Source organism: Macaca nemestrina, chromosome 17 (assembly GCF_043159975.1).
Source record: "Macaca nemestrina isolate mMacNem1 chromosome 17, mMacNem.hap1, whole genome shotgun sequence".
NCBI lineage: Eukaryota > Metazoa > Chordata > Mammalia > Primates > Cercopithecidae > Macaca > Macaca nemestrina.
Window position 1 is genome coordinate 77,884,136 of NC_092141.1, and position 106,096 is coordinate 77,990,231.

The window sequence follows — 106,096 nt, forward strand, 5'->3', positions numbered from 1 at the left end:
GTGAGAACATGCGGTGTTTGGTTTTCTGTTCTTGTGATAGTTTGCTAAGAATGATGGTTTCCAGCTGCATCCATGTCCCTACAAAGGACACAAACTCATCCTTTTTGATGGCTGCATAGTATTCCATGGTGTATATGTGCCACATTTTCTTAATCCAATCTGTCACTGATGGACATTTGGGTTGATTCCAAGTCTTTGCTATTGTGAATAGTGCTGCAATAAACATACGTGTGCATGTGTCTTTATAGCAGCATAATTTATAATCCTTTGGGTATATACCCAGTAATGGGATGGCTGGGTCGTATGGTACATCTAGTTCTAGATCCTTGAGGAATCGCCATACTGTTTTCCATAATGGTTGAACTAGTTTACAATCCCACCAACAGTGTAAAAGTGTTCCTATTTCTCCACATCCTCTCCAGCACCTGTTGTTTCCTGACTTTTTAATGATCGCCATTCTAACTGGTGTGAGATAGTATCTCATTGTGGTTTTGATTTGCATTTCTCTGATGGCCAGTGATGATGAGCATTTTTTCATGTGTCTGTTGGCTGTATGAATGTCTTCTTTTGAGAAATGTCTGTTCATATCCTTTGCCCACTTTTTGATGGAGTTGTTTGTTTTTTTCTTGTAAATTTGTTTGAGTTCTTTGTAGGTTCTGGATATTAGCCCTTTGTCAGATGAGTAGATTGTAAAAATTTTCTCCCATTCTGTAGGTTGCCTGTTCACTCTGATGGTAGTTTCTTTTGCTGTGCAGAAGCTCTTTAGTTTAATTAGATCCCATTTGTCAATTTTGGCTTTTGCTGCCGTTGCTTTTGGTGTTTTAGACATGAAGTCTTTGCCCATGCCTATGTCCTGAATGGTACTACCTAGGTTTTCCTCTAGGATTTTTATGGTATTAGGTCTAACATTTAAGTCTCTAATCCATCTTGAATTAATTTTCGTATAAGGAGTAAGGAAAGGATCCAGTTTCAGCTTTCTACTTATGGCTAGCCAATTTTCCCAGCACCATTTATTAAATAGGGAATCCTTTCCCCATTTCTTGTTTCTCTCAGGTTTGTCAAAGATCAGATGGCTGTAGATGTGTGGTATTATTTCTGAGGACTCTGTTCTGTTCCATTGGTCTATATCTCTGTTTTGGTACCAGTACCATGCTGTTTTGGTTACTGTAGCCTTGTAGTATAGTTTGAAGTCAGGTAGCGTGATGCCTCCAGCTTTGTTCTTTTGACTTAGGATTGTCTTGGAGATGCGGGCTCTTTTTTGGTTCCATATGAACTTTAAAGCAGTTTTTTCCAACTCTGTGAAGAAACTCATTGGTAGCTTGATGGGGATGGCATTGAATCTATAAATTACCTTGGGCAGTATGGCCATTTTCACGATATTGATTCTTCCTATCCATGAGCATGGTATGTTTTTCCATTTGTTTGCGTCCTCTTTTATTTCACTGAGCAGTGGTTTGTAGTTCTCTTTGAAGAGGTCCTTTACATCCCTTGTAAGTTGGATTCCTAGGTATTTTATTCTCTTTGAAGCAATTGTGAATGGAAGTTCATTCCTGATTTGGCTCTCTGTTTGTCTGTTACTGATGTATAAGAATGCTTGTGATTTTTGCACATTAATTTTGTATCCTGAGACTTTGCTGAAGTTGCTTATCAGCTTAAGGAGATTTTGGGCTGAGACAATGGGGTTTTCTAAGTATACAATCATGTCATCTGCAAACAGGGACAGTTTGACTTCTTCTTTTCCTAACTGAATACCCTTGATTTCTTTCTCTTGCCTAATTGCCCTAGCCAGAACTTCCAACACTATGTTGAATAGGAGTGGTGAGAGAGGGCATCCCTGTCTTGTGCCAGTTTTCAAAGGGAATTCTTCCAGTTTTTGCCCATTCAGTGTGATATTGGCTGTGGGTTTGTCATAAATAGCTCTTATTATTTTGAGGTATGTTCCATCAATACCGAATTTATTGAGCGTTTTTAGCATGAAGGGCTGTTGAATTTTGTCAAAAGCCTTTTCTGCATCTATTGAGATAATCATGTGGTTCTTGTCTTTGGTTCTGTTTATATGCTGGATTATGTTTATTGATTTGCGAATGTTGACCCAGCCTTGCATCCCAGGGATGAAGCCCACTTGATCATGGTGGATAAGCTTTTTGATGTGTTGCTGAATCTGGTTTGCCAGTATTTTATTGAGGATTTTTGCATCGATGTTCATCAGGGATATTGGTCTAAAATTCTCTTTTTTGTTGTGTCTCTGCCAGGCTTTGGTATCAGGATGATGTTGGCCTCATAAAATGAGTTAGGGAGGATTCCCTCTTTTTCTATTGATTGGAATAGTTTCAGAAGGAATGGTACCAACTCCTCCTTGTACCTCTGGTAGAATTCAGCTGTGAATCCATCTGGTCCTGGACTTTTTTTGGTTGGTAGGCTATTAATTATTGCCTCAATTTCAGAGCCTACTATTGGTCTATTCAGGGATTCAACTTCTTCCTGGTTTAGTCTTGGAAGAGTGTAAGTGTCCAGGAAATTATCCATTTCTTCTAGATTTTCCAGTTTATTTGCGTAGAGGTGTTTATAGTATTCTCTGATGGTAGTTTGTATTTCTGTGGGGTTGGTGGTGATATCCCCTTTATCATTTTTAATTGCATCGATTTGATTCTTCTCTCTTTTCTTCTTTATTAGTCTTGCTAGTGGTCTGTCAATTTTGTTGATCTTTTCAAAAAACCAACTCCTGGATTCATTGATTTTTTGGAGAGTTTTTTGTGTCTCTATCTCCTTCAGTTCTGCTCTGATCTTAGTTATTTCTTGCTTTCTGCTAGCTTTCGAATGTGTTTGCTCTTGCTTCTCTAGTTCTTTTAATTGCGATGTTAGAGTGTCAATTTTAGATCTTTCCTGCTTTCTCTTGTGGGCATTTAGTGCTATAAATTTCCCTCTACACACTGCTCTAAATGTGTCCCAGAGATTCTGGTATGTTGTATCTTTGTTCTCATTGGTTTCAAAGAACATCTTTATTTCTGCCTTCATTTCATTATGTACCCAGTAGTCATTCAGGAGCAGGTTGTTCAGTTTCCATGTAGTTGAGCGGTTTTGATTGAGTTTCTTAGTCCTGAGTTCTAGTTTGATTGCACTGTGGTCTGAGAGACAGTTTGTTATAATTTCTGTTCTTTTACATTTGCTGAGGAGTGCTTTACTTCCAATTACGTGGTCGATTTTGGAGTAAGTACGATGTGGTCCTGAGAAGAATGTATATTCTGTTGATTTGGGGTGGAGAGTTCTATAGATGTCTATTAGGTCTGCTTGCTGCAGAGATGAGTTCAATTCCTGGATATCCTTGTTAACTTTCTGTCTCGTTGATCTGTCTAATGTTGACAGTGGAGTGTTGAAGTCTCCCATTATTATTGTATGGGAGTCTAAGTCTCTTTGTAAGTCTCTAAGGACTTGCTTTATGAATCTGGGTGCTCCTGTATTGGGTGCATATATATTTAGGATAGTTAGCTCTTCCTGTTGAATTGATCCCTTTACCATTATGTAATGGCCTTCTTTGTCTCTTTTGATCTTTGATGGTTTAAAGTCTGTTTTATCAGAGACTAGTATTGCAACCCCTGCTTTTTTTTGTTCTCCATTTGCTTGGTAAATCTTCCTCCATCCCTTTATTTTGAGCCTATGTATGTCTCTGCGTGTGAGATGGGTCTCCTGAATACAGCAGACTGATGGGTCTTGACTCTTGATCCAGTTTGCCAGTCTGTGTCTTTTAATTGGAGCATTTAGTCCATTTACATTTAAGGTTAAGATTGTTATGTGTGAACTTGATCCTGCCATTATGATATTAACTGGTTATTTTGCTCGTTAGTTGATGCAGTTTCTTCCTAGCCTCGATGGTCTTTACATTTTGGCATGTTTTTGCAATGGCTGGTACCGGTTGTTCCTTTCCATGTTTAGTGCTTCCTTCAGGGTCTCTTGTAAGGCAGGCCTAGTGGTGACAAAATCTCTAAGCATTTGCTTATCTGTAAAGGATTTTATTTCTCCTTCACTTATGAAACTTAGTTTGGCTGGATATGAAATTCTGGGTTTAAAATTCTTTTCTTTAAGAATGTTGAATATTGGCCCCCACTCTCTTCTGGCTTGGAGAGTTTCTGCCGAGAGATCTGCTGTTAGTCTGATGGGCTTCCCTTTGTGGGTAACCCGACCTTTCTCTCTGGCTGCCCTTAAGATTTTTTCCTTCATTTCAACTTTGGTGAATATGGCAATTATGTGTCTTGGAGTTGCTCTTCTCGAGGAGTATCTTTGTGGCGTTCTCTGTATTTCCTGGATTTGAATGTTGGCCTGCCCTACTAGGTTGGGGAAGTTCTCCTGGATGATATCCTGAAGAGTGTTTTCCAACTTGGTTCCATTTTCCCCCTCACTTTCAGGCACCCCAATCAGACATAGATTTGGTCTTTTTACATAATCCCATACTTCTTGCAGGCTTTGTTCATTTCTTTTTCTTCTTTGTTCTTTTGGTTTCTCTTCTCACTTCATTTCATTCATTTGATCCTCAATCGCAGATACTCTTTCTTCCAGTTGATCGAGTCGGTTACTGAAGCTTGTGCATTTGTCACGTATTTCTCGTGTCATGGTTTTCATCTCTTTCATTTCGTTTATGACCTTCTCTGCATTAATTACTCTAGCCATCAATTCTTCCACTTTTTTTTCAAGATTTTTAGTTTCTTTGCGCTGGGTACGTAATTCCTCCTTTAGCTCTGAGAAATTTGATGGACTGAAGCCTTCTTCTCTCATCTCGTCAAAGTCATTCTCTGTCCTGCTTTGATCCGTTGCTGGCGATGAGCTGCGCTCCTTTGCCGGGGGAGATGCGCTCTTATTTTTTGAATTTCCAGCTTTTCTGCCCTGCTTTTTCCCCATCTTTGTGGTTTTATCTGCCTCTGGTCTTGATGATGGTGATGTACTGATGGGGTTTTGGTGTAGGTGTCCTTCCTGTTTGATAGTTTTCCTTCTAACAGTCAGGACCCTCAGCTGTAGGTCTGTTGGAGATTGCTTGAGGTCCACTCCAGACCCTGTTTGCCTGGGTATCAGCAGCAGAGGCTGCAGAAGATAGAATATTTCTGAACAGCGAGTGTACCTGTCTGATTCTTGCTTTGGAAGCTTCCTCTCAGGGGTGTACTCCACCCTGTGAGGTGTGGGGTGTCAGACTGCCGCTAGTGGGGGATGTCTCCCAGTTAGGCTACTCAGGGGTCAGGGACCCACTTGAGCAGGGAGTCTGTCCCTTCTCAGATCTCAACCTCCGTGTTGGGAGATCCACTGCTCTCTTCAAAGCTGTCAGACAGAGTCGTTTGCGTCTGCAGAGGTTTCGGCTGTGTTTGTTATTGCCCTGTCCCCAGAGGTGGAGTCTACAGAGACAGGCAGGTTTCCTTGAGCTGCTGTGAGCTCCACCCAGTTCGAGCTTCCCGGCAGCTTTGTTTACCTACTTAAGCCTCAGCAATGGCGGGCGCCCCTCCCCCAGCCTCGCTGCTGCCTTGCCGGTAGATCACAGACTGCTGTGCTAGCAATGAGGGAGGCTCCGTGGCCGTGGGACCCTCCCGGCCAGGTGTGGGATATGATCTCCTGGTGTGCCTGTTTGCTTAAAGCGCAGTATTGGGGTGGGAGTTACCCGATTTTCCAGGTGTTGTGTGTCTCAGTTCCCCTGGCTAGGAAAAGGGATTCCCTTCCCCCTTGCGCTTCCCAGGTGAGGCGATGCCTCGCCCTGCTTCAGCTCTCGCTGGTTGGGCTGCAGCAGCTGACCAGCACCGATCGTCCGGCACTCCCCAGTGAGATGAACCCAGTACCTCAGTTGAAAATGCAGAAATCACCGGTCTTCTGTGTCGCTCGCGCTGGGAGTTGGAGACTGGAGCTGTTCCTATTCCTTCTCTCAGGTTTTAATTCTCCTATTTCCCATTTTCTGCTTTCTTGTTGGTTATTTGAAATTATTTTTTAGTATTGCATTTCAACTTATCTATTATGTTTCTTAACTATATCTATTTGTATAGTTATTTTAGTGATCACCCTCAGGATTGCAAAAGACATACTTACCTTGACATGGTCTACCCAGAATTAATGTTTCTTCATTTTAAGTAAAATATGTAAACCTTACTATTATATACAGACAAAATAGGAAGGAGGTCAACAAAGGTGCTGCTCAGTAACTACAACCAGAAGGGGAAGAAATAGAGGAGTAAGAGGCTCAATATGGTCTCCATCACCCCAATAAAAAGTCATGATCTCTTGCTCAGCTCCTAGTCCTAAGCTACTTTTCAGATATAGAACCTATTGATTGAAAAACTAGTCAGACCCCTAGAAGAAAAGATCTTACAACATCTTGACAAGTGTATACTGTGATGATTATACTTCCTAGTCCTCCCTCAAAGGGACCTACAGCCTTTTACTTGGGTGATTATACACTGAAGAAAGAAAAATCCCCAGACATGTCAAGAGTTGTTGGGCATAGAGTCAGAGTGGACATTGGTAACAGGAAACCCAAAATTTCACTAAGGCCTTACAGCTAGATTGAGAATATAGAGCCAAGGTCATAAATGGAGTCTTGGTTAACAAGCAGCTCTGCATGGTCTCACTGGACTTCTGGACATACACAGTGGTCATTTGTCTATCACCAAATGTGCTGTTAGAGTTGACATATCTGGCAGTTAGAATAACTTCCATGCTGAGTCCTTGGCCTGTAGGGTGAAAACTATCATAATGCAGAAGGGAAAGTGGACACCTTTGACAATTCTCCCAACTTTATCCCCAACCATGACACTTAATCAAGAACAGTATTCCACATGGGGAGAAGGAACGCAGAGACCAATGCCACCATTATTGACATAAAGATGAAGGGTAGTGGTGCCTAGTGCACCTTAATTTGCCAGCCTGATCCTTGCAGAAGCCAGAAAGATTCTAGAGAATGCCTAGACTATCTCAAGCTCAAACAACTAGTGGTCTTAGTTGGAGTTGCTTTGTCAGACATGGTATCTATTCCTAGAGCAGGTACATGATTTTTAGCTAGTGATTAGTTAGATGCATTCTTTTCTATACTGATTAGAAAAGAACACCAAAAACAGTGCACAATCAGATAAGTTGGGTAATATTATTTCTTTATGGTTTTCCCTCAGTGCTCTATTGACCCCCTAGCTTTTGTTATAATATAGTCTTAAGAAGTCTGGACCATGTAGACATCCACAGAACATCATATGGACACATTGATGGCATCATGCTGATTAGACAAGATGAGCAAGAGAAGACTAGTATGCTGGAGGTTTTGGTAGGACACATGTTTTAGAAAGTGAGAGTTAAACCCTGTGAAGATTCTGGAGGCTTTCACTTCAGCAAAGCTTTTATGGATCCAGTGGCTAGGGTTGCTTTGCCTATCTCCTTCAAAGTGAAAGACAAATTACTATATCTTGCAGCCCCGACCAATAGGAAGAAAGGTCAGCATCTGTGATGTCTCTTTAGATTCTAATGGCAACACATTCAATGGCTGGATATGTATATGTATATGTATAATATATATATCCATATATATATATACTGACTCATAAATATACATTGACATATATACGTGTGTGTGTGTGTGTGTGTATAAAGACTTTGGGGTACTGTTGGGAAGGAATGACTGGTTTTGAAATGTAAGGATATGGTATTTCGAAGGGGCCGGGGCAGAATTATATGGTTTGATTTTGTCCCCACCCAAATTTCATCTTGAATTGTAGCTCCCATAATTTCCATGTGTCATGGGAGGGACCCAGTGGGAGGCAACTGAATCATGAGGAGCGGGCCTTTCCCATGCTCTTCTCATGGTAGTGAATAAGTCTTACAAGATCTGATAGTTTTATAAAGGGGAGTTAGTTCCCCTGCACATGCTCTCTTGCTTGCCACCATGTAAGCTGTGACTTTGCTCCTCATTTGTCTTCTGCCATGATGGTGAGGCCTCCCCAGCCATGTGGAACTGTGAGTCAATTAAACCTCTTTCCTTTATTAATTACCCAGTCTCATGTATGTCTTTATTAGCAGTTTGAGAACAGACTAATACAGATACCATCTCACACCAGTCAAATGGCTATTATTAAAAAGTCAATAAATAATAGATGCTGGCTAGACTGCAGAGAAAAGGGAGTGCTTCTACACTGTTGGTGGGAATGTAAATTAGTGCAGCCACTGTGAAAAGCAGTTTGGAGATTTCTTAAATAACTTAAAAAAAGAATAACAGAATAACCATTCAACCCAGCAATGTCTTTACTAGGTATATACCCAAAGGAAAAGGAATCATTTTACAAAAATGACACATGCACTTGTATGCTCATGGCAGTGCCATTCACAATGGCAAAGACTTGGAGTCAACCTAGGTGTCCATCAACAGTGGTTTGGATGAAGAAAACTTGATATATATATATATACACCATGGAATACTACACGGTCATAAAAATGAATGAAATCATGTCCTTTGCAGCAACATGGATGCAGCTGGAGGCCATTATGCTAAGTGAATTAACACAAAAACAGAAAACTAAATACTGCATATTCACACTTATAACCGGCAGCTAATCATTGAGTACATATAGACATAAACGTATTTTGACACATTAGTATTCCCACTTAGATTTTCTATAATATTTAGCCATTTCATTACATCAATAAATAAAAGCCTTTAGAAATTGATGTATCTAGCACAATTAAGGGGTAGTTTGTTTATTATTACAGGAGTCATTTCATTTACACTAATTTGATGTGAGGAGACAATCAAATTCCTTTTTTCCTATAAGAAAAACTTAATTCCGGGAGGTTTAGGCCGAAGAATCTCTTGAACCCAGGAAGCAGAGGTTGCAGTGAGCTGAGATTGCACCATTGCACTCCAGCCTGGGCAACAAGAGTGAAACTCTGTCTCAAAAAAAAAAAAAAAAGAAAAGAAAAAGAAAAACTTAACCCTCCCATTTTTTTCTTTAAAAACATTACATTATTGAAATAGAACAGTATTTTCAACCTCAATGTTTCCGTGCTTTTTGACAATGTAAAGATTATATCAATAATAATATTGACTTCTTGTGCACATGTGTGAAACTATGTCTAGCTGATGTATCCAGAAAGAAATTGCAGCAATATTGAGTATAGAACTTCCAATTGCAACCTCCTTCTTATTGTGGAATAGAAATGTAGTTCCACCTTCTCTGTTCATAACACATAAGAGTAGATAACCAGATATGAGGTGATTAGATACATAAACTGATTTCACAGTTACCATGGAAAGACCATAGCATGTCTGCATGAGGTGAGGGAAAGAGTCTCCCTCTGAACTGAGATTTGAATAGGCTTTAGATAGACTAAAAACCCATGGCCTGTCTTCTTCAGCTTCCTGTCATTGATTATCTGGGAGAATCAAAATGGCCTGGATTATAAAGTGATTACAATTAGTAGGGCAGGCATACAAAATAAAAATGGGGTGAGTGTGCTTAGATGGGAAAAACTGGGGTGGAGAGAAATGATATTTCCTGTTTTGAAGTCTTAGTTCATAGCAAGGCTGAGGATGCAGGTAATATGGAACATGAGCCACACTAGGATATATATCCTCCTGCACAGTCTTCCCCATCAGTGCTGTTTATTGCCTTAGGCACCATCCTAAGATGGTAGAGATCTTAGGATGATAGAGATAGCAAATAGAGCTATAGATATGAAAGAGAGAGAATGAGACAGATTTACATTAAAGAATTGGCTCACATGATTGTAGGGGCTGCAAATCCTACATCTGTAGAATTTGCTGGCAGGCTGGAAATTCAGGTGAGAGTTGATAGTCCACAGGGCAGCAAGGTTTCTAGGTTGCAGTCTTAGGAAGAATTTCATATTCTTTAGGAAACCTCAGTCTGTGTTCTTAGGGTCTTCAACTGATTGAACAAAGCACCCACATTGCAGAAGGAAATCTGCTTTACTCAAAGTCTGCTGGATAAAATGTTAATCCCATCTAAAAAATGCCTTCACAGCAACATTTAGACTACTGTTCAGCTGAGTAGCTGGGCACCATAGCTCAGATAAGTTGACGTATAAAATTCACCATCACAAGGGAGGGATTTATATATACATTTTGTTGCAGCAAAAACTTTACAGTTTAACATTTTATACTATTCCCAGAAGGAAACGTTTCAGTGTGGAGTTGACTATTGGATCTTTTCATAGCTCAGACAAATCCCATACAGCTTTGATTTGCTGAGCCTCTCCTGAAAACTGTACAACTTAAGTGTTCATGAAAGGTTTTAATTGCTGAAGAAAATACACTGTTCATATGAATTACAAAGAAAAAGGATTTTAGAAGGAACATTGGTATTCTGGGAAGCAGGTTGGGGCAAGGCTTTCATAAATGAATCAGAAGTTTTGGGCATGAAGTCAGCATCTCTGTCATGGCCTATGTCAGTTGAGTCTTAAGTCCTGATATTTGAGGGAAGTGGCCTCCTCCTTTTACATCATGTTGGCCAAGAATGGTCTACACAGTCATCATGGAATATTGCATAGAGGTAAGGAGTGGACGTGCCCCTGCCTGAAGCGCTTATCCCATTCATGAGGCAGGATGACCCTCAAGGCAGTGCTAATTTCTAGAGTCAAAGCTCAGGTAAGGTATTTAGGGGGCAGTTGCAACAGGAAGCACATCAGTCAAAGCAGTCTCATAGAGTATTGCCAGAGGAAGAATCTACACCTGGCTGTTTAATGAGGTTGAGAGGCAAATCTAGGTCAAGCAGGCCAAGTAAAGAGGTCAGCCCAGCACTTTGGGAGGCGGAGGTGGGTGGATCACCTGAGGTCAGGAATTCGAGACCAGCCTGACCAACATGGTAAAACTTTGTCTCTACTAAAAATACAAAAATTAGCTGGGTGTGGTGGTGCACACCTATAATCCCAGCTATTCAGGAGGCTGAGGCAGGAGAATTGCTTGAACCCGAAAGGCGGAGGTTGCAGTGAGCCAAGATAACGCCACTGAACTCCAGCCTGGGTGACAGAGTGAGACTCCATCTCAAAATAAATAAATAAATACAAATACAAATAAAAAAGAGGTCAGAAAGCCCATGAACAACATTTGGAGGGAAGAAGTTAGCCCAAGAATAAAAGCATTAGGTCAGGGTGTCCAAGATCCCCAGGGATTGGTCCTGGGTGTGTAGACACTTAAAGAGATTGTGCAGGGCTGGACAGGAGGGTGAACTGGCCAAGAAGGTGATCTCCTAACTGTGGAATCAACCACTGCTCGATGTCCTGGATAACTGAGTCTGACTCCCAAGTGGTTAGGCTTACCATTGTAAATCAGCCCTGAAGTATAAACAAGTCCATTAAACTACCCCTCCTGTTTACATTTCCTTTTATTCCCTGATTCATGTAATCTCTGTAGCTCATATCTGAATAAAAAATAATAAAATGGACTTGTTATTATGCATGTCGTGTTTAATTCTAACTGTAAAGTTTCTGATTATTCTCCCGTCATGCTGATCTTCATGTCAGAAGAAAATGCTTTGCTGTTCACCATGAGTGCAGAAAACTGCTTACTAGAAATGATTCTAAAGAGCAAAGGATTTATATTTGAAATAATACGGTTGTAATGAAAAAGTACATATTTCTCAATTTCATTTAATACATTGCACCCATAGAGTAAAAGATACCGAAAAACTTCTATGTTTTAAAAATGTAAGGCTGAGAGCAAAAAACAGAGACAATAAAAACCCTTCTCTAAATATGATTGGTGGAAAAGTCTCAAAGCAATAGAAAGTATATATAAAATGCCTGTGAATTGCTGTGCAATAAAATCATATATATATATGTGTGTGTGTGTATATTTGTAACTCAGACTTGTAAATGCAGCCACATTCATAGCCACACATCAAATGCATCAAAAAGATTTACTAAGTTCTTCATAATAACCCATAAAATCTCCAACTTCTTCACATATTCACATTTTTTGTCTTAACATGATATAATAGTTAAAAAAATCAAAAATTAATTACTAACCAAGTTTTTTTTTTCTTGTAGACTATATCAGTCATTATTCAGAAACATTAATTCATTGTTTTAAAAATAATTTCTCTAGAGATGTTTGGCACTTAGTATATGGAATCATTTATAATTGCATAATAGAAACAAAACAGAAAAAAGAACTTACTTTTGGGACATCTGAAGAAAGTGACCTACAAACTCTGCTTTCCAGAGAGATTGTGATCCTTGGCCTGTTGAATATCAAATTTACATGATCGCTCTTCGGAAAAATTCCTTTTTTAGTGACTACAAGCCAGGTCCTGTGTCAGAGAAGCGTCAGCTGTACTTGGTTGACTGACTGTATTAGTTTGTTCTCATGCTGCTGATAAAGACATACCTGAGACTTGTCAATTTACAAAAGAAAGAGGTTTAATGGACTCACAGTGTTGAGTGGGTTGCCGGGGGGGCTCAAAATCATGGCGGAAGTTGAAAGGCATGTCTCACATGGTGGCAGACAAGAAAAGAGAGCTTGTGCAGGAAAATTTCCTCTTATAAAATCATCAGATCTCATGAGACTTACTCACTATCACAAGAATAGGATAGGAAGGATCCATCCCCATGATTCAATTACCTCCAACCAGGACCCTCCCACAACATGTGGGAATTGTGGGAACTACAATTCAAGATGAGATTTGGGTGAGGTCACAGCCAACCACATCACTGACTTTCATCATATTATAAAGAACTATCCTACAGAGAGAATCTGCTTTCTGTCTCGAATAATTTGTTTATTCTGGATATTTCATATAAATAGAGTTATAAAATATATGGCCTTTTGTTGTTGGCTTTTTCATTTAGTGCAATGTTTTCAAGGTTCATCTATGTTAGAGTATGTACCTCTGCTTCATTCCTTTACATTATTAAATAATATTTGATTGTATGGATGTACTACATTTTGTTTAATCTCTTATCAGTTGACAGGCTGTGGGATTTTTCTACTTTTTGGCTACTATGAATGATGATACTATACGAACATTCACACACAAGTTTGTGTGGGCATATGTTTTTATCTTTCTTGGGCATATACCTAGGTGGGGGATTGCTGTCATATGGTAACCTTATGTTGAACATCCTGAGGACCTGCCAAACTTTGCCAAAGTGGTGGTACCATTTTACATTCCTACCAGCAATACATGACTATTCTAATTTCTCCACATTCTCACCAACAATTGTTATTTTCTGTCTTTTTGATAACTATCTTAGTAACTGTGAAGTGGTCTCACATTGTGGTTTTGATTTGCATTTTCCTAATGTCCAGTGATATTGGGCATCTTTTTATATGCTTATTGACTGTTTGTACAACTTCTTTGGGGAAGTGTTATTTAGATGTTTTATTGAAGTGGATCCTTTTTATTTCATTTCCTTAACTAACCACCTAGCTAAAATATTGAGTGCAATGTTGAATAGAAGTGGATAGCAGACATCCCTTTATTGTTTTTGATCTAGAGGAAAACATTCATCTTTTGATCAGCATGTTTTTAGATACAGATTTTCCAAAGGTTTCCTTTATTAGGTTGGAAAAATTCCCTTCTGTTCCTACATTGCTGTTGTTCTTATCAAAGAATGTTGAATTTTGTCAAATGTTTTTCTGTTTCAATTGAAGTGACTGTAGTTTTCATACTTATTTTATTTTTAACTTTTTTTTTTATTTCCAAAGGTTTTTGGGGGAACAGGAGGTATTTAGTTAGATGAGTAAGTTCTTTAGTGGTGATTTGTGAGATTTTGATACACTCATCAGCTGAGCAGTATACAGTGAACCCAATTTGTAGTTTTCATTCTTCTCCCCCTTCCCACCTTTTCCCCCTGAGTCCCCAAAGTCCATTGTATCATTGTTATGCCTTTGTATCCTCATAGCTTAGCTCCTACTTAGGAATGAGAACATTCGAGGGTGGGTTTCCCATTCCTGAGTTACTTCACTTAGAATAATAGTCTCCAGTCCCATCCAGATTGCTGTGAATGCCATTAATTCATTCATTTCTATGGCTGATGAGTAGCCAATCATATGATGGAATATATGCCATAGTTTCTTTATCCACTTGATAAATAAATCCATCATTTATCCCAAATGATGAACATTTGGGCTGGTTCCACATTTTTGCAATTGTGAATTGTGCTGCTATAAACATGCGTGAACGGGTATCTTTTTCATGTAATGACTTCTTTTCCTCTGAGTAGATACCCAGTAGTGGGATTGGTGGATCAAATGCTAATTCTATTTTTAGTTCTTTAAGAAATATCCACACTATTTTCCATAGTGGTTGTACTAGTTTATATTCCTACCAGTAGCGTAGAAGTGTTCCCTTTTTACTACATCCACATCAACATCTATTTTTATTATTATTACTATTACGGTCATTCTTGCAGGAGTAAGGTGGTATCACATTGTGGTTTTGATTTTCATTTCCCTAATCATTAGTGATGTTGAGCTTTTTTTCATATGTTTGTTGGCCATTTGTATATTTTCTTCTGAGAATTGTCTATTCACCTCCTTGGCCCACTTTTTGATGGGATTGTTTGTTAACGCATCTGATTTTGTCTGATATTTATTTTATTAATGCGATGTATTATATTGATTGATTTTTTGGATATTAAACCACTGACATTTATGAGATGGATCCCACTTGGCCATTGTATATGATCTTTTTTGTATGTTGCTGAATTGTTTTTGCTAGTATTTTGTTGAGGATTTTTGCATCTATACTCATGAAAGATATTGATCTGTCGTTTTCTTTTTCTCGTGATATCTTTGTATGGTTTTGTTATCAGAGTAATACTAGCTTTATAGAATGAGTTGGGAAGTTGGGAAGTATTACTTTTCTTGTATTTTTTGGAAGAGTTTGAGAAGAATTGGTATTAATTCTTATTTAACTATATCTTTGGATTTACCAGTAAAGTCAGCTGGGCACGAACTTGTTTTCTTTAGGAAGTTTTAAAATTACTAATTTAATCTCTTTATGTTATAGGTCTGTTCAAGTTTTCTATTCGACTTGAGTCAGTTTTGCCAGTTTGTGAGTTTATATGAATTTATCTGTTTTACCTTAGTTATCTGATCTGTTGGCAAACATTTACTCATAGTATTCCCTTATAATCATTTCAATTTATATAAGATAGTGATATCCCCTCCCACCTCCTTTTAAATTTTTTGTTTGTTTGTTTAGACAGAGTCTCACTCGTTGCCCAGGCTGGAGTTCTGTGGCATGATCTTGGCTCACTGCAACCTTCACTTCCTGGGTTCAAGCAATTCTCCTGTCTCAGCCTCCTGAGTAGCTGGGACTACAGATGCCTGCCACCAAACCTGGCTGATTTTTGTATTTTTTGTAGAGATGGGGTTTCACTGTATTGGTCTCAAACTCCTGACCTCAGGTGATCCACCCTCCTCGACCTCTCAAAGTGCTGAGATTACAGATGGGACCCACCGCACCCAGCCCCACCTCCTTCTTTAGAAAACCACCACCCACCTGCCAGCCAGTACTGCCATATCCCCCTTTGCTGGTGCTCTTGCAGAGCTCTCCAAAAGGACTGTAATCCTAGGGGTAGCCCTGGGTCTAGTGGCCTCCATTCTCCGCCTGCCAAGTGGTATTGATAAGGGCTGGCCATCAATTTGTGACTTAACAACACCCAATCAGGTATGGGATCCATTTTCCCAAGGGGGAAATCTTTAAAAAGCATGAAAACTAATACCCTGTGGGCTAAACCTTATACAACAGGAAAATAGAAATAGGATATTGCTTGGAAGATAAATTTACTTTTCTTTTTTTCTTCCATGGACTACACCTGCAAGTACCCACTTCCAGAGAAATCCTATGAAGTGAGTGGACATACTGGCTTAGCAACCGGCTTGCTTTTTTCTCAGCTCATGATGGAGTAGTAGCCAGCCAAGCAGCACACATAAAATCTGTTTCATGTCTTTCCTTACCTTCTCCGCCTTTTTCTTACGCTCACTGCCCTAGGCTTACACCTTCCAAATGAAGTTGAATTATTAGCTAAGGCTCAGCTGTCTGTGGTTGTCAGATGGGTGGGATTGAACAAAGTGGAAGACAAAGATCTAAGGATGAGAAGACTACATGAAGATAAGATCTCTAGTGCTGATGGATAATCTGGGAGTCTTAGACTTTTAATGATGATTTCAGTAGACAGAAACTTGATGTGGTTAATTAGAAAGGGTTTGCTTTCTTTCATTTTTTCTTTTTTTGAGACAGAGTCTCACTCTGTCACCCAGGCTGGAGTGCAGTGGCACAATATTGGCTCACTGCAACCTCCACCTCCCAGGTTCAAGCAATTCTCCAACCTCAGCCTCACGAGTGATTGGGACTACAGGTGCCCGCCACCACGCCCAGCTAATTTTTCGTATTTTCAGTAGAGACAGGGTTTCACCGTGTTAGCCAGGATGGTTAACCTAAATGAAGTCCTAAATGAAGGACTGGGCAGTGTGGTTCTAGGAAAGCATGAAACTAGACAGGGAAGAGTAAAAATTCAAACTAAGCCAATCATAAAAGAGACTCTTCTCTTGGTCAAACTCATTATGATTTACTGTGCATCTATTAGTGAGGGAAGAACTGTAAGCCATTATCCAGCCTCTAGTTACAGTCTTATATTTTATTATATGTAAACAGAGATATTAAAACTGAGTTTATATTCTATACTGCATTTCCCAAAAATAAGTGTGCAAAAGTTTACTGCGACTTGAGATAAATGTCTCTCTATTCTGTAAGAGCAAGTAATAAAATCTGTCAGGTTCTACATTTGTGAAACAAGTAAATTACAGTAGGATCGCTGAGGTCCTTTATTTTTATTTTTTAAAAGACCGAGTCTCACCTATTGCCCAGGCTGGAGTGCAGTGGTGCAATCATAGCTCACTGCAGCCTCAAACTCCTGAACTCAAGCCATCCTCCCACCTCAGCCTGTCGAGTAGCTGGAACTACAGGTTCATGCCACTGTGCTCAGCTAATTAAAAAGGTGTGTGTGTGTGTGTGTGTTTTGGTAGGGATGGGGTCTTGCTATATTGTCCAGGCTAGTCTCAAATTCCTGGCCTTAAGCAATTCTCCCACCTCAGCCTCCCAAAGTGCTGGGATTACAGGCATGTACCCAGCCTTCGAGGTCCTTTTCTGCCAAGAATTCTAAGATAATTTTGTAGCGCTGGCTTCAGTGCACTCCCAGGGTTCATGTGAGGAGTCAGTGCTGAGTCAGGATCTTTTTTTCCCTGTAAGCTAACACATCTGCTTCAACATTAACCTTTCCTGTCAAGACAACTCAAGGAATGGCTTTTTACAGTGCCACCCCAGAAAGAGAGACCTCATTTTATTTTCAACAGTCTTTGCCACACTTGCTTTGTCAGAAGTTTTGCTGATTCAGTATATGCTACAGTTTGTTGAGGTCTTTATTTTTCCCTCACAGAAATAATCCACAGATTATTATGTGACCTTACTGAGGCCTGTGCCGTCTTGAAAATATTCAAAGGGACATGAACTTCAAACAAAATGTATTCCATTGTCTATAGGCATTTCTATTAATTACTGAACATTTGTATTGCTAATTTACTAGATTTGTTCTCAAAGGACAATTTTTGCAGGTTGGCTGATTGTGCTAAGCACAGAAACCAAAATTCCTAAATAAAGGAGATCAACTGTTCTGAATTCCTCATTTTTTTTACTCAAGATAAAATTATCAAGCAGTTGGTTTAAGTAACATATAAATATAGCGGATTAGGCGAGATTTTGGAAATTTCTGGAAATATTTTGGGTTGTAACACTTGGGGAGTGGTACTGCCATCTGGTGGATAAGAGACCAGGGATGCTGCAAAATATTTTACAATACACAGAACAGCCTCCCCAACCACCACTCCAACAAAGAAGTTTCCAATACAAAATGTCAATCGTGCCACTGTTGAGAAACTCACATCTCATATAAGAATAAACTAAGTATCATTAAAATTATTTCTTTATAATCCTTGTAATATTTTCATCTATTGAGGCCTCAAAATAAGTTATTCTTACCTTCTATTTCAAATACGCCAAACATTTGTGCAATATAACTTTTAATCGGGTGGGGATATTTCTTCCTAGTTTTTTAATATTAAGTTAAAGGATAAACTCATCCAAAGGCATTGTGTCTTGCGTTTGATTGTGTCCAAAGAGGGGTTTGGAGGAGATACTAAAATATTTCCACCAACTTATGATAAGAATTTCATTTCAAGACAGTGATTTTTTTTTTCTTTTTGATGGAGTCTCACTCTGTCACCAGGATGGAGTGCAGTGGTGGGATCTCAGCTCACTGCAACCTCTGCCTCCCGGGTTCAAGTGATTCTCCTGCCTCAGCCTCCCGAGTAGCTGGGACTACAGGTGTGTGTCACCACACCCAGCTAAATTTTGTATTTTTAGTAGAGACGGGTTTCACCATGTTGAACAGGATGGTCTCGATCTCTTGACCTCGTGATCTGCCCGCCTCGGCCTCCCAAAATGCTGGGATTACAGGTGTGAGCCACCACACCCGGTCAAGACAGTGATTTTAGCACAAGATTTCAACTCTTTTGCTTTGAAATTTCCATGAATATAACTCAGTAAATCAAAACGAGAAGATAATTTATTTTAGCACTAGTAATAGGCAAGTTACTATTGCTTGGCTAGACACTTTCAGGTTGATGCAATGTGAATACACTGAGAATGAAGGAAGTATCCACCAGCCAGAGAGTCAACACAGATAACCACGTGGGAAGACAGTAGGAAGGATCACACTTGCAGAGTTCTGCACCAGGTAAGGATTGGCAATAGGAAGCATGGAACAGTTCAATTGCAATTGCATCAGTGCCCTGCATGCTTGAGAAATTCTTACCCTAGGTTTTTGCTTTCATTGTTTTCTTGGCATGAACTACTCTACTAGTCAATGTAATGCTGACTATCTGTTGTAACCAACCCCTAAATCTCAACAATCTCTATATCTTAATACCTCACGGTGGTCTGTGGCAGTTCAGGTTTTTTTCTTTTTTTTCTTTTGTTTGTTTCTTTAAGTTACTACAGTAGAGGACACCCACTTTCCTTCCCCATGGCCCTCCCATCTTCAAAAACAGACACAGAGCAACAAGTCTTCATGTCTCAAATCATTATGACTTCCCCTTCTGCCACCATGCTAAGAAAGCTCTCTACATTTAAGGGATCAGATGATTACATCAGGCCCACACAGACAATCTTTCTTTCCTAACGTCAAAGGTGTCATGAAACATAACAGAGACAACGGAGCAATATTGTGTCATATTCTTAGGGTCCAGAGATTAGACAGGCAGATCTTTACTGGGCCATTTTGGAAATTCTGCCTCTCACAGCACCAAATATAAATAAGAATATTTGTTGGTAATGTTATTATGAATATTGCATAAAATAATCAATATATGTTCACAACCCAATTATAATGTGTATTCTTAGTAGTATAAATAATGATAATATTGCCATTATCATACTATGCTTCCAAAATTACTATAGCTCTAGAATTTTTATGTGGCTCAAGTTTACTGTTTCAGTTTCTTTTATAGAACTGTTGGATATAATCCTTTGCTTAACACACTTTCACTGAGATTATTATTAGCAATTTTTTAGCTTTGGGAACATACTCTTAGAATACTGAAATGATGTAAGCATTTCTTCATCAGCTCCCACCATATAGCACATTGACATGTTCTTGTTGAAAAATGCTTCACTGAAGCCCTGAGTCTGAGTGTCATTAGTGTGGATGAACTCAGTTTTATAAAATCAAGTCTTATTTAAGGCACAGGCCTTATATACAATGATAATGGCACAGTCTTTGGCAATTTGGCTTATTGCAAGAAACACTCTACTACTAATATATGTAAAGTGAAGTACAGTTTTCAATGTATTGAGTTGTATCAACTCATCTGTGACTTATAAAAATCAAGTGACTCAGTAGGATCAGTACTAATGTCTCTTTTTTAAAAAAATAAGAAGTCTGGGCCGGGCGCGGTGGCTCATGCCTGTGATCCCAGCACTTTGGGAGGCCGAGGTGAGCAGATCATGAGTTCAGGAGATCGAGACCATCCTGGCTAACACGGTGAAACCCCGTCTCTATTAAAAATACAAAAAATTAGCCGGGCATGGTGGTGGGTGCCTGTAGTCCCAGCTACTTGGGAGGTTGAGGCAGGAGAATGGCGTGAACCTGGGAGGCGGAGCTTGCAGTGAGCTGAAATCCTACCACTGCACTCCAGCCTGGGAGACAGCGAGACTCTGTTTCAAAAAAAAAAAAAGAAGTCTGGGGCCCTTGGCCCAAGGTCTCATACGAATATTCTCACGGGTTGATGGAAGCATTTTATTTTTAAAAACTAGCAGAATGTAAGAAACAACTAAAATCAAAGTCAAGGTCTTTCACACAACTGCTTTCAAGTGTTCAATTAGATAGCAATAATAATAGTATTAACAACAACAAAAACTCACCTAAATAAGAGTATACACATATATTGTGTTTATTTTAAGGTGTTTATAGGGTTACCGGTTGGATAGGTCATAATACATAGAGATATGGGAAATTAAGACCTATGAAGTTTTAATTCTTTGCATAAGAGTATACCCTTACATCATAAAAAAAAACATAGAAAAACAGAAATATGTTTCAAACTTGTATATAACACATATATATGTGTATATTATGTTCAACTTGATCATTTAGGTTCTTACTGAAATTATTTATTTATTTATTTATTTTTATTATACTTTAAGTTCTGGGGTACATGTGCAGAATGTGCAGGTTTGTTGCACAGGCATACATGTGCCATGGTGGTTTGCTGCACCCATCAACCCATCATTATAGTAGAAGGATACAGATTTCAAATTTCCTTTAAAGGCACAACAGACAAAACATGGACTCACAATCTAAACTCTGAAAAATGACAGAAAAGGAAAACCAGTGAATTAAGAACAAGTATTTAAAAAGTGAATTATAAAAAGCAAATACTGTGCTGCTGGGTAATCAATTGACTCCCCTTACCTGGAAGTCAATAGGATGTCTTAATTTATACTTTAATTAAAAAATAAGAAAATATTTAATATTTTGAAGTTCAGAGAAAGAAAATTAAGCATTCTCCATGAAATCCTCAGAAATGTAGACAATTCTATAATGAATGTATTTTTGAACTTAACACAGTAGGAAACATGGGATTTGGTTGCTGGCACAAAGGCTGCGTGGTGTGGCTTAGCCTTATGCCCTACCATCGCCCTCACTGACATCCCCTGTTGTCTCGCTGTAAGAAATACTATTGAGGATAATTATTGCATGAGTTTCAAAGGCATTTTGTACTACCTCTGAGATAAGGTATATTAAGGCTATAAAATATTGTCTTTTAAAGAGTCACAGGATTAAAGAAAGACATAGGGTATTTGGAGCTTTAAGGCTCTTCCTGAGGGATGAGCTTCCACTTCACCGAGGGATCAAAGTCATCTTCAAGATCACCCAGCTCCTGCTCCTTGGCGAGCTCCAGGAAAACCTAAAAGGAAGGAAAGCAGTAAAGAGAGGAGAACAATGCCATACTGCCTCCTGCAGCTCCAAGTGAATGCATTATACATGTCTATTCTATGGATGATATAGAATCACTAAAAATGACCCACCTGCTCCAGGGTAGACTGTGAAAGGCTGTACTCCTCCAGGTCGAAGTTCTGTTTAACTGCATAAGAATGAACATACATTAGGAATTCTATTTTTTTTCTCAGTGAGTTTTACCAAGTTATGAACCAAAATACATGCAAGTAGATCTTAAACATAAAAGATAATGTAATAAGTATTCTTAGACTAAATATGGGAAGGCAAATGCATGATATAGTCATATAACAGGAGGAAAACTCCATCCCATTGGTCTAGAGTATTGGCAGAGGGACCACAAAACTGGAAAGCAATATCAGAGGTTCCAGAGCACCTGTGCAGAACAAGCTAAGAGATGGTACCCTCTGTGCTAGATGATGACCACGTACCCCTCTATACCAGCCCTCATTCTTGTCTACTCCAAAGGCTGATGTAACAGATGTCTTCTGGTGGATGTCACCAATGGCAAGCCCATCAGGAAGGACAGGGGATACAGGAGGTCAAGGCATTTATTCTTTCACTTCCTCCCTGACACCAAGTGTGTGCCTTGTTTCTCTCAAGGTAGTAGGTTCTACATGACTCTACCCTCAAGTTCAGGTCACCGCTTCCTCTTTTAGTCCCTTTGGACATAAGAATGGTAACACTTCTACCATTTCTCGTCTCAGGTAATTGCACTGCTTCATGTACCTTTGCAAAGAGTCTCATTGCAGGAAGTCAGGGACCCCAAACGGAGGGACCGGCTGAAGCCACGAGAGAAGAACATAAATTGTGAAGATTTCATGGACATTTATTAGTTCCCCAAATTAATACTTTTATAATTTCTTACACCTGTCTTTACTGCAATCTCTAAATATAAATTGTGAAGATTTCGTGGACACTTATCACTTCTCCATCAATACTCTTGTGATTTCCTATGCCTGTCTTTAATCTCTTAATCCCATCATATTCATAAACTGAGGAGGATGTATGTAGCCTCAGGACTCTGTGATGATTGTGTTAACTACACAAATTGTTTGTAGAGCATGTTTGTTTGAGCAATATGAAATCTGGGCACCTTGAAAAAGAACAGGATAACAGCAATGTTCAGGGAACAAGAGGGATAACCTTGAACTCTGACTGCCAGTGAGCCGGATAGAACGGAGCCATATTTCTCTTCTTTCAAAAGCAAATAGGAGAAATATCACTGAATTCTTTCTCTCAGCAAGGAACATCCCTGAGAAAGAGAATGTGCCCCTGAGGGTAGGCCTATGAACGGCCCCGTGGGGATGGCCATCTTTTATGGTCAAAGCCGAAGGGATGAAATAAGCCCCAGTCTCCTGTAGTGCTCCCAGGCTTATTAGGATGAGGAAATTCCTGCCTAATAAATTTTGGTCAGACAGGTTGTCTGCTCTCAAACCCTGTCTCCTGATAAGATGTTATCAATGACAATGTGTGCCCAAAGCTTCATTAGCAATTTTAATTTCACCCCATCCTGTGGTCCTGTGATCTCGCCCTGCCTCCATTTGCTTTGTGATATTTTATTACCTTGTGAAGCATTATACCTTGTGATATTTTATTACCTTGTGATCTATGTGACCCACACCCTATTCATGCACTCCCTCCCCTTTTGAAAATAGCTAATAAAAACTTGCTGGTTTTACAACTTGGGGAGCATCATGGAACCTGCCGAAATGTGATGTCTTCCCCGGACCCCCAGTTTTTAAATTTCTCTCCTTTGTATTCTTTCCCTTTATTTCTCAGACCAGCTGACACTTAGGGAAATAGAAAAGAACCCACGTAAAATATCGGGGGTGGGGTTCCCCCAATAGAGTCTTCTGACAAACACAAGTTCCTTGAATTATCCTATTTTGAGTTTACCATCTGATACCAATTTGAACTATGACTGAGACTCCAACCATGTAGATACATAAGAAGAGGAAGATAATGAATAGAAAAATGAGACTGGAAGGCAAATATTTCTTTTGGACAGTGTCAGACTGCTGTGGCATTTTCTTTCTTCTTTCCATGGACATAGGACTAGTCCCTATCTTATATCTGGAAACATGTGAAGAAGAAATACAGTGGGTGGCTGACTTCCCTGCACTTGTAGAGTTTAGAGAAGCAAAGATGCTGTGTGTTTCTCATGGATTTCAAAAGGGAGGTATCTTGAGAAGATCACCTGGAAAGGTAAAGGGGTTTCAAGGAAGGGACTCAGGGGCTGCCAGGTGGTCACAGGAGCCAAAATCAGGATGCATCACCCACTCCAGGGAGCTGTAGTCAGAGGTAATAGATGAGAGGGGAAAGAAAGTCATCAAGGAACCCATAAAAGCACCCAGTGAAAGAAAGGGCCAGCAATTCTTCATTTCTATACTGGAGACCCCAATGTGATATCATAGCTCTAATGATCAGATCAAGCTCTGATGCCATATTATCTTTTCTTTTTTCCTCTTACACTACACCCTGGAGAGGTCCAAAACATTCGTTTATGAGTCATGGAGGAAATAGAGAAAGAAAAGACATAAAACTGATCATTTCACCTTCCTAGCTGTAGGTCTCCAAATTTGAGGCAAGCCTGACCTGGAAAGGGCATGTGAGGCTAGGGTTTTGCTGGAGTTTACATTACCCAGAAGAGATTGGTGGTAGGAAAGAGTGAATCTATGCAACAAGGCAAAGGGATTGCCATGGAGCAGGCATTTTGCTTGGACGACACTGTGCCTAGCCCATTCAATAAGTGTATCACACCTGAGAACGTAACGGTGTCCAAGAACATTTGGAGGAAAAAATGCTAGCTTACATCTCCACATTTTGTACTTTGTGTCATCTTCACATATTGGAGCAAGAAATTCTGATAAATAGTTGTTTTTTCCCCTGAATGAGAACTTCACTTTTAGCAAATTAAGTACTGCAGAGGGAATCTGAGGTGGGAGGGAACACTTTTGAAACAGAAACATCTACTCATGCAGGTTTTTAAAAAGCCTCTAGGGAGGCAGCCTTCCTGAAACATCAATCTCTGCTCCTAATCCATTATAAAATACTTCCTGTTGGTCTCACTGTGGAATCCTTCCAACTGGAAAGATGCCAACCAGCCATTGGGACATAATGGTCAGTGTGGTCAGTGTAAAAAATGGCCACATAGACCACAGGGTGAGATTGACCAACAGGATGAGAAAGTGAAACGAAAACCTATTTGGGTGATCCTAACCCTGTCTCAAGAATCTCATTAAAAGCTAGGATGACCATCCTGGCCACCATGGTAAAACTCTGTCTCTACCAAACATACAAAAATTAGTTGGGCATGCTGGCAGGTGCCTGTAGTCCCAGCTACTTGGGAGGCTGAGGCAGGAGAATTGCTTGAACCCAGGAGGCAGAGGTGCAGTGAGCCAAGATTGTGTCACTGCACTACTCCAGCATGCCAGCCTGGTGACAAAGCAAGACTCTGTCTAAAAAAAAAAAAAAAAAATCTAGGATGCTTGAGGCCTCTGATGAAGGTGGGTGACAAGCCAGAAAGTATATCTCAAGAAGAGGCATGAGGTTTCATACACTAACTCATCAGCTTTCATACACTAACATGACAGGGAAAAACCAAGCCCCTGATACATCGATGCAGTATGCAAAGACCAAAATCCAAGGGTCTAAAATGAGTCACAGATTAACACACCTAAACAGAGACAGGAACCTCCTTATCTGCATCTATTAATAGATGGCTATCAAACAATACATAGAGGCAAAAAACAAATTCATATGTTTCTGTTTGTATGAATTTGTGGATAATCTATGCCTGAGTGTCAATGGCAATGGTCTCTTTCTCCCAGAGCCTTGTTCAATTACAGTAGGGTTCCTTAGCCCCAGCACTAATGACATTTTGGTTGATCATTCTTTCCTGTGATGGATGACCAATGCGTTGTAGGGTGTTTAGCATCATCCCCGGCCTCCACCCACTAGAAACCAGTTGCATCCAACCTCTCTGTCCCCACTTGTAAGAACCCCAAATCTTCCCAGATATTGCCAAATCACCCCTTATTGAAACACACTGGATTAGCAGTCTTAGTAATGTATTAATGATGTGATAGCATAATTCTATGTTTATGTATTTTTTAAATACTGGTTTTATGTCAGATTTAGGTTTATCCATTTCCCAGAGTTTTGTCTCTAAACAGTCACTCTTACCTATCTCTAATTTGAAGAAAGCCTGTGATAAAGGTCGCACATCCTCAACAGGCAACTTATAGACCATCAGGGAGGAGAACCTGTGAAGGGAAGAGAGTGAGGCTGAACTCCAGGTGTCAAGGTTGCAACCCCTGATGGGTACAAGTCTAAAAAGGGCAACAAGGCTAGGCACGGTGACTCATGATTCCTGTAACCACTGCAATTTGAGAGGCCGAGAGGGGAAGATTGCTTGAGCCTATGAGTTTGAGACCAGTCTGGGAAACAGATTGAGATCCCATCTCCACAAAAAAAACTTAAAAATTAGCCAGGCATGGTGATGTATGCCTGTATTCCAAGCCACCATGGAGGCTAAGGCAGGAGGACCTCTTGAGCCCATGAGATTGAGGCTGCAGTAAGCGGTGATTGCACCACTGCACTCTAGACTGGGTGACAGAGTGAGATACTGTCTCAAAAAATAAAGATATTTTTATTTTAAAATAAAGAAATTAAAAGGAGCAATAATATCGTCAACAAGTTGTTTAAATATTCACATCTGTATGGTGTTAGAGAGACACTCATAATGTAAGTGCTCTTTGATCAACAAGAAGTCAATCTACTAAGAGGAGGAATGAAAGACAAAGGGAAGGAAATTGACAGCCCCTGTGCCTTATGAGGGGAAGAAGCAGAACTACTTACCCCTCTTCTTAGTGGAAGAGAGTAGCATTTCAGTAAAAAGAACTAGATTCTACTCCTGTCTAGGATTCTACACTGAGCCTCAGTTGATTTTACTGATAATAATATATAGAAATGTTAAGAGACACCATTCACTGAACCTTGACTGATGCGTGGCACTCTGGCATGGGCTTTATGAAGGTGACCTCCTTTAATGAGGGATGGTTTTACCCTCTGGAAGGAACCCCTGAGATGACCTAAGTGCATGCATGCATCAGGAAGTATCTGGCGCATGTTAGAGCCCCCATGCATGCTGATTCTCTTACAAGAGTCAGCTTTCAAATCGGCACTTTGTTCTCTTATTTCCCTCTTGTGGGAGCCCTTGGAATTGAATTTTCTCTAATAAAGTACTTGCAATTACCATAGAGTAAAGAATGAGAAGATAAAGCTCTTACTCTGTCATCATAGCGGAAATATAGAAACAGAAACCAAGGACTGTGATAATAAAACAAAACACCTGTGTCTACCTTTCCTGCCGAGCAGCCTGGGGGAAAAGCCTCAGGATCTCTGCATGGAGGGGCTCCACTTGTGCCAGGTTCTTCACCTTCATCTCCAGCAGGTAATCTTTGCCAAATTTGCTTTTCAGGTGTTGGATGGAACCAATACATCTGGAGGTAAGAGAAGGATAAAGTCAAGCAAGAAAAGAGAAAAATGTATGGCTTGTGATGTTCAGCCTCTGGAGGCCAGAGTAAGGCCACATAGAGTTGGGAGTAACCATGCTAGCTCCTCACAATGGGTAGGCTGGTTCAGGGAAACAAACTTCGTTCATAGCTCACAACCTGGGGGTTGAGCGACGGCTTTGACAGGCACTCACCTCAGCCTTCCCGACACCATGATGGCCACTCGGTCACACACCGCCTCGGCCTCTGCCATGTAGTGGGTGGTCAGGAGGGCGCCCCTCTCCGTGTTTCTAAAGGTGGCCCGAATCACCTGCCTAAAGTTAAGTCAAGGGAAAACACAAACTCATGGGTATACTCAAGGTATCTGGAATTTTTTAAAAGAAGTTTCATCAATGCACAGATGAAACATGCAGCGAATTCAGACTAGACAAAGAAGGGGTGTGTGTAGGGATGACAGGCGTGGAAATAACCAAACTATTGGTTAGAGTATATAATTCAGAGCATAGAAAATGGTATTGGGTAAGATACTGTTTATAAAAATACTAAGTTCAGGAATATTTATGAGAATGCAGTGGGAGCAACGAAAATTAGGAGAATTTACTAAAAAGCTAGATAATCATGACATACTCTCTATAGGTACAAAATGACAGAATTCAGAAATTTCCCAAAAATAATTAAAAAATATATCGAAGATTTGGAATTTTTTTTCCTCCGTAAGAACTGTACATCAGCTGATGTTACAGAAAGATTTAAAGCTTAATTATAGATTGATTTGACTGTATAAAAATGTTCCATGTAGGAACAGACACAAAAATTATTCGAGCAAACATTAGGGTGAGATAATATAGCTTTTTCTTCTGAATAAAAGCTGGTTGTGATTTGAAATCAGATAATTTTTTTTCCTAAAATACTGCTTTTCCTGATACTGTGTGTGTCTTTCCCTTTCTACGTAAACAATGATTTTGCAGGCCAGTTTTCACAGGATCAATACACTCATGCAAAGGTTGCTCATGATAGCACCTCACCACATTTGCTGCTGCCCCTCGGGGTCCATCCCGGTTGATGGCTCATCCAGAAGCACCACTGACGGGTTCCCCAGGATGCTCAGCATGAAGCACAGCTGCAACGGGAGGAACAGCCCCTCTGGTTCCCATCTATGGCACTTGCAGAGCAACACCAAGCCCTGCCCATACCTTTCGCTTTATTCCCTCTGACAAGGTCTTCACAGGAGCCTTCAGCTGGTCCTGCAGCTTGAGCGCATCCGCTAATCTGAAGAAAACAGAGTCAATCCACATGATCCCAACACTGGCGAATGTACGTGGGAGAATGAGCAAATCAGGAGAAACACGACAGTGGGGAAGGTGTTTATGAGTGGTCAGAGTGGTCATAAAATTTAAACCATCTAGGTACTTTATGAACCTTTCATAGTCATCAAACTCATATTTTCAATGATGTCTTTCCATATTAAGAATAATCAGGCTGGACTGGGCGCAGTGGCTCACGCCTGTAATCCCAGCACTTTGGGAGGCTGAGGAGGGCAGATCACAAGGTCAAGAGATCGAGACCATCCTGGTCAACATGGTGAAACCCTGTCTCTACCAAAATTACAAAAATTAGCTGGGCATGGTGGCATGCACCTGTAGTCCCAGCTACTCAAGAGGCTGAGGCAGGAGAATTGCTTGAACCTGGGAGGCGGACGTTGCATTGAGCCGAGATTGCGCCACTGTACTCCAGCCTGATGACAGAGCAAGACTCCATCTCAAAAAACAAAACAAACAAAAAAATAAAAACCAAGAATAATCAGTCTGGGCGCGGTGGCTCACACCTGTAATCCCAGCACTGTGGGAGGCCAAGGTGGGCAGATCACCTGAGGGTCAAGAGTTCAGGACCAGCCTGGCCAACATGCTGAAACCCCGTCTACAAAAATACAAAAATTAGCCTGGCATGATGGCGGGTGCCTGTAATCCCAGCTACCTGGGAGGCTGAGGCACAAGAATCGCTTGAACCCAAGAAGCGGAGGTTGCAGTGAGCTCTCCAGCCTGGCGGCAGAACCAGACTCCGTCTCAAAGAAAAAAAAAAGAAGGAAAAGAAAAGAAAAAGAATAATCAATAAACATTTTTCTCCCCAGGCTGAAAGTGAGAGAAAACAACACTGAACGGAGTTCTAAATGACCAAGTCTGTTCCCACAAGCATGGGGTCGTCAATTAGAACCTCCCTGTCTTCATTTTGTGTGTATGTCATTAATACAACATGCCCTCAGCAAAGAAGGGGAGTGCCCCCAGCCCCAGGTACCGTGTGATGGCGATCGTCGCATCCCCTTTCCTGAGCCCTTTCACGGCGGCGTACACCTCCAGGTGCTGCCTCACTGTCAGGTTGGGCCACAGCGCGTTCTCCTGAGGGCAGTACCCCAGGAAGCCCAGGGGGTCCTCTCCACCGCTCCCTTTCAAAATCACCTACACGAAATAAGTTCATTCTCAGATTCTATCCCAAATGTCACGTATATGTGTGTGCACATAAGTGCGTACTTGTGATGCCCTTCTCTTCACACACACAGGTGCTAAGTGCACAAATGCAAATCAGCAATCACTTAGTTCTGGAGAAAAGGTGGTAAAAGCCCACTTTAAAAGGCAGACATTCCATGGTTGTCCATTATAGTGTAGACTTTATTACCAATTCCATGACCATGATTGAACTCAAGGTTGCTGATTTGAGTAGCTTTTACTTGGCTTCATTCATTGATCCAAATATTCACAGGAATAGATACTTGTTGAGAAATCTGTTTCGCCAGTGATAGTTAAAATTATAGGATTTATCTTGCAATAAGGCAGTGGTTCTCAGCCAGGGGAATCCTCCTCCTAGGGGATATTTAACAATGTCTGAAGATACATTTGGTTGCCACAATTCATGTGTATATGCATTGGGAAAGCAATATTACTGGCATCTAGTAAGTAGAGGCAAAGGGTGCTGCCAAACATCCTAGTACGCACAGAACAGCTCCCCACAACAAAATGACATTATCAAGTCCATAATAATCAAGGTTGAGAAATCTTGAACTAAGATATGAACAAAAAACTTTGAGCACTGTGTTTAGCCCATAGGAACCAATATATACATGATAGCATTTATTATTTTTATGAGGCAGACTATGCTTTACAATAATAAGAACGTCTAATGTGTCCTCAGTACTTGCTATGTGCCATTATCTAAGCATATGATATATGTTTAATTACATTATCCTATCTTTACAGAACCCCTGTATGTTAGATGTTCATTTTATCATTGATGTTTTACATACAGAAAATTAACACAAGCATGGATTATGAAACTTGTACAAGGTCACAACAAGGTAAATCTGGGACTTGAAGCTGGGATCTACCTTTCTCCATATTGGTCAGGCTGGTCTTGAACTCCCAACCTCAGATGATCTGCTCACCTCGGTATCCCAAAGTGCTGGGATTACAGGTGGGAGCCACCGTGCCCAGCCCTCATTTGCATTTTTAAAGACTGTTCTTGCTGCCGTGTGAGGCAAGAGTGGAAATGGAAGGACAGGAAACCTCTGTAGCAATGAATACCACTGTGCGACTTTCCTTCGTAAACACTCCCTCTGACATTGACCTCATGTTAAAGGTCAATAGCATTTCCTCTTCGAAGTTGTGGTCCTTTGGCTTCTGTCCATCATTTTCCCCAAACTTGGCCTAGACATATCACCAAGTGGTACTCATATATTATTCGAGTTTTTGCTTTGCAATTCAAGTAATTATCCATTTTTTTCATTACATCTGATTTCTCTTGTCTTCATAAATCCTGGATCTTTTACCATTAGCCCAGAATCACTATTGTCCTTCAAGAATGTCAATGTATCTGCAGTAATACCCTCAACTGCTCTGTCACTATATTACATAATCAGGGCCAAGAAATGTTTCAGTAATTGTAAGAAAGTTTCTGTGGTATACACCTCCTTAAAGACCTATGAAGTTTTACTAGCTAATGGACTGTTATTGTTACACGAGTCACACATAATCTTTAATTATAGCATATAGGTAGAGGACAGTCATTAAATATGAAGACTCATGACTCTGCAACCACATAAGCAGGAGTTGTCATTATTCTGACAGTGGTTTCTAGTGTCATGCTGGGTGAGGCCATTAAATTCAGCAAAGTTCATGGGATACATAAATCAATAAAGCAAAGATATCTGACTTTGAGGAAGATATATTTCCTTTTAATATCTTTATTTCTCACTCAATAAAAGGCGTAGTATATATGATATGTAGCCCTTCTCAGAAACAAACTGTTTTTGGAATTAAAGACATAAATTTTTAATCAATCCTCTTTATTCAATGCATAAATCACACTAAGTGATTAAGGATCAACTACATAGTCTATTATTGCCATCAATGTTCGTTGTAAAATGTTTATCTGAGGTAGCACTAATGACCACATTCTTATGCGTTTTACTGACCTGTCCTGCAGTTGGTTTTGTGTCTCCAGTTATCATCTTAATAGTTGTACTTTTACCAGCTCCATTGTGTCCTAACAGCCCTATAACTTCGCCTGAAAGAAAGTGGTATGCTCAGAAATATACAAATAATTGCAACAAAAATAAAAGCAAATACCATTTGAGGGCTCACTGTGTGTCAAGTGCTATGTGAAATGTGTTGTATACATTATTTCACTTATTCCTCTCTCTCTCTCCCACACACACACACACACACACACACACACACACACACCCCTGAGCATTATAGCTAGCTTCATTTTACAGGTGAGGAAGCTAAGACTTAAAGAGGACAAATAACTTGCCCCACGTCATACAGACAGTAAGAGGCTGAGCTGTAAGTTGTAACATATTTTGATTCCAAAGCCTGTTGCACTGAACACCCCCCCACCACTTTCACAAAATGTGCTGTTTTGGGGGGATGAAGAAAGCACTGCTATGCCTCCGTTGGCTCCCTTCTGTGTAGTATTCGCCGCAATAAAATTACCTAAAAACTATACCATCCTTCTTAACAGAAAGACCACCGCTTTTCATTATTGTTGTTCTGTCTGTTGTGTTACAGAACAGACATAACTGTCTTCCTATGTAAAGAAAAAACGTCGTTATCTTTTCAACTGAGGCTTTCAAGCAGAAGGAGCAGCCTTAGCCTGCTGCGTTTGTCAACAGATGCCCCAGATTCGGACATTCTTATTCCCTGAATAATCCAGTCTTCAAATTCAAGATTGCTCTACTAACAGAATTACTGTTTCCAACCTTTTTTAACACAAAAAGAGACATTTCTTGTGGCAATTTTTTTCTTCCTTTTAGAAAAGCAATTTTTCTTTTTGCCTGCATATTCCTTCCGTAGACAGCTGGCAATGATGACGGGTGTCTGTAAAGACAAGTAAATAGCAACAGGACTTTATTCTCATCTTGAACTGAGAGAATGCTCCACACTCTTGTCACCAAACATTTCCTTATACAGAATCATGAATCAAACCACTTCTTCCCCTAGAAACTGCCATTTTCAAGTGAACTCTCACAGTCTATATTCCTATAAGGAAAGGGCATTTGCACCATATTCTGGGATTTGTTCTTTGGAGAGCAGGAATAGACAGTCACTGAACCAACAGATTTGATAAGACACACACTCCCATAAACAATCATGCACACAAACACACATACACCTCAGAGAAGCTCTCTGAATGACTTGCAGTAAGCTTTACTTTGGTTATAAAACACAAAATCTTACTTAAGTTTTGTAATGTTTAGCTGTACTTATCAAAACCACGACCCTGAAAAATAAATCGATATAAGTCAAAGTCTCCGTGTATGTGTGCACGTGCGTATGTTTCTTGAGACAGGGTCTTGCTCTGTCACCCAAGCTGGGATGTAATGGTGCAATTATAGCTCACTGTAGCCCTGAACTCTCAGGCTCAAGTGATCTTCCAGCCTCAGCCTTCTGAGTAGTTAGGACTACAGGCACATGCCACCATGCTCTTCTAATTTTTTTTTTTTTATATTTCATTTTGTAGAGATGGGATCTTACTTGTTGCCCAGCCTGGTCTCAAACACCTGGCCCTAAGTGATCTTCCCACGTCAGCCTCCCAAAGTGCATTGTGTGTGTTTTCTTTGCTCTCTTAGATTTGTGGGCCTTGCATACCCACTGAAGTCAAGTAATAAGCTGTATGTGTAAGAGTGAAAGAACCCAAGTGTTTCTCGAAAACTAAACTTAGAAGATTGCTCACTTTATCTGTCAGAAAAAAAAAATATTTGATGAAGAACATTTCTGAGTTCTACCTCATCAAAGTCTCTGACAGCCATAGCATTCGCTGTTCTCATTCTTTCCATCTGGATATCTTCCTCCTCTCCTTCAGGCTCCTCTGGGTTTGGAAAAACAGCGTTGCTTCTTGGAGAAATTCTGAAATCAAAACAGTGTGATAATAATAAACTTCAGGTTAAAAATCCTGTATCAAAATTAATGAATTTTCCCTATACTTCCAATTTTTGGTGTAGATTCATTCCTCTCTATTCTTCTACTTGCACCATCTGCCTTTCAAACAGCCTAGTTTCCTTCAATGAGTAGAGTAATTATATCTTACTATTATCTTTGCTTTTTACCGAAGCTTAATCCTCCTTGTTGACAGTGACAGTTTTCTTTCAAAGAAGAAAGTGGTATACACCCTCTGCCAAAGGATTTTGAAGCAGAGTTGCACGAGGAAAGGAATCTAGGAACTGTAGTTTTGACAACAGTTATTTTGGAATTCTGAGGTCTTTATGAGAACCATGTGTCCAAAGATTTGGAATCAAGGATGTGTCCCAGAGAATCCAGGATATCTAATCACCCTACCAATGTTTAATTAGTTACTGAGCACAGTCACTTCTTGGGAATGTGTGACAGAATCACTCTTTCCTCTCTGCTACAGACTCGTTCTTGCCTTCATCATCCCACCATTGATTCCTGCTCATTCTTTTACCTCTCCCTCGCACCACGCTCTGACATTCCGGCTGCCCGTTGGTTTCCTAAAACATGGCTGACATTTTGTCACTCTTCTCTGCTACCACAAAAATTAGACTTAAGCTTGGTTTATATTTTGTATGGAAGGCCAAGTGTTCGAGACACATTGGTGTCTTGGTTTCCCATTATGTAATTTGCAAAACCTTCCCTATGCTTTTCTGTTTCAAGATCCTCCAATATCCAGCCTCACTTTCGTTTTTCATTATCCCCCAGCACAAGCCTACAAAGGAGCTCCTGGTGCCTTCATCTCATCCTTGTTCTTATTGCACAAACTACTCTTCCTTCCTGGATTAGCTTAACTTTCCCAACGCTTATCTGTATTTACCCATTATTTTAGAGATTCTACCTCTTACGTAGAACTTTCCTTTACAGTAAAATTATAGTCTGCCTTAATTTTCCAGTGCCTCATGTGTGCTAATGTGGTCTCTCTCTCTAGATTGTAAGCTCAGTATATATTCCTATACTATCGGTTATAAGAATTTTATATATTACAGTCTTTAAAAATCATCCTCTGAAGTGCCTTTTACTTAATTAATTCAGCATATTAAAAAGTTCTTAAAAATGAATATCAAAATGAAACATGAAATTCTATTTGATTTTCTCAACCTGAACACAGGATCTTTTCTCATTAATTTCTTCCTGCAGTTCGTTTCCAGACATCGCAGAATGAAAAGAAAAATGAGAAAATGAAGGTAAGGCTAGGGAAAAAGGAAGACAATCAAAATTAGTATTACTATAAATACAATGATTTCAACATTAGAATGAATTTAAGGGGTTTGATTATATAAAAATTTGATTTGATAACATTCATTTTTACAAGGCTGAAAGACAACCTATTTAATATTCTTTGAAACTGTCAAAGTTAGCCTCACTGCTATTCAGAGAGAGCCCTAACAGAAACATAATAGTAGCAAGTGAAACCATTACTACCCATGACAGATGATTATTGTAAAGACAGGGGTCCAGCGCCGGGCGCATTGGCTCACGCCTGTAATCCTAGCACTTTGGGAGGCCGAGGCAGGTGGATCACATGAGGTTGGGCGTTTGAGACCATCTTGACCAACATAGGGAAACCCCATCTCTACTAAAAATACAAAATTAGCCACACATGATAGTGCATGCCTGTAATCCCAGCTACTCGAGAGGCTGAGGAAGGAGAATTGCTTGAACCCAGGAGGCAGAGGTTGAGGTGAACTGAGATCGTGCCATTGCACTCTAGCCTGGGCAACAAGATCGAAACTCCATCTTAATAATAATAATAATAATGATAATAATAATAATAGGGGTCCAGGTTAAAAGCCATCTGTGTGTGTGTGTGTGCACGCACATATGTGTGTGTGTTGCTTCAAATGCCTAAAATGTCCAAACCTTCTTAATTTGATGAAATTCAGAGAAACTCAAAACATACAAAGGTTGTGTTCATGCAAGAATGTTGAAAAAAATGTCTTCTTACTATTAGCAGTGCCAGGAATACAATTTCAGATTCTGAAGCTCCTAAGTAATCCATGGAGTCAGGAGAAATCTGTAAAATGAGCAGTAAGTGTATTCAGGTGAACTGTCTTTATTTATTCAAGGAATTTATCCCACTTAAGATAAATTGATGCCTATTCAATGGCCTTACAACCATTTTACCATGCTCCCTTGGGTATCATGTAAAAGTTAATTTCAGACTGTGCAGTATGTCTTCTTTGCTTCCAGTGTGTCTCTAGGCTGGGATGCCTTTTTATGTAACACTGTGAGTCAGCAGGATTTACTCTGTTAGGAGAATCCTGGGCTGGTGCTGGCAGGACTCTTTGAAGCAATGGCAAGACTGTCTTAAGACAAACCCTCTCCTCTAACCTTACCTGTATTTCTCTCTTCATTTGTGGTCTTCCCTCGATGATGCACCCAAGAACCCTGAAATCTTTATGTTGCTCTTGCCCTCTTACAGCCACTTTTGAGAATAATCATGGCAATCTTTTTCAAACTGAAGACAAAATTCTTCCCCTAAAGTTCCACATGTATACATATAAGGGCATTTTTCCAACATCCTCCACTCTTTTGCAAATAAAAGGCAAACGGACAATTTTCTTTCTTGAGCTATATTTACCGACACATTTCCTGAGCAATTTTAAGCCCTTTGCAGTAAATTTCTATCACAGCCAACCACCATCTAGGGAAGATGACTTTCCCACATTGGATGGCATCATTTCAAATGATTTTGTTTTCTTAAGTGCCCCAGTTGCCCACTTTCAATAATTGCACTTCATTCAAACTGAACCTCAGGCTCCCAGATCTCTACTCTCTCTGTTAATACTTTTTTTTTTTTTATTTTTTTGAGACAGAGTTTTGCTCTGTTGCCCAGGCTGGTGTGCAGTGGTATGATCTCGGCTCATTGTAGCCTCTGCCTGCCGGGTTCAAGCAATTCTCCTGCCTCAGCCTCCTGAATAGTTGGGATTACAGGCAACCACTACCACACCCAGCTAATTTTTGTATTTCTAGTAGAGATGGGGCTTCACCATGTTGGCCGGGTTGGTCTCGAACTCCCTGCCTCAGGTGATCCACCTGTCTCAGACTCCTAAAGTGCTGGGATTACAGGCTTGAGCCACTGCACCTGGCCTCTGCCAATACATTTTAGTTTTCCAGCATCCTTATGCTAATGTTCTTACTCTGTAATTTGGAGTTGGAGAACTTCTAACACACCAACTCCTTTTCCGCTGTCCATAATCACCCTCACGTCCTTAATTTCATTCTCTAGCTTAGAATCCATGATATCTTCAATTCCTTTTTATATAGAACTACTGCTCACTTACTCTTTTCTTTGTCAAATTTGACTGCCAAGCATCCAACCCTTATTGAATCCAACTCTCTGCCTTTCCTAAACTGCATTTGAGAAGCAGACTGTAATAAGAAAAACTCTACTTTGCTGACTTCACTGAAAAGTAGGGCAGAGGGTCTTTGGCACTGTCTGTCCATCCTACTGACCTATGCTCTGAAATAGTTTTTCACATCAAATTCTCAAAATCCCAAGCCCTCTTGGCCACTGTTAGTTAATGACTTCCCCTCTTACCTTCTTAAAAAATGTAGAATCAGTCAGAAGAGTATCATCTCATCTTTCTACCAGCAAAGCCACAAAACTATCTGCCTCCGGTGTCTGTATTATCTGATTATAATTTCATGTTAAGTATATGGAATGTCCCTGCTTTTATGGACAGCACCCCCTCCACTTGTGGACTTTATACTATTTTTTCTCAGCTATTCATGGACTTGACTCATAAGATAACCTCTATCTCTTTTTTCCAGTGTAAATTTCTCTAACATCAACATGTTATTTTTTTCTTAGCACAAACAGACAAAAATCTATTCTCCCTATTCATTTATTCTTGAATTTTTCTGCTACCATTTTTACCAAATCTCCTAGAAATACTTACCTTTACCCACAGTCACCACATTCTCCCTTCACATTTTCTACTAAGTTCACTCTTACTGTGCTTTTGTGTTGACACTTTCATGAAAATCAACCTTGTTAAGATCACCAATGACATTCGGATAGTCAAAGTCAATGGTTTAATCATTCCCTCCTTCTTGAAATGTTCTTTATTGCCATCTGGCACATACCCTTATGAGCACCTGAGAAGAGCTTCCAGCACACAGAAGCCTGCCATTTTTGTTCTCTATCTCCCTGGCTCCATCTCAAATGAATTTGCTGGCTCCTCCCCTTCACAACCTCTAAATTTTGGAGTTCAAGGTCATGTATTTGCTTTCCAATCTCTACATTTTGGAGTTTAAGGTCATGTCATTGGCCTTCTTTTTATTTCTATTTCTACTCACTGCGTAGGTCACATTATTGTCACATGGCTTTCATACCATCTGTAAATGGATCAATCTCAAATATCTAGATTTAACCCCAATCGCCACACACCCTGACACGTTGAATTCCCAACTCATGTATCTAACTGGCTACTTGACATTTCTCCAACCTAATGTATCCAAAACTTAACAAAAAAGGGGCATCTCGTCAGCCTCCCAGTAGGGCTCCCAACAGTGAGAGTTCTCATGAGAACTAAACTTCTACTCCCCTGGAGTTGCCTTTGACTTTCATAAGCCAAAGCATGGCTTCCTACTGAATCAGACTATGCCCCTTACCCAGGTGTGGCAAGAGAACTGACTTTCCAAAGACAGAGACCTTTAAACTGTGTACAGCTGAGGACTCTACCTATAATTTCTGCAATATTCATGGCTGTCTCAAATGGTCACACATTTCATGACCCCTGGACACAAGTGGAACTACTTACCCCAGAAAAAATGAAGAGAGAGCCAATCAATGCGAAGGGAGGTATTAAGATGGTGCCAAAAAATAGCCCTAGAAATCCATATTCATTTAGATCAGTAGCAACTATTGAGAAGATGACCATCTAAAACAAAAGCATAGTATAGCATCACTAAAGTGTAACAATCTGAATTTTAGGATGTTTTCTAAGAGGGTGGGAATTCATCTTATAAACATTGTTATTTTCAATTTCACTCCCCAAACCAGTATTTATGTCATTTCTTTCCTTTGCCATATGGGATTTTATTACAGTTTTGTAGTGGATTTATGATTAATTTTTTTAAAGACACAATAACGCTTCCCAATCTCAATGGGCGTATAAATCGGGTGAGACTCTTGCTAAAATTTAGGTTTGATAAAGCGATTACTTATTATATATTACTCTGCATTTTTCTTTTCTTCATTTTGCAATAGTTCATAGACATCCTTTTAGGCTTAGGCATACCAGCTATTTGTTTTCTTGGCAATTATTTGTTTGAATGGATGTGCAAAATTCAACAACTTTGCCTTCAGAAAACATGTTTTTAATTTTTCTGCTCCAACGAATGATGGTCTACATAAGTCTTTATGTATGGACACTTTTAGTCTTGAAGGAGAGATTCTGAAAAGTGCAACTGCAAGTTAAAATTTCTGTGCATTAAAAGTTTAACAGTTACTAACATTTTGTTTAAAGTTTGTGACATTTATTCTACAAACCATGAATTAGAGTACACATTACACCACACATCACTGACACAGGAGGTCATAGTTATTTATTGTAGGTATCACTGATTTTATTGCTGATATTAAGTAACTAACTTTATAATTTTACCATTTGATATGATATTTACCATTGGTTTGGGTAATTTGTCCTTCTTGTGTTACTATTTTCTTTATACTAGGCCTTTTTAAGGAACTATATGATCTTTACTTGACTCATACAGCTTTCTTCCTTTAGCTGCTAATACTGAACCATTATTGTGTTCTGAAATAAATCATACTTGACTATTTTTAAATGATTCTTTTCTTTCTTTTTTTTTTTTTCTTTTTCTTTTTTTTTTTTTTTTGAGACAGAGTCTCGCTCTGTCACCCAGGCTGGAGTGCAATGGTGCAATCTCAGCTCACTGCAACCTCCACCTCTTGGGTTCAGGTGATTCTCCTGCCTCAGCCTCCCAAGTAGCTGGGATTACAGGCACGTGCCATCACGCCCAGCTAATTTTTGTATTTTTAGTAGAGACGGGGTTTCACCAAGTTGGCCAGGCTGGTCTCAAACTCCTGACCTCAGGTGATCCACCCGCCTCGGCCTCCCAAAGTGCTGGAATTACAGGCATGAGCCGTTAAACCCGGCCAAATTATTCTTTTTCAAACTTACTTCTGTGTTTGCTTTCTTTCTATTTAGAGAGTTGTCTTTAATTTTTCCAGGTGAATTTATCAATGGGTTTTTAAAGCTTTTTAAAGTTTTATTATTAAAGTTATGCTTGCTTTACAAAAGGAACTCTTCAACTTTATGAATATTTTCTATTTAAATGTTTAAGTATTCTATAACCATGATTCCCAAAGTTATTTGAACTTCCTAAATGTTTGAGTGAATTAAGCAGTCCTTATCAGTGCTTTTGCAATTTTGCTTTTCTTGAATTCTTTATTTCTTGGTTGGATTAATTTTAACCCTAAGTGGTTCATCTTTCATGTGGCTGTAATTTGGTCCTGGGTATTTTTCTTTTCTTTTTTTTTTTTGTTAGAACGATTTATTATTTATTTATTCATTTTTTTTGGAGCAGTTTTAGCTTCACAGCAAAATTGAGTGGAAGGTTAAGAGATTTCTCATACACCCCCTGGCCTCACACAGGCACAGCATTCTCCAACAAAGCAGTACATTTGTTAGAACTGATGAGCCTTATTGACACATCTTTAACACCCAGAGTCCATAGTTTACATTAGAGCTTACTCTTGTTGTTGCACATTCTATAGGTTTGGACAAATATTGAATTATATGTATTCACCATTATAGTATCATACAGGCCTAAAAATCCTCAGTGATCCACCTGTTTATCCCTCACTCCCTATGACCCCTGGCAGTCATTGATCTTTTTACTGTCTCCATAGTTTTGCCTTTTCCAGAATGTCATTTAGTTGTAATCATACAGATTATTAAAAGTGTATAGACTTTTCAGATTGGCTTCTTTCACTTAGTAATACACATTTAAGTTTCCTCCATGTCTTTTCATGACTTAAGAGCACATTTCTGTTTACCCAAAATAATATTCCATTGTCTGGATGTAACACAGTTTGTCTATTCACCATCTTGGACATCTTGGTTGCTTCCAAGTTTTGACAATTATAATTAAAGTTGCTATAAACATCATTGTGCAGGTTTTTGTGTGGACTGACTAATTTTTTTCAGTAGGGCTTTTAAAATGTTTACTTCCTGATTTTATATTTGATTATGTCTCACCTTTCCTAGAACTGCAACTTGGTAGATATAATTTTGGAAGAGAAAAATTCCATTTCCTTTCCCTCAGATGTTTGAAAACTGACACACAGAATTGTAGGAGATAAATCTGGGGCAGCTGGAAGTTTTCTCTTTTATGATTGGTTTACATTTACTTCTTGGGTGCCTTTATTTGGAAGTTTCATATCATAATGAATATTGATCATTCCATAACAGTTCTTTCTAAATTTAAGAATTTCTTCTATTATATTTTTATACATAGAAGTATAATAGAATTATATTATTTTAAAAGAATTATACATATGTGTAACAATGGATTTGCTACATAAAAATATTAATTATTCTGTTGTTGGATTGGCTTTGTATTTACATCTTTTTTTATTGTTGTCTTGCTGATTCATGGGGATTATCTTAATCCTTTATTTTATATATGTAATTAGATTTTCAGCCTCTTCCAGAATTCATTATTAATTCTGAAATTATACTGATGGTTAGTGTGTTTATGTGGATCTAAAATTTCTTTTTTTTTACATTCAGGATGTTTTATTATTGTGACTCTGAGCTTTTGTCTTATTAAATGTGTATTCTTTTAAAAAATCTTTAGGAAAAGCTGTAACGGAAGTTTTATTTGTTCTGCATTGTTTTGGAATACTTTATTAATTTCTTTGCTATTGGGATGCCATGGAATACCTTTTTATCTTGGACATATCTAACATATGCAAGTCTACTGAGATCTTCTATTTGCTCTGATAAAGCGCTTATCATTTCTGAACACGCTTTCTTTCTTGGCTGATATTGGCTTATCTTTTTCTCTGAGTAAATATTTTGATGTAGGGCATTGCTTTCTATCAGTATCTTTGAAACCTGGAGGCCGAGATGTATGCAGTGTGCTTAGCTTAGGCTGTGTGTGGCCTTATTGCTTTCTCCTGTAGGTCATGTCCAGTGTTCTGCACCAGTTTTCACTCTACCTAGTAGGCAGTGAATCTCATTGTCAAGGAGTGCACACACTATTAGACCTCAGGCCACAGTCCAGTTCAGTTCAGAGCCCTGTAAAATAGCAAACCTCAGCATCCCACCTCTCCAGCTGAATCATTCTTCTCTCAAGGCTTTTTACTTACCTGTGCTAGGATGTCAACTCAGTCACTCTTGTATACCTTTTTGGAGCCAATTATCAGTATTTTATCAACTAACTTTTCCTCATCAAAATTGCTTGTTGAGGATGGAAGTGGACTTAGGAAAAGCTCCGCATTAGGGACTTCATTTTTGGCCACCACATTTCCACTTAGATTTTCTTTGTTTCGTTCTACCCTGCTCTATGAACAAAGAGGTTCTCTCTCTACATAACTAATCAAATACAACTTGTATGATGTGTAAGTTAAATTTCTACATGCTGGCTCATTTTTTTTCCAATGAATCTTCCAGTTCTGAAACAGGTGATTTAAGTTCCACTTGCATTAAATTCCACTTGGATCTTTAGAGATGATTGTGTATTTTGCTGTTGTGTATTATTTGCTAAACAAATTAGGAGACTTCCATTTTCTTCATGAATTTTGCATTTTGTCAACATATTTCTTTCCTTATTTAAGACTTTTGGTCTAGAATTTGGCTTCATCTGCTATTTGTGTAGACACTTCTAATTTCCTCATTTTAAAAAATGCCTGTCATTGCCCATGACTTACATGTGTTTATTGTAAATAACATATAGCTAATTTTTTAAATCCAGTCTGGAAGTCATTGTCTTTTCTTCTTATTTTCTAATTTATATTTACTTGTGGCATTTTATTTTAGTTTCTTCCAAATGTGAGGCATCCCCCATATTATCCTCTGGAATTCTCATACTCTGTGGGTGGTTCCACCTCTTTGAAAAACTGTTTGGCAAGGTCAACTAAAGTTGAACATAAAGTTAAATACACTATGACCTAGTAATTCCATTGCTAGGTTTATGTCTCAAGACACACACACACACGCACCAAAAGACATACAAGAAACAAGAAAGTCATGGCGGTGTTATTTATAACAGTGCAAAACAAGAAGCCACTTGAATATCCATCAACAACGAATAAATAAATTATAGCACATTCATCAGTAGACTACTACAGCAATGAAAAGAAATAAACTATTCTGGTTGCTATCAAATGCAACAGCATGGATGATTCTAAATAACCTGTTGTCAATTATGTACAGATATATAATTATGCCTTCTACATGATTCCATTTTTATTAGGTTCAGAAACTGGCTACACTAACCTATGTGAATATAATAGGAGTAATGATTTTTACAAGGAGGAGGGAAATTGGAAATGGGATGGAAGGGGGCTTCTAGGGTTCTAGTATCATTTTATTTATTGATGTACCTGGTAGTTTTGGGGAAGTGCTCAAAAAAACTACCAGACACATCAATAAATAGAACATTACTAGGTGTGCTTAAAATGTGCATACTTTTCTATAATGTAGGCTGTACTTTCCAACTAAAATTTATTTTACAAAGGTCTCATTGGATATTATGTAGAAAACAGTTAACAGGAGGCAAGAGTAGAAACAGAGAGACCAGTTACAGATATGTTGCACTACTCTAGGTGAGAGAGGATGGAAGGTTAGGCAATGGATATAGCGGTGAAGTCGGGACACATCAGGCCAACTGGGAAATGTCTAGAGTTTAAATGACATGCATGTGGATTGAATACTGGAAAAAATGGAGGGTGATCAAGGATGATTCCAAACTTTTGGAATGAGAAACTAGCTGGGTGGATTCTGCTGCAATAATGTAATCTATTCAGAAATGACAAAGGCCGGGCGTAGTGGCTCACGCCTGTAATTCCAGCACTTTGGGAGACCAAGGAGGGCAGATCACCTGAGGTCAGGAGTTTGAGACCAGTCTGGCCAACATGGTGAAACCCCGTACTTACTAAAAATACAAAAATTAGCTAGGCGTGATGGTGCACACCTATAATCCTATCTATTCAGGAGGCTGAGGCAGGAGAATTGCTTGAACACGGGAGGTGTAGGTTGCAGGAGCCGAGATCATGCCACTACACTCCAGCCTGGGTGACAAAGCAAGACTCTGTCTCAGAAAAAAAAAAAAAAAAAAAAGAAGACAGAAAGAAAGAAAAAAAGAAATGAAGAATAAGATTGAGGTGACAATTATATTTCAGGTATGTGATCACTAAGGTCTTCTTTAAATATTCAGGTGAAATTGCAAGTGAATTGCTGGAAGCAGAAGTCTCCACTCAGGGGAGAATTTAGACCTGGAGACATGTTTGAGGATCATAGTTTCTAGATAACATACACTCACTCATAGAGTAGACTTTAAATAGAAACGTGATTATCTTAGAGTAATTAAAATTTTCTAGAGAGCAGTATTACTTTGCCACTCTGCTTAGTACAAAGATTAAAATATGTTCTTGGATTTATGAAAAATAAAATAATAGTTACCATATGCATACTTACAATTAAGAAGAAAAATGACCAAATGCCACTATTTTTCCTCCCATTGCGAAAAATGAATGAAATCACATATGTCAAGAAAACAAGAGATGAGACATAGCCAATACTACACAGGATCTGAAAATAGAAACATTAAAGTCCAATAAGGTAAATACTATTTGGAAGAGTACTCATACTTACTCCTCAATTCTCCAAAACTATACAATAGCACAGGTAATCTGAAGTTCTTTGGTTTAAGATTAATAATATTACTGCATTTATGAAAAAAATAGTCTAATAAAACCATTTCATAATTGCTGCCACTTACTTGAATTAACAGGTTTTGAATTATAAATATAATCTCCTCTGGGCTAAAAATATAATCCATTATTTGCATTAGCAGGAGGATCAAGAAGTATAGGGAGACATCCACCAGTGCCTGGCCAAACCAGTATGCAGAAGGGTAAAGGCCTGAAATCCATAGCTGGGAATGAGCTTTTTTCTGATAAAGAAATAGAAGAATCATCAAAAGCTTCTGAAAAGCTGAAATTTGGGAAATTGCAAATATATAGTCATGAAAACATTCATTTTTGCTTCATCTTTTAGAAATATTATCCTGATTTAGTAAATGATACCACCACTCACCACACCCTTGTTCAGAGGCATTGATAATGCTGCAAGCCACGTCATGATTTCATCGTCTAAAGGGAAAATGCACCAACATAACTAGCTAATGTTATGTCACAGAATGATTGGGCATGGCCTCAATGAGAAGACATCTTTTCTTTTTGAGACTGTTCTTTCCTTTGACATGAAAACTTGCACATTGCACAAAGGTTCAACAGAAGTGGGATTACCATTTCTTGTAAGATACTTAAAATTTATACTGAATGTAAACGGTGCATTTATCATTGGCATTTTATTTTAGGTCTAAGAAATGGTCCTCTAGTTGGTTTCATTTAAAAACTCTTCAGGTTGAAATCAGCAAGACTGCCTTTAAAATGTTGCACTACTCTTATTGTCTTGCCGTAAGTCATATTTTCCATTATCGCACTGTGAAAACTAGTGAGTGGATTTTGCTATTGCGACCACTATAAGTCACATTATTACAGTGATTGTCATAACACGAGGGCTTGAAAATATGACCTGAACTATTTTAAACAGTAAAGCATAAAGGCATAAAACAGTAAAGCATAAAATTTCAAATCTAAAATTGAGTCTATATAAGGAGATTCATTAGCAAAACCTGGAATGCAAATAATTTTGGAAAGGAGAGTACATCTGGAAGGAAGTAGGAAAGAGGATGACAGTGAGGACTGTTAGAGAGTTGATATTTTCTATTCATTAACTTATTTAATATATATTTACAGAATGTATACCATAAGACTGACTTCATGTTGGTCATGGGGCACTTAAAAGTTTAAGTTGCAGGGGAAGAGGAAATAGAGGCAATAAGCAAATAAATATAGTGATAGCTACCTAAGTAAAATTGTGCATGTGTTAAGAAGAGTTCAGGGTTGTATTACAGCCTTTCAAAGAGAAATGAATTGTAACTCGGGGGTCAGGTCAGAGAAGGTTCCCTTGTGAAGTCATGGGCAGTGAATAGGATAGATCCGGGTGACAGGTCAGAAAGCACTGTGGGCAGAGAACAGTGGGAGAGAAGACCCTTTCGTGGAAAGAGGTTGATGTTCTGGGAAACTGGAAAGAAGCCAGTGTGGCTGGAGCATAGTTATCAAGGTGGCAGTGGCATCAGATTAAGGGAGAAAGATACACCTGGGTCCAGATCACCCATGGCTTTCAGACAATGGCAAGGATTTCAATCCTGCTCCTTGGTATATTGAGAAACCACTGAAGGAATTTAGACAGAGAATTAACAAGGTCAGCTTTGTGTTTCTAAGGTATTACTCTGTCACACTGGATGAAAAATAGAGACGGCTAATGTGGACTTATAGGGTGGCTGCTGTGCTCATCCAGAAGAGAGATGATGATGGTTCTGGCTGGTGTATTGTAGCAGAAATGGAGGAAAGCGGAAAGATTCCAGAAATATTTCAGAAGTATACTCTGTGACTTCACCATTAACCAGCTATGAAGACGAGAGCGAAAGAAAGACATGGACATCATGGGGCTGCCAGTTAAAATTTTAGATAAATAACCTTTTTGAGTATAAGTATGTCCCATGCAATATCTGGAAAATGCTTACACTGAAAAAATTCATTGTTTCTGATATTAAATTTTAACTGGGTGTCTGTAATTTTATTTGCTTAATTCTGGCAATCCTAAAAAAATAGCTCTTAGGTTTCAGTTAAGATAAAAGAATGAAAGGTGAGCCATTATTTATAGAGATAAGTAACCATGAAGTAGGTATAATTTAGAAAAAAATATTCCTGTGCTGATGATGTTTATGTTTATTCCTAGTTGACAGAGAGAGTTAACAAAAAAAAAAAAAAAAAAAAAAAGCAAAGGTTCAGATAATGATAAGCAACATGCATAGATTTTTAAGATAGGTTCATATAATAGTTATGGGAAATCTATTTCAGACTGGTTAAGCAGAGAAAGGGTCTTGGCTGAAATATTTAAATATTTGTGCTGAGATCTGAATTACTGAAAGCCAGCTGTAGAAAGAATAGAAGAAAGAGCATTCCAGCCAGAAGAAATGGCCAACGCAAAGGTCCAGATGATATTGGCATATTTGAGAACCAGAAGGAAAAGTGGGGTAGCTAGAGGAGGAGAGTACAAGGAGGAAAGGTAGAGAGATAAACAAGAGACAAATGAGGGAGGGAGCGTTCTGCCAGACAACATAAAGAATTAGAATTTAATTCTACCTGCAAAGAGAAACTGCCAGGGTCGTTAAACAAGGTAAAGAGATGATCTAATTTAAACTTCTGAAAGTTCATTCTGGTTGTATGAAAGGAATTAATTGCAAATAAGGAAACCGATGGGTAGCTCTTGCAGTGGTTTAGGCAAGGAATGACGATGGCTTAGACCAGGAAGAAAATAGTGGAGAGGGAGAGAAATGGATGGATTTGAAGTAGAACTTTAAAGAATTTCCAATGGATTAAATAAAGGAGATAAAGACACAATGATAATGCCAGAATTTTATGCTAGAGCAACTGTAGACAATAGTGCCATTTGCTGAAATAAGAAAGTCATGAGGTGGGCATATCTGGTCAGGAAAATAAAAGTTTTATTTTGCCTATGTGTGAAATATCTATTACTCAGCTATATGGTAATATCACAGAAGCAACTGTACATATAGAAGTCAAGAATTCTGGAACTAGTTGAAAAGGGTCCTAGAACTAAAGCCTGGACATTTAGGCATCAAGCATTAACATTTATGGGAAAGTAACTATATGGCAAGTATGGTTCTAAGTAATTCATTGGTATTATTTCACCACATTCTCACAGAAACCTATTTCAAATAGATGTAACTAATGTCTCATTTTATAGGTGATAAAAATGAGGCATAGAGTGATTAAGTAACTTTTGAGGTTCACGCAGCTTGACAATGGAAATATTGACATTTGAACTCAGAAGAGTTTACCCCCCAAAAAGTGTGAGAAAGAGTGTCAAGAGCAGGAGGAAAAAGACAGTGAATGTGTGGTCTTATAAGAGTAAAGGAAAAATAGTATTTTGTGTTTCCCATGGGAGAAGTCACTAAAGATAGGGACAGTTTAAGAGCAGAATAAATAACAATTAAGTCAAGTCCTTCAAAAACATATCCTGAGCATCAGTGGATGATGGCAAGGACATGAAGACATGGGAGAGTGGCAGATAGACTCTGTTACAGGTTCCTTGAATTTTATTTTTTAAAAACTCACAAAAATGGAGCTTTAAAGGGACAGTATTTTCCAACAACAAGTAAAGTTCTGTGGTGAGTTGGTCAGGGCTTTTAAATTGAGTAGCTTTACCACCATTTGGAAGGTAGAAACCACCACTGAGAGATGAGATGTGATTATGTCTGTGGGTAAGTGTCATAAGTAAAATTTTAAGTGATATACAGTTGAAAGTTGTCATTCCCTGTTAGCAGATGACTGTCCTTTCTCAGGTCTCACGTTTGTTTAAGAAAGATAGCATTTTCTTCATATTTGGCAATTATTATTAAAGTGCTTGATTATTCATTGCATCAAGTACAAAAATTAGATTTACCACTTGCATGTAAATTTATAGTTGTAAGGGTGGGTGAAGGGTTCTCTAGATATAAAAAACATATGAAGACTTTAACTCTTCTTACTTTGTAGTCACTGATGCTGCTCATTGCAATGTATGGAGTGAAAGAGGCTGCCACCGGTATCCAGAAGAAGGTGTTACTTCGGTACCCATACTCATAATCCATATGCTCCTGAAATCATGTGGAACATGTTGAGCTGATAGCGATCGGGCATCTGTTTCATCTGTACTTTCTTAACTAAATCACTCAAATAAATGAATTGGGCTGATCACTCAAAGCACTTTTCAAGGTCCTATGTGCAACTTCTTACCCACATTCATTTTCAGTCCTGTGTTGCAGCAACTAGGACCTTCTGAACATGTAGCCTGATTTACCTATGAAGAAGCAAATTCAACCAAGTGGTATGAATTGTCTAAGGTCACACAGTTAATAACTTGTAAGGTAGGCATGAAACGTCTGCTCTCTGACTTTACGGTTACAGTCTTACATGCATTGCTTATATACATCAAGGCTGATGTTTTAAGAGACAGTAGAGATTGTGGACTGTCAGTGGAGGGGCTAGGAGAAAACTGGTCAGCACGCCCTCCATGTCAGGCATTATATTTTTTAAAAAATCAAAACCCTATACATGTTAAAGAAGATCTTGAGTTTTGCTACAAGCCTTAATTTAAAAAAAAAATTAAATTTTTTAATTATTGTGGGTACATAGTAGATGTATATATTTATGGGGTACCTGAGATGTTTTGATACAGGCATGCAATGTGAAGTAATCACATTATGGAGAATGGGGTATCCATACCCTCAAGCATTTATCCTTTGCATTACAAACAATCCAATTATACTCTTTTAGTTATTTTTAAATATATGATTAAATTATTATTGACTATAGTCACCCTGTTGTGCTGTAAAACACTAGGCCTTATTCATTCTTTCTGTAACTATTTTTTGTGCCTATTAACCACTCCCACTCCCACTCCCCACTCCCTTTCCCAGCCTCTGGTAACCATTGTTTGACTATGTACATGAGTTCAACTGTTTTAATTTTCAGATCCCACAAATAAATGAGAACATGCAATGTGTGTCTTTCTGGGCCTGGCTTATTTTATTTAGCATAGTGATCTCCAGTTCCATCTACACTGTTGCAAATGACAGGCTCTCATTCCTTTTTATGGCTGAATAGTACTCCACTGTGTATATGTATCTCATTTTCTTTATCCATTCATCTGTCAATGGACACTTAGGTTTCTTCCAAATCTTGGCTATTGTGAACAGTGCTGTAACAAACATGAGAGTGCGGATATCTCTTTGATATACTTATTTCCTTTTGTGGGGGTAGCAAAGGTGAGATTGATGGATTGTATGGTAGTACAAACCTTAATTTGATCTGTCATCAGTTACCTCACTACATTGCAAGTCATCTGGTATGATGAGTTTTGATTTCTTTACTTCTCTGTTCTCTTACTCCCTCCTAAAATTCAGCAACCCTCTGAGATATTACAGCATATAAAAGTTGCTTGACTAAAGATGTATATGTGTAGATAAGACCCTGGGAGGGGAAGAAAGACTACACGTCCACCAAAGACTACACGTCCCACCTCATATCTTTGTCTGTGGATACCGTGGTTGATTTTTCCTGATTCGGAAGGCCTCTGAGGGAGGAAAAATCACAATTCATCTGGACAGCCAGCTTCCTTACTCATGACTGGGTTCATAAATGACATATTATGTCCATGTTAGATCATATCCACCCACACTCAGAGTTTTATGTGACTCAGCCTGACGGGGTCCTTCCTAAGCTGAAAGACACTTGATGCCTCCTGGGTAGTTCGGCCAGGTGAGGACTTGCAGGAGTGGCTGGATGGGAACACTGTAGGACACTCTAAAGATGATAAAAATTATTGAGAAGGAGTCAGCACCAAGGCCTGAGTTATAGTGAGCCTGGTACTTTAAGATCAAGTAGAATAGGCTTACAGAATTTGTAAGAGAGAATGCCAGGAGCTGGATGGGGAAACCAGAGGTGGCAATTCAAAGAGAGAATTTGTCTACCTATGAGCTCGAGGTCAGCTGGGCTGGTGGGTAGCAAATACTCTGTAGTGAAGACATCTTTTTAAAGGTGGGAATTCAGGTTACTTGCTTATTCTTGGGAACATCCAATTCTTTGTTATCCAGATAATTGGCTAGTCTACTCAAATATAATAGATAATGAAACACAGTGACACCTCAGTGGGCTACAGTTTCCCCAGCTGTCTAATAATAACACAAGTTGAGAATCCCTAATTTGAAAATCTGAAATCTGAAATGTTCCAAAATTCCAAACTCTTTGAGTGCCAACATGACACTACAGGTGGAGGATTCCTTACCCGACCTCCTGTGAAGGATCACAGTCCAAACATAGGCACACAACACAGAGTTTATTAAAAACATCAACGAAAATTATCTTCAGGCTCTGTGTATAAGGTGCACATGAAACATAAATGAATTTCATGTTTAGACTTGGTCCCATCTCCAGTATACCTCATTACGTAAATGCAAGTATTCCAAAATCTGAAACAATTGAGAATCTGAAACACTTCTGGTCCCAAACATTTCAGATGAGGGCTGCTCAATCTATAATAGGAATAGTAATAACTATCTCAAATTCTGCTTGGTACATTTAAAGATGCTACTACATATAAATCACATGGGAAATATCTGGTTTTGCCCTAGAGATTTTTGAAGGAAGGAGGACTGCTAAAACGTGTCTTGAAAGGACAATGGTATGATGTGCTTTGGAGAAGACAGGGCAACTCCCTTGACATCCCAAACCTCTGTAGCTTTCAGACAGCATGCAAGAAGCACTCAACAGTTCTCATAGCTCTTTCTGAGGAAGCACAGATATTAAAGCAAGACAGAAGTTGTTGAATTACTTGGAAGATGGACACATCAAACAATGAACAATGTAGACTGGAGAAAGTTTGACGGTGTGGACTTTCCTGCAGCAGCCTACAGAGACTCTGCAACCCTGAGTGTGTCATCACCTACAAAAAGGTCTGGAGCCAAGCTAACCACTGCCCCAAGACAATTACATGGGTCACCTGGGCTATGGTGACCACATACGTAGAAACTACTAGCAACTAGAGAAAGCATGATATCTCCCCAGCACCAGTTCCATAGGAAGAGCTCCATCTCTCCATTCTTCCGTTCTGCCTCCAGCACAGCAGTGCTTTACTCAGAAGGGGAGGGAAAGGGGATGGTTTCAGAGCTAGGACACTCTCCCTTTTCTATTCCAAGGTGTTAGACTGCAAAGGGGGATGGAAGAGCAAATCACACCACGACCACCCACCCACTTCCATGTCCCCTTAGGCCTCAATTTGACCCTGCAAAGTTTAAATTGAATAGAAAATTGAAGTTTAGGACTGCACTAGAATGATTCTTCATAACAAAAAGTGACCAAGAAGCTATAGAATATGCCCAGGGTGTCATTTAAATCAGACGAAGGGTGTTTCAACACAACAAGATGAAAGGTGACCTGAAGACACAGCAGTGCACACCCACATCTCTATCCCAGATCTTCTGCCTCTGGGCATCTAAGCAGGCCTGAGAAACTAGATTTTAAAAAAGAACTGCCTTAGTTCCCATTCAGCCAGTCCCCAGATCTAATAAAGCTGAACATTCTTTAATGGAAACTTCTTTTGATGCATCCCAAGAAAATAGTTTTAATAGCAATAATAATGAGAAATATAATTTATTCAGCACCAGGAGTTGTCCTATTTTATGTGCCTCATCACTCATTCCTACAACAACTGGTCCAACTTAGCCAGGTGCTCACATTGCCTCATTTACTTCTTAAGAAAGTTTTGTGATAAAGTCTTTAATCTATTCTTTGTAGATTGATGACTTCTATATCCTATAGAAGTCAAGTTGCTTAAGAAGGTCACATAGTCTGACCTTTAAGTCTGTTTCAACAATGTCCCACTACCTACGGCCACAGATGGTGACAGATTTAGACCAAAAACCATAATGAGTTTTATTTTCTGTTGCTCCATTGACACCAAGTCATCTAAATAAGGTTAATGTTGTGTGGTCATTTCTAAATGTGTGTGTGTGTGTGTGTGTGTGTTATAATGTTGTGTGGTCATTTCTAAATAGTGTGTGTGTATATATATTACATATACAGTGATTTATATACATAAAATATTGCACACAGATATATAGATACACACACACAAGTTTAAGAATAGGTTCACAAAAAGTAATGTAATATTATTTTAGCATTTCAAGAATTTTCTTGAAAACTTATCATGACACAGTATAAGTGAGATACAATTAAACTTACTTCAAAAAATGTGCTTCTGTCAGTCTGAATGTGTCCCGAAGAATTAAAAATTCCAAGTAGCCCATTGCTAATGACATCCAGGAGGACAGGAAAGCAATTCAGCCGTTTTGTGTTACATGCTACTGAAAATCTGTGATCCTGAAATACAACAAGCACCAATTGTAAGTCTTCATAAAGCAAATACAAAATTTAATGAGTGAACGTGTTGGAAAATCATTCGTTATTGATAATATAATTAGGCCCAAGCACTGAGTGTGATTAATATCACTATCACTCATAATATTTGATTAATTCTTAGTATACTTAAAGAATCCGGTATTGTGGTTTCTACCCACCATAACATCAACCATGTGACTATTTATGCCCAAACATCACAAAACAAAATACTTCAAATGATATTTAGCAGCAACACTATGAAATTCCATAGTGCAACCTCAGTTTAACCTGGCTATAGACTTCGTTTCAAAATGTGACACATTCATTTTATAAGTATATAATGTTTGGATACTTGAGAAATGGGAGGCAGGCAGAAAGTTGTAATGAAAGCACAGGTTTTCACAAATTCTATACTTACTTGTAAAGTCTCCCTTAAAATAACGTGTGTGTGTGTGTGTGTGTATAACGTGATTGTTTTTCCCTCAGAAAAAAAATAAGTAAATTAATTATCCATATTGCCCAAAATGTGGGAAAGCTTTGAGAACACATTTTTGCAATCATAAACAAATCAAGTGTATTGTATTTAACCTAATTACCTAAAGCAATGTTTATTGATGTTAAAACTACTGAGCATACTGAAAAATAACAAGATATAATGAGAACTATCTTGAAGGTAATTTCTTACTTTATTGTTGACATGGAATTTATTCCTGAAAATTAGCTGTGACAAATTACAAATGGCCACACTTTATGACACCTAACAGCTGTGATGTATGCGTTTAACATAATTATATCATCTTTTCCATTTGCCTGCTGTAGAGATCTCTGACTCAAATTCCTACAGGGTCTAGGCAGGGGATATGAATGAGTGAAGCAGTATGCAGACACAGAAAACAGAAAAGCAAAGGCCAAGTCTACAGTGGGCAGTTGTCCTCAGTTCCAACTGAGAATGAGATTTAATTATTGGAACGGAATCCAATTGATAATAACGATCTAAATAAATTAATTATAGCAGTGTATTCAGCTTAATCAGGAATAAAATCAAATAAATTTCATTACATATTGTCATGCTGGAGGTTATGGGGAAATAATTGTAGTTCAGCTTCTCCTATAAAAATGAGAACTATCCCATTTGTTTGTGTGAAATTGGCCTTTCATTCAGTTGATATGCATTATTCAAATTGTACTCCCATAGTCCATCTTTGGTGAAATACAGCAACTGTAGTCCAGCATACCTTTTCATCACCTGACACAATGATAGCACCATTGTAAGATGGGTCATCTGTGCCATTTCTGGTTCCAAAGGCATCCACTTCTATAGCTATGTTCTGTCGCCTCAGTGAATGTAAAAAGTTATCAATGCTTGACCCTACCATGACGAAAAAGATTAAAGGAAGCAAAAATGAAATAAAACAATAGTCAAGTAATATTAAAAATATATTACATCACACAAAGCATATCATACAAAAGGACTGTCTAAGGATTTTCTTAATAAAGCAGAATTGATGTTCTGGTAGTAAAATCCAGTCTAATATCATAGGTATGACAAGGTTACTTTATCTAGAGCCTAGGCATTTCATTGTAATTTCTATTAGTACAGAAATAAGAATTGCCGTTAACATTATAATCCTTGAAGCTATTAATAGTCTATCTTTTTTTAATTTGGAACATTTTTTCCAGAAGCCAGCACAGCACAGATTTACAAAATGATACACAAAGACCTCAGAGGTGAGTCAATGATTTACCTCCCTACATCCTTTTTAGTTGCTTTGTGCAACAAACATTAAGGTTAAGTAAACTTGCAGAATCTATTTCTAAAACAAACTCTCCAATGTTGTATTTTTCATTTTTAAATTTATTTTCTGTTTGGCCTCATATATACTTTCTAAAATATATAGAGTTTATTTTTTTTTCCTAGCAGTTCATGCTTTTTGGGGGGAATCTCTCAACAAGAACAACATTTAGCAGCTGCATTTCAGTCCCATGTTCACCTGTCTTATTGATGACCAGTAAATGGGTCAGAGGATCCTGTGGTTGTTGTCCTGGTGAGAGGAAGTATGTATTTGGAGACAGTTCCCATGGGTAACTTTTCTGATATGACTCATAGAATAGATGCTCCAAAAGTTGAGGGATAAAGCTAATACCAAAAAGCAATAATCTATGCAGAGGAAAATGTAAAAGAAAAAAATTTTAGAAACTTTTGTGGGTTTTTAAGTTTGAGGGGATAATGAATATAATAATGGAAATAAATTATAATCAGTAACCAAACATTTGAATCATACTTTGCCCCATTTTCTTGTTTCTAAAATGAGATGGGTCATATGTATCTACCTTTAGTCTTCTGCTCTCTCTCAAGTGCCAAGTAGGACAGCTTGGCTTTGGGTTTATGAAGTCTGTGGATTATGACTCTTAAATCACTCTTTCCAATCCCTACCTCATTGCCTTATTTCAGTCCTGCATTTCTTTCTTTTTCTGCACTACTGAAATTGGCATATCACTAACATGCATACTTACTACACTCTGAACTTTATCCCATCCTGTTACCAATTTCTGTAAATTACAGCATTTTCTCCTTCCCCTGGCCACAATGGCTCAATCATTTTCCACCCATTTCTCTCCCTTAAATTTCTTTTCTAATATTTGGAAATTCATATCTATCATAGCATCCTTATTGCTTGCCTCCAAACCTTGTTCTTTCTTCCTCTTCTTAAGTTGGACTTTTATTAACTCCTTCCTGACTCTTTTCAATATTGTTCTAAATGTTTGTTTTCATTGTCTCCATATTCTACTATCACCAAACAATTTTGCACAATTGCCCAATTAAGCTTCTTAACATTTTGTTGAAATTATGTCAATTACCTATTGAAAATAAAAAATAAAATCTTAATAGTTCCTTAGTATTCATAAAATGCAAACTCTTTAGCTCTATGAATATATTTCAAAAATATTTTTACTTTTTCATACACTATATGTTGCAATTAACTCAGATTAATAGTTCTTTAGATTTCTCATGTATCCCTATACTCAGTACTACTCCCTCAGCCTGAATTTCCATTCTCCTCTCTCTTCTTCAAAATCTCCCTGAGCTTCCTATTTTGACATAATCTCCCTCCTACTAAATGCCATAGTTCACAGGATTGTCTGTTGTTTACTGTATGTCTAATCACCCTCAAGCGTGGACTGTCAAGTCTGATTTCTTTTGATATATGTTATAATCAGTTAATAATAGAGTGTTGCATAGAGGTGCTCACTAATATTTTTGGATGAATGAACGTTCTCAGTGAATGAGTGTTCCTGACGATGAGGCTGAAGCTCTGGGGGTACATGTGAACCTTATAGTGGGCTCCAGATATGATCGTGAAGCCAAGACAGACTCTTTTACAGAGCCTTAAGACAGTAACATGGAAATTATGCCTAAGTTTCCAGTCTTCCAACTACAGCATTAACTCTAACCCAAGTTTCCAGCCTGATGTTCTGCCTTGTGGATTTCAGACTTGCCAGGCCTCACAATTACATAATGAAATGCCTTAAAATAAGTATGCTTATATATGTATATCCTATTGTTTTCATTTCCCTGGGGAATCCTGACAGCTACAGGTTTTGATACCTTGGGGAAAGAGTAAATGGGTCTTTAGGATGGGACCTAAGTACTAATATCCACATGCTTTTGAAGAACTACTTCAATCCGTTGGTAAGAACAAAATGTGTGTGAAATTTTAAAAAAGAACAATTCCAACCCTTATCTGTTTTAATTATATATCCACATGATTAACAATGGTTTATTTAATTTAAAAATGATTTCTTTGTTTAAAAGACAATGTGCATCTACTGAAATTTATTTTACCTGAGTTTCTTTTATGTTTTGCTCTCTTAAGTTTATTTTTAGTTCACAGACAAAACAAATCTGAAACACTCAGATACTCACATAGTCAACAGGCTTTTTCTTTCGTTCTTTAACTTTAGGAAGCGAACTTTTGCTATTGCACAGACCTGCTGCCTCCAGAGCGCCATGCCACTGATTGTTTTCCTTGTCTCATGGAAGGAAGAAAAAACTTGTTCCAGCTCAACAAGGCTTCCTATATCTTTTGCCCCATCAGTTTGTAATTGTCCCCAAATTCCAATATCTAAAACATAAGATCAGTATTTTATAAAGTACCATTTTAATTGTGCATTATTTAGCTTTTCCTGTGATAAATTTTCCTACAAAGGTGTCAAAGTTACCCTCTTGGGCCAAGATACAAGTAATCTAATGTATGACATTATTAGAGCAACTATTGAAGAAATGAGAAAGAAGCAGAAAGTATGGATATAATAAAAGAAAATCTAGTGTTTTCTGATTTTAAACATCTTCTGTGTGGAGCTTTACAGGACTTTATTTATTCTAAGGAAATCAATGAAAAAAACTCATTAAGAAATCTATTTGTTGTAAAAGATAAACCACTTAGAATTTCTGACCAAGATAGGAGAGTTAGTATATATAGAACCCCTCCACTCCCCTTCAAGAACATAAAAATGGGAAAAACTATATTTTTAAAATATAGCCATGGTTAAAAACAAGATAAAAGTTACCTGTTTTGAGGAGAAGCCTAAAGAAAATGACTAACTCTGGCTTCTTGAAAGCTATAAAACATGTACATACATTAAAAGTTAAGTATAACACTAAAAAATGTAACAAGTATATAACTTCAAAAATGAATAAAAGAGGAAAAGGAGGATTAAAGAAAAATATTTGATCAATCCAAAAAGATCCCCAGAAAATTGCAAAAATGAAAATAAAGATCACGGTAAAGAGTAAACACCATAATATGATAGTGAACCAGTAAAAAAAAAAATAGTTTAGCAACAATAAGAGAGAAAAGACAGAATGCTTCCCAAGGAATAAAGATGAGGCAGAGAGCAAACTTTCCAAAAGCAACAACTAAATCTCAAATACATTGGAATAATATCATCGAAATGCTACCACAAAAATAATTGTCAATGTGAACTCTAATTTTCTTTTCTCTGATGTATATTCAGGTAATATCATACCATATATTTATTGTTTGCTGCATAAGGAACTAGTATTATACATTGCTATATTCCACAGAGATATATTTCTTCTCTAAGTTTTCCCAAGACAAGCCTGAATCACAGCACCAACAAAAGTACATAATCTCATAATTTGGGCATATTTTCAAGATAAAATACTGCACACAAAAATAAAATTCTTTCTTTCTTTCTTTCTTTCTTTCTTTCTTTCTTTCTTTCTTTCTTTCTTTCCTTCTTTCTTTCTTTCTTTCTCTTTCTTTCTTTCTCTCTCTCTTTATTTCTTTCTCTCTATTTCTTTTTCTTTCTTATTTTTTGTTACCTGATTCATCAATAGTTGATTTTCCTTCTAATTTCAGAAACACCTCATTCAAAGTTGTTACGGAAACACCATAATCCTCAATGCCTTGGTTAGAACATCTATCGAGATCCCTGTAAAGTTCTAAAAGTGGACACAAAAACAGATTATAAGAATATAATTTATAATGAGAACCATATTTCTCAAAAATATAAAATATTGGTGATAGGCCAAATGTACTAACTAGAAACAAAATTGTGATACAGATGTTCTCATTTCTAAAATGATCTACATGGTATGTTACTTTTCATGTCTTTTTGAGATCAAAGTCTAATCTAAACATCTATTTTTTTCATTCTTAGGAAACTACATGTGTTTTTTTGAAAAAATTATGTTTTACTTAATACATTTTTTAAAATTTATTTTTGTTATATTACAGGGAGTGTTTAATTCTAAATTTCAACTAATTAAAACATATTTTCCAGAGAACAGAGATTTGTGCTTTCTTGTTGGGATTAATTATTAGGGAATTATAATAACAAATGTAAAAGAACTAATGTTTATAGAAAGAATTAAGAATAGACTCTTTGCTAGTTTACTTTGCTGTCCAGGCTGGAATGCAGTGGCTCAATTTCAGTTCACTGCAACCTGCACCTCCCAGACTCAAGTGATTCTCCTGCTTCAGGCCCCTGCGTAGCTGGGATTACAGGTGCGTAACACCATGCCTGGCTAATTGTGTGTGTGTGTGTGTGTGTGTGTGTGTGTGTGTGTGTGTGTGTGAGAGAGAGAGAGAGTGTGTGTTTAGTAGAGACAGAGTTTCGCCATGTTGGCCAAGCTGGTCTTGAACTCCTGACCTCAAGTGATCTGCCCGCCTCGGCTTCCCAAAGTGCTGGGATTACAGGCATGGGCCACAGCGTCTGGCCCATAAGTATGTAAAGCTTTTGAAAGGACAAAATACGTATGTAACTTTGCACCTCCTCTCTCTCAGTCTCTGTCTCTCTGTCTCTCTCTTGCTCTCTATTTAAGCTTCTGACCATGGTATGAAAATTCAGGAAAACTGAAAGGTGGATAAAAGATAAACTAACTCAATATTGGGATAAATTAAAGACTTCAATCTTAAGTATGTGTTGGATAAAGAAAAATAGAGATGTAGAGTCAAAATTTCTAATGAGTCCTTAAATCTACCTAAAGGTTAATTGTTGTTCAGTCTTTCTCCAAATTTCTCATCCCCTTTGGAATGCCTTTAATGAACAATCAGCTAAAACTTTGCTGTGTGATCTTCACAAAGATTTCTGTTTTTATAAGGATACATATCTCAAAGATGTTGTGTATGCATTGTGAACCATTATTTCACTTATTCTAAGAGATATATTTCATCACCTTTTAATATATCTGATATAACAATGGATCCTAAATGATAGCAGATCATATTTTAAATGGCAGCACTATTTCTTTGTGTTTCTTTCTTACATCCTGTAGTTGAGGGTTTCTGACACCTGATGAAATACCATAGGTTCTACATGTCAGGTATCATTCCAGGTGCTTTATTTATATTTAATATTTTAATAAATTTGAAAGTATTAAATCATTTAATCCTCATAACAACGTAGAGTACTATTTCAATTTTCTTTTCACAAGTAAGGAAACTGAGATACAGAATAGTATAGAGCTAATAATGGCATAGCTGGTGTTTGAATCTAGATTGTCTAGCTCTAGCACTGAGTTTCGATCTCTGCACTTTAATGTTTGGTTCTGTGTTTCTTTATGGACCAAGATTATGTCATGCTTATTGATTCAAGCACACAGCAATGGCCCTGGTATAATTTCTTGAACTTGATATGGCAAACACATTTTTACAGAGTAAACTTAAAAAACAGTCTACCTCAAAATGCTTAGGAAATGAAACTGCATTGGGAGATACCATGGAAAAGTAATAACAGCAGTGGTTCTCCAAGCTTCTGTGTTTGCAGCAAAGTTGTGAATTAGAGTATTTGGCAGAATGCAGGCCAATCCAAGTTATGTTCAATAACTTGGATTATATCATTATGTGATGGTGTTTCTAAAACAACCTATTTATTGTGTACAGTTCTTTCAGCTCTTCTTCAATAGTCTGCCACTGTATTTACATACCTGTTCCTGTCCTGACCACACTCTCTTGTTCATTCCTGAAACAAATTTTCCAAATATTTCTAATTTTATTTTGCTGCTAGCCTGTGCCTCTTAATTACACATGTTGTGACGTGAAGCATATTTAACATCTACATGTCTTGATTTACTCATAAGTAACATGGAGATAACACTAGGGGGTAATATTATAAGTGACCTTGGAGTTGGGAATATTAAATGAGTAAATGCATTGTGCCATTCATCTAGCAAGCATTAAAACTAGCCATCATTCTTATCACTACTGTTATTGTTAATAACACCATTCCCAAATCATTCTGTGGTTTCTACATTTTGTTACCTGGAAATTTGTTTGTCCTTTCCAAAGGCAAAATATATACAAGTTTTTCTTCACTTTGTGCTGTCAATTTGGCATCAGAGATGTGCTGCTTAACCAGTGAAGTTATACTCTCTGGATCACACCTTTCATTCAGATGCAAACTAACATTTAAAAAGAATAAAAGTTATTTTTATCCAACTCTGTCTCTAAAACAATTTCCTAATTATGTAGTATGTGCTTCTCACTTTATTAATATTTATGAGACAAAACAATGTATAGTTTACTGGACAAAGTAAGATGTAAAGCTACTAATAAAGTCCAAACCATTAAATCTATGCAACATGGCAGAAGAATTAGTATAAGGGATGCTTAGAGTGGGAAGAGGTAACTCAAGGACTCTTATCTGGAGAAAAGAGATATTAAGCCAGATCTTGCCTGGAGTGAGGTAAAGGGAAATGCTTAATTTGTCAGCATCTACTCAAAAACCCAACCTCCCAACCTTGAATTTTCCCTTTGTAGTAATGTATGAGTTCTGCCAAAACTCAGAATTAAGCATGAGAAAACAAAAAATGGAGGTAATGTTATACAGTCATTAAGAATATGGCCCCATGTCATGCTAATGCAGGTTCTGCTAAAGCTAATTTTATCATTTTGGGGTCCAAAATTTATTCAAGTGAAATCTGGCCTGTCTTTATGAAGAATATATAAAGTTACTCATGAAATTATTTGATTTTTGAAAAGCCACTGTTAATCACATACACTAAAAGGTGCTGAGTTGACAGAGTGGTGAGAAGATCACAATTGACTGATGATAGAAACCTAAAAAATCAGTTTGAAAAAAAGGCTATTCTGTACTTATAAGGCCTAGTACTTACAAGTGCTATCGAGAATACCAAATAGGAAGAATGCAGTACCTTCTCTAAAGAAGCTTACAACATACAAATAATATAAAGCAGCGTATGACAGAAGATGTGAGGGAGAAGGAAGTTGAGTTAACTCAGTTGAGTACTTTGCAGCTTGTCAAGTATTCATTCACTCAATGTTTCTTAGCCTTAACTGCAAAGTACGTATTATTACTACTATTACATAAATGAAGTTACTAAAGATGAAAGAAGTTAATTTAGTTGCCTAAGGCAACAGTTCAAAATAGTGCTTTCAGGATTCCAGAAAATAAGATACTCATTAAGGAGAAAATATTCAGAAAATACTTTCAGAAATGGTTAAGACTTGGACATGGTTAAATGGGTTGAAGAAGAACATGTTTGACAGACGTCTTCCCTCAAGCAGAAACAAGACAACTGAACTATGAAACATACTTAGAGAATAGCGAGTATTCAATAGAGGGTATTGATTCTATTAGATTGTAACAAGTAATAATGATAGATTGGTAGATTTGTAACAAGTAGTAATGATAGATTGGTAGATTTGATCAGATTAGGCACTTTGAGTAAAAAATGGGGGGATCCATTTATCCATCAGGATGAAGTTATTTGAATCATTTTTTTAAAAAATCAACATTGTAGTGCAAAATACAGGAAGCCATTCATATCACACCTGTAATTTTGATCCAACGACTACCATTTACAAGTCGTGTGAAATTGGCAGATTATTAAAACTATCTGAAGTGGTATTTTCACTTGTCAAAGAGGAATAACAACAGTATCTTCTTAGAGTTATTTAGAGGATTGAATACAATAATATGAATATTCTATATGTAAATATCTTAGCAAGTACCTAAAACATAGCCAATACTTAAAAAGTAGTAGACATTACTCAATGATAATAATTATTATCAGTAAGAGAAGAAAAACACAAAAGGATGGTGGAAAGAAATGAAGTCAGGGAGAACACAGGGTATTGAAATTGTTAAGATGAGCAAAAGTAAACATCTGAAATATGAGAAGAGAAAGGGTCAGAATATCAACAAATTACTCTTAGCAGGCAACACGTTGTGAAAATATTTTTCAAAAATTTTATTTAAACCTAGATTAATCATCCTTGCATGCTCAATGTCTATAATCTCATATATCCTGCGTTCTAGCTAAAAAACAAAGCAATTATGCCTTAGTTCTACCATAGCTCTCTAGAAATGAACTTAGTGGTTATAGGACCTGCTTTTACCCATTGATGCTGATACCACCTGCCCCCAGCATTTTTAGCATGTGTCAACACGTCTCCAACATTCAGAGCTGTACCTTAAATGGTAGCCTATGCCCCATTTCTTCTTCAGGAACAGAGAAGAGCCTGCACATTTCAGCTTCCCACTGGATATGAACACCTTCCTGTCTATTTAGAAATAATCAAAAGATAAGTTACACAAAGGACTTGTTTCTTTACTATTCACAAAACGCAAATCCATTAACGATGTATTGTAGCAGCATGACACACTAAAATAGATACATTCTAATTCTGGCCGTATGTAAACCACTTTTTTTTGTCATCCAACAGCTCGATTGATAAATTAGGTCAACTTATTCTCTAGCGTATTGAGAAAAATTATACATCTAAAGGATCTGTTTCAGTTAAACTGACATCAAGACTGCCTAAAACAAATTATATCTTAGAGGGTGTGATATGTATTTTACAACCAGAAAGCTGCTCTGCAATGGACTCAGAATATTTCCATGGGGCCAAGTATTCTGGGATGCAGACCCACAAATGAGTAAGAGCAAAATTCTCCTGTCTTGGGTCATGGCAGTTCCAGGGAGACACAGCTGTGGAGCATAACTGTTCATATTCCACACTGTCTCTAACTTCTCATGAAGATACATAAGGGAAACAAAACATTACCTGCCAGAATGTCAGCCTCATCTATAAACTGGGTGCTGAAGAGAATTACTCTCTCTGATTTCCCCTCTTTCAGGAGATTCCATATTCGGTGCCTCGAAAGAGGATCCAATCCAGCAGTCGGTTCATCCAATAGCAAAACCTGGACAGGAGGAAAGTCCTAAAGTAATTCCACCCTTTCAGATAAGATCTTTTTAAAAAGCACTATACTTTTAAAAGTATTTGGGAGAAATTTGTTAGTGCTTAATATTTCATCCTAGACGTTCTCTTATATTTATCATTTGCAAATTGTTTGACCTAATAAAATACTTTTATAGTCTTCAATCTGATTTCACCAGTAATTTTTGTTTGACTTACCTGAGGATCTCCTAAAATGGCAATCCCAAAAGTTAGTTTCCTATTTTGTCCACCACTTAAGTTTTGAGCAAGGATGTCTTGAATATTTTCCATTTCTAAGTCCCGTACAACTCGTTGTACCTAACCAAATAAGGAATATTTAGTCTCAAACCCAGAAAGTTTATTTTAAAAACACTATCATTTTTCTGTTCTTTACAAAGGGCCTTTTTGCCTAAAATTTAGATGAGGAATTATGTCGAAATAACTTAGCACAACATTTTCTAGGTAAACAATCTCGTTTTCATGGCTGTGTGACATCTAATATGCTCACATACCTCTTTCTCCACTTCGTGTGGCAAAATCCCTTTTATTTTAGCAAACAGCCTGAGGTTTTCTTTCACGGTGAGAAATCCAAATTGCACATTGGATTGGGGACAAAATCCAGTGAGCTTGCTGATATTTTCTACGTCAGCCATTCCTGAAAGCATGTGATTATAGACAGTGACTGAACCTGAAAGCAGAAGGCAGAGAGTGACCATCAGGAAAATATGTCATGCTTCACTGAAGATCTTTTAAAATGGAAAACACTGTACACCAATTTTTAGATTCATTTCAACATCGTTTACTTGTAAGGAATATGCAATGAACTGATTAAAAATGTAATAATATTCACAATAACATCTGATTCAGCTGGAACGCTACTTAGCAACCGAATAATCATAAAACTACTTATGACATATTTAAAACATGAACAACATTTTTCTAAATAGGTATAATACAATTCAATAAAATAATAAGAGAAACTTCTAAAATTTTTCTCTTAAATGCCTGGGTATAATGGGTAATGAGACTGTTGAATTAATGAAACCAATTAAATAACTGTTTTTTAGATGTAGTCTCGCTCTGTTGCCAGGCTGGAGTGCAGTGGCGTGATCTTGGCTCACTGCAACCTCCGCCTCCCAGGTTCAAGTGGTTCTCCTGCCTCAGTCTCCTGAGCAGCTGGACTTACAGGTGCCCACCACCATAGCCAGTTAATTTTTGTATTTTTAGTAGAGACGGGGTTTCACCATGTTGGCCAGTATGGTTTCCATCTCTTGACCGAACGATCCACCCGCCTTGGCCTCCCAAAGTGCTGGGATTACAGGCATGAGCCACCATGCCTGGCCCCAGTTAAATAATTAAATGCATATTCATGTGTTTGCCCAGGTACTTGTCCTTGAATAACTGTCTTCTTACCTGATGTTGGAACTGACAGCCCACTAAGTATGTTTAACAGGGTGGTTTTTCCAGCTCCACTGTGACCAAGGAGGGCAGTTATCTGGCCTTCATATATGTCAAATACCACACCTGGCATGATTAAAAAAAAAAAATTACACTCAGAGCCTACATATTAACTTTACAGTCTCTGAAATTGTTGTAATAATTTTGCAGCATGAATAGATTGAGCTAGCAATATTCAAAATAAAATTCATCTTAAAATTCTTCCTTTTAAAACTGTATTTCATCATTTTATAATGGTAGTATTGTCAATATGTTATTATGCAATTAATTTTTTGATAAAAGCGGTTTTATCAATAAAGACAGGCTAACTAAAATAAAGACAGTTTTAGAGCTGGAGAATAAGATGAGTTGAAAATAAAGAATTTCATAATATTATCATATATCTTTCAAACCCACACGATTTTTAATGATACATCCTACTTTTTAAAATTGTTATATGGTTTTTTAATTTTTTTACATTGAAGGAAACATAATGCGTTCAAATAAAGGAGAGACATATCCGGAATATCTGTGCTTAATCCCTACCCAGAAGTTACAACAGTGAGGCAGCCACTAAATCAAGCAGCCCCATTAAATAAAATATTATTTTGTTACCTCTCAAAACTTCTACTTTCTCATGCTTCCCTGCATATTCTTTTTTAAGATTTTTGATTCTGAAAAAAAAAAAAAGAGGGAAATGTTTTCAGAGAATTGTGAAAATGTGCAGAGGATTGATAAGTCAAGTCTCTGAGGCTTAATCAAAGTCTCAAAGAAAATTTGGGATTCTTTTCTTTCAAAGCCTCAAAGAAAATCTGGGGATTCTCTTCTTTCACACAGGCACTGGTAGAAGCATCCAGGGTACCTAATTAGAAGCAGAATCCCTGATCTTTCCAAAATGAACAGGCTAAAATATGGAGGGCACAGCTAGCACATGGAAATACATTGTTAGAAGAATTGTGACAAATGACTGGATATGAGGAAAGCTGAAGATAAAATCAATGGTGAATAGATACTATGGTGGAAAAAAGAAGAGAAGAAACACACCATAATAGAAATAATAGGCTTCGGAATCTAATCATTAAATGATTCACAACTGGTGATGTCCCAGTTGTGCTACACACTAGCTCTGTTATAAATGCTGTGTACTCAAGACTCATTGAGCTCAGTTATTCAGCAGTGATAGGGGGATGACATTAATTATCATACAGAGTTGGATTTTAGATAAATAAGATAATATAAGCAGAACACAAAATACTTGAAACCAGTAAACTTCCAAAGAAGATGAGAGAGGAGGAAAAAGACCAGGAAAAGGATTTAAAACAGAGAAAGATTTTTAAAAGAGGGCATAGAAAAATATTTTATCAGGAAAAGTAACTAACGGGTACTAGGCTTAATACCTAGGTGATAAAATAATCTGTAGAACAAACCCCCATGACACAACTTTACCTATGTAACGAACCTGCACATGTACCCCTGAACTTAAAATAGAAGTTAAAAAAAAGAAAAAAGATTTTAAGTGACTTGAAAGACTACTTACTATAAGCCAGATCCAGAGCATTTTGTCTACATTTTTACTTACATTATCACAACAAACCAGCAGGTAGGTTGCTTTCTCCTGCTTGGGCTGCTATAACAAAATACCAAGAATACACATTTATTTCCTATAGTTCTGAAGGATGAGAATTCCAAGATTAAGGTGTCAATAGATTTGGCTTCTGATGAGGGCTCTCTTCCTGGCTTGCAAACAGCTGCCTTCTTGCTGTGTCATCACATGGCAGAGAGAGGGAAAGAGTGCAAGCTCTCTTGTGCCTCTTATAAATACACTAATTCCATCAGGAAGGCCCTACCCTCATGATCTCATGTAACCCTAATCACTTCCTAAGACTTTATCTTCAAATACCATCATTTCAAGGGTTAGGGTTTCAATAAATTTTGAGGGGTATAATTCAATTTATCAAATAGGCACAATCCAGTTAAATACGGAAGTAACTGAAGAGGCTGCGCATTCAGATGTAATGACTTTCAAGTTGAGCACATATGGATTCAAATACTGTTTCTCTTTAAACTTTGTGGCCTTGGGCAAGTCGCTTGGTTTTTCCTAGCCTCTTTTTCCCTATCTTTTCTTTTTGAGACAATAATAGGTATCAGCTTGCTTTATTCCTTCATTTCATCTAAGCAATAGAAATTATAGATTTTTTCCATACATTTTGATAACATTTAACTTTCATGTTTAGATAGTAGATTATAGATTAGGTAGAATCTACTCTGTGGTTGGTATAATAATACCTTTTAATTGACATTTCACTTTTCTGCCTTCTATACTGAGAGGCAATTATGAGCCCAGCTGGCTCGACCTCTGGGATAGAATGGCGCAGGCTTCAGAACTCTGTGCACTGGTCTGTTGGATGCAGCGCCAGCCACAGTCATGACGCAGGACTGGCAGTCTTGAGCAGCCATGCCACAGATGAAATCTCCTACACTTTCCTAACCATCAGCTATGTGAGACCCTGCTTCCAATCTCCACCCGTTGCTGGGGATAATTTTTCTAGACCATAAGACTAGTCTTAGTACCCTCAATTCGCAAATCTTCAATACCCTCCTCCTTGCCCACTGAGTAAATGAAAACCCCTTATTTCGTCATTCAAGGCTTTCTATGATCTCTCTGATAGGATCTAATTCTGATATAGGCACTGGAAAGAACATAAAACTTAGAGTTCCAGCTTAGAAAGATGTCATGATTCTTGAAAACATTGCTATGTTTACATGCTCATAAGGAATGAGCAAATATTGCTCTTTGTTGTATGTTCATATTGGACCTGTGTTCAGAGACTGTATCATAAATGTTCTGAGTTAAAATATTACTGAAAGAGATATATCAGAAAGGTATTACTGAGGAGTGAGATTAATACAACATTGAATTATGAATGAAATTTGAGCAAAGATCTGGGGTAATATTAGAGATTTCTAGTTGTTTGGAAATCAAAGAATTGAATAAAGCACGTCCATCATCTAAGAGGGAAGATAGGCATGAAACTAACAGTCCTGACTTCTCATGTTTCCTTCCCATCTCTCTGGAGTGTCTTCTTCCCATGCCTGCATCGCTTGCCTTTTTCTCCTCATCAAATTATAAACCAGGAAGGGAAGATGAGAGGGACAAAGTGAATTAACAAAAAAAGGAGGGTGAGAATAAAAGCAAGGGAGACAATGGCAGTGTTTGTCACAAAGAGAACAACCAAGGGGAGAAAAACACAAAGAGGAGAAATGAGAAAGATAATATGGAAAATGGAAATTCAAAAATTATTTACTTGTGGACGGTTGTTACTATATCACAAAATATTAGTAAATGTAAATGCTGAGAATGTGAGAAAATAGTGTGCTATGAAGAGTGAGTGTAGCCTTTGATGAGTGCAGCAGGCTGGATGTAGGTGGGTATAGCGGGCACAGAAGGTGATCTTTGCTCCTAGTGTGCTGCCTGACAGATCCCTGGTCTTGCCTGTTCTCCATTTGTGCCTCTAAGTAATTTATTGGTTACCTGATGGCTTCTTTCCCACAGAATTCTGGAGACACTGGTTCAAAAGAGTCATTAGGTGTAGGATCAGAATCTGTTTCATTCTCAAGGACCACATGATTAGCCCTTCCGTGTTGAAACCAATAACAGGATTTCAGGAAAAACAAGGGAGAACATCGATGTCCATATTCAGCTATGTGAGCAGGAGGTAAATGAATACTGGGTCAGTCATCACTTCAAGGATACCATCATCATATCCATGCAGCCCTTTTGACATTAAATCTGAACCCACATTATCGTATTAAGGTATTACTGTTTTAATGTGCTTTTGACACACACAGAACAGTGAGGAGAAAATAACAGAGATGGCTAATATGACGTTTTAAACATGAGAAGCATGTAGCATTGTTAACTAACTAAAAAGCTCCTCAAAATGCAGAGAGATGTCTCAGGAGGAATTTAAATCTAATTAAGAACAATTTTCTATCTAGCTGTACTTGTGTGCCCTTTTTATTTTTTATTTTTTAAGATGGAGTCTCACTCTGTCACCCAGGCTGCAGTCCAGACGCATGATCCTGGCTCGCTACAACCTCTGCTTTCCGGGTTCAAGCAATTCTCCTGCTTGTGATTTCCTCCATTTGGATCAGATAAGGTCAATACACCAAGAATAATCGTAAATATCATAACACTAATGATACATTCTGAAATTTCTTTCTTGGGAGGTTTTAAAATAATCAGCGAGTCATTATTCTGTATCAGTACTCCCAGAAATGTGATAAATAAACTATTTAGAAGGTCCCTTCCTTCACTTCATTTTCTAATTTCCCTTTCTGCCTCTTCCTTAGCACTTACTTAGTACATATGAGGAATTGACAGACAAACCCCAGAGATGCACAGAGAAAGATTTTGTTTCTCTACAGAAAAGATTGTACATAAGGGTGGCACGGTGGTTCACTCCTGTAATCTCAGCAGTTTGGGAGGCCGAGGCTGGCGGATCACCTGAGGTCAGGAGTTTGAGACAACCTGGTCAACATGGTGAAACCCCATCCCTCCTGAAAACACAAAAATTAGCCAGGAATGGTGGTGCATGCCCGTAGTCCCAGCTGCTCAGCAGGCTGAGGCATGAGAATCACTTGAATCGAGGAGGCGGAGGTTGCAGTGAGTCGAGATCATGCCACTGCATCCCAGCCTGGGCGACAGAGCTAGGTTCCTTCTCAAAAAAAAAAAAAAAAAGTAACAAAGAAAGGAAAGATTGTACATCGATTACACAATTATAATATTTTTACTAACAACCTGCTGTTGTCTATCAAGTGAGTTAAATAGGAAAAGCACTTACAGATTTCTAAGATCAAGTATCAAGCACCAGCATTCTTCATCTAGTTCTGATACAAACACTAATAGTATAATTATCCATAATCTCTCGCAAGTGTCTCTTTTTAAAAAGAAACACCCTGGAGTGTTATAGCAGAGCCAAGTCTTAGAAAGTGATTCTATAAACAAACTACAGAATATCATTAGGCTTGTTGTAGAAATTTTGAAAAACTGCTTGCTAATTTTTATTTAGTACAATGTAGAGTTATTTTCAAGACATGCAATTACTGAAATTGTGTTAAGTTACAGCCATGTTAGTACTTACTGGGCAAAATTTTGTCAAAATATAATGTCAATGCCAAATACAGAAGGGTGTCAAAAACCAACATGAAAAGAGTAGCTATTATTAGGTATGGATTGTGTGAAGAATCCAAATGGGCATTAGAATTCACATCATAGTCCAAATGTATAAGCTGAAAAAAAAAAGATACAGCAAATTTTAAAAGAATATGGCATTAAGAATTATTATTGTCTATTTCTGCTACAACTGGGTTTGCAAAGATAAATAAAATTAATCTTGTCTCTACAGAGCTCTGTCTACTATTATAGAAGATAATTTTAATAGCAATGAAGTGATGTCAATTTGGGAAATGAATGGAAGTTAGTACTGAGCACTAAGAAACCCACAGGCAGCCCCAGATACATTTTCTAGGAGGAAGTACAAACTCAAGAAAGGTGATACTTGAGCAGGACCTAATAGAGTTTACAGAACTCTCTATGTCAGTACAAGAAGTGTTTTTAAATTCTTTTTTGTTTGTTCTTTGTTTTTTGAGACGGTCTCACTCTGTTACCCTGTCTGGAGTGCAGTGGTGCTATTTCAGCTCACAGTAGGCTCAACCTCCTGGACCCAGGTGATTCTCCCACATCAGCCTCCAGAGTAGCTAGGACTACAGATGCACTCCCACCATGACTGGCTAATTTTTATTTATTATTATTATTTATTTGTAGAGATGGGGTTTCACCATGTTGCCCACGGTGGTCTCGAACTCCTGCCACAAGTGATCCACCTGTCTTAGCCTCCCAAAGTGCTATCATTGACAGGTGTGAGTCACAGCATCAGTCTTTAAAAATTCTTTTTGATGGATGCATACTTTCCATTGTATGGATGGACCGTAATTTATTTAACCAGTAATCTACCAATGGACATTTACATTGTTTTCAATCTTATTACAAACAGTGCTGCAACAGGACTTTACTGAACTTAGAATGAGAAAAAAGGAGGGAATTCTCAACAAGGAAGTCCATTTCAGAGTGAAAACATGAAGTAGTAAAATATTTCAGTAGCTGGGCAGAAGACAGAAGAATAATGTCTTAACTAGACTGCCGTAGGATACAATGAGTTTATATCTAGCATAACTTTTCATTTAGCATTTTATAGTTATGATATCATAACTAAAATTAACTTTTCTGAGACAAGGTTCAGTAGAAATTAGCACTTAAAAATAAAGATGTATTTATTCCAAATTCCTGGTTTTTAAATGCTTTTGATAACATTAAGGGTCATGTTTCCTGAGCATTGAATGGGACCAATGTTCTTTGGGATAATCCATTAGAAGTAGAAGCTGAAACACCTCAATAATAAGAGTATGATCCTATATTTAGTGACTTATAGGGAAACTAATTACACTAAGAGAGAAAAATTAAAGTCACTCCTGTCTCCTAAATGTTTATTTTTACAAAAGTTATAGAATGGAATACTTAGAGCGTGTTGCGTGAATTATTAAGAGGGAGTCTGTGTAGAATGGTTTGTAAAAAGTGAAATTGTTACCTTAACTCTTACCTGGGCCATCCCAACAGTGAAGGCAAAGGGGCTAAGAAGACACAAAGTCCATTCCAAAAATGCAGGAAGATGTGTATACAGTGCTGTGAATCCCAGGATCCCCCAAAAGACGATAAGCAGAAAAACAACCAAGCCCGTAAGGAAAGGTTTCTTTATCAAGACACTCATCAGGAAAGCTAAAGTTATCTGAGAAAAGAGAAAAACTTTAGCTGGTATATAATTCTGTGAGAACCATTAGTAGCACAAAAAAGGAATTTTATATTATAAAAGTATATTTTATCAGTTTTCCACCCCTAGACACTATCTCATGCAAATACTACAAAGAGAACAAAAGAGGTGAGACCAGAATTAGTGATAAATGATTGGCAGCAGAGAGAGAGAAAGAGAAAAAAAGACTGAGATGAAATTCACCAACTCACCAAAGACAGGCCATAGAGGAGAAAGAGGGTGAAGACCATCACAAAACCAGTCAGGACAACAATTTGTGCAGATTTTACAATAAGAGCCATTAAAGTGGCCATGATAAGGATGAAGCCAGCATACATCAAACCCCAGGAAAGCCTAGCAGAGAAACAAAGCAGTCAGTTAGAATGTTGTTACTTCATCACTTCCTTGATTCATTTATTCAGCAAATGATTTGTGAAGCTCACCATTTATCAAGGGTAAAGAAAATGCAATAACTAACTTATCTCCTACCCTCAAGATCACATAATATAAGAGAAGGTAGGCAATAAACAAGTAGAGAGGCAAAATAGATAGCTAATTGCAAATTAAGTAAAACTGGGTGATACGATGGATGTCACTGGGAGAGGTTTCCAGAGAGAGCTTTCCTGGGAAGACATCTATGATGATTTCTCAGCTCTGGACAAGTTTTTTCAGTAAAGTTATTGTATAAACAATATGGACAAAAAAAGTAGATAATGAAGCAGGGTTCAGCACTTTTTTCTAAATAGCCACACTGTGAATATTTTCAGCTTTGCAGGCTGTACAGTTTCTCTTGCCATTGTAGCACAAGCACAATCATAAACAACATGTTAGTGATGTGTGGCTGTGTTTCAATAAAATGTATTTATGGACAACAAAATTTGAATTTCATGTATATTTTCACATGCCACAAAATATTATTGTTCATTGAATTTTTTCCGAAGCATTTAAAAATGTAAAAGACATCTAGCCAAACTAAGCTTCATAAGTGAAGGAGAAATAAAATCCTTTACAGACAAGCAAATGCTAAGGGATTTTGTCACCACCAGGCATGCCTTACAAGAGCTCCTGAAGGAAGCACTAAATACAGAAAGAAAAAGTCAATACCAACTACTGCAAAAACATGCCAAAATAAAAAGACCAATGATGCTATGAAGAAACTGCATCAACTAATGTGCAAAATAACCAGCTAGCATCATGATGACAGGATCAAATTCACACATAACAATATTAACCTTAAATGTAAATGGGATAAATGCCCCAATTAAAAGACACAGATGCCAGTATCCAATTTGCCAAATTGGGTAAAGAGTCAAGACCCATTCGTGTGTGTATTCAAGAGACCCATCTCAGGTGCAAAGACACAAATAGGCTCAAAATAAAGGAATGGAGGAATACATACCAAGTAAACGGAAAGCAAAAAAAGAAAATAGAAAAAAAAAGCAGAGGTTAGAATCCTAGCCTCTGATAAAACAGACTTTAAACAAACAAAGATCAAAAAACACAAAGAAGGCCATTACATAATGGTAAAGGGATCAATGCAACAAGAAGAGATAACTATCCTAAATATATAGGCACCCAAAATAGGACCACCCAGATTCATAAAGCAAGTTCTTAGTGACCTACAAAGACACTTAGACTCTGACACAATGATAGTGGGAGACTTTAACACACCACTGTCAATATTAGACAGATTAATGTGACAGAAAATTAACAAGGATATTCAGGACTTGAACTTAGCTCTGGACCAAGTGGACCTAATAGACATCTATAGAACTCTCCCCACCAAATCAACAGAATATACATTCTTCTCAGCACCACTAGCATTTATTCTAAAATCAACCGCATAACTGGAAGTAAAACACTCCTCAGCAAATGCAAAAGAATGGAAATCATAACAAACAGTTTCTCAGACCACAGTGCAATCAAATTAGAACTCAGGATTAAGAAATTCACTCAAAACTGCACAACTACATGGAAACTGAACAACCTGCTCCTGAATGACTACTGGGTAAATAACAAAATTAAGGCAGAAATAAATAAATTTTTTTAAATCAATGAGAACAAAGACACAACACACCAGAATCTCTGGGACACAGCTAAAGCAGGGTTTAGAGGAAAATTAATAGCACTAAATGCCCACAGGAGAAAGTGGGAAAGATCTAAAATTGACACCCTAACATCACAATTAAAAGAACTGGAGAAGCAAGAGCAAACAAATTCAAAAGCTAGCAGGAGACAAGAAATAACTAAGATCAGAGCAGAGCAGAACTGAAGGAGATAGAGACATGAAAAAGCCTTCAAAAAAATCAATGAATCCAGGAGCTGGGTTTTTTAAAAGATTATCAAAATAGACAGACTTCTAGCCAGACTAATAAAGAAGAAAAGAGAGAAAAATCAAATAGACACAACAAAAAATGATAAAGGGGATATCACCACTGATCCCACAGAAATACAAACTAACATCAGAGAATACTATAAACACCTCTATGTAAATAAACTAGAAAATCTAGAAGAAATGGATAAATTCCTGGACACCTACAACCTCCCAGTACTAAACAAGGAAGACGTCAAATCCCTGAATCGACCAATAACAAGTTCTGAAATTGAGGCAGTAATTAATAGCCCACCAACCAAAACAAAGCCCAGGACCAGACAGATTCACAGCTGAATTCTACCAGAAGTACAAAGGGGAGCTCGTACCATTCATTCTGAAACTATTTCAAACAATAGAAAATGAGGGACTCCTCCCTAACTCATTTTATGAGACCAGTATCATCCTGATACCAAAACCTGGCAGAGACACAATAAAAAAAGAAAATTTCAGGCCAATATCCCTGATGAACATCGATGCAAAAATCCTCAATAAAATACTGGCAAACTGAATCCAGCAGCACATCAAAAAGCTTATCCACCATGATCAACTTGGCTTCATCCCTGGGATGCAAGGCTGGTTCAACATACACAAATCAATAAATGTAATCCATCATACAACCAGAACCAGTCACAAAAACCACATGATTATCTCAGGAGGTAGAGAAAATACCTTCAACAAAATTCAACATCCCTTCATGCTAAAAACACTCAATAAACTAGGTATTTATGCAACATGTCTCAAAATAATAAGAGCCATTTATGACAAACTCATAGCCAATATTATACTGAATGGGCAAAAGCTGGAAGCATTCTCTTTGAAAACCAGCACAAGAGAAGAATGCCCTCTCTCACCACTCCTATTCAACATAGTATTGGAAGTTCTGGCCAGCACAATCAGGCAAAAGAAAGAAATAAAGGGTATTCAAATAGGAAGAAAGGAAGTCAAATTGTCTCTGTTTGCAGATGACATGATTGTATATTTAGAAATCCCCATTGTCTCAGTCCAAAAACTCCTTAAGTTGATAAGCAACTTCAGCAAAGTCTCCGGATACAAAATCAATGTGCAAAAATCATAAGCATTCTTATATACCAGTAATAGACAGAGAGCCAAATCATTAGTGAACTCCCATTCACAACTGCTACAAAGATAATAAAATACCTAGGAATACAACTTACAAGCGACATGAAGGACCTTTTCAAGGAGAAATACAAATAACTGCTCAAGGAAATAAAAGAGGACACAAACAAATGGAAAAACATTCCATGCTCATGGATACGAAAAAATCAATATTGTTAAAATGGCCATACTGTCCAAAGTAATTTATAGATTCAATGCTATTCCCATCAAGCTACCACTGACTTTCTTCACAGAATTAGAAAAAACTACTTTAAATTTCATATGAAACCAAAAAAGAATCCACATAGCCAAGACAATCCTAGGCAAGAAGAAGAAAGCTGGAGGCATCATGCTACCTGACTTCAAACTATACTACAAGGCCACAGTAACTAAAACAGCATGGTATGGGTACTAAAGCAGATATATAGACAAATGGAACAGACAGAGGCCTCAGAAATAACACTGCACATCTACAGTCATCTAATCTTTGACAAATCTGACAAAAACAATAAGTGGGGAAAGGATTCCCTATTTAATAAATGATGTTGGGAAAACTAGCTAGCCATATGCAGAAAACAGAAACTGGACCCCTTCCTTAACCTTATACAAAAATTAACTAAAGATGGATTAAAGACTTAAACATAAGATCTAAAACCTTTAAAACCCTAGAAGAAAACCTAGACAATATCATTCAGGATATAGCCATAGGCAAAGACTTCATGACTAAAATGCCAAAACCAATGTCAACAAAAGCCAAAATTGACAAATGGGATCTAATCAAACTAAAGAGCATCTGCACAGCAAAAGAAACTATCATCAGAGTGAACAGGCAACCTACGGAATGGGAGAAAATTTTTGCAATCTATCCATCTGACAAAGGTCTACTATCCAGAATCTACAAGGAACTTAAATAAATTTACAAGAAAAAACTAACAACCCATGAAAAAATGGGCAAAGGATATGAACAGACACTTCTCAAAAGAAGACATTTATGCAGCCAACAAGCATATGAAAAAAGCTTATCATCACTGGTCATTAGAGAAATACAAATCAAAACCACAATGAGATACCATCTCACACCAGTTACAATGGTGATCATTAAAAAGTCAAGAAATGACAGATGCTGGAGAGGATGTGGAGAAATAGGAATGCTTTTATACTGTTGGTGGGAGTGTAAATTAGTTCAGCCATTGTGGAAGACAGTGTGGCAATTCCTCAAGGATCTAGAACTAGAAATACCATTTGACCCAGCAATCCCATTACTGGGTATATACCCTAAGGATCATAAATCATTCTACTATGAAGACACATGCACACGTATGTTTATTGCAGCACTATTCACAATGGCAAAGACTTGGAACCAACCCAAATGCCCATCAATATTAGACTGGATTTTAAAAATGTGGTACATATACACTATGGAATATATGCAGCCATGAAAAAGAATTAGTTCATGTCATTTGCAGAGACATGGACGAAGCTGGAAACCATCATTCTCAGCAAACTAACACAGGAACAGAAAACCAAACACATGTTCTCACTCATAAGTGAGAGTTGAACAACGAGAACATATGGGCACAGGGAGGGGAACATCACACACTGGGGCCTGTCAGGGGTAGGGAGCAAGGGGAGGGATAGCATTAGGATAAATACCTAATGCATGTGGGGCTTAAAACCTAGATGACAGGTTGATGGTTGCAGCAAACCACCATGGCACATGTATACCTATGTAACAAACCTGCACATTCTGCACATGTATCCCAGAACTTAAAGTATAATTTAAAAATGTAAAAGAAATTCCTAATTTGCAAATTGTACAAAAACAGCTGATAGATTACCAATCCCCAGTATAGATAATTAGATATAGATACACATTTATACATACCCACAGGACATAGATAGATACAGACATGTAGACGAATATGAAGATAGCTTTTCTCTTGCTATCAATGCCAAATAAACAGGAAGAAAGTTCTTAAAGGAGAAAGAGAAAAAGCTTTCTAATCACAGATCTGAGTTAGTTCCAGTTCCTCCTGCTACATTATAACGATATAACCCTGAGAGGTAGTTATTTAATCTCTTCAAACTTCAGTTTTCTCTGGTGGAAAACAGGAAAAATAAATGAAATTATTTATTTTATGGGTTTAATATGGCAACTGGCTTATAATGTGTCCACAATGAACAGTTAGTTTTTATTTAAAGTAGAAAATGCCATCATGTTTTCAGATGACTTATTTTTAATGGCTAATTGTAATAACTCCCTTTGCACAGTACACTTTTATTCATCTGAAATTGTTCATCTATATTCTACAAACTCTCCTTAGTTCCACTTAAATGCTGCACAAGTAAAATGCCTCAGGCTTTTCTTACGAGAGGAAAAACACTGCCCTGATTTTTAATCCTTTCTCACTGGATTATTATTTTAAAAATCATCTTGGTTATTTTTCTCTAATTCTTTGTGTAGCATTTTTTAAAAAACAGGCTGGGGTGGCGGCTCACGCCTGTAATCCCAGCACTTTAGGAGGCCGAAGCAGGTGGATCACTTGAGGTCAGGAGTTTGAGACCAGCCTGGCCAACATAGTGAAACTCTGTCTCCACAAAAAGTACAAAGATTAGCCGGGCATGGTGGCACTTGCCTGTAGTTGCAACTACTCGGGAGGTTGAGGCAGAAGAATCACTTGAACCCAGGAGGCAGAGGTTGCAGTGAGCCAAGATCTTACCACTGCACTCCAGCCTGGGTGACAGAGCAAGACTCTGTCTCAAAAAAAAAAAAAGAAAGAAAGAAAGAAAGAAAAGAAAAGAAAGAAAGACAAGAAATATCTATCTTGACCAAATTTTTTTAGTATTGAGTTATTCAATTTTGATACAGAAAAAGACATCTGAGAAAAACTTTCATCCTAAACCGAAGAAGTAATTCATCTTCTCCACTTCTCCACCTGGTGTATTGAACACTTGTGTAGAAAATCACATAAACTTTATTTTTTTTCTACTCAGTAATGTCTAATATTCTTTGAAAGCCTATGTAGCATATGCCCAGAACCCTTATATACATTCTACATATCTTATTTAACACTGAGGTAATATCACAGTGTGCAAAGGGCAAATTCAAGATTCAAGCCATTTCTTTCTGACTCCAGAAACTCAGGGTTTTACCGCACCTGTCTCTAATGCATCACTTGGCTAAACTCTTGAAAAGATCTTGCCATTATGACAATTCAACCCTTGTTTCCTAACTTGCCTCTACTGTCCTCTCTGGCCATAAAGCTCCCCATATCTCCATCAACTGACACCTAATATCGAGTGTTTATTCTTAAGCACCATGTAAAATATTTTAGATATATTTCTTTCTTTTAATTATCAGGACCAATGAGAGGTACATATAATTATCCATGTTTTACAGAAGAGAAAACCGAGGTTGAAAGAGTTTAAGTAATTTTCCAAGATGGTAGCTACTGAATGCTGAGATGGAGACAACCCAAGGCTTCTCGCCTCCCAGGCTTACCACAGTGCTCTATGGCCTCAACTAAAATGTCTCAATGTTTAAAGAACATAAAAGGTTTTCTTTTTTTGCAGTGTCATAAAAGTGATGACTCATCCAACACTGGGTCAAAAGTCAATCACCATTCCTAACATAAGGTATCTGAAACATGTATTTTACTGAACATTGGAAACCTCAAGCATTTGTGTATTTGGGTTCACCCATATATGGTAACTAGTGACCAAGTAAGCATCTAGCACACTGAGTATTGGCAAACTTCTACAGGATGAGGCTTTCTTTATGTCAAATAAATTTGGAAAGTTTCAAGTCACCAAGTCTGTAGGGTCATCTGCTGCACTCATTTATAACGTACTACTTTATGAAAGCAGTAAGTGTATATATGACGCTTTAGAGATCTAAGGCAGCAGTCCCCAACCTTTTTGGCACCAGGGACCAGTTTCATGGAAGACAGTTTTTCCACAAACAGGAGTCGGGGGATGGTGTTGGGATGATGCATGTGGATTATATTTATTCTGCACTTAATTTCTATTATTATTACATTGTAATATATAATGAAATGATTATACGACTCACTATAATGTAGAATCAGTGGGAACCCTGAGCTTGTTTTCCTGCAACTAGATGGTCCCATCTGGGGTGATGGGAGACAGTGACAGATCATCAGGCATTGGATACTCATAAGGAGGCTGCAACCTAGATCTCTTGCGTAACAGATCATCAGGCATTGGATACTCATAAGGAGCCCTAGATCTCCCGCATGCATAGTTCACAATAGGATTCGAGCTTCTATGAGACTCTAATAACACTGCTATTCTGACAGGAGGTGGAGTTCAGGTGGTAATGTGAGTAATAGGGAGTGGCTGTAAATATAGATGAAGCTTTGCTCACTTGCCTGCCACTCACCTCCTCCTATGTGGCCTGGTACCTAACTGGCCACAGACCAGTAGCAGTCTGTGGCCTGGAGCTTGGAGACCCCTGGTCTAAGGAGTCAACCAGCTAAGTTGTTCTGTTTGTGCTGCATAATGGATTGGAGTCATATGATTTACCAGAATGCCGACTCTCGGAGTCCCATCATTGTCATCAACGACGTAATGTATTGTTTTTCTTGCGTAACATTGACTGATACATAGTATATAAATGTAGAAAAAGAAATAATGCAGAAGAAAATGAAAAAATCAGTTGCAACTCCTCCTTGGGCAACAAAAGGTAATATCTTCATATGTATACCAGTAACTGACATCAGCTGTTCCATCACTGAATGATTTGTTGCGATCTAAATAAAGATATCAATGAACAAATTGTTATCATCAATCTAATTCCAACCTTGGGCTTTTTCTCTAAATTATAAGGAATCATGTACATTCTACATTTATATGTTTTATGTATATATGCCCTTCATGATCTGGCCCCCTGTGGTTCCTGAAACACTTTAGGTTTTGTCGTGACTCCTTAGAACATCATCATCCTCACTGGACAAAACACTACTCTATTTTAAGATTAGCTGGAATGTCACTTCAATTAGTAAATTTGCCCTGATGTTTCTTATCAGAGTATATCCTGCTTTATAGTTTACCTCGTACACCATTTTAAATTCCATGATAGAACCAGGCATGGTGGCACGTGCCTGTAATCCCAGCTACTTGGGAGGTTGACGTAGGAGGATCACTTGAGCCCAGAAGTTTGAGGTGGCAGTGAGCTATAATCATGTCTGTGAATAGCCACTGCACTCCAGCCTGGGCAACAGAGTAAAACTTTGTCTCTAAGAAAAAAAAAGTTAAAAATAAAAAATTCTATGATAGAATCTAAACTCTTATTATGACTATATATCCATGTTTCAATCTCCCCCAGTACCAGTATCCCTGGAGAAAAGTGCCTGTGTTTTACTTATTTTCTGATCTCCAGTACTTAGCACAATGGTTTTAATATGGAAGTTGTTCTGTGTATTGTGCCTCATTAATGAAGTAAATAAATGATAGAATAAGATAATCCATTAAATCACCATCCAGCAAAATTCAAATGTAATGCAGTTAGATTCCTTTAACTTTATACTCACTTCTATGATAGCAGCATTAATTGCAGCTTGAAAAGCTACAAAGCCTTTCTCCCAGAACTCTGAACTTTCACACTTCATTTTTTCATTCATTGCTTGACAGTGAGCTTTAGAAGAAGAACACATCCATTATTATGGAATGATACAATCTTGGCTACAGAAAAAAACAAAATTTCAAATGTTTCAAAATGCAAAGTCCATGATAATATAGTGGATGATAAGTCTTCTCAGTTGAGATTTGCAGAGCACACCCACACGGAATATAGCAGAATTACTTTACGAATATTTTTAAGACCAATTCTCAATGATTTTTCATTATATTTTATAATTCTTTCCATTAGTCAAGATTGCTTTCCTTGAGCTCGGATCTTCTGTTGCTTATGTCAAGAAAACACTAAACTTTAAGAAAATGTTTGGGAGTCAATGAGCAACATTGTTTTGTTCAGGTGTTTTTTTAGGAGTAACTTACAAATAATAGTAAATATAATTTCTTAATATAACAATGTACTTAAGCACATAAGCTTCATTTAATAAATATGAATCTCCTTTATGTTCAGAAATTAAAGGTATATGTTGTGGTTGTATATGTTTGTGTAGTTTCACCTCTGCTATCAGGTATGGTCCCTTTGTGGCTACTGATACAATAGCAAAAAAAAATTTTTTTCTTCTACAAAAGTTACCTGAATGGTCTCTGTGCTCTTTCATCATGGGGATTCTATGTCCCCAAGAAAACTTCAAATGGTAGGAGAAGGTATCAGTAAAGATGACTCTCACTGCATCTATTGAATAGTTCAAATCCAATTCATCCATGCTTTTTTCATCAGGCCACCCCATGATTGTTCTTCCTGCCATGTGAAGAAAAAAAAGAATTAGTTAAGCAAGAAGATGTCTACCTGGCCATATTCAATTATGTTGAGGTTATTTTATGTTAAAGCTATTTCCTTCCTAAAGGCAGTGCTGGGCTAAATAAGACATGGAGGGGAAAGGGGTGGGAATTTCTGATGTTCTAGATAAAATCAGAAATGTATGGCAAACATTAGTATTTCAAATATAATTTACCCTTCCAAATAAATCATTTAAACAATGTATCATTCTGTTCTTACACTGCTATAAGAAAATGCCAAGACTGGGTGATTTATAAAGAAAAGAAGTTTAATTGACTCACAGTTCCCTATGACTGGGGAAGCCTCAGGAAACTTACAATCATGGCAGAAGGTACCTCTTCCCAGGGAGGCAGGAGAGAGAATGAGTGCAAGCAGGGGAGATGCCAGATGCTTATAAAATCATCAGATTTCATGAGAACTCACTCACTATCATGAGAATAGCATGGGAGAAACCACCCCCAAGATCCAATCACTTCCCACTGAGTCCCTCCCTTGACTCGTGGGGATTGTGGGGATTCTAGGGATTACAATTCAAGATACAATTTTGGGTGGAGACACAGCCAAACCATATCAAACAATAATTTAAGGCACAATGAATTTGAAATAATTATTGGTATTGGAAATTCCAATGGTATTGGAAATAATCATGGGTATTAGTACTGGTATAAATATTGACATTGGAAATACCAATACATTGATTTAAATTCACATACAAACAAACCTATCTAATGTTGGAATATATGCTGCAATTACAGTACACATTTTCATTTGGAAGTGGTGTCAATATAGCCAAGTTTCCAAAGACAGCATAAGACTGTTGTATTTAGATAGTGTTTCCTTAAGAGACTTTGTTTATTCTAAAATATATAGTGCAAATGGCTGACTGTTACTGATCTAACCCAGGCCATTTAACCCATATAGTGCATCCTCCTGGTGTAATTCAACAAGTTCTTTTGTCCTCTGTATTTTCTACAATCCAGCAGCTAGATCGAGAGGCTTAATCAGACTCAGGTCTAATCCTTTTTTGCCAGCTGATAGGTGTTGATGTGTTGTTTTATGAGAGGCTTATAATTGCTAATTGTTTTTCTTTTTGAGACATTAGCAGCTGTTGACCCTCAGCGCCTAGGTCCATTAATTCAATGGGAGTTTCAAAATGGTGATGTTTTATTTCTATCATTTTTTTCATCTACTAATATAAAACATTTATAAAATAACATTTTCCATTATCTATTTGGTTGTGCAATAGTTAGTTCACGTGGGATATGTGCTTGTATTTTCTCTTTATTTGCTATTTTCCATAATAAGAACTCATTACAATAGGCTGAGTATCTCTTATCACATGCTTGAGACAAGAAGTATTTTGGTTTCAATTTTTTTTTGGATTTTATATTATTTTCATACACACAATAAGAAATCTTGAGGATGGGACCCAAGTCTAAATGTGAAATTCATTTATGTTTCACATACACTTTATACACATTGCCTGAAGGCAATTTTATACTCTCTCTCTATATATATATATATATTTTTGTTTGTTTGTTTGTTTGTTTGTTTTTGTTTTGTTTTGTTTTGTTTTTGAGATGGACTTTCGCTCTGTCACTGATGTTGGAGTGCAGTGGCACGATCTCGGCTCACTGCAACTTTTACCTCCTGAGTTCAAGTGAATCTCCTGCCTCAGCCTCCCAAGTAGCTGAGATTACAGGCACAGGCCACCACGCCTGGCTAATTTTTGTATTTTTAGTAGAGATAGGGTTTCACCATGTTGGCCAGGCTGGAACTCCTGACCTCAGATGATCTGCCCACCTCAGCCTCCCAAAGTGCTGGGATTACAGAAGTGAGCCACCACACCCAGCCTATACAATATTTTAAATGATTTTGTGCATAAAACAAAGTTTTGACTGCGTTTTCACTGTGACCCATCACATGAAGTGTACTGGTCTGTTTGCACACTGCGATAAAGACATACCCAAGACTGGGTAATTTATAAAGGAAAAAGGTTTAATTGGCTCACAGTTCTGCATGGCTGGGTGAAGCAGGAAATATAAGAAAAACAAGTAAAGGGAAAACAAGTCCTTCCCTGACCAGGCTGACTCACTCCAAAGTCCAGCTGGAGCTATGATTACATTATCTGCAATGCCAGGCAGGGGCCTCAAAGAAATGGATTCCAAGAGCAGGGATGAGAAAAGCAAGTTCTTATCAGTCTCCCCGTGAAATCCTCTCCCCACGCTACGCTCTTATAACTACTTTTGTAACTATTTCTGCAAGTTTGCAAGGATTTTGTAAGTTCCTATTTTTCCATTTGTGCAGGATGGCAAAGGTCACAAGACATGCCTAAGTTGCAAAACCTGTCACGGTTTGATTAACTGCCTTTGTTCTGCTTCTGTAAGCTCAGTTTCCCCATTCCGCAAGTTTCACACCACTGGCTAGCCACCCGCCTTCAGCTGCATGAATAAAAGTCAAGCCCTGCCTTTGTTCGTAGCTCAGCCTCTGGATATTAATCTGCTGGGCCAGTGGTCACCTAAATAAAATACTCCTGTTCCACCCATCTGGCCTCTCTGGTCTCCTGATTCCCACAACATGGGGAGACCTCAGGACACTTACAATCATGGCAGATGGGGAAGCAGGCACCTTCACAAGGTGGCAGGAGAGACAGGAAGCAAAGGGGGAAAAACCCCTTATAAAATCATTAGATCGTGTGAGAACTCACTATCATGAAAACAGCATGGGGGAAACTGCTCCCATGATCCAATCACCTCCCCACCTCAAAACATGGGGATCACAGGTACCTTCCTCTACATGTGGGGATTACAATTAAGATGAGATTTGGGTGGGGACACAGAGCCAAACCTTATCAAGAGGTCAGGTATGGAATACTCAACTTATGCATCATGTCAGCGCTCAAAAGTTTTCAGATTGTGGAGCATTTCAGATTTTGGATTTTAGAATTGGGGTGCTCAACCTGTATCATCCTCTAATGGTAAAACAGTTACTTATATTTTTCATTTAATAATTTGATGAAAGCATGGACTTGTGCCACATTGGCTGCTGAGTTCTTTTGCCATGACCGATCAGGTCTTGATGGCTCTCTAAGCTATCTGGAATGACAAAGTTCTTCACCTTGTAAATGTCCTGCCCTAGATCTTCTCTTCCATACTGTGACTCCCAAGTTTTAAGGACACATGGGTGTGAGAATGAGACTATTCCATACTTACTTATTTGGTCTATCACACTTTACACATTTAACAGTTTCGATTGCATTCAAAAACTATACTAGTAATATAATTTCTGAATATGGTTTCAGTTGCTTTTCTCAAATTGGCCCTCTCTGCTTTCTGATGGATAATTATGAACTCTTAAAGAAGTTTCTTTAGCACCATCAGATACCTTATTGTTTCTCTTTGTTCTCTTCCTACACCCAGAGAGAGAAACCATGCCAATTTTGTGGCTTTTAGAGCTTCATCCCACCCACATATATACTTTGTGGTACAAGGAAACATGTCACCTCTTTTCATTGTAAATATTGCCCATGGGTTTTTGAAATGATGTCTAGTTTCTCTCCCAATATTTATGTATTTGAAAAATCATGCTGTCACTACAGTCCAATGTTTCCAGAATCTTTTCACAAACATACATTTAAATAACCCTGGACTATCTCATTTCGATATGTACAATTATGAGGATAACCCTTTTAATATGGAATTTCCTAAATGGGACACTAGTGAACAAACCAGAAAAAATCTTGAGACTTGGAGGGAATATACATTAATGTTGTTAATAAACTCTAGAAACTTGAGCATTCAATATAATTTGTGACGGAAATCTCAAAATGAATTTGCGCCTTTTGCAAATAAGGAAATTACTATGAACAACCAGGGAACATACCTTTTAGGAATGGGGCTGAAGCCACTTTGTTCATTATCTCTTGGGTAGTTTTGGATTCAGGTGCAAATGCAATAACATAATTAGTATCATTAAAATTATCTACACGTCCCAGATCCATTGAAGGCATTTGAGGAGAGTCATGAACTTGATGTAAATTGGAGAAAAATAGGTACAGAAACAGTACCAGAAGAAATGAAAAGAGCCATTCCTATATAGCAATAAGAGAAAAAGGAAGCAAACTGGTAGATGTTATACCACAGATAAATCATCCACAAACAATTTGAAACACTTAATTCTGTTATTTGGCTTGCATTGCATTTGTTCTTTTTCCTAGTTCTTAAATATCCTGATTTTCTTTTGCTCATTAATCTGCATATTTTAAAATATGCACATTGTGTACCAAGACAGAATTGTAACATCAATTCCAATTACAATTGGGAATCTAAGTTTACCACACTTTAGTGCAAGTGATAAAGGCTGGATTACTTTATGAATGGCCCAACAGTTTAGTCATGTTAAAATTTTAGTGACAGTGATAAATAAATAGTAGGAGACATGGAATAGGTAACCAGCTTCTGTCAATAGGAGCAAGATCATATTTTTACCTTCTGTTGCTGGTATGTGGAAGAAGATAGTCCCAAAACGTTGTCCCCCCCAAAAATGTAAAAGTCTTTGTCATTGTGACCACATTCAGGAATTGGAAATACAGCAGAATGCAATTGAAACCCAGTGATAAGAAACTAGTTAATTAGTTATAATTCTACACATATGTCATTTTTAAAAGAGCTATATGTCATCTTCATCATATGATCCTTTTTCAGCTATGTGTGTTGGTCTATATCTATACCTATTTCTATCTTAATAGAAAAATAAACATAATGTTTATATAAAAAAGAGGTAAAAGTTTAAAGGTAAAACACCTATATAGGGTGGAATCTCAAACTTTTACATTTATATAATCTTTTCCCTATGCAGGAATTGCTGTATACTTTATTCCCTGCCAATCCAAGCATTCAATATGTGAACACACACGTATTGACACATGCATGAACACACACACACATACACATACACACACTAGTTCATAAGATCAGATGTTAATATAACTTTTGAACTATGAGTATTCTATGAGTGATTTTATTATATTTTTCTGAGTTTACTAAATTTTTTGCACAAAGCACATCTAGTCATTCTTATGATCAGAAGAAAATAAGTACTATTTTAATAGAAGTAAAAGTTCACAATACCATTTTTCCGTTTATTTACATGACCATTATTTCTTTCAAACTGACATTGTCTGTGTCTATAGCGACATTGTGTAGAAGTGCAACAATTTGCCTTTGGATTGTTTCTTAAATTTTGGATTCCCTGCCTGTTTTTTACTTTGGCCCTAAACTTCTTTATACCAATGTGTTCATGAGATTCAAATGAGCTCAGAGGTTAAGAATTGTTATCTCTGCAGTATAAAGATATAGCTTTATTTTTCAAGGAGTTTATGAATTTTTTAAAAAATGCCTCTAGTAAGACATAAAACAATAATACATATTGTAATTTGAAAAAATAAATTTTACTTGAACAAATAGCAAAGCCCAGAATTTGAAAAAAAAAATCTAGGTTAATTGGACTACACATATGTGCAATATTAAATAATGAAAATAAAGTGTTTATGTTGTCCGATAAAATACTTTTTCATCCTCTAAATATGAGAACACATAGACTCTGAACCATACCAACAAGGTCTGTCTTTTCATCCTCCATTTTTTAAGACAGTTCTTGCATAGAAGAGCCCATGTTTGCTGACTCACACTCATGCATCTGTTGCTCATTTTGACTTGTTTCCTTTAAAAAGATGAAAAAAAATGAAGTAAATGTGAAGGTCTAAAGCAGAAAACATTGTGCAATCAAACATAAAAGAAACATTGTAACAGCTGTTTCTAGTTGCATTCCTCGAGAAGAAGAAAGTCAAAAGGCTAAAATAAAAACATATGAGGCAATGTTTAAACCCAATATTGAAGGAAATAAGAATTAAAACAACTATCAGATATAATTTCTCCATCATTGGATTGAGAAAAATCAGAAGAGTGACTAGTGTCAATCGCTGCTATCTCCTCAGCTGTGGGTGTTGTTAAATTGTCTAACGGGGAGAAAGGAACTTTCTGCTCTGTTGTTGGGGGTACAAACTTACCCAGTCACGTGGGTGATTCATTACTAATTCATTACTACTTAGCAGTATCCTACCATCAATCAGTTCTGCTCCTGGATATGTAGCTCAAGGAGATTCTTACATGGGTTCATGAGGGGACCAGTGCAATGATGTTCTTTATAATGTAGATTATTGTGGCATAGTGTTATAAAACAAATTTTTATGGATACAGCCCTAAGATTACTATGTAGGATTCAGGAGCACTGGATTGGCATACACCCATCCACTTGAAGAGATCTTAAAAATATAGCTCCAGTTCAAAGGAAGAAAAAAAGAGAAAAGGTTGAGCATTAGGTCACAATATCATTGGTATCAATTCACATTACATGTGATACACATTTTCCAAAAATATTCAGGAACTAAAGGATCATCATCCCTAATACAATAAAAAGGTTATCTTTGGAAGTGGGAAAGAAGAATGGAGGTTGGGTGAAAAGTGGGAATTGGAAATTAAAGAAAATAAGTAACCAAACCAAGATAGGAGCTTTGTTTGAATCAATTATTTTGTGTGCCACAAACTTAAGAGATTAACTTTTACCCAGGACATCATATCCAGCTACCAAGAGAAAATTACAGCCTGCATACAGTGGCTCATGCCTGTAATCCCAGCACTTTGGGAGGCTGAGGCAGAAGGATTTCTTGAAGCCAGGAGTTAGAGACCAGCCTGGGCAGCAAAGTGAGACCCCATCTCTATTTTTTAAAAAAATCAAAAAATTAGCTGGGTATGGTGCCTGTAGTCATAGCTACAAGCTACTTGGGAGGCCGAGGCAGAGGACTGCTTGAGCCCAACAAGATTGAGGCTGCAGTGAACCATGATCGTGCTACTGTACTACAGCCTGGGTGACAGAGAGAGACCCTGTCTCAAAAACAAATAGAAAAAACTGTAACACATACTAGAAAGCAAAAAAAAAAAAAAAAAAAAAAAAAGAATTATAAGGAGGGCAAGTATCAGAATCAAATTCAGATATGGCAGAAATGTTGCAATTATTAGACTAGGAATTTGAAACAACTATGTTTAAAATACTAAGGGCTTCAACGGATAAAGTAGATGACATGTAAAATGCAGCGGGGAGCAGAGGGAAGCCCACACCTGTTTTTCTGCATAAAACACTTTTGATAACAAAAGTGTGGGTTTTTCCCACCAAGAAATTCTCCAGTTCTCGGTGGACACCAACTGGGTGTCCTAAAATTCAATTGATTTCAATTCTGACACTGTCCACTTGGAGTTACAGCAGATCCCACAGATTAAGGACTCAGTCCCAAAAGACGGCCCCCCACTTCAGATGCCAGTTACAAGCCTGGGTCTTTTGTACTTCTGACTAACTGGCTACATATTAGGGGTTCCCACATCCACTCCTTGGGTTTGATAATTTGCTAGAGTGGTTCACAGAACTCAGAAAAACAGTCTACTTGCTATTATCAGTGTATTACAAAGGATAAAGCTCAGGAACAGCCAAATAGAAAATATGCATAGGGCAGGGTATATAGGACGGGACGCTGAGCTTCCAGTAACTCTCTGGGTGCACCACCTTCCCAGCACCTTGAGATGTTCACCAACCCAGAAGTTCCCCCAAACTCCTACAGTTAGGGTTTTTATGGAGACTTCATTACATGAGCGTGATTAATAAAATCATTGGCCGTCGGAGATTAACTTGAACTCCATCTCCTCTCCTCTCCCTGGACATCTGGGGATGGGGCTGAAACCTTCTAATCACATAGGTGATTCCCTGGCAACCAGTCCTATCCTGAAGCAATCTAGGTTATTTCTGCCATCAGATATCTCATGAACACGAAGATACTCATTTCACTTCAGAGATTCCTGGTCTTAGAAGCTCTGTGTCAGGAACAGGGACCAAATACTATAACAAATGCTATTCCCATCACCCCCATGACTCTGGAAATTACAAGGGTTCTAGAAGCTTTTTGCCAAAACTAGAGGGCAGAGACAAAATACATATTTCTTATAATGTTGCAACATGCAAGAACAGATGGGCAAGGTAAGAAGGGAGATAAAACTTCTAAGACAGAACCAAAACTAAATGCCTAATATTAAAAAAATACTATCAGAAATGAAGAATGCCTTTGATCTTTGATGAGTTTATTAGTAGACTACACACAGCTGAGAAAAGAATCCAAAACTGAAAAGAAAACAAAAAAAAGACTGAAAAAAAAAAAACAGAGCAGAATATTTAAGAACTGTGGGACAACTAAAAATGTGTAACATATGCCTAATGGGAATATCCAAAAGAAAGAAAGGAACGGAAGAAATATTTTAAACAGTAATGACTGAGAATTTCCCCAGATTATGGCTAGATACCCAACCGTAGATTCAGGAAGGTCAGAGAACACCAAGCGGAATATTTGCTCAAACAATTTCACCAAGGAATATCATTTTCAAACTCCAGAAAATCAAAGATAAAGAATAAAAATATTAAAGAAGCCAGAGGAAGAAAACATCATTTCTATAGGAGAGCAAAAATAAGAATTTTATCTCACTTTTCTTCAGAAATCATGCAAACAAGAAGAGAATAAGGTATTTAATGTGTTGAGAGAAAAAAACCCCACCAACTTAGCATTCTACGCTTAGTAGAATGTACTCTGTGATATTATCCTCAAAAAGCTAAAGAGAAGTACTTTCTCAGACAAACAAATAATGAGAGAATTTGTTGCCAGTAGACCTGCCTTGAAAAAATATGAAAAGAAGTTGTTTCAAAAGAAATAAAATGATATGTCACAAATTTATATATAAGGCTGGGCACAGTGGCTCATGCCTGCAATTACAGCATTTCAGGAGGCTGAGGTGAGAGAATGGCTTGAGCCCAGAAGTTCAAGACCAGCCTAGGCAACGTAGGGAGATCCTGTCTCTACAAAAACAAAATTATTGAAATTAGTGAGGCATGATGGCTTATGCCTGAGGCCCTAGCTACTCTGGAGACTGAGGTAGAAAGGATCACTTGGGTCTGAGAGGTTAAGGCTGCAATGAGCTGTGATGGCGAAACTGCACTCCAGCCTAGGCAACCATCTCAAAAAAAAAAAAAAAAAATCGGCTCTACATAAAGAAAGAAAAAGCATCAGAGAAAGAAATAATAAGTGAAGGTACAATAAAAACTTTTTCTTATTTTTAATTTATCTGAAACATAATAGGATATAATAGCAATGTATTCAATTGTGTATACTTATGTGCATACATGTATATAAATGCTGCATATATGATGTATGTATTACATTCATATATAATGTTCATGTATACTTATTTATAAGTGAAATGAATGACAGTAATGGTATGAGAGACAGGAGGGAGGAATTGGGGTTATTTTATTACTATAAGATACACTACTGGTGAAGTGGTAGAGTGATATTTGAAAGTTGACTTGGATTAATTGTAAATATATATTGCAAATTCTAAGGCAACCACGAAAGAAAGTAAAAACAAAAAACAAAAATAAATGACATTCTAAGAAAGAAGGAAAAATTAACTTATATTAAATGCTCAATTAAAACCACAGAAGGCAGAAAAATTGTAGCCCAAAAATAGAATTGAAGAAAAGAACAAGAGCAATAAATAGAAAATGGTAACAAATTTGGTAGATACTAATCCAATATGTCAATAATCACTTTGATCATCAATGGTCTAAATGCACCAATTAAAAGATAGAGATTGTCAGAGTAGATGACAAAAAAGATGTAATTACATGTTGTCTACACGAAACCAACTTTAAATATAAAGACACATATAGATTAAAAATAGACGCACAAATATAGATGGACCATGCTAACACTAATCAGAAGAAAGCTGGAATAACTATATTAATTTCATATGGAGCAGAATTCTGAAACAGAACAGACTTTTCATTCAAAAGAAGGAAAATTATCAGGGATAAAGAGAGAAGTTACATAAAGATAAAGGGGTCAATTTTCCAAGAAGTCATAGCAATCTTTAACATGTGTATGCTAACAACAGTGTCAAAATACTGAGAGAACTGCAAAGAGAAATAGATGAATCCACTCTTATAGTTGGAGACTTCAGGACCTCTCTTGGCAGAAATGGGCAGATCCAGCAGGTAGAAAACAAATAAAATCAGAGTTGAACTCAATAATATAATCAACCAACTGGATAAAATGAACATTTCTACACACTATTTCACCCAACAATAGCAGAAAATACATTCTTCTCATGCTTACATGGAATGTTCACCAATATAAACCAAATTTGGGCCATAAAACACACCTTAGAAAATTTAAAAGAATAGAAATCATACAATACATGCTCTCAGGCCATGGTAGAATTACACCAGAAAGCAGTAATAGAAAGATAGCTGGAAAATCCCGAAATACATGAAGGTTAAACAACACACTTCTAAATAACATAAAAGTCAAAGAAAAAAATCTAATGACAAATTAAAACTTATTTTGAACTAAATAACAATGAAAACGCTTATCAAAATTTGTGGCATACAGTGAAAGCTTTGTTTAGAGAGAAATTTACAGCATCCAATGCATACATTAGTAAAGAAAAAAGATCTAAAGAAAGCAAAATAAAAGAAATAGTAAAAATTATGATAGAAATCAATGAAATTGGAAACAGGAAATCAATAGAGAAAAATCAGTAAAACCAAATGCTGGTTCTCCGAGATCAATAAAATCAATAGGCCTCTACCAAGGCTAACTAGGAAAAAAGAGGGAGAGAACACAAGTTGCTAATATTAGAAATGAAAGAGGGGGCATCACTACAGATCTCATAGACATTAAGAGGACAATCAAGGAATATTATGAACAACCCTATGCTCATAAATTTGATAGCCTAGGTGAAACGAATCTGTTCCTTCAAAGAGACAATCTGTTGAAACTCACACAAGAATAAACAAACAATCTGAATTAGCCTATATCTGTAAAAGAAACTGATTTAATAATCAAAAATCTTCAAAACAGAAAGCATCACTGGTGGTTCCCCAGTGAATGGGTTCACTGGGAAATTCTGTCAGACTGTTAAGGAAGAAATTGTATCAACACTCTACAATCTCTTTCAGATGCTAGAAGCAGAAAATGAAATAAAATTCTCAATCTTTGTTCTGTATCTTTTAACTCCTTGTTCTTCATCCCCTGGGATATTTACAAAGCCTACTTCATAAGGTGAAGCCTAATTAGATACGATATACTGTGTAAGAGATAATGAGCAGAAGGAACTAGAGTAGAGTGATGGTGGTAATAACTATTTTGGAATAGTTGAATATGTGGTGATGAAGAGGCACAGAAATAAAATCCAGACCTACGTCACTTTGTCAGTGGAGATTTTCCTATGAAACATTCCAAGAGGTAGGGAGACTTGGAACTCATAGTTTTAACTAGCGTTCAGTGGTGTGAAAATGCATTTTGGGGGGACAGTATGGGCATAAAAATGTAATTATTGTAGAAAGGACTGTTGAGTCAAGGAACAGGTTTCATGTTATTATAGACAAACTTTATTCTTTCAAAGCAGATAGCCCACTTTTACTGTTGGTAGAAAAGAGCACCCAAACTAATCTTCACATCTATGATGGCTATAACCTGCCTACACATATGTGGATAGGCAGGAGGTGGAGTGAGGGATAATGAATCAGCTGAATAGAGATAAACAAATCACATAAAATTGTCCTTGAAAGTACTTAAACAGATACCTCATTCTACTATTGTATTATTGAAATCAATATAGGGATAACTATTTGTAGGCACCAATGTTGCTCTGCTATTTTCAATGAGAGACAATCACCCATGCCTGTCTGCTTATGGGCTCAGCCTTGGCCTTGAGGGTAACCCACATAAGGGCCTAGGCTTACAAGAGAGAAAGAGAGAGAGAGAGTGACCTTCAGGCTTGCACACAGATCCACCAGTCAGCCAGATTTCCACTTTCTAAAACATGGGCCAAGGCTTTAGTAAGTCTTTATAGAACTGTTTGCAGAGAACAAACAAAGAATTCAGGACATGTCTGTCCAAAAGTCATTAACTGACCTACTACAACATCATGAAGGTAACTTATTTCAGATATGACAATTTCAGTCTGGTAGTGCGGGTATAATGTAATTATTTATACTCTTTCATGTTAGCACAGCTCAAAAACTATAGTCACTCATTTCTATTTGTGGGTTCTGCACTTGTGGATGCAACCAACTGCCGGTAGATAATGCTCAGAAAAAAGGATGGCTGGGTTTGTACTCAACATGTAGAAGCTTTTTTTTTCTTGTCATTATTTCTGAAACAATAAAGTATAACAATTATTTACATATAATTTACATTGTATTAGGTATTGTAAGTAAGCTAGAGATTATTTAAAGTACACGGGACAATATACGTAGGTTAAATGCAAATATGACACCATTTTACATAATGGTGCCATATATTAGGCAGAATAACAAAAATGGTCTGAAAGTTGTAGAGCTTTAATGACCAAGATAACTGATAAAGAAAATGTAAGACCTAATCTTAGCTAACAAACCCAACATTCTAGGATGGGAAACTCACCCAGGAAATGATTCAAAGGTAGTAGTTCAAGCCTTGGTACAGTGGAGCACAAGGCCAGTTGACTGATAAGGCCTGTGTTTTCACGTCAATACCATTATGTTGCACATTCCTTTTATCCTCTTTTGGCGCCATATTGAACAGGAATGGCAATCATAAGATTGCATTGCCCGTTCAATGGTTTTACGGATGAGGGTGCTCCTGGATCCCAGGTTCATGGTTCATCCTGCCATATTCATGGCAGGAGCAAAGCTGTGAATATGCTGACCCCTTCTGGTATTCAAGAGACAGCTCAAGTGGGAAGATGATTTATTCAAGTCAGCCTCAAGGAGGTAGTACCAGAGATGAAGCCTATCCATGGTCTATTGCAGGGAATATTGTGCTGCGATTGAAGTCTGAAGGGCAAGGTGTATTAGTCTGTTCTCACACTGCTAATAAAGACATACCTGAGGCCGGGCACGGTGGCTCATGCCTGTAATCCCAGTACTTTGGGAGGCTGAGGCAGGTGAATCACAAGGTCAGGAGTTTGAGACCAGCCTGGCCAACATGGTGAAACCCCATCTCTACTAAAGATACAAAAAATTAGCTGGGTGTGGTGGCAGGTGCCTGTAATCCCAGCTACTTGGGAGGCTGAGGCAGGAGAACCAGTTGAACCCAGAAGGCAGAGGTTGCAGTGAGCTGAGATCGCGCCACTGCACTCCAGCCTAGGCAACAATGTGAGACTCTGTCTAAAAAAAAAAGAAAGAAAAAAAAAAAGACATACCTGAGACTGGGTAATTCATAAAGGAAACAGGTTTAATTAACTCACAGTTCTACATGACTGGGGAGGCCACACAATCAGGGCTGCAGGCAAATAAGGAGCAAAGTCACATCTTATATGGCACCAGGCAAGAGAGCTTGGGTAGGGGAACTCCCCTTTATAAAACCATCAGATCTTGTGAGACTTGAATACTATCATGAGAACAGCCTGGGAAAGACCTGCCCTCATGATTCAATTACCTCCCCCTGGGTCCCTCCCATGACAGATAGGGATTATGGGGGCTATAATTCAAGATGATATTGGAGTGAGGACAGAGCCAAACCATATCACAAGGCATAGTTGAAGAGGAATGTGATAGGCAGAATAACGGTTGCATTCTAATCCTGGAATTTGTGAATATGCTACAATATATGACAAAGGGGAATTAAGGCAGTAGATGGAATTAAGGTTGCAATCAGCTTACTTTGAAATAGGGAGATCATCCTGGATTATCTGGGCAGACCCAGTGTAATCACAAGGGTCCTAAAAAGTAAAACAGGAGGCACACGAGGAGATCAGAGTGAGGCAGTAGAAGAAGGGTTTGATATGCTATTACTGGCTTTGAAGATGGAGGAGGAAGACCATGGACCAAAGAATGCAAGAAACCTCTAAAAGTTACACAGGGTAAGAAAACAGATTCTCTCCTATAGCTTCCAGAAAGAGACACAGCCTGGCCAACCCCTTGATGTTAGCCCAGTGAGAGACCCGCCTCACACTTCTAACCTCCAGACCTGTAAGATGATAACTCTGTTTTGTTCTAAACCATTAAGGTTGTGGCCTTTTTTTTTTTTTTTTTCACAGCAGCAATAGAAAGTTAATATGGGGGCAGGTTTGGGGAAAGGGGTCCGAGAGCCTGAGGCCTGAGAACAAGACGGGAAGACATTGTTGGACGTTCCTTTTATGACGCACCTCATCAGCATAACAAAGGAGGGCATGGACTTATGGTTAAAAACTGTCCAAAAGTGACCAAAGAGATTCACCAGTGATGCAGATGAGTTCCTGATAATCATGCCATCAGAGCAGGCTGTGATAGCCTGGAAATCCTGACTGAAACCAAACTGCTACATTTCCAACTAAGAAATCAATGCTGTGAAAAACCTCAGTATCTGAAAGGGTTAAATATGGTGCCCACGTGACTACTCTTCTTTCTTTCTGTGAATTAATGTGTGTGCCAGAAAATATTTTCGAATAAAAAACAATTACATAATCCCATTGTCATGAATGTGGTTATTTGTCTCTGAGCGTTAAGACTGATTTTTTTTCCACCACTGAACATCTTGGTGTAAATATCAGAGAAAAAATATACCACCCACCGTAATAATATAAAACATCTAATTAGCTTAAATTGTTCTCAATAGGAAATTGTATAATTTGGAAATAATAAATTGGTTATAAAAAGCCAATCATTTCTCAGTCAGATAAAATTCCTGTTATTCACAGAACAAATTTTTCTAATTTGTTGCACTAGGCAACAAATTAGATCAAAATTTTTTTAAAGTATAATAAATAAGATCAGTGAAAATCTTTCTGTAAGTTTTCTTGATGAAAATATTCTCAAACCATTTAAAAACAATTCAAAACTCAGAAAATCGTGCAACCTGCAATGCTTACAATTCCTCTGGCAGTAAAATTAAAAACAAAGAAGAGTAAGTAATTCAAATAACTTTGGAAATAGTTCATACTTATAAAGAAGCATCATAATGTTACATTTATTTTTATTTATTCAATAGCCTATTAGATAATGTCGCTGTTTGTCCAAACATGCTTTAGTTATGAGGTAAAAATACAAATTCTTAGTTCTTCAATTGGTTATTTAGTCATACAAAATAAAACAGATGATTTGAAAAGTCAAAATGACTCGTTAATAACTTACTACATTTAATGGTTTCTACGTAAATGTCTGGCATTCCTATTTATAGTCTTACGTTATATTTCTATATGCAAAATAACCACAATTTTAGAGGTTAACTTACTCTCAGGAAAGCTGGAGGAAAAATCTAGAAACACAGTTCATCCATGGGTCTCTGCATGTTCTGGAGAAGAATTCACATTCCTTTTGGGTCACTACTACATCATGCTTTTAATTTCACGTTCATTGTGAATAGTTTCTGTTTTATACTGATTTCCAAGGAGAATTTGGTCTCAGTTCAGCCAGGCTGCCAAAATATCTTCTGCTCACGTGGTGATTTCTTTGCTGTTTTCCATTTCTTTGTTTCCTGCTAGTTCCTCAGCAGGGAGTTTGTCGTTGCAGATGGTTGGCTGGACATATCAAAACATTAGGAACTATTAAACCAAGAAGAATCTAGCCTTTCTCAATCAGTCTTTTCATACAAGGCCCTAATGGGAGAATTGACCCCAACACAATGATTTAAGCAAAGATAAGTGAGAACCTAATCCAGAGAAGAGTAGAGCAGAGCAAAGTGGAAAATACACACACACACACATATATATATGTATAAAGCAATAAAGCAATGTCATTTTTTTCAGGGTAACAAAGGAAACTCTGAGTTTTCATCTGCACCTCAGTTTCATTGTGTGCATACTAATTATAGCATCTTTCATGGTGCTGAAGCGAGGAGAATCTTTAAAGAAATCTCACATAACAATTATCTGTGTTCCCAAAGCCTCCAGGTTTGTCACTTCTGCAACAGTTCCCATGAAACAAACTACTTTCTCCACCAGTAACTACTGAATTTTAGAATGTCCTGCTTTCCAGTATTGTTAGAGAAACATTTTTAACTGGTAATAGATGCCGTTCTGTCTATTTTTGAGCATCTTGTGTAAGTAGAAGAAAAGACTGTTCCAAAATTCTTAAAATTCATGGAGTTTATCTTTGGCTGAAGAGGATGGGGTAAAGGACCACTATCTTTCTGCTTACAGCCAGTAAGTCTGTTAAATTCTTCTGTACTGTAATTTCTTCCTGAACACACAGCTGAAAGGGAAATAATAAATGCATGCAATTCTTAAATCAGCCTCTTATCTGTGTCCCATGGACCATGACAACCAAATGAAATCTTCCTCACCCATTTCCCATTCTCTCAATATTGATGCAATTATATTTATCCTTTTTCTAATTATATGGGATCCAGAATTTGCTCAGCAAGCAGTCTGTGGAAGTAGGCTGAACTCCTGAATCCATGAGACTGTCAAACTTTAAAAAAAAAAAAAAAAAAAAAAAGACTTCTGATTGTTTCCGTATGTCTACAGAAAAGGTTGGATGGTTGTATTTTCTGCAGAAAATACAAAATTATCACATTTAATAACATCACCAACATTTTGTGCACAGAGAATATAATTTAGGAATTTTTTTTTTTCCAGTAACTTGTTTCCTAGAAGAACTTTGTACCTAGGTTAGAGCTTATGAGTTCTGGCCCTAGTGGACTTTGACTTTCGGTTCTAAATTCTGTTTTCAATATATTTCCTTCAATGTACCACACTGTAATCTCTGTGGCACTATAACCGAGCAAGCTCCCTCTCATTGATCTTCTTTTTAATATTTTCTAGATTAAATAATATTTATTTACTTTTTTTTTTGGAAACGGAGTCTCCGTCTGTCGCCCAGGCTGGAGTGCAGTGGCGCTATCTCGGCTCAATGGAACCTCCGCCTCCCGGGTTCAAGCGATTCTCCTGCCTCAGCCTCCACAGTAGCTGGGACTACAGGTGCCCGCCACCACAGCCAGCTAATTTTTGTGTATTTTTAGTAGAGACGGGTTTTCACCATTTTGGTTAAGCTGGTCTGGAACTCCTGACCTCAAATGATCTGCCTGCTTTGGTTCCACATAGTGCTGGGATTACAGGCGTGAGCCACTGCGCCCAACCTATTTACTCTTCTAAAGAAGCTTTTGAATCAATTTACCAATTCAAAAATAATCCCATGGAAGTTCAAAAATGAAATGGCACTGATTTTATACCGTAATGTATACTTTTTTTAGCAAGTACATATAGCATTTATCGTGTCTAAGACATACTTAAATATTAAAACATTTAATCCACATAATAATCCCAAGACGTAGACATTATTCTAATCACCCCATTTTACGAACCAGAAGGGTGAGGCCCAGGGAGTTATGTAACTTGACCAAATTCACACAGATGGTGAGTAGCGGAAACTAAGTTAAAACTCAGACTATCGGCCGGGCGCGGTGGCTCAAGCCTGTAATCCCAGCACTTTGGGAGGCCGAGATGGGCGGATCACGAGGTCAGGAGATCGAGACCATCCTGGCTAACACGGTGAAACCCCGTCTCTACTAAGAAATACAAAAAATAGCCGGGCGAGGTGGCAGCGCCTGTAGTCCCAGCTACTCGGGAGGCTGAGGCCGGAGAATGGCGTGAACCCGGGAGGCGGAGCTTGCAGTGAGCTGAGATCCGGCCACTGCACTCCAGCCTGGGCTACAGAGCGAGACTCCGTCTCAAAAAAAAAAAAAAAAACTCAGATTATCTGTAGAGTCTATGAGCTCAAATTACAAATGCTATGCTGTCTCATTTGCATATGTCTCTGTTTATTCCATTATTCTTACTATGTGCACATATTTTACAATTTTCCTGGCCTTTTGTTTCATTTATTTTGCAGCAGTATTCTCCAGTGCCAGAAACCTTACAAATTTCATGTGATGTGTTTTGCACCACACTAAAACATTCTTCTTGGAATCCTTGCTGGCTATTTGTAAAGAGGACTTGTCACCCCATGACCTGTGTGCAGCCCTTCTCAACACTGTGCAAAAACAGAAAACTTGGTCAGTAAAGAAAGAAGGATGAAGGGGTCCAGCTGCCTGATAAAGAAAGACTGAGAATGTCTGCTTGTTTCCCAGGGGCTTTTATCTTCTTGCTTTCAATTCTTTCTCAGATCCGGCTGCACTGACTGCATGTGAGTTTTATCAGATATCCTCCAAACATTTCTCTTTGTTTTCGCTCGCTCTCTCTGTCTCTCTCTCTCTCTCTCTTTCTTTTTTGGTGGCGTAATCTCCACTCACTGCAAGCTTCACCTCTCAGGTTCACGCCGTTCTCCTGCCTCAGCCTCCCAAGTAGCTGGGACTACAGGCGCCCGCCACTACGCCCTGCTAATTTTTTGTATTTTTAGTAGAGATGGGATTTCACCATGTTAGCTAGGATGGTCTGGATCTCCTGACCTCGTGATCCACCCGCCTCGGCCTCCAAAGTGCTGGGATTACAAGCCTGAGCCACCGCACCTGGCCCTCTTTGTTTCTTAAAAATGTAATAAATTCTACTTGGTCTTGTTTTGTGCTTTTATTTTTGCCTTGAAATATCCTTTGTGTGACATATTCCTGCCCTCCACTTTTATTTGCAATTTGCATTTCTCAGATATATTTTGACAGACTCTTATTACACGCCTGAAGGATGCCCGTTGAAATAGTATAACTGCATTTCTCTTTTTACCTTATCTGCCAATCTTCTGCTTTCCATGGGCAAGGCAGGGAAGGGGACGTAAGTCCTTACGTTACCCAATCCTTTTCTTCCAATCATCTTATTTTACGGTCTCTTTAAATTATGCTTTCCTGTTATTTCCCATGTATCCATTTCTATAGTGACTGTGTTTTCTCTGTTCCTTTTTTCAGGTTCCCCTTTTCCTTTTTCCCCACCTGTCATCTATAAAGTTCTGGATCAGTATTTTGTTCTACTAGTGATTGCCCTCAAATGTTAACAAACATATCAGAAACTACACTACTCTAGCAATATAAAAAATCAGCCTATGTCTCTATCCATCTTTCTCCCCTATCTTCCTGTTCCTTATAGGATACACCCGTTAGCATATTTGAACTTAAAACGTTAGTTCTACTCCTTGCTAACTGCAATGCAGGGCAAGTAACTTACCTTGGAGCCCCAATGATTTACGCAGGGAGCTTCAGTTTTCTCATCTGTGAGATCCAGAGGACACAATAGTATTTAACAAGGGTTGTTTTAGAATTTAGAAATTTAGGATTGGGGTGGAGGGGAGATGGTAGGGATTAAAGAAAATAACATATGTAAAGTATTGAGTGCAGTACCTTGCAATGAGGGATGACTCACCAAATGTTAGAGACTATACTCTCCATGGCCGTGTCAAAACTGGACATTATAGGTGTTTGTAAATTTTACCAGTCTGATTAATAAAAATTAGTACCACTTTGATAACTTATATTTCCTAGTGTTGTCAAGAATATTTTAATATAATTTTTGGCCATTTGTAAATTTGTTTTACTATAACGAATCTGTTCATTTTCTCCATCTGTATTTTTGTTACTCTGTTATTCTATTATTGTTTTCTGTTTTTGTTTATGCTCTGACTGAAAATGTCTTATATTTCTCACTTTAAAAATAGCATGTTATTGCTTTCTCAGCCAGATATGATGATAAAGTACTTTTGGTACTCGTAAGTTTGAGGTTTTCTGTTTTTCTTGAGTAGACATCTTAGGGTTTTCTCTTTAACTACAAGTGTAGGGAATTTCACGACAGCGTGCTCAGGTATAGTTTTTTGGATTTTGTCCTACATGGCACTTTGTGTTCATTTGTACCAAAATACCACACAGTGGAATTTTGTAAGATAATAGCAAAATTTTTATTGCTATTTCTATTTCTATTGTTGAACTATGCTAATGTGAATGCTCCTTCAACAAGGATATAAATAAAATGGTTAATAAGAAGTAACAAAAACAGAGATCACATCTAAAGAAAAATAAATATCCAGATGCCAGAAATGAAACAGGAAAACAAAGCTAAAAGGAGATTGCTATTTTAAGCCAGTAAGTTTTAGGGTGTTTTGGCAAAAGCTGATTGACAAACCAGCTAAAATATAACTCATGTGTAAGGATAAAATAGGTATATCTTTATCCCAAAAAACTGAGATTTCTATTTTATGGACGTATCTGAAAGAACTACTAATAAATATCCTCCAAGAAGGAAAAAAGACTGAATCCAGAAAGAAGTAGTTGAATGCTAACAACTAATAAATATATTAGTGAACTAAATAAATATTGATTGTGCAAACTAATGATGATAATGACTAATGTGTGCAGGGGGCAGTGTTAAACACAATGGACAACTCAAGTATCAAACAACAGTTATATGGGAGGATAGAGCCATGATCAGAACTAAGTTCCCTAAAAATCTTATGGTTTAGGAAGAGGACAAAGATATGATTAACTTTAAAACTGCATTCTTCAATAAGGTAGCCCAGGTGAGTATTTAAATATAATTTTTAATTAATTAAAAATCAAAAAAATTTAAAATTCAATTTCTTCACCTCCAACATGTAAAGAGCTTGGAAGTCATTATTTCCTTTCTTGCCATAAGAAAAAAGCTAAGCAAACTGAAAATCAGTGATGTTTCTTGGATCCATCAGAGACTGAAGTTCCAGGGCAAGCTATAACCCTAAAATCCAGAGAAACAAGTGAATACAGAGAATCACAGCCAAGATCAGCTTACTTGGAGCAGAAGTCACTAGAGCCAGAAATTGGTAGGACGAAATGCATAAATGGTAATTTTGATGAACTGCTGGAGGTCGAGTGTGGCCTGCATTGGGGGGAGCCATTCCTGGGGTCAGTACCCTTAATGGGCAGAAGCAGGTGGGTGTAACTGGAGGAGGGGAAAACCTGTGGGCGTCAAGGATCCATTCAGCACTAGATCTGGCACCAAAGCAGGGGAGGAGGGTCTGACCTCCCCATTCTTCCATCCTCAATCTGTTGCTGCCACTTTCTGTTGGATTAATCAAACCCAATCGGAATCCAGGCATCAAAGAAGAGAATTGGTGATGCAATACAGTGGTCAGCTTCTTCTACAAGTGGTGTGTTAGGGAAATAGGGAGTAAAGCCAGCACTAAATCTCTCTACAACAGAGTTGAAATAGTTTAGTTCTTTTTCCATTTTTCTTTTGGTCCCTTCTTTTGTTTTATTCTGATCTTCCATTTTCATATTCATGAATCTGCTCCTAAATGTAATCCTAATAAAACCCAAGTTAATAGCTTCAAAAACAACAATATTATGATATTTTTGCAAACTATGTCCATTTTAATACTTTTAAAACATTTATACTATATCTGATATTGGTTATTCGGTATCTTGTAAACATTTCCATAACACTTAAGAAAATTCAGAGTTTATCAAAAATACAAGTGAATATTTCACCTATTGTTATCTAAAGTGGTTATATATATTGTCATGTTATTCATTTGAGCAAGACAGGAGAATGTATTGCTTGGGTTTTAGAAATAATTTAAATAAATTCAGTTATCACTATAAAACAAATTTACATTTATAAAGCAATAATGGTTCCAGAATGAACAAATTATAGGTTATTTATCACAGGTTTGGAAATGTAACTTTTCAGATACAATTATATCTGTAAAATATACAGATAAAATATTTAATTACATAAAATGCTTATATAATTGATAAGAAAAAAATTAAAGCACAAATATAAATGAACAAAAAATACAAAAATTAAAAAATAAAAGGCAGCTCCTGGGCAAGATGGCCAAAAGGGAACAGCCCTGGTCTGCAGCTACTAGTGAGATCAGTGCAGAAGATGGGTGATTTCTGCATTTCCAACCGAGGTACCCGGTTCATCTCATTGGGACTGGTTAGACAGTGGGTGCAGCCCACGGAGGGGGAGCAGAAGCAGGGTGGGCCATCACCTCACCCAGGAAGAACAAGGGGTCAAGGAAGTCCCTCCCCTAGCCAAGGGAAGCCGTGAGGGACTATGCCTTGAGGGACGGTGCACTCCAGCCCAGATACTATGCTTTTCTTATGGTCTTCACAACCCACAGACCAGGAGATTCCCTTGGGTGCCTACACCACAAGGGCTCTGAGTTTCAAGCACAAAACTGGGTGGCCGTTTGGGAAGACACTGAGTTAGCTGCAGGAACTTTTTTTGTACCCCGGTGGCACCTGGAATGTCAGTGAGACAGAACCATTCACTCCCCTGGAAAGGGGGCTGAAGCCAGGGAGCCAAGTGGGCTAGCTCAGCAGATCACACCTTCATGGAGCCCAGCAATGTAAGATCCACTAGCTTGAAATTCTCACTGCCAGCACAGCAGTCTGAAGTCGACCTGGGATGCTCAAGCTTGGTGAGGGGAGGGGTGTCCGCCATTACTGAGGCTTGAATAGGTTCCTCTCACAGTGTAAACAAAGCAGCCAGGAAGTTCAAGCTGGGTGGAGCCCATCACAGCTCAGCAAAACCACCATAGCCAGACTGCCTCTCTAGATTCCTCCTCTCCGGGCAGGGCATCTCTGAAAGAAAGGCAGCAGCCCCAGCCAGGGGCTTATAGATAAAACTCCCATCTCCCTGGGACAGAGCACCTGGGGGAAGGGGTGGCTGTGGGCACAGCTTCAGCAGACTTAAAACATTTCTGCCTGCTGGCTCTGAAGAGAGCAGTGGATCTCCCAGCACAGTGCTCGAGCTCTGCTAAGGGACAGATCGCCTCCACAGGTGACACCTGTGCCTCCTGACAGGGAGACCCCTTCCAGCAGGGATTGACAGACACCTCATACAGAAGATCTCCAGTTAACATCTGGCAGGTGCCCCTCTGGGACAAAGCTTCCAGAGGAAGGAGCAGGCAGCAATCTTTGCTGTTCTGCAGCCTCCGCTGGTGATACCCAGGCAAACGGGGTCTGGAGTGGACCCCCAGCAAACTCCAGTAGACCTGCAGAAGAGGGGCCTGACTGTTAGAAGGAAAACTAACAAACAGAAAGCAATAGCATCAATATCAACAAAAAGGATGACCACGCAAAAACTCCATCCAAAGGTCACCAACAGCAAAGACCAAAGGTGGATAAATCCACGAAGATGAGGAAAAACCAGTGCAGAAAGGCTGAAAATTCCAAAAACCAAAATGCCTATTCTCCTCCAAAAAATCAAAACTCCTTGCCAGCAAGGGAACAAAACTGGATAGAGAATGAGTTTGATGAATTGACAGAAGTAGGCTTCAGAAGGTGGGTAATAACAAACTCCTCCGAGCTAAAGGAGCATGTTCTAACCCAATGCAAGAAAGCTAAGAACCTTGCTAAATGGTTAGAGGAATTGCTAACTAGAATAACCAGTTTAGAGAAGAACATAAATGACCTGATGGAGCTGAAAAACACAGCCCAAGAACTTTATGAAGCATACACAAGTATTAATAGTCGAATCGATCAAGTAGGAGAAAGGATATCAAAGGTTGAAGATCAACTTAATGAAATAAAGCATGAAGATAAGATTAGAGAAAAAAGAATGAAAAGGAATGAACACAGTCTCTAAGAAATATGGGACTATGTGAAAAGACCAAACCTACACTTTATTTGTGTACCTGAAAATGACGGGGAGAATGGAACCAAGTTGGAAAACACCCTTTGGGATATTAACCAGGAGAACTTCACCAACCTAGCAAGACAGGCCAACATTCAAATTTAAGAAATACAGAGAACACCACAAAGATACTCTTCAAGAAGATCAACCCCAAGACACATAATTGTCAGATTCACCAAGGTTGAAATGAGGGAAAAAATGTTAAGGGCAGCCAGAGAGAAAGGTCGGTTTACCCACAAAGGGAAGCCTATCAGACTAACAGTGTATCTCTCAGCAGAAATCCTACAAGCCAGAAGAGAGTTGGGGACAATATTCAACATTCTTAAAGAAAATAATTTTCAACCCAGAATTTCATATCCAGCCAAACTGGATTTCATAAGCAAAGGAGAAATAAATCCTTTACAGACAAGCAAATGCTGAGGGATTTTGTCACCACCAGGCCTGCCTTACAAGAGTTCCTGAAGGAAGCACTAAATATGGAAAGGAAAAACTGGTACCAGTCACTGCAAAAACAAATCAAAATGTAAAGATCATCAATGCTATGAAGAAACTGCATCAACTAATGGGCAAAATACCAGCTAGCATCATAATGACAGGATCAAATTCACACATAATAATATTAACCTTAAATGTAAATGGGCTAAATGCCCC

At 37.9% G+C, this 106,096-nt stretch overlaps 1 protein-coding gene across 3 annotated transcripts; it reads right to left on the reverse strand.

The window, feature by feature from the left end:
- Positions 1-20,452: 20,452 nt before the first annotated feature.
- Positions 20,453-98,326, reverse strand: LOC105469061 (ATP binding cassette subfamily A member 9). 3 transcript variants are annotated; one of them, XM_011719634.3, is made up of 40 exons: positions 98,194-98,326; positions 97,144-97,429; positions 87,407-87,515; positions 85,677-85,884; positions 81,591-81,755; positions 80,914-81,017; positions 79,907-80,133; positions 72,084-72,225; positions 71,665-71,850; positions 70,150-70,297; positions 68,538-68,706; positions 65,621-65,679; positions 64,982-65,092; positions 64,081-64,256; positions 63,767-63,886; positions 63,413-63,551; positions 62,818-62,908; positions 60,644-60,783; positions 58,204-58,323; positions 56,782-56,980; positions 54,848-55,014; positions 54,092-54,225; positions 52,701-52,838; positions 48,449-48,556; positions 44,546-44,719; positions 44,242-44,355; positions 38,332-38,451; positions 35,511-35,579; positions 34,664-34,755; positions 33,340-33,460; positions 32,314-32,431; positions 31,525-31,616; positions 29,355-29,515; positions 28,256-28,331; positions 28,088-28,182; positions 27,257-27,376; positions 26,910-27,050; positions 25,732-25,811; positions 21,615-21,670; positions 20,453-21,493 (listed from the first exon to the last, which is right to left on the reverse strand). In XM_011719634.3, exons 3-40 carry the CDS (start codon positions 87,500-87,502, stop codon positions 21,395-21,397), a joined length of 4,875 nt encoding a protein of 1,624 aa, XP_011717936.2. In that variant the 5' UTR covers positions 87,503-87,515; positions 97,144-97,429; positions 98,194-98,326; the 3' UTR covers positions 20,453-21,394. The 3 variants fall into 3 exon arrangements, with proteins under 3 accessions (XP_011717936.2, XP_011717935.2, XP_011717937.2); XM_011719633.3 differs by having other exon boundaries at positions 97,144-98,326; XM_011719635.2 differs by lacking the exons at positions 72,084-72,225; positions 80,914-81,017; positions 81,591-81,755; ... (2 more) ...; positions 97,144-97,429; positions 98,194-98,326 and having other exon boundaries at positions 79,907-79,987.
- Positions 98,327-106,096: the final 7,770 nt, after the last annotated feature.

What these genes read in the sequence shown, in the direction of transcription:
- LOC105469061 (XM_011719634.3), bottom strand. Translation starts at nt 87,502, where the DNA reads ATGAGCAACAGATGCATGAGTGTGAGTCAGCAAACATGGGCTCTTCTA. An exon ending in ACTGGTCATCAATAAGACAG is followed by an intron (nt 54,226 to 54,847) that starts GTGAACATGGGA and finishes TCGTCATGGTAG; the next exon opens with GGTCAAGCATTGATAACTTT. An exon ending in GCGACGATCGCCATCACACG is followed by an intron (nt 28,332 to 29,354) that starts GTACCTGGGGCT and finishes TGTTTTCTTCAG; the next exon opens with ATTAGCGGATGCGCTCAAGC.